This window comes from Alosa sapidissima, chromosome 5 (assembly GCF_018492685.1).
Source record: "Alosa sapidissima isolate fAloSap1 chromosome 5, fAloSap1.pri, whole genome shotgun sequence".
NCBI classification, from domain to species: domain Eukaryota; kingdom Metazoa; phylum Chordata; class Actinopteri; order Clupeiformes; family Clupeidae; genus Alosa; species Alosa sapidissima.
Genome location: NC_055961.1, coordinates 15,877,066 through 15,994,225, shown reverse-complemented (window position 1 = coordinate 15,994,225; position 117,160 = coordinate 15,877,066). Strand labels below are relative to the sequence as shown.

At 41.0% G+C, this 117,160-nt stretch overlaps 8 protein-coding genes across 11 annotated transcripts; 2 read left to right on the top strand and 6 right to left on the bottom strand.

Annotated features, from left to right (window-relative positions):
• Positions 1 to 6,567: 6,567 nt before the first annotated feature.
• On the bottom strand, positions 6,568 to 21,932 carry LOC121709862 (adhesion G-protein coupled receptor G4). Its single transcript, XM_042093558.1, has 31 exons — positions 21,880 to 21,932; positions 21,140 to 21,222; positions 20,308 to 20,949; positions 19,970 to 20,067; positions 19,807 to 19,868; positions 19,683 to 19,716; positions 19,509 to 19,564; positions 18,678 to 18,826; positions 18,450 to 18,551; positions 18,186 to 18,269; positions 17,514 to 17,582; positions 17,252 to 17,328; positions 17,106 to 17,173; positions 16,821 to 16,860; positions 16,634 to 16,656; positions 16,313 to 16,461; positions 15,983 to 16,112; positions 14,825 to 14,931; positions 14,368 to 14,572; positions 13,923 to 14,091; positions 13,459 to 13,599; positions 13,044 to 13,169; positions 12,904 to 12,958; positions 11,781 to 11,884; positions 11,536 to 11,657; positions 10,642 to 10,910; positions 10,298 to 10,397; positions 8,407 to 8,687; positions 7,907 to 8,008; positions 7,622 to 7,786; positions 6,568 to 7,070 (listed from the first exon to the last, which is right to left on the bottom strand). Exons 2-31 carry the CDS (start codon positions 21,216 to 21,218, stop codon positions 6,916 to 6,918), a joined length of 3,963 nt encoding a protein of 1,320 aa, XP_041949492.1. The 5' UTR covers positions 21,219 to 21,222; positions 21,880 to 21,932; the 3' UTR covers positions 6,568 to 6,915.
• Positions 21,933 to 23,456: 1,524 nt separating this feature from the next.
• On the bottom strand, positions 23,457 to 34,194 carry fhl1b (four and a half LIM domains 1b). 2 transcript variants are annotated; one of them, XM_042093617.1, is made up of 6 exons: positions 33,829 to 34,194; positions 26,130 to 26,328; positions 25,568 to 25,742; positions 24,899 to 25,068; positions 24,408 to 24,594; positions 23,457 to 24,168 (listed from the first exon to the last, which is right to left on the bottom strand). In XM_042093617.1, exons 2-6 carry the CDS (start codon positions 26,283 to 26,285, stop codon positions 24,014 to 24,016), a joined length of 843 nt encoding a protein of 280 aa, XP_041949551.1. In that variant the 5' UTR covers positions 26,286 to 26,328; positions 33,829 to 34,194; the 3' UTR covers positions 23,457 to 24,013. The 2 variants fall into 2 exon arrangements, with proteins under 2 accessions (XP_041949551.1, XP_041949552.1); XM_042093618.1 differs by lacking the exon at positions 33,829 to 34,194 and adding an exon at positions 29,476 to 29,627.
• Positions 34,195 to 34,607: 413 nt separating this feature from the next.
• slc9a6b (solute carrier family 9 member 6b) lies at positions 34,608 to 44,619 on the bottom strand. Its single transcript, XM_042093575.1, has 16 exons — positions 44,089 to 44,619; positions 43,453 to 43,652; positions 43,234 to 43,311; positions 42,829 to 42,905; positions 42,632 to 42,744; positions 41,780 to 41,885; positions 41,248 to 41,389; positions 40,716 to 40,821; positions 38,488 to 38,576; positions 38,167 to 38,280; positions 37,945 to 38,056; positions 37,243 to 37,396; positions 37,027 to 37,057; positions 36,762 to 36,847; positions 35,869 to 35,974; positions 34,608 to 35,551 (listed from the first exon to the last, which is right to left on the bottom strand). The coding sequence occupies exons 1-16, from the start codon at positions 44,369 to 44,371 to the stop codon at positions 35,405 to 35,407; spliced, it is 1,944 nt and encodes a 647-aa protein (XP_041949509.1). The 5' UTR covers positions 44,372 to 44,619; the 3' UTR covers positions 34,608 to 35,404.
• Positions 44,620 to 45,245: 626 nt separating this feature from the next.
• txndc15 (thioredoxin domain containing 15) lies at positions 45,246 to 48,515 on the bottom strand. Its single transcript, XM_042093615.1, has 5 exons — positions 48,289 to 48,515; positions 47,665 to 48,104; positions 47,377 to 47,540; positions 45,786 to 45,916; positions 45,246 to 45,677 (listed from the first exon to the last, which is right to left on the bottom strand). Exons 1-5 carry the CDS (start codon positions 48,368 to 48,370, stop codon positions 45,481 to 45,483), a joined length of 1,014 nt encoding a protein of 337 aa, XP_041949549.1. The 5' UTR covers positions 48,371 to 48,515; the 3' UTR covers positions 45,246 to 45,480.
• Positions 48,516 to 51,851: 3,336 nt separating this feature from the next.
• On the bottom strand, positions 51,852 to 57,371 carry LOC121709902 (UPF0461 protein C5orf24-like). Its single transcript, XM_042093627.1, has 2 exons — positions 57,151 to 57,371; positions 51,852 to 55,639 (listed from the first exon to the last, which is right to left on the bottom strand). The coding sequence occupies exon 2, from the start codon at positions 55,631 to 55,633 to the stop codon at positions 55,022 to 55,024; it is 612 nt and encodes a 203-aa protein (XP_041949561.1). The 5' UTR covers positions 55,634 to 55,639; positions 57,151 to 57,371; the 3' UTR covers positions 51,852 to 55,021.
• A 495-nt stretch (positions 57,372 to 57,866) lies between these two features.
• Positions 57,867 to 75,913, bottom strand: ddx46 (DEAD (Asp-Glu-Ala-Asp) box polypeptide 46). The gene is made up of 23 exons (XM_042093564.1): positions 75,777 to 75,913; positions 74,210 to 74,392; positions 73,952 to 74,080; positions 73,673 to 73,754; positions 73,381 to 73,549; positions 72,743 to 72,951; positions 72,478 to 72,585; positions 72,155 to 72,320; positions 69,013 to 69,133; positions 68,654 to 68,829; positions 68,427 to 68,548; positions 68,199 to 68,277; positions 67,233 to 67,315; positions 66,936 to 67,100; positions 65,633 to 65,795; positions 65,079 to 65,272; positions 64,811 to 64,948; positions 63,631 to 63,780; positions 62,716 to 62,946; positions 62,369 to 62,587; positions 58,817 to 58,961; positions 58,650 to 58,723; positions 57,867 to 58,371 (listed from the first exon to the last, which is right to left on the bottom strand). Exons 1-23 carry the CDS (start codon positions 75,791 to 75,793, stop codon positions 58,324 to 58,326), a joined length of 3,171 nt encoding a protein of 1,056 aa, XP_041949498.1. The 5' UTR covers positions 75,794 to 75,913; the 3' UTR covers positions 57,867 to 58,323.
• Positions 75,914 to 77,160: 1,247 nt separating this feature from the next.
• Positions 77,161 to 95,656, top strand: msna (moesin a). Of its 2 annotated transcripts, none has more exons than XM_042093579.1 (14): positions 77,161 to 77,460; positions 85,337 to 85,420; positions 86,982 to 87,077; positions 87,632 to 87,754; positions 88,178 to 88,329; positions 88,605 to 88,688; positions 89,640 to 89,786; positions 90,214 to 90,310; positions 90,485 to 90,648; positions 91,104 to 91,234; positions 91,531 to 91,691; positions 92,645 to 92,737; positions 93,571 to 93,801; positions 94,159 to 95,656. In XM_042093579.1, exons 1-14 carry the CDS (start codon positions 77,449 to 77,451, stop codon positions 94,321 to 94,323), a joined length of 1,740 nt encoding a protein of 579 aa, XP_041949513.1. In that variant the 5' UTR covers positions 77,161 to 77,448; the 3' UTR covers positions 94,324 to 95,656. The 2 variants fall into 2 exon arrangements, with proteins under 2 accessions (XP_041949513.1, XP_041949514.1); XM_042093580.1 differs by lacking the exon at positions 77,161 to 77,460 and adding an exon at positions 80,459 to 80,483.
• Positions 95,657 to 98,362: 2,706 nt separating this feature from the next.
• Positions 98,363 to 106,111, top strand: fdx1b (ferredoxin 1b). 2 transcript variants are annotated; one of them, XM_042093632.1, is made up of 4 exons: positions 98,363 to 98,647; positions 103,626 to 103,753; positions 105,353 to 105,479; positions 105,598 to 106,111. In XM_042093632.1, exons 1-4 carry the CDS (start codon positions 98,490 to 98,492, stop codon positions 105,689 to 105,691), a joined length of 507 nt encoding a protein of 168 aa, XP_041949566.1. In that variant the 5' UTR covers positions 98,363 to 98,489; the 3' UTR covers positions 105,692 to 106,111. The 2 variants fall into 2 exon arrangements, with proteins under 2 accessions (XP_041949566.1, XP_041949565.1); XM_042093631.1 differs by having other exon boundaries at positions 98,368 to 98,647; positions 105,350 to 105,479.
• Positions 106,112 to 117,160: the final 11,049 nt, after the last annotated feature.

The following is a 117,160-nucleotide window of genomic DNA, read 5'->3' as shown; positions in this document are numbered from 1 at the left end:
CATTTAATTGTTTATTGAATTCCCTCCTTGGCCTACATGCAGTAAGGCCCCTTCTCTTTACAAATCTGCACTCTTCTCTTCGTTTCTCTCTTCAGGGTTTTTAGTGTGCCACACAGCAGACTGTGGTGTGGGCTTCTCTTCCTCAGTGGTCAATCTGTGTGGTTGTATTCTGGGTAGTAATGCCCCTCCTCTCATATAAGGCCATGCAGGATTTTCATCCTCTCCGCCTCCATCAGATCTTTCTTCTCAGGGGTGTCAGCCGTGCGCCATGCACCAGCCTGTGCTGTGGGCTTCCCGACTGTAAGCTGGTATTTGTGCCAGTCCAGTTTCAGACGAGGCACAGGTCTCACTCCGTCTCCACCACCATGCAGTGGGGATCAGCATTTTGGAATGGAATCTTCAGAGTTCTGTAAATAAACATTCCAGGTGAAGTTGTCACGGCGATAAATCTGGAGCAGCACTATGGCAGCAACAAAGGGTTTAGAATGTTTTCTTTTACAATTGGTTATGGTTCTATTTATGGTTATTAATTCTTGGCAGACCCTTTTGTCCAAAGTGGTGTAGGCTACAACAAGAAAACTTTGGGCCCTATCAAACCCATTCTTCTCATGTAGTTCACATCACACATGACTTGAGCTTTCCAACAGTGCTACAGTAGTCACTAGTTGCTGTGATAAATGGCTTGCGAGATAGTTAACTTTGGATTTACATCAAATTGAATCATATTTGCAGTCTGCTCACAGCTCTGCGTCCACCTATTATTGCCAGTGGAATAGCTTGCGGACTCTTCACTCATCACATGACAAACTGTATATCAAAATAACCTGAATCCAATGGTTTAACATGTTCATCATTCTGTACACTTGTGCATTCTCAAGTAATATGATTTTGAAATGCCAGCAAATGTTTTGCATTGTCTCCAACATTGGGCTAATTAGTAATCACACCATGATTCAAAAATTGCCATGCACAGATCAACTGTGCCTTGGGAAGAGGATATAAGGCAAATTCTTCATACAATGTAACAAGACTTCAGATGATAAAACAATTGGTAATGAATCAAATGTTTATTTCAGTACAGATATTTTTACAAATGGCTAAGCAATCGGAATTGAAATAGAATATATTCTTATATTGTCAGACTCAGAAAAAGATTGTCAGAAAAATATATCTGCTTCTTGTCTTTCTTGTGTAACACCTTGCCATCTGCCTGCTTCTTCCAAGTCACTTTTGTGTCCAAAGATAGTCCACTGTCTTGGAGTTGTTTATGGACAATATGTTATGTTCTTATGTTTAGAGAGAGAAATAGCACTGAATGCTATTGTGCTGTGATTAGGCATCAATCACTATTGAAGAAATCAATCAAAGCTCAGTGACAGAATCAATGTAAGTCCCCTTTATAAAAATATTTCACTTCCTCTGAAAGATGTATTTAACACGTTTTATGTGGTGTTTTATGTAAACGTGACAGAAACATACAGTTGTAAAATGTGCATGTTTTCTTAATATTCACATGTTTTTGTCTATTTGCATGTTTTGCAGCAAATCAGCAATTACATTTAGGTGGCTCTAATGTCAGCATGATAACTAGAACAACTAAACCTTTCCTTATCTCTATTAGCTTGCATAGCAACCGCAAAAAACCACAAAACAACATTTGCTGTTGAGCAATTTGCTTGCACTTTTGAGAGCTGGATCACATTGGTGGTTTTGCAGCGTTTTTGGAGTCTGTGTTTTTGACTTTGCATCATTTCTGTATTTGCTGTGCATTTGTGTGTACTGTGTTGAGTGTATTTGCCGTCTATCCTTAATGCTGCATGGGTTCTGAAATTGATGTACACTTCCTTAATTTTTGTGTGATTTTGTTCATTTACAGCTTTTTTGTGAATCTGTTTTTTGTGTTTTTTTGTAATTAGCTGCGCTTCGCAACATTTGAAAATGTTGAAATTAAACATTGCAGAAGGACAGTTAAGGAAAAGTTATATGGAAAATAAGATATTTTGTAATTGAAATGTGACAAGGTGACAACAATGACAAGGGTGGAGGTAAATGTTGTACTGCAGCTTGCCACCGGGGGTGCTAAACCTGGTTACCTCACTTTACATGGCTTCACTCCATTTAACATTCTGTAAATAGCCAAGGTCCACTGAACTAGCGAAATTCAAAAACTGCTCAAATCACACATGAATCGCAGAAGTCACATTTATTTATATAAAATATATTTGTACAAAATTCAGAGGGCATAGAAAACAAGCAAAAACACAGACAATAAAGAAAACAGCATAAACAGAAAAACAAACAAGCAAAAGATGTTCTTCCTTCTGATTTCAGTGCAAGTCTAAATGTCTCTTAAGAATAAGAGCATATTATGTCAGTCAGTTTTTATTCACTTTGGCAGCAAGTCTTTTGCCAAGCCTGGAGGTGGGGCTCACGCAGAAGTCTCTGCCTGGAACTGTCACACTGAGGGAAGGACAAGTTGTTGTTATAATCCATGAACAGGTTTATTTCATGCACAGATATATTAATAATTTAGCACTATGCCTACATAGTACAAAAGGGAGTCTGACTCTCAATCAATATTTCACTTAGACATAATCAGTTGGACACAATGATGTAGTTGAATTATACTTACACAATTGCTGGTTTAGGGCACTTAGGATCAGTTTTCTCAGCAGAAATAATGTCACTCTTTGGAATATTGATGCTTGCATCAAGGAACTTAAAGCAACAGCCCTTTGGAGTTGTTTCAAGGCTATAAACTGAAAGGGGGGACAAAAAGGAGAAGAAGCTGTTATCACAATGCGTGTTCTCATGTCTTACTAAGTTTTACAACAACTGAAAAAACATGAAAGAGTTTTTCTTTTTCTATCAATATGCAAACAGTGGAGGCACTGACTCTAGCCCTGACCTCAGCAAACTGGTGTATGTCCTGTAGCCTACTTACTGAAAGCCTCAGAGGTAACGGCCATCATTATGACCAGTGCGAGAGCCAGGCACATGCAGGTGGTTTTCATGGTGCTGTAGGTTGATCAGGTTGTTGTCTTGTCTTCCTCTCTCTGTTCAATGGCTGATCTCAAGTGAAGACTGAGGAGCCCCTATTCCTCCTTTTATATCCTTCTGAAGACTGGAATTTACCATCTTTGGTTTAATCACAAATTTCCCCCTACAATGTTTAACACCCATATAGCACCACGTCTGAAAGACACGCGTCATTTCCTTCTGTAATGGTGAGATAGAGGAGATAAAGCCCTATATACCAGTTCCTGTTGCATTTCTCATGTTTATATAACCATAAAGGAAAACTGATTTCTGCGTGACTTGATTATGTGTGTATATGCCCCCTTCCTGTTGACCATATTTAGTAATAATAAATAGTAAAATATACATTTTGACAATCTGGTACATGGAGGAGTGTAAATTTTGGTTTGATATATTGTGGAAAACAGCACAGCATCCATAGACCAAAGCAGAGTATTTGTTTGCATTCATAGCTTCATTACATCTTATTTACTCTAGAGCCTCTAAGGAAATCAGAAATGTAAATGGAGATGTAAATTATCTGATAGCTGAAATAGCACACATGGCACACAAAGTATTTTTCAAATGTTTCAAAAGGAAAGTTTAGATGCCAAGTTTAGTCATCTAACAGAACCATACAGTTAAGACTAAAAAGGATGTGGCTTTTCTGTTGACATATGACATGTGATATGTTAATATCACATTTTAAAATTTGACTCAACATCATAGTCTCTTTCAAGTTTACAAAACACATTTTATATCAGACAAATAATCTGATCAGACTATCGTGTTTGGTCCCACACTGATGTGTCATGTCAGATATGGTTAGCCTCAAGGGGGCTATCCATGTAAATCGCATGATACTTTTTTGGGGTTAAAAAGTCCCCCATACTTGTTTGCAAATGTCATGGCTCCCCGTATCTACCACATTCAGACAACTTGAAATATCTTCTGAGAAAATCTTGTATCTGTCCATCCTTGCACAGACACAATAGGTATGGAGGTCATAGATCTTATCACAACACTTTCATCTCAATGCATGCTCACACACTTTCACATGCAAACTGCACCGTTCTTAGTGACCTGGAAAACTACAATGAACTAACAGCCTTAATGTTGTTTAAATTGTGGTAATATGATGAATTAAAGACTGCAGATTTATGGATTAAAAAGTATATTCCCAGTGTATGGCCTTTGATCTAGAGTATTCTGTAGTTAGCAATGTAATTCTTATACCTGCTATCCTAATTCATGCTCTGTCTTTTTAATCTATTTTCTTTTGAGATTTTCTGAGAACAGGAAGATACATGTACATAGATATTTGGGAGGGTTTACTCTATACGGCTTACAGTACTGATCTTAATATATAGTGCTATTTTTTGGTGTAATATGCAGGATACTGTCATTAGACTTCACATTTAGAACATATTTTCACCTTGATATCATAATAAGACGCATTTTACCATCTTCATGAGAGTTACTAATTAAAACAACACACAAACCAAAATGAATGATACACAAAATCCTGATAAATCACACTATGTGACTTCCCCCTGACAAAGTCTATGATATTCTGGGTATGGAAACATTTAAAGATTATCAGATAAATTAGTGTTGCTGTAAGATTAACAAAATAATTACTCTGACTTACACAGATAAAGTAGACAGTAAACCAGTTTACAATGTACCATATGTGCAGTGATGTAGTACTCGAGTCCGGTCTCGAGACCGATTTCTGCTTTCTCGGACTCGACTCGGACTTGTTCCTTCAAAGACTCGGTCTTGACTCGGTCTCGGACCACAGTGGGAGGAGAAGGACTTGTAATTTCAGACCGAGTCCTCGAGACCAGCGCATTTTTTTTATGTTCATATAAAAAAAAAATGAAAATGAAATTTCACGGCGGCCACGTCTTTGCCCCTTGCGTTGGCCTTGGTGCCCCCTTCTTTCAATATTCTGCTTTGCGTCCGTTTAATAGCGATTTTTATTTAGCCTATAGCCTGTCAAAATAATCTTAGCATCACAGCGCAAACTAATTCAGTCTTACACAGTGGAGAAAATGACAGCGCATGGCAAGACAGAAAGTGTGTCCAAACTCACCCATTCTTCTCAGTTGAAATACTCCCAATCGTTAAGCCTACTCATCACACAGACACATGTATCACATCACATGAAAGAGTTTTTCTTAGCTTTTAAACGATGTTAGCCGCTAATTGCTGTGGTGAACGATTCGCGAGAAAAGTAAATAATATAATTAAATTTAATCATAACGTCTACATAAGGTGCTATACCCATCTCCCCTACCCATTCATGTCGGTGGAATACTTCACAAACCCTTAGTTCAACACATGACAAACCATATATCAGAATAAACAGCAGACCTTACCAGAAATAAAGCAGTCCCCTGTGCAGTAAGCCGTTCCAGAGTATTCCGGTTAAATTAAAAATGTAATCTGCAGCAAGGTCTATATTCACGTGTCCAACTTTTGTCTTTAGGTTTCAAAATGTGTTTAAATCGTTCTTCATGATTTCATAACAGGCCAAATACAAAATAAATGTTACAAATATTGCCTAGATATAGGTAAATATTAAAATCAGAGGATATACAGCTGAGTAAGAGTTTGTGAAAGGAGTCTTAATGATCAAAAAATGCTAAGCATGCATCTAGGCTATTTGAGTTTCTTAAAGCTGAGCTGTGCTTAAATTGTTCAATACATGATTCCATAACAGGCCAAATATAAAATAAATATAAATAAATATAGCCTAGACATCTAAATATTAGATGATCAGATGGTTTACAGTTCTATGTAATATGTCATGTTTCATGTTTTTGTAATGTTTCATACAGTGATTCAGGTCTACTGCTGTGAATAGGCTAAATACAACTTTGATTATTTGTATAGCCTACTACTGTATAGTTAACTTTGGCCTTGGTGCCCTGACATGTGGCCTTCGTGCCCCCCACCAAATATACCCAACTGAAGGCCAAGTGGCCTTGCCCCTAAAATGGTGAAATTCCAAGCCCGAGCCTAACTGTTGATTATTAACTGGGGTGATATTAAATCATGAATATGAAAACTGACATGTTTTTATGGTCTTGGTCTTGACTCGGTCTCCACTCCTAAAGGACTCGGTCTCGACTCGGACTTGCTTCCTCAAAGACTCGGTCTTGACTCGGACTCGACTGTATTTGAAAACCAACGGACTCGGTCTCGACTCGATCTCGACCCTTCAAAGACTCGGTCTTGTCTCGGACTCGGCATAGGCGGTCTCGTCCCCATCACTACATATGTGTATATTAAATTGTTTGTCATTCTGCAGTTTAATAAATTGAGCATAAATATAATGTTTAGGCGATAAAGTTATTTATTTATTTATTTATTATTTTGTAGTCCCATAGACTGTTTTAGTTGTTTCCTACATGTTTGGGGGTGTCCCATTGTAGTTTGTAGGAGGGTTGTTTAACAGAGCCATGTTTTAATCTTTCTCAAAATAGCACTTGTGGCCTAGTTCCAACTTCCATCTAGCCCCCACAATCAAAAGTACAAAGACATCGTTGTGGCTTTTTAATGTGTGATTCATCATTGTTTGCAGAAATACTGTTGAGTCACATGGGGATAACCCAACACTGGGGGACAGACATAACAAAGGACAGTAGCACATGGATCTGAAGAAACACTAAATCATATCCACTTTTGTTTCAAATGTAAAATAAGATGCCATGTATTCTGTTTCAATTAGAAATCTCACAATTAGTTAATCTTAAAACACACCTCAAATCAAAGACAACAGTTACATGTTCTGTTTATATTCCATTTCTTGATGAACACCTATGATTGACACACTCCAATTCATGCCTTTATACAACATAGATAAAGATCTCTCCATTTGTAATGAATTTAGTTGATATCACTTTCAAGGTGGGAGCCCGCCTTTGTCAGCCAGGGGGACACTGCGTATCCATGTTCCTGGGGGAGGGGTATGTCTCGGTGGACTGGGGCACAGTGGGTTGGCTGGGCCCTGGGCAGGGTTAGGCCATTCAAACAGAGGAGGCCTGGAAGACAGGGGCAGTGAGGCAGAGTCCTTATGGCCACACCGAATGTCAGTTTGCAGTTTGTTAGTTGAAGGTGCAGCCACATCACATACAAACTGCAGGGCAGTGTTTTATGCAATTAAAACTACAAAACCGTGAATTTGAATCAGAATCAGATCGTGCTTCGATCATAAAGAAGAATGAAAATGAAAAAGAAATGCATTCCCATGTATAGCCCACTCCTACTGTATGAGCTTTATAATTGAAGATATTTAGCAAAATTAATGTATAAACCTTGGTTAACAGGTGGGGAAATTACTGTATTTTTATAGCTTAAGTGGTATAGCGTTGTAGAGCAAGGTGCTAATTTCATAAAAGTTATGGGTTTGATACTAAAAGGGCCCACTTACTCATACAAAAGATATGAAACCGCCTAGAATATCTGACCTGCACTTTTGGTAGATTTCGTTACACGTCACTCTGAGAATAGAAAGTAGACATTATCATGTTTCCATGTTATTTCAGAATCAGAGATTAAACCTCTCTCCTCTGTACCTTCCCCTTTCTCTTACCGAGGTTGGGCCTTCTGATGGAGACCTCTCGCTGACTCGAGTCCGAGGAAGCAGAAGTGCTCTCAGTGGTGCTCGACTTGTTGGATCGGACAGACTTCACAGAGGGGAACTTCACTGCCTGACCGAGTTTGGTCTTTGCAGGCACTGTCGCAGTTTGGCTCCATTCTGATAAAGTACCAGAAGATATATTTATTCTTTAATAAATTATTTGAATAAGTGTAGCATTCCCCTCTCCCTCTTCTCTTTTTCTAACCTGGCTCTGTATGTAATCATTAGTGTTCATACCTGAGTAATCTTGAAGCCGGAACCGGCCGAAGCAGAGATGGACTCTCCACTGCTTACGCACATTCTCCTTCATTAGACAGTAGAACAAAAACAAAAAGAAACCTGGAATACAGTGTTTAGACATTGTTATTGAACTCAATAAAGTACATACTCATAAAACAAACTAAAACAAAACACAGTACAATTCCCCTGGAAATTGTTTATTGGGTCACACTTTACTTTACTCCTGAGATGCTCATATATTATAAATAAATAAACTATTGACACTCCGTTGACAACAATTTATGGTTAAAGGTTAGTGTCAGGGGTGAGGTTTGGTTAAGGAGATGTTCAGTAATTGTTCAACAACAAAGACTGAACTTGAATTTCAACAAACCATGTCTTAAGTAAACTATAGGAGGATTATCCAAGTAATCCAACATTGGACTGACCATTTATGGGCCGTTCACTTGCTCTTTGTGATCAGTGTTTATTGTGTGTTGTGTTCGGTGTGTTTCCACCTTGCAAGGAGTTGAGGATGGAGAACATGTAGAGCAGAGGCACTCTGACAGGCCCCCATGTGAAGAGCGCCACCGCCCAGGTGAGTCCCAGGAGGAAGGTGAGGCTAGCCACGCCGCGCAGGTCCTTGAAGAGGCCGCTGCGCATACCCGCCGGGCGGTTGAAGCGCATGTTGCGCAACTGCACTAGGACCACCAGGAACACGGCCATGTTGAACAGCAGCACAAGGAGGATGTAGCCCACCACGGACACGTAGAACGTCACGTCGTCCTGCACCCAACAACTGCAGGAGAAGACTCAAATGTCACAGCTGTACTGTCATGATGGCACAGTATGAGAACAGTATATATCAAAAGAGCAAGACAGGGTATCTGCACATTTCCCAAGTGCAAATTTAAAGATTTTTAAGACCTTTTCAAGACATCTAAATGGAAAAATTAATACTATACCACGGCAAAAAAGATACAACTTAAAACTTGTTTTTTCTAATATAGTAGAATATTTTCTACTTTTTTATTTTATTTTAACACCCACCCCATTTGGGATGTCTACAGAAGTTACCAAATATATTTTGGTGAAAGAAAATAATTGTGTGTGAATTACCTTCACAGCTATTCAATGCCCAATTTTAGGGTCTGGACTGCTTGCTTTTGAAGCTGGCGCTACATATCTGGTTGTGCTACTGGCTGAGGCTGACTGTTCTTCACCTGTGTCTGTAGTAGCCTAGGCTACTTGCCAAACATGTGTACTGGTCTGGATTCCCTTATTTTTTCAAAGGTAGACTAAGCTATTTAAATATTCTAATAGGCCTACTAACTTAGGCATCTATTGTATGCAGCACAGCAAATCAAAGGTAATACATTTGCAGTTGTATTTAAACCAACCAAAGCTTGACTGAAACATTGTAAACCATTGACTTGTTTTAAAAAAATGTATGGGAAAAGTTAAACCCCCTCCTCGCATGTTCCTGCTGAAAAACTGCTGTTTTCATCTCAATCACGCACGTAATATGAACACACTTACAGATGCGTTTTTTTATGTAGCCAGTCGCCGACATTCAAAAAACATATGCGGTTATATTTCACAACTTTTGCGAAGTAGGCCTACTGGGAAAGGCTGGCAAGCAAGCTGCAGACCGATATTACAGGTAGGCTATTATAACTTAGACAGATATTTACTTAGGCGAAGCCAGCAAAACACGCTGGAGAGATGCAAACAGATACACTTAATGTGTATTTCCTCCTGATTGAGAAAACGTTTGTTTTCTTTTTCTGTCGGTCCGTGGTTCCTTCATAAATTGCGCAGCAAATTATCAGATGAGAGACAGAAGCACCACGCATAATTTGACCAGCAATCTTCGCGTCCATAGTTTGTGAAACGATGCGGCGTCCGACCAAAGATTCTAGAAGCCCAGCGCAACTCCAAAAAGGAGGACAAATGAGCGTCCGGCTTGAGGCTGCGCTGGATTTTTTTTAATATTCTTACCATTTTCACACCTTTAACGATCCGTGAAAACGTCTTCACTCTGCAACCACTACACTTCCTTCAGTAGCCAGTCACTTATACATTTCCGTTTAAAAAAATACACGAAACCAGATGGAGACATTTCACTCGCTCTCTCACACTCGCTGGTGGTCCCATACACAAATGTAATACCTCCTTTAAGAAATTTCAAGACATTCCAGACAATTTAAGACTTTTCTAGGCCTTAAAAACCGAAAGTTGTATTTAAGACATTTTAAGACTTTTTAAGGACCCGCGGGAACCCTGCAAGATACAGAAAACTCTGCATAATTGTTTAATCTATCAACCATATTTGCCAAATATTACCAATCACATATCTGTACAATTAATTTGTTTAATGACTTTTTTTTTTCCATAAAATATACTTACAACACATCATCAGATGGCTCAAGGGAGGCACCATACGGAGCACTGCCATAACCATCCCGTCTCAAAATAAGAACCAGGCCACAAATAATGAGAGGAATTCCTGCAGAAGACCAGGAGTCCAAGTAAAGACCACCATAAAGTCATTCATAGACTGATCATCTTCCAATTACTATAACTTCATTATTCTTCATCAAACATGACCTGAGGTAGTAGTATTATCATCATGACCACCACCAGTACACATCCAACTCATCAAGTCAAGTAAGAAATTCAGCTATATGTACACAACATGTAGAGGTTTGAAACGGCGTTTCTCTCAGGCCCATGGTAGGGTCAGGGCTCACCCCATCCCAGAGCGCAGAACTTGAGGATGTATGAGGGCACGTAGACGTTGAAGACCTTGACCAGAGCGAAGTACATGTTCACGGCCTCCAGGCCCATCCAGGTGAAGGAGGCCAGGAGGAAGTAGTGCATGGTGATGGCCACGGCCACGCACAGGACGGAGCTGCCCAGCGAGGACAGCCAGGAGTTGAGCAGGTAGATGAGGTTGAGTCCCTCCAGAGCCAGCGCCAGGTTCAGCAGGATCTTGGAAGGGTAGTCCCTGCGGAGCTTCCTGTGGGAATCACAGGTTCATGCTTGTGAGTTCCCCTTGCCTCTACTTAAAGGAAAATTTAGGCAATAGATCTCTGTTTCTCGAAGTCCGAGTACTGTCGGTACGAAGGGAAAAAAAAGAAAACAAACGGTGCTACCTAGCTCGAGTTGCTGCAGCCAACAGCTAGAGGAGTCAGGCAGCTACAGTGCTTTTTAACTAATTCCCCACCCTAATATGCCAAGACATATTCTACAGTATTTGAACTCTGATTATAACAGCAACAGAAACCTGTCGGTCCAAGATGGAATAATGTTTTAGAATAATAAATAAAGGGTAACACTTTACTTGACAGTATCAACATAAGAGTGACATGACACTGTCATGACACATCAACCCTAACCCTAATCCTAACCTCTAACCCTAACCCTAAACCTAATCCTAATCCTAACCCTAATTTATGACAAAAACCAAATGTCACTTGATAACAGAAGCGTTTTGTCATAAACATTTATGACTTGTTTATGTTCATGACAGTGTCATGTCACTCTTATGACGATACTGTCAAGTAAAGTGTAACCAAATAAAGATAACTTGATAACATGGATTTTCGTAATCCTCTCTACAATGTGTGAGCACTTGTCCTTACTCAAAAGCAGTGTAGGTTAACACAGTCACCCCCAGGAAGATCGATGAAACTCCACAACCAATATATGAGATGATGGTCAGGATCTTTCCATTGGTCTCATCCACAGGAGTCCTGGACAAGTCCTACAGGACAGGAAACAATTATGGCAGACTTATAAAGAAAATAAACAATGCAGAAAGTGATGAGATGGTTGTTTATTTTGTTAATGGTGAGCTTTGTAAAATACAGTCGCTATCTTTGAGTACCAGTAGGACACCAAAATGAGTGAGATGATCACAAAGGCATGTAGTGTGATCATAGCTGGTGTTGTGTAGATAGCATCCTGTGGGATCCCAGCCTCCGAGTCCCCCTGAAGTATAAACCATACATCAGATGCAGAAAGGCAACTTATGAATGGAAACAAATTCATATCTTACAAGCCCATTGCATATTTATACTTGGCACCAGGTTCTTTTCAGTATGGTCATTCTTCTCTGTATGCCAAAGCCACCTTAAATGTTTGTTGGTAAAGAGCTGATTTTTCTTTTCATCTGACCATAGAACACGATTCCAGGCAAAGTGCCAGGACCATTTAGCAACTCAAGCCATTCATATTTGTAGTTTAATGATAAGAAAGGTTTTTTTTCCTGGCATGCCTTTTAAATAATCTGTTAGCATGGATGTCACCCAAGATGCCACTTTCATCTGCATCTCTTAAACAGTGATCCTTAAGGATTTCTCTGCCTCTCATATCATTCTTCTCATGGTATTGGCAAGATAGACATGGGTCATTTTCCAGGGTAGTTTGTAACATTTCTATTTGATTGAAACCTATCAATATTGTTGTAAATATGAGCCTATAAATTTACCTATATCAGGCAAGTAACTGTTTTTATTTAAAACCATTTCCTGACTTACAGACACTTTCCCCTTATTTGAATTGTGTATTCCCTTGTCTTTTCCATATTAAAGAATGACTAGGGCTTGATTTTCTATACCTTCATGAAACAGGAAATCATTGATTACTGATTGAAGGTTCATAAGCACTCTGATTACTTTAAATAAGTTGAATATAATGACAAACAAGTTTCAGTTACTTGTTTATAAGATTTTGTCATGGTGCCATATGTGCTTTTGCTAAAATGAATAAATAAATCTATTTGTTAAAAAATACAGTATATTTTTCTCAGAATAAATTTGCTTCCCTTCAAGATGGGATTTTCCCTCATTGTCATTGTGAAACTAGATAAAACTCAAAAGAACTGCTGAGACCTTTTTTACTCATCTTTACCAGGGGTGCCAATAAATGCGGAGTGCATTATGCTTGCACACAGATACATCTGCACACACACAAGTTCATAAGCAATTGCTTGATTGAGGTAAACTTACCATTGCTGTTTTTCTTGCTGAAATTCCAAAATACACACAACACATCTAACTCCGACTACAAAAGAAAGAAGGAATGTGGTAACATGTGCAGCCTAATAGATCAATGCCTTTTATATGCCTAGAGTTAGGGTGCAACTCACTGGTTTGTCCTGTAGGTGGTGCAGTGTTACTGCCACAGGCTCCTTAAGACCCTGGATTGGTCCTGTAGCATTGGTGACACTGGCAGAGACTACAAAAGTGTTCAGCGCTTTGTATTTGCGTCCATCCTGAAATGTGTCAGTGATGAATATAGCATTTCAGCCATATAATAGCTTAGGTACATCTGATGGAGAAAGTATGATGTTGCATGCTATTGTTGCAGTCTATAATCCCCAGACCATAAGCTTCAAATATACAAATAGAACCATAACAAATGTTAATAAGTTTAACAATGCCATAACATAGTTCTAAACCTTGCCATCGTCCATATACTTCCCCACCACCATGTTGAAAAAAGTATTGATTAGTACTAATACTCATTACTGCCAAAGATCCAAACCGTCTCTGTTACTGCACCTTAAACAGCGCCGGGGTTCCGAAGAACTGGAACAGGATGCGGGGCTGGACGCCCGGGCCAGAGGGGAAGCTGGCCCGCAGGGACGGGGGCAGCGAGATGAAGGCCACAGTGGAGTCAAAGGGATGCTGATTGATGTAAACCTGCAATGAAAGAAGAGCCATGTATATGTGAAAGAGAAAAACTATCAAGAGGACTTTTTTTTTTTTTTTTTTAATTAGTTAAAGGGGTCAGGATATAGAAGATTTTGTAAAAGAGTCCCCTTTCTCAGGAAGAGTTTGGGGGGGGGAAAAAAAACTCAAATGGCTTTTTGTGAGTAGGACTGACCCATAGGAAATAAAAGATTCTTTTTTGTCATTAGAGGGAATTTGATCGTCAAAGATTACCCTATTTTTTTTTATTTTTAACTTTTTAACACAATATAACACAGGGCGTGGGGGTGAAAACTACCCCTCTTTAGTCTCACCTCTGGGCTCTTGCCCTGCATAGGTGAGGACACCCCAAAGGTGAGGTTATGGAACTGGTCTGGACACACATTCACCACAGATATGGCCAGTCCAGGGGCCACCAGACTGAAGTTCTCTCCAGAGAAGCCTGACAGTCTGTCTCCAATGCTCTCAGTGATGTCCAGGATGCTGTACGGGATGAACAACATAAGAGCAGAGGTTAGGCTGCAGGAGAGCTTAACATGAGTATACTCAACAGAATAGAGGAGTAGTGCAGAACAGGCTACAAGCAGGCGCGGAAGAGAGCTGGCGTGTGATGGAAAGAATTATGATATGCATTGTAAATCTGAACAAATAAAAATACAAGTACATTTAGTGGCGTACTAAGTGGTGGTGGTGGTTGTGTGTGTGTGTGTGTGTGTGTGTGTGTGTGTGTGTGAGTGTGTGCGTGTGTGTGGCACTCACTTGTTTGTGACAGGATGGAAGTTGCTGTTAGACTCTAGGATATCTGAGAGGATCTCCACAATGACTTTGCCCAGGGCTGGAGTCACTTTGGTGATGTTCACCACTGCACTCAGCTTGTTCAGGATGGTGGAAAGCTCGTGGTCATTCAGATCTGTGTGGTTACTCAGCAAGCATTGTATCATGTCCAACACGTCATTTGCATTTTCTAGAGAAGGAGAATGTACACATGGCCATCCATGATCATAAAAATGATTTTAGTGATTTAGTGATGAAAATGATTGAGATAATGAAATGAAGATGTCTTATACCTCACCATTAGAAAACAAGGCCATGTTCATAACACTGATCACATAGGTTGTGGTTAGTGATACTTGATACTTTGTGATACTTTGTATGTGTTTGGAATGTGTGTGTCTTCATTGATGGAACATGCAAGAAAGGTTAAGGTGGTCTTTACCTGCTGTAACCGTTATACCCTCAAGGTCTGGGATGGTTGCCACTACATATGGGCACTGCTGTAGATCGGGTTGAGCCCATCTGGCTTTGTTATTTGAGGCCAACAAGCTGATGACAGTGGGAGAAGATGCATAATTGCAAGGATAAAAATGAAGAAACGATAATTATAACAACCAGTAATTTAAAAATGAGAACATGGTTTCGATCTAATCGAATATGTTGTATCTGTGGTAGGGATCCTTGTTTTGCATGACAGAGAGAGCGAGAGATGTACCATTCTTGAAAAAGACACCACTGTGTGTCTACTTGATTTTTGGACAAACATTAGCATCTCTGAATCAACACAATCCATGTGGTCATATCAGTTGTCTATAATACAAGACATGTTTACTCTCACTCATATTTCCCCTCAATAATGTGTTTGCCTGTGCTAAAGTAGGTGATAAAAAGTCATTTATTATTGATGCATTAATGACTCTGACTGATGAGGAACGAAAGGCTGGCGGCACTTCGACAAATGACAGGATAAGAGGATAGGGGCCATAAAATGCTATCTTGGTCGAGCGATTAAGGCACCATCTTGTTAGAGACGCCAGACATACTCCACTGGAAATGTCACGCTGATGCTATAATGCTGTGGCTGAGGCTTTTGTGACATGCAATTTTCTGATTAGTGGTAAGGTAAAGTTAGCCATGGCTGACCAACTCACTAAAAACTTCAGGGAAAAAACTCCAAGCAGCATCCCTATGGTATGAACCACACAGATTGCTAAATGTATACTGAGGGGTGATTCGCAATAATTCACAGATATGTCACACAATGGTAAATAGACTGCATCTACAGTATATAGTGCTTTTCTATTCCTTCAAGCACTCACGGAGCTTTACAATTTTATGCTTCACATTCACTCATTCACTCATATGCCGATGGCGGAGGCTGCCATATCCACAAGGCGTCAACCTCCACATCGTCAGAAGCAGTTTGGCGTTCAGTGTCTTACTCAAGGACACTGACAGGCACAAGGACAGGGTCAGGAGGGGCCAGGCTCAAACAGGCAACCCTACTGGTCATCTAACAACTACTCTTGAGTCACCACCGCCCCACGTATCACAATGATCACTAGTCTGGTATTTTGTTCTCATACAAATGTGACCTCACCACTTCCTCTCTGCAGTGCTGTTGGTGTTTCCCTCGCAGGGGTACGACGCCACGTGCTGGGCGCTGGTCTTGGGCCAGTTAAACAGGCCCTGTCTGGTCTGGTGTTGCTGCTGCGGGCACGGACCTGGGGCTGGATAAGCCAAAGGAAGAAATTTACTGCATATCTCAAAGTTTGACTTTATTGTCAACTCTGTTATATGTACAAGGTTAGAGGTTTACAGGCCCACTATACTATAAACAACAATAACAACAACAATATAGACAGAATAATAACACAAACATTATAGTCAGTGGCTATGTAACTCTCAAACTTTGCGACATAAGACTCACTTATATGACAGACTATGATCTGGTCAGGCTCTGCATCAAGGATCACAGAACCAGTGTCGTAGGGAACCTCCAGAGAGTTGCGGATCTGGTCTATGGTCTCGTTTATGGTGGAGGATGTTGTGGCTTGTACATGGAACCGGCAGTTGTGACTGTAAATAATATCCAAATTGAGTCCAAACTCATAGAAAATGTGAAGAAGCAATTTGAATCAAACCAGTGTAATACATGAGGATGGAGTACTATGCACATAGCATGAGGCTTGTTTAGTTTAGTAAGGAGCGAATCACTGTCTGTGACTCCATCATGTGACTTCCATCGTACCTTGTACGAGAGGTGAGGGGTGACTGCAAAGCACATGAATGAAGATGAAATATCAGAGGTGGGTTTCAGGCAAAAAATCATGATAATAATCCATCATTCCTATGTTTTAGGAATAGTTTCATATTTCATAGTCAACCATTGAGGATTGCATGCTTAAAAAGTGAAATAATGAACATATCATACTGACTTGTTCTGAATTATTTAGTCCGTTCCCAATAGGAGTCAAACTGTAACACATGACATCAGACGTAATTTTATTTTCAATTGCTTTGTAAAGTCACATTAATTTACTGCCCATAAAGAGATAAGGCAATCAATTTGCAAATGAGATGCATTTCACATATAGCCATATGAATATAACATGACCTTTTACACAGAGCTGTTTCATCATAGAAGTATGGCCAAATAGATCAATATAACTCTAGTACAAGTAGATAATAGTCAACACCGTCAGACTCAAAACATAACTGACCTACTAGCCTTCCATAAGAACTCGAAGTTCAATAAAGACATCTTCTCCTTTGTTAAAGTCTCATTGATCTGCAAGGACAATTCATTGGATGAGAGATTATTATATTATAAAGCATAGCATGAAACTCTGAAAGTTGCTTATAATACCCAAGCTTGTATCTTCTGCTCTGCATTCATGGATGATCCAGCGAGTGTGACAGTCAGATCAACCTTGAAAAAACTCTCTGTAGGACACAACTTCATTAGAGCAACAAATAAATAGCATTTTAGATATAATCCAATAATATAATAATTTACAAATATCAAGAAATATCATGTATGTTTTTAAATCTAAAATTATTATTAGGTTGCATTGCCTCTGAACCTCGACTGTAACCTGAGACTGAGACGGAGATGGCTGACCACCTACCTGAGACAGTGCCTTCAGTGGAGACGCTGATAGATGGGATGGTGAAAGCTGAAGAGTTCATGGTTTGATCTGGACCATTGTTCAAAAGAGCATAGTTATTATTATATCACTGCAATAGATGCATTTTTAGCAGATGATACAGTAAAATAATTTTACATAAGTCATTTTGTGTCTAACTTTGTGTTATTTTCAAATTTAGTTTTTTTTAACCCTTAAAGGTGTAGGTTTTTGAACGTTCTAAGTTCCGCAACAATTGAAGGTTCTAAAATTCTATGTTGAATTCAATGAACCCAGATATTCTTTAGAACGTTCATTTCTCAACATTCCTGTCACACCAGTGTGACGGTACTCCTTTAAGGGTTAATGAGTCATTTTGCTTCATGTTATTGTTGGACTAGGATGCAGACTAAAACATGGACAAGTGTGTGGTCGTGAATATGGCCTGGAAATGACTTTCAATAAAAGGCCACCTTTTTAACCCTTAAAGGTGTAGGTTTTTGAACGTTCTAAGTTCCGCAACAATTGAAGGTTCTAACATTCTATGTTGAATTCAATGAACCCAGATATTCTTTAGAATGTTAATTTCCCAACATTCCCGTCACACCGGTTTGACGGTACTCCTTTAAGGGTTGAAATAACCTAAAGGAGAACTATTAGTGATAGTAGACAGACCTGAGGCGAAAGTTGAGATTGGTTTGGAAGATGTCACTGAGCCTGGTTTAGAGCCTGTGACTATAGACGAGGGAAGAAACGTTCCTGAAAGTGACAGATTAATTTGTTGTAAGAAGCAGGGCTGCACTTATCTGTAGAAATCTGCAAGGCAGTCAGTCGTCAAGAGCCAAAGACACTGACAAGAACACATATTTGCAGTCACACATTAAAGTATTGATGTAAATCTTTTTTTTCCCTTCTTAGCCCTTTATCCAGCTACATTACCAGTTGTAGAGGCTGTGGTCAACACCACTAAAGCTGGACTGGTCGAGGGAGAAGACATTGTGGTTACATGTGGAGGTTCTAAGGTGACCACTGGGAGTGACTCTAGAGGACACAATCACAAGACCCAGTATTAGTTTGTGTAGCTCCATAAATACCTTCCTGTCAAAGTTTTGTCTTTATTCTGTAATGGCTGTCTATGATTGCTCAGCAGGTGGCAGCTCTACTTACCCACAGGGCTGATGTAGATGGTGCTGTGGACTGGAAACAGCACGATGTTATCGGCAGAATGCTCATTCTGCAACTGCAACTTCACCTCATGCTGGACCAAGCTGACATCAGCACCAGGAATCACATTCAGGTACACCAAGCATGCAAACCTTTTGACATCAAGTAAAAGACAAATTTCTTGACACATAAAATGGGTAATTTAATAACGTGTGTGTGTGCGTGCGTGCGTGCGTGCGTGCGTGTGTGTGTGTGTGTGTGTGTGTGTGGCACTGTCAGTGCCTAATTTCCTCCATGTGTACAGTAGATGCATTAAAGTTGACTAATTAGACAGAAATTAACAGTGACATCATTGTGTGTTATAATGGTATTTGGAAAGACCTTAAAGCAACACCAACGTTTTTTGTACCTTAAAATAATGTTTCCATAAAAATGAAATTTTCCATAAAAAATTGTTTCCGTGGTTCATCAACTCGTAACAGGGTGAACGGCACTTCTGCATTCGCTTCGCGGCCCTCTATCGGCTATAACCGCACTATGTAAGTTTGCCAGATCGGGTAGCGGATCTGTAGTTCGATGGAATGAGACATAAGAAACTACAAATTTGACTTGCATGATGTCGCAATACATCATAGCCTACTTTCATAAAATCATGCAACAAATTCTACCTTGTCTATGGACATTGTTATTTACAAAGTCGTTGGATAAACAAATAGCGTGCGACAGAGGAAAAGTTCTTTGGTGTTGCTTTAAATTCATACATTTGTGTTGGTGTGTGTGTATGTGTATGTGTGTGTGTGTGTGTGTGTGAACAACAAATGGGCTTATGCTTACTGGTTTTCTATTGGTATAACCATGACTGATTCACTGTCCTGTTGAAGAGAATCATCCTACAAAATCATAAATCATACCTTGAGAATCATTAATACATTGTTCTTATAGTAATAATGAGAATAACAAATACATTGTTTGTGTACTGTGATGTGGTACACACAAAAAGAAAATTACCATCAGCACAGTACTCTCTCCTGTTGTATTATCTCTGTTAAAAGAAAAAGAAATAGGTTTAACTAATTGATTAAATGTATGTAAATTTACGTCAACATATCTCTTAGGGGAAAAAATCCAATACCTTTCTAATTTGGAGACCAACACTGTATGAATATACATATTGGGTGGTAGAACATTTTCTACCTGTAAAATATATTGAAAGAAGAAGTATTCATTACAGCTACTAAATGGATTATTTCATTAATAACAGTAATGAAATGAGTGGAGCTTTCTTGTGCTTTTACCCAGTTGTGGACCAGATCTCTTGCTTTGTACTCATTCGTCTCTTGGGTGTCCCATCGATAAATCATAACATTCATTTGGACTTCATACAGCGACCACACTTCAGAGAAATAAGAGAAAAGAATGCAGCTAAATGTTTATGTTAAGCAAATTAGAACGTACTTGTATTGATACAAGCTGCCATATTGGAGTAAACTACTTGATAAAAGTCAGCATTTTCAGCAAAAATGCGCACTGTTTTTAAAATGGTCATACATGCATATCAAACATAGTGGCCACATACTGTAGTTCTGCTGACCTGGGATGTCATTCACCATACTGACTGAAATTTTTGACTCACCACACTGGTGTTCGGTGTCATCAACAGGGGCACAGCCGTGAGTGTGCCAGTCCTTAGCCATCCATCTCACCACATTCCCGTCCACACATTGCTCCAGCTGGCTGACCGGAAGCTCTTGGTTCCACATGCGGAATCGGGTCACGTTCCCCTGGAAGTCTGTTCCTGTCTCCAGATGCATCTTGCCGTTATTGAGAAAATGCGACGCGCCCAGGGTCAAGTGGCCATCTGCAACGATGTAGTTGCCGGTATGAGTCCCTGACTGTTCTCCACTGTAGGAGATATCGACAGAATTTCCGTTGATGTAGAGACGCGGTGACAGTGCAACCTCAGACCAGGTGATGCAGACAGAATACCAGGTGTTGAGGCGTATTTTAAACGTTGTGCTCCACACTCTGCCAAAAAGCCAGAGGAGAAGGTAATTTTCCCCTGTAAGGCTGTTATCTCTCCCTTTAAGGCCGATATCCACATGGCCTAATCCAGGATGGCTGTACATGAACACAGTCCAATGTGGAGTTAAAATGGATCTCTGGATTTCCACACAGACACTGAGTCCCTTTAGACTCGGGATGGAGTGGGCCAGTTCCCAGTGGGTGCAGCCATATCTCATGAAATCCACCTTCCTCCCCCATAAGCTGGCGGGATCTGGTACAAAGAATCCATAATGGTCAGGGAGGTGGCATGACCATAGTTTCTAAAATACTCAATTTTATGAGCTCATTGATATCTTGATATGGTATTATATGCAGTGTCTTACTCCTGATAATTAAACATTCATCTGTAACTATAATATGTACTGTATGTAATGTAACTGTAAAGAACACTGGGACTGTACCTGCATAGATAAGAGAGGTGCCATGTAGTACTAAAATACTCAGTAAAGTTGAGTAAATTTGTGTTTCTTTGTCCATCATCAACCTGGGAAAGAAGGTTTTGTTATCATTATTTTTCTATATCACCTGGGAAAATTGACTGTTTTACAGTTTAACAATTCCTATTACAAGATCAATTTACTGAAAATGGAAAATCACAATGAATTTACAGTATCATTGCGGATGGGTTTGTATATCTGTACTTGTTTGCTCCCGGGTTAATTGAGATGTACAACAGGAATGTTGTAAAGATTTTAAACAAACAGACCTCACCTGTCCACTAAAATGTTAAAGGTTTAATGGGGTCAACACTTTTACAAGTCCTTTTGATTAAACATTTCTGTCACACACACACACACACACATACTCTCTCAAGAAATTAGAAGGTGCCTACTAAGGCTTTTGTAACATAATAAACATACACATTGCACAGCAAAACCCAAGACACAAACATTCATTTGACATAATTAAAATATTCCATTCTATTCAAATTATTCTCTTCATTTGCTCTATTGAAATTTCTAAATCTATCCAAGACATCAGATAAAACAGTTAGAACATGGACTGCTGTTATAGCCTATGGAATACTGTTGATAGCTTATGAAATACTTTCACATGAAATGTCTGTTATTAGACACTAACATTTTTGTGTAAAAAGTTGTAAATTGTATAAACATTGTACATTTCAGTTACTTTCACTCACCCAAGTTGGTCCCGTCTCTGATGATTCTTATGGAGATTAAATCCAGTGATAATGCTAACAGCACCTTTGCATTACAGCTTTGTCATTTGGCTGCAAGGATGTGTCATGTGAGCTCTGTGTGCTATGGACAGAGTTCCACCTGCCAGGGTTCCTAGCGTGTCCAGTTCCCACGCCTCCTGGTCCTTCCCAGTGAGAATTGAATTGCACCTCACACAACATCTATGGCTAGTGCCACCTCTAATAAAGAAGAAATGCTTTTTTTTTTACAATTTATTCATCCCAAAGGAAATTTGATTGTCACAATAGCATCGTCCTGTGCATGTAAACAAACACAAACATAAAAGTAAAATAAGTTTAAGAAAAAAATAAAATACAAATAATAATAATAAGATTATTAAATGGGTGATTTTTAACAGTGGTGTAGTCTAGTTAGCTGTAGTGGATATACTGTGATGTAGTAGTTAGCTGTAGCTGGTATACTGTTATCAACCCCAAATGTTAATACGTATCCTTGCCTATTTTAAGTGGGTATACTGAGATGGTGATGCTTTTTAAGTGGGTATACTGCGTAGTCCTGCGTACCACGTAGACTACACCACTGTTTTTTAAAAAGGAGGTTTATTAATATTGAACCTTTGGGGGTTTGTGTGTTCATTTGTTGGTGCTCCAGTTAGGCTATGTGTGTATTCCCTTTTATCTCTTTCCTCTTTTGAACATACACCCCCGTTGTGTACATTCACACGTGTGTCTCTATCCACCCATAAATCTGTATTTGCAATGATATGCGTTTATGTGCATTAGTCTGTGTACCTAGATTTGAGGCAAGGCTGGACAAATATTTGACGAAGACAAGATTGTCACATCTATATGTGAAAACAAGATTTTCATGGTAAAACCCATAGCATAGCAAACAGTTTAATTTTCTTTCATTATGGCTGACAATATCTAATGAGAAATCTAGACAAAATAGATTTTTTTGTTAAAGCTTGAAAACATGGTAGTAAGAAAACAATAATAATTGAGTATGTTCATATTGACCTTGAGGAACTTGTCATAGACACGGTGTGTTATGATCTGGTGAAAGACCCCGTATATTTAAAAATAAACGATACATTGTGAGCTTACTGGCATGTGTGAACATGCCCAACAGAAAAAAATACAGTATGTTCATTACGATAATGCAAAATTGTTCTGTGTCTAAAATGGTGAATTGCAAGATTGTAATGTGCTTTTCTAAAGCATGCACTAGGTGGCATGCACACAGCTGCTCTGGGAGTCTGCTTTGGTTACTTTGGCAATTTTACTCAGCTCATGTTGTGTGGAATAAAGGGAGACAGCAGCTGATAAGAATGTGAGTTAGGGAAGTGCAGTTTGCCACGTTTTCACCTTGGTTTGCTGTGTGGTTCATACTAATGTTGTACAAGTCAGATATTTTTGCTTTTGTGACAATGAACGGATTCAAAAAGATTACAGGTAAACTTGCCAGCCTTTCTAACGTCGCTCTCATCACTCACTTGTCATCCACCTCTTCTTTCATGGATTTCATAGAATATGCCAGAGAAGAGCATAATACAATATAAAAAGAGTATAGTTTATTGAACTTTATTGTAAGGTTCATAAAAAAAAAAACATGGCCTAATCAGAGGTTTACTTTTTTTTATCAGAACAGAGGTTTTATCTCATAATACATAAGGCACATACTGAGAAACACCCATTAGTTTCATTAAACTATCGGTGAAAGGTCATTTTTCCTGACTAGGTTGAGATGGACAATTACAAAAGTTGATTTTTGGGTTCAGTGCAGTACGATTATAAACTGACACAAAACCTGGGTACAGATTAAGGCTATTCAATGATTCTGCTGAGAAACAACAGTGATCCATTCAACACTGTTTGATAAAGGGGCAAGATAACATACATTTGGCACTCTATTGCATTAAGACAGAGACACATATCTCAGATGCAGAAGGCATGATCAGTACCTAAATCACAGAGTAAGCTTTATATGATACATGAAAACCCCATCTGGACGACTAAGGACTGACATCTGTTAAGCGTGACACTGATATTCTATACATGATTGCACCACATCCTGTAAGGCACGTCAGGGCCTCTGGTCCAGTTCAGCCTGAGCTCACAGCTTCTTAGCGCAGTCGGAGCAGTAGATGGAGCCGGCTTCAGCGATGAAGCGCTTGTCAGCCAGATTGATGGAGCACTTCTTGCAGTTGAAGCAGTACTCATGCCACGAGCCGCCCTCGTAGTTCACTACGTTTGTGGCTTTACCAAACCCTAGGCGACAAGAATAACGATTGTATGTAATAATGATTCATGAAAATGATCAATACTGTGAAAATAGTCATCAGAAAGAGAGGGGTTGTGTGTGTGTGTGTGTGTGTGACAGAGAGATATAGAGAAAGAGAGAGAGAGAGAGAGAAAGAGAGAGTGAGAGAAAGAGCAAAGGAGAGAGACACTATAAATGTAGTGTGTGTGGATGCATGCGCATGTGTGAGTAGTTCTACCCTCCTGACCTGTGATAGGATTGTTGCATCCTGTGCATTTCTTTGCTACGGTGCTCTTGTAGCAGTCCACACAGAAGGGCTTCTCCTCATGCGAGGTGAAGCGGGTCCCAGCCAAGGGCTTCCTGCACTTGGTGCAGACAAAACAGTCTGAATGCCAGGGCTGGTCCTGGTAGTTCACGCCTCCAGTGGTGATGGGCTAGGAAGACAATAAATACAGCCTTTAGAGCTCAGAGTATCCTCAATACTTACATTTATTACAAATCCAGCATTGTCCCAATCAGTTATAGCTGATAGCTAAGGACCACACATTTTCACAAATTAACTCAAGCAAAACAAGAAAGCAACATGATAAACAGTTGAATAAAAAGCACATGTATATGCTGGTATAACTTCATGACAAGGTCTTCCCCAGTTGCAAACTGACTTGCAGCTATGTAGAGCTGAATACTGCAATGAGGTGATGAGAGTTTCCCCCTTTTAGACAGTTTGAAATAGTTTACCTGCTTACAGCTAGCGCAATGCTTAGCAAACTTCCTCTCATGGCAGTGGGTGCAGTACACGTTGTCGTTCTTGGTCATGAAACTCTGGGAGCGGATGGGCTTTTTACACTGGTAGCAGGTGAAGCACTCCTCATGCCACACATTGCCCTTGTACTCTACATTCTCAGAGCCTGCAGGTGCACAGTGGGGTCATTCTTTGAAGTGATAAATATTGCATTATACTTATCAGACATGATAATAATATAGATATTTAGTCACTGGAGTAGTTAATAACGTCCTGATGTCACCTAAGCATTTGCTGCATCACACAATCAGTTACCAGCTGAACCGCTCAAACAAATATTTACCAAAGTCACAGTGCTTGGAGCTCACATTGCAGTGCCTTTTGGAAATGTGTCAAATAAATGCTGACAACACTTAAACCTGACTTCTGCAGGTTTAGAACAACACATCTAATCTAACAACACAAATAGATGGTCAGATAGAAGATCCCCCAACCAATCAACACCTGATTCTACATGGATGTGATTCTAAACATTTACCAATCAATCAACTTGTGATTTTAGATGCATCACCTAAACAACATTTCATAGCAAACAGAGACACACTAACAAGTATAAAAAGTTATTGGGGGGGGGGGGGGGGGCATGGAGGGGTTGGGGATCTCACCTGCCAGTATGGGCTTGTAGCAGCCATGGCAACGTGGAGCATCCTCGCGGGAGCTGCATTTCCCACACAGGATGCGGTCATCCTTGGTGCTAAAGGACTCCTTGGCCAGGGGCTTGTAGCACTTGGCGCAGCGGAAGCAAGCCTCGTGCCAGTAACGGTTCTTATGGTGCAGCTCCTGGTGTGGAAGGGGAAGGGTGAAGAAAGGATGAGTGAACTCAGCACTGTGTGGTAACAGCATTATAGTATCTAATCATAGGATGGATATGAGATACTACAGATGTGCTACTTGTCTGTCAGCCTCAGCATTTCTATCATGTAGTCATGCAGTGAAGACCAACTTGTAACAAAGCTTTGATAAAATAGGAGATTAATTCATTCACTTATTTTATGTAACCATGTTGGTCCATACAAAGATCCATACACGAGCACTGTCCATACAGACCAACATTGAGAGACATGAGAGCAAAGTTGATCCAATATAGCACTGTTATTGGATCACAGACCAACGGTCAAACTCCCCAGTGGCTATGATGGCCACTCAGGAAGACTGCAGCTTCCTTACCTTCGAGTCAGCCCCGATGGGGCGACGGCATTCGACGCAGTTGTTGGCGCAGAACTTCTCGAAGCAGCGCATGCACACAGGCTTCTCCTCCTTCTTGATGTACTTCTTGCCGTTCAGGTCGTCGCGGCAGTAGAAACAGTCGAAGCGGTCCGTCATGACTGCAGACTGGGAGGGCTGGCGTCTGGACCTGTGTGTGTGTCTGTGTGAGAGAGAGAGACACCACGGGTACAGGAGAGAGGGTGCGGCATCAGTGAGTAAGCTCTGTGTGTATATGAGTGACCCATGGCCAAAGCACTGAACGGAAGAAAGGGGTTGCTAGGCAATACGCGGCCAATGCACGATCGACTCAGACAACTATTGTATGAACAGTAGGATTGACACATAGTAACATGATCTTATTTGGAAATGGATGAACGTCAGTCAGATGTCAGAGACAGAGCACAGGGATGGGGGGGGGGGGGGGGGGGGTTGACAGAGGGAGAGGAACAGAGAGAGGAAGGCAAGGGAAGCAATTGTTTGGAGACAAGAAGCCATTTACACTGTAATTCTGAGGTTTACCAGTAAAGTTTTACATCCGCCAGACATAACATAACGTCTGGCTTTTACATAGACTGGCGAAGTAAGACTATCCTTGTTATGACATACCAAAGACAGAAAGAAAGAGAGAAAAAAGACACTTAAGAAGCTAGTGGGCTCTGTGCTCCTGACAATGCATCGTGCCACTGGGACCGCCCTAGAAAGCCATGGTGCGATGTGTTTGCTCGGACATATTACTGATAAGACTGTGTTTGTTCCTCTTTTCCTTTCACAAAACAGGAACATTAGCGCAAGACACAGCAGCTTGGACGGGCATTGCGTAATCGCAACTGGTAACAAAGCTATCTTCCTGTGCGATACGTTCCACATGTCTGATCCATGCCTAGAAATGGCAAGGGCTTGGTTACGAAGCAACAACATGGGCAAACCAATAGGAAGGAAGATATGGACTTCTGCTGCAGCAATACTCAGTAATTTCATTTCAAGCTCAATACAACATCTGATACCAGGGGAGGATCTGTCCTTTTGTTTTTCAAATTGGATTTATTATCTCAATTAGGTCTCAGTGTCATTTCTCATGTCCAGCAACCACACACAAATGAATCTGTCTAGGACAGACTGAATTGAATTTGGGTGAGTGATAGGTCAGGTATAGAATATATACTCTTTTGATTCCGTGAGGGAAATTTGAACAACTGTGAACAACTTAGTAGGCAGTGCTAAATCCATTTCAACCTCACATGGTAATTCCAAGGGTTCCCTCATCAGTCAAAACAACTTCTTCTCATATTTGAAATGAAGTCATTCGTGGCAGTAAAGGACACAGAACGTGGGTCAACATAACATCAACAAGCCGTGAAAAAAAGTAAAAGAATGCGGAATGCTTCTATCTAGTGTATGTTGCTTTTGCACACGTTCAGCTGACACAGTTTCCATATTTATCTGAATGACTGGCGGGGAGTATCAAATCAAGGTCTGTGTGTCACACCGGGTGTGAATCTGGGCCTAGACATGCCTGCACATATGTCAGCATTGCTATGTGGTGAACGATGGAATGCTCTCGCAATGTCTTGGTTTTGGATGAGACCATCCACACAAGAATGCCTGTCAGCTCTGCTACAAACACAGCAACAACCAGTATCGGCACAATCAGCATAATCAGATTACTAACAAACAAACACAAAAGGTTGACAAAATATTTCACAGTCTAAACAGTTAGGGTTGAATGGTCTTTTAAACGTTTCTTAGAATGGGTTGTGGCGAATGTGTCATGAGAGGACTATTTGGAGTTCCAAATGGACTTTCTTATAAGAAGTTCTGTTGTGGTTGTGGATGAATGCTGCGTGTTTAATCAGTGTAGAATGCTAGAGCAGCTGTTTGTACAATTTCTGAATTACAACTGTAATGAGTGACTGTAGACACGCCAGAAATGAGTGTGTGTGTGTGTGTGTGTGTATGTGTGAGTATCGTCTGGAAAGTGGGCCACTGCTTTAGGCCTGACCACAGTACTAAAAAGCCTGCCATTTCAACCACAGCGCATAAGCACACATATTTCTTTTTAACAATGCAACATGTCTACACTGAATACACAAGTTATTTATGGAAAAAAAGACTTTATTCTTCATATTCTGAAATGTTGATTTAATCAACATGCCAATAAACATCAACATGCCATGTCTCACTGAAAAGTCTGGCAGATTAAAGTCTTATGTCATGCAGAAAGTTCCAGAACTACAGAGATTCATATTTGTAGCGGCAGATCTCTCTCCTGCAGTGTCTGTTTTGCAACACCGTTCCCTGAACTTTCTTTGTGGCCTGGATATGGTTCACAGGGAGGAGGCCCCCAGATCCGTTCTCAAATCTCAGGGCTCCTCCTGAGTTGACAGCCGACAGTGACCTCCCCTCCCTGCACTTTTTTCTCCCCTTTCTTCCTTTCTTCCTTTTTACAGGCTATGCTGCTGCTTCTGCTACGTCTCCACTTCACTGTCCCTGTGCAACAGTGATGAAAGCACCACCGCAAAGCTCTTACCATTCTTCTTTTCTTTTCTCGTGCTGAAATAATGTACTGTACAGTTTTAGTAGTGTTTTCTTTCTTTCTTTCTTTCTTTCTTTCTCTCTCTCTCTCTTCTTACACAATGTCCTGAGACAGACAGACAGACACACACACACACACACACATTCCCAAACTAAGTTTCCTCTTGTTATTTCAAGACCCATTCACGTCTGTCGATCAGCTGGAGGGACTCACTAGGAAACACTGTCAAAGGAGGGCAAAGGAGACACTGTCTCTATCAAAATCATTAACAGGCCACCCGTCTCTCTCCCTTCCCCTGAACAAATTCAAACACTCACCCCTGTTACCTGGAGAAACCTGCAAATATGCAACAAAGCCCAGGCATGCATCAACAGGAAGAGAGGACCATGCCAACACTGACATCAGACATGGTCACGGAAGCCACCTTAAAATCTCTTGCCCTCTTCCCTCGCAGTGCTGAAATCTGATTTGGATCTATCTAGCGATCGAATCGATCTAATCTAATCGCTGAATCAGAGAGCGGGTAACTCTTGCATGCAGCATGCGGGGGAAACAGTTGGCAAGGTGCCCACTGCTCTGTGTTTGCCCATGGGCACGTTTCTTTGTGCCTGTGTGCATAAGTCATTCACATCAAGACCTTCAACTGAAGGTTAGATACTGGGACATGGGAACAGTCAAGAGTCAAGAACGTCAACAACATCTAACTCTTCCCTCTAAAACCATAAAAAAAAACATATCCTCATACATCCATACACACACATCTTTCAAACTCACTCTTTCTCTCTCTCTCCTTTGCTCTCCGTTTCTTCCCTCCGTCTGTCTGGGGAGGTTGTTTTTTAAACATAGGCGATAGAAGGGTGTGGTGCTGTTCTTTACCACTGGACGTGACCAAATTAGAAATGGGGAATGACATCATGCAACTATACAACTGGTGGCACGCCTGTCTTTCACTGAAACCTGAAACACACACACACACACACACACATGTACAATGGGGGAGAAAGGGATGCGCAAGCACACACACACACACACACACACACACACACACACACACACACACACACACACACACGCACAAATGCTTTCCCCCATCTACAGTAACCAAAGGAAAGGAATGAGGAGCTGAATAAAGTCTCCCATGCCTCTCAAATTAAAGACATCAATTCCCATAGGCACCCGTGCACAAACACACTTCGGGGCAGAGTGATAAGTTTTAAAGAGAAATGGCAAGGAGTGCAAATCTGTCTGGCTGCACAGCTGGGAAAACACTGGGGGTCTCGGCTGGGTGTTATACTGGCATGATCTCCTCCCTCAAGAATGTGGGGAAAATCGAGGAGGCAGGAAGGCTGGAGAACAGTGGCAGAACCTGAGCCAGATGACTGACTACCGGCAAAGAAACACACACACACTCTCTCTCTCTCTTTTTTTCTCTTTCACTCTAACACACACACACACACACACACACACAGATGTACAGAGAGAAAAAGAGAGAGAGACAGACAGAGAACTGCATCATGGGGCACACAAAAACGGTGAAACACAAGGCTCACTCACATTAGTATCCCTCCCTTTCCTGTCAATATTTCCCTGTGGAAGATAAGAGCTGGGTAGCAACTGCATAGAAATGTTTCATGACGGCACAAGGCATGTTCATGCAAGGCACAGTGAAGCAAACATGCTGAAATTGTTTGGACAATAATAATGAGGAATATCAGGAATTTGCTCAACACCAGTCTCACAGTCAGGCCTACAATAATCCAGACATTCATATGCAGATGGGCACACAGACAGACACGCACACACGCACAAGCACACACACACACACACAGAGAGAGAAAGTGACTGTATTTATCTATGTATGACAGCAATCTTATCTATCAGCAGACAATAATATAATATACACAATTTCTACACAAGGTCTAAGAAGTGATAATATGCACAGTCATATAGACATGCATGTGTGCACACAAACAGCCTTAGAGGAGACCACCTCATGCTTATAGTGCCATCATACTTTATGTGAGCAATCCCTGAACTTGTGCATGGCAAAGCTAACACAAACTCTTTTGATTGACAGTGGGATGGACCAAAACCACATCGCTTTCAACTTTGCCTATGATCACATTTCTATCATCCTGTAGCTATGCAACCAAACCAAACTACACACAAACAAGCACAAAAACCATTAGTAATTTCCTATATGACTAAGCATTCCTGCTAATTTTACACCTAATTGGGTATGCAATTTTACAAGGCAGCCTGTAATGAACTGACTCATTGAAGGCACATCGAATTTCAACAGATTTCAATGTCAACATATTCTCTTCTGACTGAAATCCGTGAATAGCAGTGCCAAAGGCCCTCTGGAAGGATCTCTGAAATGAGAAATCCACCCGTGAAACATGCTCGTACTCCAGTGGGAGGCTTAAGAAGAGCCTCCTACAGTACATGGATCACTTGTACAAATCTTTTTCTCAGACATCTTTAAATAGCAAGGAAAACACTCTGGCAGAATTCATCTAAAGAATGGGGGATGTTGGGGGTGACTGCCTATGGAAGCACGAACGCTATGAAAGCTAACATTTCTCTGATGTTCTCCACACACACACACGCACACAGATACACACACACACACCTAAGGGGGGAAAAGCACTTTACAGTTATCATCAGCTGCTCCAGCGCCAGCGGGTCCAACGCTGTGAGTCACCTCTCAGACTGGAACCAATCGATCTGGGAAGAGCTTGAGACAGGGGAAACAATGCATAAACTAAAAGCAGTGCTCTCTGGCCTTGGGTGTGCAACTGCTCAGCAGCCTTAGGAGAGGGAAATACCTCATCTGCGCTCACTATATAAATAGGCTACATATAATAGGTTTCTTTACCAAGCTGTCAGCTGCTGGATGTGGACTGTGTGATGAGGCCTATTCAAATGACCTCCCAAGCCCTTGCAGGAGTAATTAAATAACACTTGAATGGCTAAATAATAAATAAATAATAGTTAGTGTAAACATGTGTATTTGTTTTCAGATTTATTCTCCACTTTCATTCCTCACAAGCTCAGCTCAGCTTGTCTGAATGTCAGTGCTCGAGATGACTGTCAGTGCTCGAGATGACTGAATTATGTCTGTCCTGATCCCTGATTCTTGTTGCCATGTTGTGATGATGTACCAATTTAGCGACTCAAAACTAATCTAAAAGTCTATATTGCATGCTGCATTCCTCTCCACTATTCTTAGCCACTCAAGGGCCCATGGAAGGAAATGTTTTCGGATTACTCTGAACAATGAGTTGAGACCCAGGCCTGACGATGTGGTCAGTGTAGTGGTCTGTGGTGTGCGGGGATATTCTGAGTGTCAGCACGTTGGTCAAAGCCATTCAGGGACCCATGAATTTCATTTGTACTCTCTCTCTCTCTCACACACACACACACAAGCAGACACACACAGACATGCATGCGCGCGCGCACACACACACACACACACACACACACACAGACACACACAGACATGCATGCACACATGCACACACGCACACACGCACGCACACACACACACACGACGAGCAGATGCACACAGACACACACATTTGTTTACTAGTGTTACTAGGAATCTATAACAATTTTATTTTATTTTTTAAAATTAATACTCAAGATATGAACCTTACTTTGGCCCCTTAGTATTTTAGACTATGAGTGCTGTTTGAAAACTCTCTCTCTTTCTCTCATTCACTCTGTGTGAGAAAGAGAGAGACAAAGAAAGAAAGAAAGAAAGAAAACGAGAGGAAAAGAATGAGTGAATTTGTTTGAGTGAGTTGTGTGTTTGAGGATGATGACAGATTTTCAGACATTTCTGTCCTGCTGTGCTGACTCCAGTGTACACCCACACACACACACACGGCGATCAGATGTACACAGACGCACATACATACATTTATTTAGTACTAATATTACTAGGAATCTATAACAATTTAATTTTATTTAAAAAATTAATACTCAAGATATGAACCTTACTTTGGCCACTTAGTATTTACCATAAGTGCTGTATGAAAACACTTTCTCTCTCTCTCTCTCTCTCTCTCTGTGAGAGAGAGAGTATGTATGTGTATGTGTGTGAGTGAGAGAGAGAGACAAGGAAAGAAAGAAAGAAAGAAAGAAAGAAAGAGAAAACGAGAGGAAAAGTGTGAAAATTAGTGAATTTGAGTGAGTTGTGTGTTTGAGGATGATGACAGATTTTCAGACATTTCTGTCTCACTGTGCTTAACATGCTGCATTGTACACACACACACACACACACACACACACACACACACACACTAACACGTAGCCTATGAAGAGTAAAATAACAGTAGAAGAATGTTAATTGTTAAGAGGGGTGCCTTTTAGGCTCCTGCACATGCCCTGGCCACAGAGCACACCCTCCCCAGAGTGAAAAAATCTTAACAAGAAACAGCCGTCATATTTATAACCAGCATGCAGAGAATGTATAGGCCTACAGCCAACGCCCCTCCGATAGACTCTATTTCATTATATAAAAGTTAATGTTTTTTCCCCCTAATGCAGTCTTTGAATACTGACCAAATCAACACCTTCATGTAACAACTGGAGGAAATAAGGTGGATAGTGCGGAAGGAACGGTTATGTCTCACAGACTAGATGCTCATCACATGGGTCTTTTTAAACATGATCAGAGAGGGTAAAAGTCTCACTCAGGTGAAATAAAACAGTCTGGTGAGAACTGCTGACAGTGTGATTTCAGTAGAAAAATGGGGGAAACGTATAGACTCTTGGAAAATAAGAAACGTTTAGCTTTTTCCATTCCATTTTCCAGTTTATCGGCAAAAGCTTAGGTGCAAAAAAGCATTCCTCAATTACATAATTAGCCTATGCGATAAACCCTCACACCACAATGTAGCCCACTCTACTGACATTAATTCTGTCCACAATTTACAATCTACAATAACGGTCTGGTGCCAGTGCGTTTTACGGCGCATTGCGCAATATGACTGTAATGTCTGAAACTTAATCTAGCTTATTTGCAGTAACATGGTTATAAGTTAGTTCAGGGTAACGAAACTATAGACTACAATACAAATAGATAGAAAGTTAGAAAACGATACAACTTTTACTCACCAACAGGAAATCAGCGTATAATATTGTGCACGCTCTCCTGTCCAAGTTTCCTTTGCACTTTGAACAACCCGCATAAACCCTGCACGTAGTCTAAAGGAAAAGACTTGAAAAGAAGACAGGATATGATCAAAATTCTACAGTCACCGTCTCAACGAACCAGGAGTTCTCAGTCCATGCTACCATTGGTTTAAGACCGTGGGGCATGTACTTCCCTTACAGCTCGCCTAACCATGAGTTGGAAACAGACGACTGTCTCCTCCGGGATAGAGCGCCAGTCTTGTTGTTCATGTAAGTTGCTATGGTAGCCTGTTTATATGGACTATGAAAGCCATGCAGCCTAATTATGCAAGCCCACATGAAAGAAACGGCCATTCCTTTCCCACTCCAATACCATTGCGAAGTCTTTAAGCGTTAACATTTTCAAATATGTCGTTTACCCCTTGAAAATGATTCTGGTGTGGAAAAAAATGCTGCTACACTTCAGGGCGAATGATGTCTCATATAGTGTAGCCTACTACATGATTAGAGTTTGTGATCCCTATGTGCTATTAAGATGAATAGAGTATGTCGGATGTTTTCCCGTGACCATTTTTTAAAAGTCTGTTCTGATGACATGCAGTCCATTTAGCCTCCAAGTGAACCAAAGTACACAGTAAACATGTTAAAAGAAATGTGATATGCAAATTACCCAGGCGGTAAAATGTTACCGCACAATCCTATCGCAGAAATAACAACTTTATCTAAAGGCATGCAGAACTTCAACTTCAGAGATCACAACACAAAGTGCATAAAACGTTTAATCAGTGACTTTACAGGACAAGTCTCATTAGTGTACAAAGTAATCTCTTATAAGTCATTTGGACATGACCCTATTTGTGAAGTGAGGTTAGACAATACAGCATTAGGCACTTAGTGCAGGTGCACAGTTTGGCTTTATCATTGCACAGACAAAAAATAAAGTACTTGGCTGTAACACAGGGTTAATCTCACTACCCCTGTTGCCTCTTGGCAAAATCACTAGAAACACTCTTTATCTTTCCAAACATTAAATACCAAGGAAAGAAACAGTAACTCTAACAGTAACACGGGATAGAAGTGACAAAGAAACACAAATTCACCAGTGGATGAGACAAATAAATATGTAAAATAAATACTTACGCACACACACCACACACAAACACAACAGTGCACAAATATACAGAAATCTTAATCCAGAATAGAAATTAATTCTCACAAATAATTTAGTGTCTATATTAAAATGTGGAGGTATAATAACTGTTGTTGGCTTTAACATGAATTGGCTAGATGAATGACTCACTTTCAAGGAGTCTTACCATTAATACTTCCTAAGTGTAGTGTTTTAAGGTACGATTAAAAACAAGCTAAAAAAAACCTAAATAACATAAAATCCTGAAACAACAGGAATATCACACACTTATTGCTTACCCTATACACATCTAGGGGTTGGCCTCAAAATCTGGCAGCAAGGGTGTTAAAAAGGCTGGGAGGGATCACGTACAGTATTTGTCAGTAGGTCGTAGCAGGATGTAACTCATAATAGGAACTCATCTTTTGCTTAACCAGAAGGCACTTTGGGTCCATATAAGTGGTTGGAGGAGCTGCTTCGCGTAACAGCGCTGATAGCTGTCTCAGTGTACATGGGGCTGCCCATGCCCTCGTTGCCAATCAGCTCAGAGTCCTCATCATGTAGGCCACCTCCGCTCTACAGCAGGCCACAAACACACCAGACAACAAACAAACAATAAACAACAAACAAACGATGACATGCTTGTAACACACACCGCATCTGCAGGGTGTCAGGTACTACTGATATGCATGTAGTATAAATAATGCATAAGAATATTTGTCTGCATGATTACTATCAGTTCAACTTCAGGTATGTGTGTCTGTGTTTGTAAGACAGTGAGTTAGATTGAGAGGTAAAACAAGTATACAAGTTTGTGTATTTATGTTTATGTGTATGTGACAGAAAGAAGATAAATATATGTGTGTGTGTGTGTGTGTGTGTGCTAGACTCACCTGGTAGGCCTGTGAAGTGGTGAGACAACGTGCCAGAGGTCCACAGCACGTGGGCAGTGTGGTGGTGAGTGGTGGTCCACTGTGTGTCAGAAATGGCTTCAGGTACCTGGAGCATAAAGTCAAGGCCTTCACCACTCACTGTCCCACTCTTAACATCACCAAAGTCCTTTTAGGCAAGTCCCTCCACTCGGCCGCCATATTGCAACGCATTTTGGGCAGGGGCGGAATATGTGTAGACAACTGCCATGTTTGCGTTACAAACTAACCCCATACATTTCTATGGGAGATTCTTTGAGTGCTGTGTCTCCTCATTAGAAAGTTTCTGGCATCACCCACACAAGGACAACTCTCTTGCTAGTTATTCAACGATATCGCCCCCTAGTGGACATAATTTTAGCCCTTCTTACATCAGCAGGTTTAAATGTGCGCTAATACTGTTACACATCTATTTTATCCATTTTGTTATTACAACTCTTCTGATGCCATCTCATTTCATGGGTCAATGTGCCGATAGTAGTGTAGTGGTTATGGAGCTGGGCTAGCGTGCAGTAGCCTGAAAGATGTGGGTTCAATTCCCGGCTTCCACCGTTGTGTCCTTGAGCAAGGCTCTTAACCCCAAGTTGCTCTGGGGACAATGTAACCCCTTGTAATATAGTTGACATAGGTAAGTCACTTTGGGCATCAGTGTCTGCTAAATGAATAAATGCAATGAGAATGACATGAACAAGGAAGATTTGAGAAATCCATCCTCCACAAGACACTGGCCCTTTCACTGTAGTTTTGTGCACTGTGGGAGTGCAAAAGCAGGCATTTTGTTATTTTTTAACCATGTTAAGTGTAAGTGTATAAGGTTGAATGAATCCTTAGAATCCTTGGTATCTGAATTAGGATACTTGTGGTCAAAGGAGTGCCACATCCTGAAGGGCCAGGCTCCCTCATGTCTGACACCCCTCCTCTCGATCCCGTCCACACCAGTGATCTGCAGGTAAACAGACAGACAGATCAAAACACAAGCACACAAACATTTACATTACTTGAGTGCAAACTAATAATATATCTATTAGACAACTACATATGAATTGTTCTATGGCTAATTATATTAGGGACTACAGTATCGTTGTTTCTATGGAAGTGACACACAATATGACCACAACTTACAGGATTGTCTTGGTCTGAATCCACCCCCACACTGTGAAAGAGAGTAATAAAAGCTAATGTATAGCTTGTTCATACATCATTTTAATCAAGAGTGCTATTGCCTTTTTACACAGTGCATTCGGACTGGCTAAAACATCGATCAGAACATATCTTCCGTCCTGCATTATTGGGAATGAAGAGGTCACAGCACAAGTGACTAGGGTCCAGTCCACTCACCGAATGTTCATGAAGGACAGCAGCTGAGTGGTGCCACCCCCACACACCCACACGGTGAAGAAGACGATGAGGAGGGTGCTGGAGAACGTCATCCGCCGGGCGTACGTTGTGGTGTCCCGGATGGCCAGGGCGAACGCCATGGCCCCACGCAGACCTGGGAGGGCCCAGGAATGGAGATTGGGGGGTTAACGGGACTAAGATAAGACAGGGCTAAAGTACATGTACCACAGCATTAGGTGGTGCCCCACACTAGCTATCTACCTTAGACACAAATATAGAATACAGATGAATATAGAGTCTGTTGGTTGGGTGTTTTACTGTGACATTTTAACAAGACTTTCTGTAAAAGAAAAAAAAGAAAAATAAGTCATATGACACTTTGTCCACTTTGGCTGGAAAGTTGGAAAAAGCTGTTTAGGAGAAACCTGGACGCAAGCTTTTTGTGGACAAAAGTTTGAAGAAAGCTGCTAAGTGCAAAAGTACTATCTGTGACGGCACAAAGAACAAGCAGTCTATTATCTGGAAGATGACCTTAGTTACCTATTAACCATTCAACTGACAGTGAGGTGTTTAACAATCATGATGTCAGATAAAAAACGTTCCCATGCTCAGACATGTCTCTCCTGTTCTCCGAATCAGCTACATCATAGGGCTATAAAACAGAGAGGGGAACAGAGTGGGAAAGCATATGACTGAGCTTACCTGAAAACATCATGACATGCTGGAAATTGGAGCTGATCTTGTTTTTGCGGCCAAGGTTGAGCAGGAAGGAGAGAGGATAGATATTTGCTGCCCGGCCAAGAAACACAGCGAGCTATCGGGGCAGTAGTCAAGGGCTGATATGGAAAAAGAACTGTTTAACACTAATGACCAAAAATTAACAGACTGGATAAGACCTGTTTCCTGTTTGCACTGTTAGGATACAAATGCTCCCAGAATGAAGAGGGGGTTGAATACATGATACTGGAAGGAGAATAAAGTCAAGCCCATGTAAGAGAAGATGAAGTTTTCAGCCAGGAAATTCAGCAACTCAAAAAGCTGTGAGAGAGGAAAAAAGTCCAGGTTAACACGACAAATTACACAGAGGTTTTGTTTTTACCACTCTTGGCACATGTGTTTGTTTCTGAACAATAAACTAATTGTGTAATTTAATCATAAATCACTGATATTTACTTTTATTAAAATTATATCACAAAAACATCAAATGAGTAACAAATGGTTGACATAAACTGGGATGGGCATCACCTGTTTGGTCCTGTCCTTGGACTCGTCTGAGAGGTTGTTGTACGTGTAGTGGGCCTGAGTCATTCCGCAGAAAAGCACAGCTACAACACCTGTGGAAAGACACCAGGAGTACAAAAATATATCAGTAGGAAATATGGTGGTTTGTATATGAGAACGGGGATGGTGGCAGAACGTAGTAAGAGAATCTGCGGCACCAGATCACCGCATTGTCATCATGGGGTGGTTTAAGCACCTCTACGACCCTGCAGGCAAAGTTGGCCCAGATGTCATCATGCTGAAATGGCAGAGCGAGAGGGGGAAAACCAAGAGTGACCCAAACAATTGTGGGGTGTATCAGGAACGGGCAGGAGGAGGAGTACAGGAGCCTGGTGGAGGACTTTGTGCAATGGTGCAAACTCAATCATCTTAAACTCAACACTTCAAAGACCAAGGAGATGGTGGTGGATTTCCACAGGTCTAAGCCCACTCTGCTACCAGTCCCCATTGATGGGGTCAATGTGGAGGTGGTAAGCACCTACAAGTATCTGGGTCTCCACCTGGACAATAAACTGGACTGGTCAGCCAACACTGATGCACTCTACAAGAAAGGGCAGAGCAGGCTGTACTTCCTGAGGAGGCTGCGGTCCTTCAATGTGTGCAGCAAGCTCCTCAGGATGTTCTACCAGTCTGTTGTTGCCAGCGTCCTCTTCTATGCAGTAGTATGCTGGGGAGGAAGCACAAAGAAGGATGCGGGGCGAATTGACAGGCTGGTAAGGAAAGCTGGCTCTGTAGTGGGAGCTGAACTGGAGTGCATCACTTCAATATCTGACAAAAATACCCTGAACAAACTGATCAACATCTTGGACAATGAGTGTCACCCACTCCACAGCACTATTGTTAAGGAAGAGCCTGATCAGCTGGAGACTTCGCTCACTGCCTTGCACAACAGACAGACTGAGGAAGTCATTTGTCCCCAGGGCCATTGAACTGTTCAATGCTTCACTTAAGGGAAGAGGAGAGATAGACTTCTCTGCATAGTCTGTCTGCCTCTTCACCCCCCCCCCCCCCCCCCCCCCCCATGTTTGAATACTGTCTGTCCACTAGCCACTTTTTACCACTGTATTTCTGCCTCACTGTTTGCGTGCTATATTAGCACATTAGCACATATGCATAACCCCTCCCTCCATGCCATACCAAACTGTGGCCACACTTATACCTTTTCTTAAAAACGTTATATATATATATATATATATATATATATATATAGACTTTATTCTTGCACTGTTGCACTGTTGGACTTACTCATTTGCACTATCACCATGACCACTATCACCATTGCACTATCACCGTGACACTCATTCACACAGAGCACCTTACCTTACTATGCACAGAGAACCACAGGCTCAGTCCCTGCCTCAGTCATTGCAAGCGCCTCTTGATTGATTAATCACCTCTATGTGGATACTGTTTTTAGAATTGATTTAGATTAAGTGTTAGTTAGTATAATTTGTATTTTAGTATGTTCTTTATCTTCTACTGTCCTTATTGCTTAGTTGTGTTTTTATATTATATACTTTTAATTTTTTACTTTTTCTGCTGTGAATGTGTGTGTGTTGTGTGTATGCTACATGCTACTGAGACCTTGAATTTCCCCTGGGGATCAATAAAGTATGTATGTATCTATCTATTTATTTATTATCTATCTATCTATCTATCTATCTATCTCCACTGTCCCAACTAGGACATCAGTCCTACATCTGGAAAAATCACCATGGAAAAGAATAAGCAGACGCAGGACTGAAAATAGCCCTCTTAGGCCTACAGAGATTTGAAAGGAAGGTGAACTGTGTGAGGAGTGTATAGACATGGAAATAATCAGACAAGTAAAGACAAGGAGATAACCACAGAGCAGTCAGGCAGCTGCCATGGCAGACCTTCGCCCCTCTCCCCATCTTAAAAAAAAGTGTACAAATATTCCAGCACCTGGATCCTGATGCAGATGAGTGTGTAGGAGGACTGAGGTATGGTTACCCCCAACCTTATAGGGAAATTTGAATCATGTAAGCGGACGGACACACACACACACACACATTATATTACACATTATATCTATTATAATATTCAAATAATATATTATGATACACAGTCACAGACAGTCACATATTTCTTCTCTAGTACCCTGACCACTTGTGTATCTTTGTGGGTTTGACTGTCCTGTTGTTTGCCTGACTGTGCCTTGTTGCTGGTACCTGTGAATCCACAGGCCTCGGCCAGCAGGAAGGTGCTCCAGGACATGAGGAAGAACAGGCCCGTCTCCAGCAGGGGAAACTCGTGCAGCTTGGTGAACTTGGTGACGTGCGGACAGACACAGAGTCAAGGAGAGGAGCAGAGCACATGACTGCAGATAACACTGAGTCAACAGCACAAGCCTTCCCACAGGCGGACATTTACAGAGGGTTAATCACAAAGGGTAAATAGTACAGAGCAATAGAAGTCCCCACAGATACTTTGCCTACATGCAGGACGATTCAAGATTTTTTTTTTGCCAACGGCCATTTGCCTTTTAAATACTGTAACTTATAGTGATTTTCATTTATTTTAACCCTGCAGATTTCATATTTGTAAAGTTAATGTGTTTATGCTATGGTGTTCATGTATTTATTGTCCTTTATATGTCAGTTGTGATTTGTTTGGCTGAGGTATCTATGGATACTGCTGTCTTTCCTACAAATTGAAGGTAATAAAGATGTCCATTTTAAACAGGTTATCTGTAAAGGATATGAGAGAGGTCATAACACCAGTAATCACTCCAAGGGCAAAGGATCCACTGAAGACAACCAGGAACACACCAATAGACTTCAGCATGGCACTACCATCAAATGTGTGGTTGTTATCTCCTGCTGGCTGGTAAGCTATAATAGATCTGTGGGGCAATGGCAAACATAAAAGAATACAATTTCCACTGTATGACAAAGCTGAAAAAGAAGCAGATGTTGACTAATGCAGTGGTTCTTAACTGGTCTGGCTTTGGGACCCACAATTTCCCATGTTCATTTAGTCGTGACCCATATATGTTTTTAGCGTTCAAGCCAACGGATACGGTGAGCTACATGGTAAGATACGCAAAGTGTGTGAGTGTAGGCCTACTTATTTGGAACATGCTGATGTTTGACATTACATTTGTGTCTTCAGGATATTAAGATATTAGATCTTAAATGGGTGATTATTTATTTATTTTTTTACCCACAAGTTCCGCGACCCACTTTTTGGTCCCGACCCACCAGTTAAAACACTGGACTAATGGTAAACTTACGAGGACAAAACGATGGCCACAGCATCATTAAGAACGCTCTCCCCAAACAGCAACGCGTAAAGGTCCACGTCCACCTTCAGCTCATTAAATATGGCAAGAACTGTCACTACAGAAAACAAAAGACACTATTAAAGGGTGTACAACTTCAGAGAGTGAGATCAATGCCAAGGTACAATACACACTTAGGCTTCAGTTTACTAAACATGTTTACTTAATATTAATGAGGACATATTTGCTGGACAGCTAATCACATCCTGTGACTATGATGTCTTAAACTTATTTTCAATGTTCTGTGGAGAGGGGAGCCCTCTAGTGGAAACCAAGAAACCAAGAGAATCTTTCTGTCCCAGAATGTCTAAATGTTCTTAGAGAAACCAAAAGAATATCTCCTGCTGTTTATCTCCCTCCTGGAATAAAATCAATATTAACCAAAACCAAAGCTGATTTAACTGGTGTACCATTATACACTGTACATACAAAATATAGTTTTCATAAAAGTTTTATGGAAATTGTTTGCACTCTGGGCATGATAAGCTGCTATGATTCCCAAAGTACTTTATTTCCAAGTCAAAACAAGTATTCACAAAGGTCTCAATAAATTGTTGTTTTGCACGATGTGTCTAAATTGAGATTTCACAGATCAACTGTGCCTATACTGGGAAACACAGTAACGGTGTTTACACTAAACACAATGGCAAAACATCCACTTTCAAGTGTTTTGTTTTGTGTGTGTTCATCTTTGTGTTTACATAATATATATATATTATAGGACATTTGGAAATTGTGTAATAAAAGTGATATCATTGTTTATGTCACTAAATGCCTTAATGAGAATAGTTGCATGCTATGTACCTGGATCTGTGGCAGAGATTATGGCACCAAAGAAAAGGCAATCGGTGAAGAAAAAGTCCCCTTGAATTTGGCCTACAGCTTTCATAAAAGCGACACAGCCATACAGTAACAACCTACAATAAAGGAACAGTTTAGTCAGGCAAGGCTCATGATATTACACCGGTAAGGAAGGAAAACACAGTGCTCATTGCACTCACCCAATGACAATGCATGAGATGGCTGTGCCCACAAAAGCATAAGACAGAATAGAGCCCAGATTTCTGAAGAAATGCCTCTGAAAATATAGAAACCAAGGACAAGCCAGGGCAGTCAGTTTTTACCGCAGAGAAAAAAAAATGTGTCTTGACTTCTACTGGCATGATGATGTAACTCACAGTCATGATATGTTGGTGTTCCCCAACATTAGACCACTTAGTTTCTCTATTTCTAACACCTCAACATGCACAGCATTAGCCTTCAAAACATACTACAAACATTTTGATGTTTACCATTATGGTGGGCCTACTTCGATATGGCTGCACCTATTGTGCAAGTGAGCTGTGTAAAAAGGATCTCTGATTTCACTGACACATGAGCATTTGTTTAAGGTTGCGTAACCTTACCCTTTTCAGGCTGTAGCCTGCATGAAAGATTATAGGAGGCAGCAGGATATTGAAGAAAATCTCTGGGTCAAAGGTGACCTGGTGAAGAGAAGAAAGCTTACTGTTGAAAACTAAGACAGTCTCCAGTGCAACAGCTCAAAGTCATTACTCTCAATAAGACTTTGAATAACGATGCCGAAGCACAAGGACAACATTGTTTGTTGGTAATTTGGTAGGTACCTTCTTCAGCATTTCAGCATCTGGGACATCTTGCCCATCAGTATCTCGTACTTCACCCTTCAGTGTGTACTCGTAAAACTGACCACTGACATTGACCAGTATGGTGGCTGGACTGGAAGTCATGGCACAGCTCAAAGTGACATTGTTAAGATCCCTTTGTCCATGCACCCCAAAACGTAGTATCACACCAACCAACAAGCCTGTTAAAAAATAAATAAAATAAAAAACATTACAGAGCAGTAGGAGTTATTATTTGAATTACTACCACACTGGAAAACATCGTGGCCTAAATCAAAGTGTTTACTTGTGCTGGGAAGGACACATAGTCAATTTAGGCGCTGCCCATTATGAATTTCTGTTCCATCGGATACCTGTGACCAAGGGGGCAAAAACTTGATAACTAGTAGTGATTGTTAAACTAGGCTCTAGCGTCAAGGGTCTGAACACGAGTTTCTAATCTGTAAAAATTAGACAGCACAAGCCCAAGAAAGTTAACACAGTATATCAGATAACCCTATCAGTCCTGAATAAATGACTGTCAGGCTTATGATATTAACATATTTCCAAGTGGACATGTGGTACCAAGCACAAGTTTAGGCTAGTTGCAGGCTACCACATCATCCCTCATATTCTTACCATAGATCATTGCCAGTCCTGTTTCATGTAAAAACCTGAAACGGCGATGCTTGAAGAGCCATATTGTTAAAATGGTTAGCGTTAGAAGCATAATAAAAATGAGAAGATCGGCACTATCCTGTCTGTGGTCTTCTTCTGCTTTTCTTTCTGATATTACATTTGCCATACCGGTGTTCTGGGTTTGACAACTTATATTAGGTAACGTTAACAGACATATTATGCAAACTAAAACGACCAATTCAGTTTTTTTCAGAGAGTTGTAACTTCTGTTTTTAGATCCCATTGTGTAACCATTTAACGTCAAATCTCCGCAATATCAATTAACTATGCAGTCGTTGTCATCGTTCTGCGAACTTAAGTAGCACGGACTACAGAAGTCTATGCAGTTTTGACTGTAAGCGATAGCAGAGCCCGTTTACGGAAAGCCGGATCACTCTCTATTAACTCCATTATACCTGCAATCTGCTGCAGTTCCGCTAGGGGCGATCACGAATAAGTGCAAAAACAATGGGGGACTATGGAGCTAGACGGCTAAATGTGTCTCTTTAACCTGGTTGTCCTTGAAAAATCGAAGATTGGATTGTGGTTTCTGCAAGATCAATATGGATTATAGGTCAAAAGTTGAATGAACGAGTACTTACGTCCTTTCGATTTCTTACAGGTTGGGTCGTTGTTGCCCACAACTCACTAGCTTTCTGCTAATGAATGACGTCATTGACACATTTGAAAGGCTTTTTAGAACAAAGAAGTGACTCCAAAAATATATTACTCAGCGGTGTGTATTTTATCTGCCCTCTCTTTCGCATGCAACATTCAAATTTCTGGCCAAAAAATTATATCCCGAGAAAAGTGGATTTGAGGGGTACAGCTCCATAGCCCTCAATTCATTCTGCACTTATTCGTGAGCGCCCTCATGTGGAACCAGAATTGGAACTGCAACCAGTTCAGAAACCGGAAGCTTCCCGAGAGTGGCGGTTCTCCCCTTATTAGACATTCTCTGGCGATAGCAACTGCTACTTTCTTGACAGCGGAAGTCCAAACGTGTAAATAACTGAATCCATTTCAAAATAAAAGCCAAACTCATGCAATGACCACATTCAACCAAATAGCAAAATAACACCAATATGAATAGCATCAAAGCACCCATAGACCGTTGGTTGGTTGATTATTTTTTTTATTCAGAGAAATCGAATGATTGCAAAAGTTAAAAGCATGACAAATGTGAAGAAATTAGAAAACCTCTGAAATGAAATCTGCTCAGTGCAACCCCAAATCTCCAAACACAATAAATACACCAATCCCAATCACAATGTCACTTGTGAGGGGACGTGAAGAAAATAATTACAACAAACAAACAAACAAAACAAAAAACAGCAGTGTAACTGCCAGTGCTTAGTCCTGATGTTCATGATCTTGTCCTGGTATGAGCCAGCGGACACTGTCTGTTCGCAAGATGGCATACACTGTAAAGCCAATTATAAACAGGATAGAGAAGACAAGGAGCCAATCTATGCTCTTCACAGGCACACTTGGAAGAGGACCGATAGTATCCTCCTCTGTCACAATCTGATCTGAAATGGCTTCAAAACCTGCAAGAAAAGAGATGACATCAACATAAGTTACTGACAGACTAACATTTGTTTAGACAAACTGCTGTTAGACAATGGTTTTGAAATGTAATGTTTTTATACACTAACCTGTTTGATTGACTATGAATGATGTCAGTGTTTCAAGGGTTCTGTCTGTGTGATTAAACCTGGCCATTGGTTTCACTCCTTGAAACAACAGTATGTTGGGGACTGCAACTGTACCAAATCGCGTGGAAAGACTGAAAAAGATCAAGAGCACAAGTAAGCTAAATGTCTACATTTACACTAAATACAATTTGTTGGTATAATATTTAATCACTGTTTAATAAATTTGACATTTAAGGTAGAGCCTACAATTCTGGCAAGAGGTTGATGATACTGCATCTCAGTGCTCAGTGTAATGTTTACAGTGTACATAGAATGCTTTATGACAGTGACATAAAGCATGACCAACTGCAGAAAGGCTAGGCAATCAAGGACATGGGTAGATAGATGGAGGAGAAATCAAAAATAATAAATAAAAAGTTCAGAGTTCGGATGGCCTGGGGATAAAAACTTTTACTGAGTCTCTCAGTTCTGGCTTTGTGACTACATAGGCGTCTTCTTGATTTCAGCGGTAGGAATAATCCATTGTTAGGATGAGAAGAGTCCTTCAGAATCTTTTGGGCTCTTAGGAGTAGGCCTACTCTTCTGGAATAGATATCTTGTAGAGCAGGGAGTGGAGTTCTTATAGTACGTTCAGCTGAGCGCACTACTCTGCAGAGTACTACAATCTCTAACTGTGGAGTTCCCATACTAGGTGATGATGCTACCAGTTAGAACACTTTCAACCGCTGAAGTGTAGAAGGCCTTCATGATGGATGTAGAAACTTTGAATTTCCTTAGCTGACGAAGGAAGTAGAGTCATTGTCTGGACTTCTTCAGAACATATTGAGTGTTAACAGTCCATGTTAAGTCTTCAGTAATGTGGACACCAAGGTATTTAAAACTTGTGACTATCTACAGGTTGCCCGCTGATCATTAGTGGGGTGTAACTGTAGTTCTGCTGCTGCCTTCTGTAATCCACTACCATTTCCTTGGTTTTATTGACATTCAGTGTCAAGCTGTTAGATTGACACCACTGTGCCACCTCATCAACCTGATCCAAGTAGAGCTGTTCAATCCAAGTAGTTACTTTACATTGTTGAGCACCAGTGCTGATGGTTAATGTGTCAGATGTCAGACCCCCGACTCTAACCACTTGTGAACTGTTGGTGAGAAAGTCAAAATCCAGTGACACAGGGTGGTGTTCAGTTCTAAGGCCTTCATCTTTGTGACCAAGGTGAGAGGTACTATCGTGTTGAATGCTGAGCTAAAGTCAATGAACAGCATCCTCACATAATTCCCATTCCCCTCCTCCAGGTGAGTTAAGGTGGTGTGCATGAGTAATTTAATGCATTCTAAGTTAACTTTGTTATTTGGTTAACAATTAGTATTCTTCTCACTGATGAGAACATCACACCGAGTTCAAAAATGTAGTTAAATTCCAATCTCCCTTCTGTGCTCCTGAAATCTTTTTTTGATTGGGTGGAATGTTAATGTGTGCTGTGAATTTAAAAAAAAAAAGCCTTTATTATCTACTTCAACAGTGTCTTGTTCACCTGCAAAAATGCAGATATCTGCTTAATTATAAAGACAGCCATATACTGTTTGGACTGACCTGCCATGCTGAGAGGCATCCAGAGCCAAGAAGTGCATTGTGGGAAACACACGGGGTACTGCATTGAAGTGTGGGGCAAGGCTGGCAGAGAACTGGCACCAAGTAGTGAAAAACAGAACCAGGGAGCATTCTGTGCCATTGACGTTAAGAAAATCCATCAAGTCCTGCGGAAACACAAACAACAGCATGCATTTCAACAGACTTTCTAGGCAAGTCAGTCATTCTTTGTATTCATGTAAACATGGAATAATGAAATGTAGGCTACGGTAGCATTTATAATAGGCCCACCTGTGATGCATTGAGAACCTGAACTGTGAAATTGTCCATTCCGGTGATATTTCTTTTATCGCAGTTCACTTTATACGTTTTTGCTGTTTCTGTGGCGTTTTCTTCGCTAGCCAAACTATCGGTGTGGATCATTTCTAAAGTTAGGCGTTCCTCGTTCTCTTTGACGTCCAACTCGTCTGCCTCCTCTGGAGTCTCACTGACACATGTCTCCTCATCACAAGGAGCCGTGAACCCGGTGATGGGATCTGCAGAGTTTGGGATGAGTGACTTGATTCCAGCTGAACTGGGTGGTACCTCAATTCCCATCACTGCATCTGCTATTTCAGCGGTTTTGTACTGCTGTTTAGTAACAACCTGTGTTTCCTCCATCGTATATTCGAGAGTCTGCTCTGCGTCCATGTAATCATCTGACACCTTGAACTCAGGGACCTCATCTTTATCTGAGAAAAGAAGGCATAATGTTTAACCTTCGTGACTGCAGAGGAAGTACAACTATTCAGGCAAATTCTGGCACATACAAACATATTTATATTCATTGCGACATGCTGTTAACATCTGTTTAGTTAGCAGCTACCCTAACATAAGGTTAGCTAGCTATTCTACCTATCATCTCACTTAACCTACCTGGGCTTGCTGTAAATGAAATAACAAAAAGGGAAAACGATAAAATGCATAAAAATTCCAACGTAATCACTGCACATCCCATGGTAGTTATTTTAAAACGTGACAAGATGGTAAAAGCATGTTTAATAGCAATATTTTACATGCATCGAGGAAAAGTTAGCATAACGTCTCTAGAGAAACAGACGCAGTGAACGCAGACCCTGTGAAGAATCTTTTCCGGTTCAAAGTTCATCAGCGATATCCAATAAGAATAGCAGAACATTTCATCCCTGCCTTGCTTTTTGTGCACACAGCCGTAAGCCTCCAATTTACAAGATCTGAACGTTTAAAGCAACATTTAAGTCATATTTAGTTTTATAGTAGTTATATAGCTAGTCCAAATGCAAACATAATGACAATGCCACAAAAAAATTTCTGACCCCGTTTTGCCCCTCCTCTGGGGGGCGCTTTCTCACCTTGGCCAGGATAATGACTGCACACATATATCTACTAATAATGATCAAATTTGTTATTGAGGATGCTGAGTCCATTTATGACAGTTTCATTGTGATCAGAAGTTGTTATGTCTCATTTTTTGGTAGTGGTTTAGGCTTTTCTATGGTATTTTATCATATTTTTTGGTCAAATTGATTATATATACACTCTAAGTTATGTGCACTCAAGAAATTAATACACAGTATAAACGTAAAGAGTAATTTATATTATAATAATAATAATAATAATAACTTTGTTAGATATAGCGGCTTTAGAAAGAGTTAGAGACTAAAGGCCTCAGTGAGCAGATATGTGTTTAGATGTGTTTTTTTTGTGTGTTTTTTAACAATCTGGTGAACAATCTGATATTTTCCTTTAAAAATAGCTAATAAAGCAATCAATCATTTAACATCTTTGAAATAAAATTAATACAAAATGTACTGTAGCTCTACTGCAATGGCAGTGTACATTAACTAAGTACTGAACTAATTGATGAACTAATTGATAAATGAACTAATTATTAATGTAAAGTTGCATAAACATGAACAGGAAATAAACACCTTAGAAATACACTTCTACATAAATCGATCATTCATCAGCATCATCCTCATTTGTAGTATGCTTGGTCGCATTTTCACAGTCACCAGCAAAGCATTTGCAAAAAGGAGTACAGGGAATTCCATGTCTGTGACAAGTGCACCTGAGTGTTTTGCACTGGGTTTTGTACACACATTTTGTCAACTCTAACACAGCTCTAGGGGCAGGGAGTGTAAGACATGTCACAGGAACATAAACTCCTTCTTGGAAAGTCCAACCATTTTCTTCAATCTGAGGAAGAACTGGACAGTTTGAAATGTAGGATTTATCACGCATGGCAATGTAATTGGCACGAAGGATATGAGGCAACAAGGCAGCTCGTGACGGAGGTAGCATTTCTCCCTCCAAGTTCCTGGTCCGAAATAGCTCCCACCTCAGTTTTGGTAGAGTTGTGTGACCAGTTGACCTATAGACACTGCAGACAAACTGCTCTAGACCTCTGACTTGTTGGGGAAGTTCACCATTGATGAGATTAGATGGCAAACCAAGCTTCTTAAAGCAACTGATGACAGGATCATCATCATCATCAAGTTTCATGTAGGCATCAACCCATTTACCACCCCAGTCAGCACTAGAGAAATTGTAAGGCCGATAAGGCCTTGACATTTTTGATGTCCTATAATCTGCACTCTTTCTACCACATCAATTTCTCTATATTTTGTGCCCTTACCAGTAAGAAACTTGAGATGAGTGTGAGGTCCAAGGTGCTTACCAGCAACAACATCAAGCAGAAGGATTAGGACATCAGTATCTGGTGACCAAACTCTAACTTCACTCCAGCCAGTCTCAGCTGAACACACCATTGCTTGATGAGCAATAAGTGTATCTGCCTCTTCAAAAGTTCCTTCAAAAGAGACATTGTGAGTTTCATCTCCAGATGAATTTCAAACTCCCTTGATGTTGCTGCTCTCTTCTTGCGTGTTTTGTCCTTTAAAGACTGGTCCAAGTAATAATAATTTTGTCTTCTTGTATCTTCTGTCTGTATCTTAGCAATGTGATTCTCAGCTTTGTGTCATTAGACAGAATTAATATAAATCACATATATCTTGTGTTGAAATAGTTATCTTTGACAAAAATTGGCAAGCAGCAATGAGGGGGCCAAATAAAGTTGTGACTGCTGATGATTTAGTTTCTCTTTAAGGAAAATCCAAAATGGCCAATTGTTTATAATGAGTGGGGAAAATTTGCAATGATCATCATGAAGAGTATGACTAGCCATTGGAATTTTTTTGCTAACCCTACGTCATCATGATATATTGTAACCCCTAAACGCAGGTTCGCTAATTATAGTGCCCCCAGTGGCCAAATTACACCAAATTTGTTGTGTACCCTTGGGAGGGGGTCAGTTGTTAAGTTTCGTTAACATACATCAAAGTGTTCCCAAAATATGAGCTCACTTACTGTTTGGCGACTTTGCCCCATTGGATTTGCCATAACAACTTCTGATCACAATGAAACTGTCTTAAATGGACTCAGCATCCTCAATAACCCCTAAATTGACACCAAGATTGTGAAAATGTGATCATTATTAGTAGATGTCGTGGGTGGTCAGTATCCTGGCCAAGGTGACAAAACGCCCCCAGAGGGGGGGGGGGGGGGGGGGACAAAACGGGGTCAGAAAATTTGCACCCCGTCATTTTTCAACAGTAGGACCCCAAATAAAGCAAATAAAACAAAAATATCAATTTTAGCAAAAAAATCCTACGGAAATACAATTCGTACCCCACTATGAGGACTGAGCCTTTTTTTTGTGATCAACTGTTTATTGAGTTATATAAATGGGGGCGGGGGACGGGGGACAATACGATTACATGAAATAATAAAATGATACATGATACATAAAATCATACACCTAATTGTGTTAAAAAGAAGAGATTAAAAATGTAAAATGACAAAAACTGATATTTACAGAGAAAGAGAAAAGAAAGAGCACTCAACAGCAACATGTATTTTATACAATGACGCAACTCATCACACAAGAGGTATGAGATCTTTGACCCTGCAAATTAATGCCTCACATTTTTGTAGGGTGGATACCTTGGCCTTGTTTACGCGAGCAGTATGATATTCTAAATTGACAATATCATCTACATAACTTAGCCAGAAACGTTTGAATGGTATATGAGGGTTGATCCATAATTGTAAAACTAGGACTGAGCCTTTAACCAATATTCATTGAGTCTAGTTTTGAACGAATGGTCAGTTGTCCTGAATAAACAATAGACCTGCTGTTCCACATAGACAGCAAATATAGGCTAGGGCAGACCATGTAAATATAATTGCCTTCCAGTTAATCATATTTTTTATTGATACAAAACAAACAGAACAGACATATACTTTATGTATGGGACCTATTTTATTTAACATCGGCTCAATGCTTATCAAAGAGATCCACAAATAATTCGTAAATTCCAATTGTTTCAGTTTTACTGATCCAAGTGATGCCATTTTACGTGAATTGTAATGAAAATATATGAAAAGGACCCATCAGCCAGATTTATTTAAGATTTATTACACAACTTCTCAAACACTTGTCTAACATGCACATATGCTAAGGTCAAACAAGAAAATGTTGCTCCCACATTACATTATTGTGATGAGCTGTTTCAGTGCAACACAGCTCTTTTTGAAAAAAATAAACTAAACTTCATTTTATAATGCAAATGTAAGTAATTTCCTTTGTGAAGGGCCACTTTATAGGCCTATATCACTCAATAACATTTGCTTTGTTCATTGATTAATTGATTCAATGAAACACAATCAATCACCATGGACAAATGGCTAAATAACAATTTTGGTTGATTTATGCCAGTGACAGATATAAGGTTTATAATATGACCCTAAAAGTGAAAACAAAGATAAGGTAAAAAATAATCACTTTTCAATTCAAGCGAAATGTGTATAATGTAAATAATAATCAAAACCGGAATAATACACATCATCAAACAAACACACTGTAAGATGTGAGTGAAAGACAAATCAAAACACGCAATATCATAGAACCAACATCACACCAACATCTTTGTAAGCCAGAACACTCTGAGTGTATATACATACTGTTAAACAGTGACACATAAAGGCATTAAAAGAGTGACAGTATAAATCATAGAAAATATAAGTCATACATTTACATACTTGTTGTATGCTTGATTGATGTTTTTGCCCAAATGACACTAAATCAATGGAATGAAAGTAATTTTGTTGAGATTTATCTGTATGGTCATCATTGACAATATTGTTGACAAACATAATGTTAAACAAAACACATCTTTTAGCGTGTATCTGTTCATCTTGTTGAGGTAAGTAAGCTCTTGTCCACAAAGAGCTGACACATAATGCATTAAAATTATTTTTTTGTTTTGTAGCAAGCTCATCTCTGGAGGCAGATACATTGAGTTCTTTGGTAAAGGGTGGATACATTAGCATACTCAAAACAGTCGTGATGTCTACATTGGTAGGATTTGTGAGAAACTAAGGTATTACACTCTAAATTGGGAACCAATGGCTAGACAGCAATACAGTAAGCCCTAAGAATGAAAACAATATATGACCAGATTAAATAAACTGTTAATAGGCCCTCAACCTTCACACTTTCAAAGACAATGAAGACACAACGTGAAAAAAGAGGGTAAAATCTCATCATGCAGAAATCAAGGTGCCATATACAACTGCATTTGGTAAGCTACTACGGAACATTACTACAGTCCTGTTTCTCCTACAGAGTCATTGTGTCATACATGACATATCAGACTTTTCTCAAAATAACATTATGTTCCATAATAGCAGTTTCCAAATACTCATAGTATCACAACATAATAAAATAATGGAGCAAAATGATGGACAAGTCAAAACGACTAGTTTACTAAGATATCTTGTTATTTAGAGATCTCGTGAATTTCAATATACAAGCGGAATGAGAAATAATCCTATAGCTGTATCAAGCTGTCCATTACATACATTCTCAGAATAATTGAGACAGAGGCCAAATGACCAAAATAAGGACTGTGAAATAGACCATCAACAACTGTTCAAACAAAAACGTTCTGGTGAGATAATAAAATAATAAAAGAAATTGCCTGCTTTACAATATATTGTTTTGATGTGAATAGGCCTCTGATGCTTTATGCATTTGGTTTTTTAAGATGGAAAATCTTCAACGACACATCAAACTCATGTGCAACAAAATAAGCAACAAATGTATTGAATTTTCAATGAATGTTCCAAAGTCAAAGCAAAGTACTTAAAGATAATGTTTAAATTTACACCACAATCATTATCAATGTATCATCATTAAACACATGTCCAAGCAGTCAAGTAAATTTTGGTGCCAGATATATAACATCTATTTCTTAATACAGACCTATAACACACAGTTAATCACTCTCAAAACCTGTGTTTATGTTAAGAAACATGAATGTGAAGAAAGCTTGGACGAAATGACATACTTGAAGTGGAAAAAGGTCGGTCTGTTTAGGCTGCCAAAGAAATCGAAAAAGCAATCCAATGTTTATCATCCAAACACTAGGCCATACCTTACCAAATACACTCTCTGTGGAGTCCCAACAGACCACAGATCATACAGAATGTCTCTTGACATGGTGATAGACCATAATTATAATCAAATCCACTTGTTTGTCAAATGTCAAAATCTTTTGTCAGATGTTCAGTCCTGGCTCAGACAAAAACAATTTCAGCTAAGGAGTATGGAAGGGAGGGGTGGGATTTGATTGGCTGTTGAACTTGAACTTCGAAAGCCTTTTACTACTGTAGAATCATGGACTGCACCGGTAAAGAGTAAGATCAATCCACACACATTCTCACATTCTGGTACCTCAGGGGGTGACCATTACCACATTCTGAAATTGTACATTCACGTTTTTACTACTTCATGATAAGACTAGGTTTGAATGTCATCTAATAGGCCCTTATTGGCCAACAGCATGGACAAAAGAATGTGTCAGCTGGGCTGCCAAACTAGGAGTTGGAATATTTTTTTGAAGAGTTGTCAGGGAAAATCTCAGTCAAACAAACTTTTAAAAAGCTTTTTAAGCTTTTGTTTGTGCCGTATGAGTAGACCTACAACACTAATATTTTGCAGATTTTGAGGTGGTGCCATGCAGTCTACCTGACCAATATGCCATCTCAAAACATAATTCTTTCAAGGATGCTGCCACCAAATTCATCTCATGCTGCTCATTGGAGTATTTTGTTGAGATTTCTTTCAAAACACACATCTAAGAATAAACTACTTAGAACTTGAAACTTGTTTTAGGTGTTTAAACAAATTAGGCGTTTTTCAAATATGAGCTCTTTTACAGAGGTCAGTAAAATTGGCTCCAACATAAATCTGGCTACATTACACTCCAGAGCAGAAGTGTCCATTTATCTCAACAGCAGAGTGCACCTCATGGTGAGGCAAAAAGAGGGCAAATTCATGCCAACGCAACCAAACAAGTAGCATTTCAAAAATTAAACACTTCAATATCCAGAAAAATAGTATGATACCAACAATGATTTTGTTTCACACACAATGTAGGGTTCCATAGTTATTTACATGACACAGAGTCCTGACAAAAGTATAAACACACATCCATACTTGACAACAAAACATGCTTTTTTTCACAAGCACCAGATAAAAATATGTATACATGTGTATTTTTGTTTACTCGTTAGTTTCTTTCTCTTTGGCCACTGATTCACACACACCTCTCTTGTGCATGGCACTGTATGGGAATGCGGCGCTGCTGCAGGTTCCATAGCCCAGTTTGGTGAGGCGAGAGAGGTTCTTGATGCTTCCCGGCGGGCGGCCTGGGCTCACTTTGTAACCAGCAGCTCTGGTCGTGCCTATGGGCCTCCCGGGACTCGTTTTGAAGCCTGCCGCTTTTGTGGTGCCCAGTGGCCTTCCGGTGCTGGTTCTGTACCCGGCGGCCTTGGTAGTTCCGGCCGGGCGGCCCCTTTTGCCCGACCTGCCTGGAGTCTTTTTTTTCTTTGAGTCCTCCGGCTTTTGGTCATTGTTCTTGATCCCCATTGCTGGAGGGTGGGCATCACCATGGTGGTCCTGTCGCTGACAGGTCATTGGCTTGAGTGTGTTCTGACAGGAGGACAGTGGGGACAGAGACATCTGTCCAGGCAGAGGGATGGAGGGGTAGAATTTGCTGGCCTGCGTGGAGCACAGGTCGAAGTGAGAGGCGAGGTGGCGGCTGTCTTCAGCTAAGCATGACGGCCTACTACTCATGCAGTAGTCACTGCTGGTGTTGGGGACTCGGCGCATCATCTTTAACTGAAACAAAAATAATAATAATAATAATAATAATAACACGGGCTATGGTATGCTGTGGGTGGTTTCACAATCAGAATAAGAGCTTTGTTTTAAGACCTAGAAATTACACTTTATTTAAATATCATTATGTTTTTGTTTTTATGTCAGTCATTGTGATTTTCAAAATGTCTACATTTTTTTAGGGGGCTCCCAGCTAAAGAAGTTCAACCAGGTCAGCTTTATTTCTAAACTTATGTTTGACGTAAATTTGGCCCATATTTTAAATATCCACCATTTTGGTATTATACAACATTATAGAATGTCCCACTGTGGTTAACTTTTATGCCTTGCCCACTTTTGTTCTGTGATGTGTTGAAGTCGTGTAGCTTCAAAATGAAATGTCAATTTGAGGATAAAAATGCCTGACAAATGTCTTGTGTCAACAAATGATATTTTGCACTTTCCCCAATTCATTAATAACTAATTATCCAACATAATGAAATATTTTGACTAGGCTCAGAATATGGATTTGTGGAAAATGTCAAGCGCTTACCCTGACCAAGAGACTTATTTAAAGATTGCTTTGTCTTACACCTCATTTAATCCATTTTAACATCTTAAATATGCCTATATTTGATCTAGAAATTTCCATTTAAATGTCGAATAGGCTAATATATATAATTTTCTTTTTTTTAAATGTTGTCTAAACAGTGACTTCAGGTGATGGCAATATGACTGGGGTCACATAGGCCATTGTCTTCATTGGAACACCTTGTAGAGCTAGGCTTTGAACCGCTATTAGTGCGAAATATAGACGATAAAGATACAGATTTGCAGGCTAACTTCAACTAAATGATGCCAATTTAGAGTTTGTTGGCAGTTTTCTTCAATCACACCGTGAACATATAACTATAGCCAACATAATTGCAGTTTAAATACTGTAGGCCTAAGTCTGTTCCAATTCCCTGTATTTGAAAGGAAGAATCAACATGGGGGCAATGCAACCGCTGGGTCGGGCACTCAGCTAACCCACCAGGTCTGCAGAAAAACTGGTAATGGAAGTAGAGAACATGCAACAAAGTAGCCTAAGCCTCCGTTACATTTACGCCGTCTTCAGAACTTGTCGGATGCTACGACTGTGCAATGCCATTTATTACAGAGGACGTAATCATACTGCCAAATAGGCTATGAAGCATACTAGCTGTGTACATAGTGTCCTGTGGAGGCTTAGCGAAATAATGCAGCGACACAGAGATAACCATGAACATGGTCTTCACTGTTACATTGCCAAAGTGTGATACACTTGGAAGTAGATTTAAATGAATATATGACCGTGGTTTAACTGTTGTTGATTTTAAAACAAGAAGCCCATTATGTGTTAGAGTGAAAAGGTTTCCAAAGGCTATGCTTAAAAACTCAATATCAAAACAACAAAGTTGACACAATCCTACAACCCTATACTTAAGCATTAAGACAATAGTTGAAAATGGATAGACAACATTTCCGGAGAAAATGTAACAAATTTACTGTACCTCGATTGTCTCAGTATCATGGGATGTAAAGGGTTAAAGGCGAGCGCGATAGATCTTCCATCCTCCAAATACTACAAATTCATTTCCCCGGCAATAGTGCAACAACGAACCTACAGGTTTTGTTGCAGAATACGCTGCTAAAATACTGGAAATTAATCTAGTTTGACGCTTTGTTTCCTCGTTCGACACAGGTTTGGGAGAGAATGGAAGCTACCTCCATTAAAAATTAATAATCCAGGGAATGGCCGAGCATGCGCATTCTTCCGTATGGGAATAACTGCAACGAGTCGAGCAACAGATCATATAGTCGTTTTACTTCAGATCTATGCTTTCACAAGAATTCATATATTGAAAGATAGTTCGGTTCTGTAAGCAAAGAAATGCATACGTAAACGAGGAATAATTCGATATCTGTCTTTATGAGACCGAGAGAAATGAAGACATTGTTGTCAGTTGAGTCTCTGTGCATGGCATAAAATATATATGATTCATTAGGGCTGCGGTGTTCGATGCCATAAATATTTAAATAATGCGGAACACATTCAGGGAAAAACTCACAATATACCCATTTACGATTCCTCTTTACGTGCCCTGTTTACATAGAGATGGGCCAAGAGACAGTATGGCTGAAAAAGTAGACATGGCCTTTATGTCACTTGCATGCATCCTTCAGGAGGTTTAAAAAGACCTTGTACAAAAGTCACGCAGTTGTAAAGCACAGTTTAATCTTTTATTTCTACTTATGGCCAGTGGTAAAGAATGTAATGTAAAACTGACTTACATTTGTCACAAATACATTTTTCTGTTGATAATCCAGGAAAAAAAGAAAATATGAAATAAAAACACCAAATATTTGGGGAACAATAATTTGTGACTAAATAAGACTGTGACCACCCCTGGACAGCCCTGTGTTTTCCTTGTTCTGTGAGGTCATATAGGGTTTTAAAGTTAAGCTTTCTTAAAAAAATGCATTTGCATTTTAAATCACATCCCTGATTCAGATTCAAAACAGGAAAAAAAACACTGAAATCAAATCCGTTTTTAATATTCAATAAAATATAGAGATGACCAGAGACATACAGGAAATGTCTGAAACTGAAACTTAATAGTAAAAATGTACACAGCTGAAGAGAGACAGAATTGTTCCCATCGTCTCCCAGTAGCTCTCTGCCACTAGAGGACCTTGTATCTTCCTTTGCTGGTTGGCTGGTAGGAGTTTTGCTGAAAGGGGGGGGGGGGGTGAAACAGTGAGCAAAGTTCAACAAACAAATAATAACAGAAACATCTTGCTCATGCACAAATGTGCTATCAGACAGAGTACCATCACTAAAATCCCTCCATGTCATCTTAAATTCCTTTTTATGTTTTCAAGTGACACACTAAGCAACACATCCTGATCATGTAGCAATAGTAAGTGTTAGACTGGTATAATTTTCCATCATAACATTGTTTGATATCATCTTTGACTTAAGCAGCATAGCAGAGGATACAATTCTTACCAGTCGAATAAGCTCTTCTTTAATCAGCCTTGTGATCTCTGCTTTAGCCTTCTGCACAGCCAGTTCACTGGCACCTGTCAGGCAAAAAAACACAGAAGCCATTAATAGTCATCAAATATGCAGAGCCCTCAAGACTTTTGGTCACAGAATCATAGTGATGAACTCACTCTCGATGGCCAGGTAGATCTTGCGCTCTCCTTCTTTGGGCTCCTTTCCTGGAGGGAAGTACGTCCCTCTAATGGTTATGGCTGCCTCGGAGTACTCGCCGATCCTCTGCAGAGCCTCTTTGGACGTGACCTTCCACCTTGCCGTCTAGATGCAGAAGAGATCATCAACACACAAGGGGAAAAAAATTACAATGTAAGCAATAATGGATATTGATTATACAAAGACAAGGATATCCAAATTAATATACAAAAATACTGGAAGAGGCACAACGTGGAGTGAAGTTTGCTGTGCCAAGTTAAAAATTGTTGTTTAACACGGTGACATCAAAGGATGTCATCCTGCTAATACCTTGATTGACTCATATGCAGTGTTTGGAATAACGCCATTTAAAAGAACGGCGTTAGGTAACAACGTTATTTTTTCAGTAACGGGGTAATCTAATTAATTACTTTTCCCGTCGTTACAACGGCGTTAATGTTACTGGACGTTAAATGCGGTGCGTTACTATGCATTGATTGAACTAGATGTACCACATAGCGGTACAAAATATGACCACCGCTCAGTCCTGTACATCCATTCTGTGAAAATAAATCACATTAACTTGCAAAGGTGAATAGATTTGTAACAATTGCCAAAAAATGTGTAGCATTGTTATAAAACCTTTAAAATCTCTAAACAAATCACAAGTAGGGCAGTTCATCACAGTCCATCCATTGCAACTGGACTGATGAAAGGTAAACCTGTACGCTACATTGTATTTGGGGAAAAGCAGAAGGTAGCAGCATTATTTATTTATTTATTTATTTATTTATTTATTAAACAAAACAATCCCTGTCAGATCCATGCAGTTTTCAACAGCTATCAAGAAGAGAGGTCATGTCATGGATTTTTGTGAATGTTTCTTCTTCTACAAATGCAAGAGTTTAGTCATCTAGTTCATATGATATTCAACTTAATTGTCAATGCACAAATAAAATGCAGTTTTACCCAGTGGTGCAAATAACTGACCAAAAGGGCCGCCAAGTAATGCGTCTCTAGATACACATTTTACCGGGCCAAGTTGAAGAGCTGCTGTCCGTTATTGTTTGTGCAAATATAGGCTGATTCATGTTCCCTTGTATTTTGCAACTGTGAGGTCCATGGTTAGTCTGGCCAATCTTTTAAGAAATCGAAAAAGAAATCGCCGGCAGATCAGGCCAGCCTGGAGATTTCTTTTTCGATTTCGAGCCTGGTCCATGGTAGGCGCCCGATAGAAATATTGTTTAATTTTGCGATTGAGATATCCACGCACTGGTGCCCCCTCTGCGACGTTCGCCCCCCGGTTTCATTCTAAATGCAAAAATGCATAGAGGGAGTTATGACAAAACCGTGACTGTTAAACTATAAGCTATATAAGGTAGGCCCTATGCTAGGCCTATTACACAACATATATTGTCACTAGGCTATGCTGGCGATCCAAATAAAATCTCCTTTGGGAACCAACAGTATCAAGCAGACTTAAGCTGCCACCTCTTGGCGAAAAGTTAATAGTTTTGCATATCAGTAGTAATACATTTCACACAGCTGCGTGAATCACAGAAAGCGCAAATGAAGTGGACACTTCTAAATGGGACCCACTGTACAGTAGCTGAAGGTCTGTGGCTAAAGCAGCCATAATGAAGAAAGTGTTACCATTGTTTGGATACTTCACACACACATGCTTTTTAATCGCATAGACTACAGCTACCAAGCTGGAATCAAAGCACATCGACTCCCCTCTCACACCCTAAACACGCACTTCCAACAAACAAAAAGCGTCTCAGTCTCACGGTAGGCTATAGCCATAGGCAAAACTCTATCGGACCGGTGTAACGTTGGTACTAAATCATCCATCGCAAAGAATGATTTTTGTAGCACGTGCAACAAATATGTGTAGACCTACCTGTACAGCCCTGCCCTGGATACATCTCTCACCACCATCTACAGGCCAATGAGTGTACGGTCACTAAATGTACACATAACTTAATTATTTTAGACCCCCCCCATGAATGAAATTCTAAAAAACTTGGCATTCCCCCAGAGAATGTCAGGTTAATCATACACAAAAAAATTGGTGCAGTTCTGAACATCTTAACTGAAGAGAGGGGCGATTAAAGCAGAATGATATTGCATTTTCATTTTTTACCGGGGGGGTGCAAATCACAAATGAGTGATTATGGGCTAGGTTGATGTGGGCCCTTGAGACAAACATACCATAAAAATTTCTTCATCCTCGGTGCCACGGTTCAGGTAGTTATTTAGGAAAAACTACATTTTTTGGGTTTCCGGGGGCCTAGCGCGGGGGGGGAGTGGCCCCCGGTGACCAAACAAATTTTTTCCGTAAAAGTCTAGTGGGGCTACATACCCACCAAATTTCATGTGCCCCGGTGTTTCGGTGTCCCGGGTATCGTTGACCAAAATTTCAGGAAGTAGATGATGGGGGAAAAAAATAATTAAAAAAAACTTTGACAATCCCTATATGACCGCTTCGCTATCTTCGCTAGCGGCGGTCATAATAAACTGTGTAATCTGAACACACCCCTGGCTCACAGCTAGTGAGGAGGTGGGTTAATAACAATGTAAGCGATTATGATTGGCTAGGGCAGAGTCATGTTTCATGATAGCCAATCAGAGCCAGTGTTTTTACACACTTGCCAGCACACGTGCCACACACACACGCAACAGATAAAATAGAGATTCGAAGAAACAGCAGAGGTCAGGAGCAATCCGATGAAAAGTTTCCATTTTCAAGCCGATATAAGCACTACTTCAAATTCATTGTGGTCAAAGGCAAGAACGTGCATGTAATGTGTACATTATGTCCAGGAGCGAAGACTTTGTCGACATCCGTTGTAAGCAACTCTAATTTAATGAAGCATCTGACATACGCATCTAAAGCCAGTGGCCAAAAACACCGATATCTCCACCACAGATGATAGCTCGCCATCCACTAGCAAAGAAGGACTCGGAGCAAAGTCCTCCAAGCAGCAAAAGCTAGATCTTTCTGCCTCACAACAAAAACCTATGACGCAGCCTGAAGTCAACCGTAGGTCTGTTGATGTGCAATATCTTGAATTTCCCCTTGGGGATCAATAAAGTATCTATCTATCTAATAAATATCGAAAGTAATGTAGCCTACAAACACCTGTCTGTTCTACTCATTTCAACTGGCTGCTCAAAAAAATCCAAATTCTTTGACATATAGCAACTTTTTTTTTTTAACAGTAACGCAAATAGTTACTTTCCCTGGTAACGAGTTACTCTTATCATAGAGCAACTCAGTTACTTTTTGGAACAAATAGTGAGTAACTATAACTAATTACTTTTTTAAAGTAACGTTCCCAACACTGCTCATATGTATTTAGAAACGCATTGCCCACAAAAGAAACATTTGCTTCAATTTAAAAACAAGCCAACCTCTCATAATCAAATATAAGAGTTGCCGTTTTCAAAGTTAAAGCAATTCCCTAGGTAACCATACTTTCAGGAGAAGGTGACAACTTGTCTAAGGCCCATGGTTGGGTTGTTCCTACCTGAGGGAAGTCGTTGATCTCCAGCTCCTCTTCGTATCTTGTGATGCTCTCGGCCTGCTCGGCCGCCTGCCGCTCCTCCTCCAGTTTCTCCACGGGGGTGTAGTTGAGTTTGGCGTTGATTTTCTCGGCCAGCTGTTCTGCGATTGTCTTCGCCGAGACCGACGGGGCAATGATGGTGCCCCCTCTCAAGATGGCATTGGTGGCCTGTTGCATCACATCCTGGACACCAGGAAGCACAACACACTTTGTGAGAGAATGCATGGCCACGAGCAAACTAAACAAACTAAACAGACAAACAAACAAACAAACCTGTTGTGAATGTACCCACTATACTCCGCTCCACATACCTGAGCCTCTGCACCAAGGTTTTTCTGGGCATTGATCTTCAGAGCCAGCTTCTTGGCGATCTCCAGTTTCTGGATGTTTCCAGCCGAGGGCATGGCCAGGCCGGTCAAGCTGCTCACGCTGGCAGCCGCCGCTGCGTTGCTGGCCACGGCGGCACTTCCACTTCCTCCAGGGGCAGAGAGGTCCTTCACCCGCTTCTTCGAGTTGAACATGCTCTCGATTTGCTCGTCAATCTGCAAGGATCACCCACAACACGCTCACATTTTAATGGCATTCATGCATTCATTCATTCATAAGTGCAACACATATTAATCAACTAATTAATAACTGTGCGTGTGGGTGTGTTTATGTGTGTGCGTGTGTTTATGTGTGTGCGTGTGTGTGTGTGTATGCGTCCATGTGTGTGTGCATGCATAACTGATATGGCCCCCCATGAATGGAATTCCACGAAACTTGGCATGTCATAATGATCCTACACTTCAAATTTTGTGCAGTTTTGAACCTGTCAGCCAAAGATACCTGCAATTACAATGCCTCATTTATGCCCTTTCATTTCTAACTAGGTGGCCCTATACCTCAATTGAGTAGATATGGGATGTGTTGACATGGACCCTGGAGACCAACATACAAAAATAATTTGGTCATCCTAGGCCCTATGTGACCGGCCTACTCTCCTTTCGGGGGGCCCGGTGCGGTAGGTGGGCGACGGATCAAAACAAAAAACAATGGTTGCGTGTCATCCTTGTCTGGCTACATGCCCACCAAGTTTCATGCAGTTGGGTCTTTCATTGTCCCGGGAAAATCCGGAAAACAAAATACTTTGACTAAACCTACTGTATATGGCCACGGTCATAATAATCTGTCTCACTACATTATCAGATCATTCTGGGTGCTATGGAGCGGTTTTGGATACTCACGTCCAGTGCTGCGTCCTCATCATCGGAGTCCTGCAGACCCAGAGCTGCTTTCTGCAGCTTCTTGCGCTCGTTGGCCAGAGCCTGCTCAGTCTCGTCAAACTTGAAGCCCTTTCCAGAGAAGCCACTGCTGGACTTGGCGACCTTCCCTTCCTGCACAATGTAAAATTGCATTAATTTGTGAAGAGTAAAACAACCCCACAAATGACAAGTGGCTGTAACAAGTACGTGCCATCACTGAGGGAGGAAGAAGGGGAATACTTGGATGGTCTCTTGGACAATCTACAGTTGCTCAGATTATAAACAAATCCGTTGAGATTCTGTTAATTTGTGTTTAAAGTTAGGGTGAGGCCAGGATCACACTGTCCAGAGGCAAGTGGCAGATTTGGCACCGCCACTGTTATGATAGCAACAAAGGAGCTGAGAATTAAATTTGGTTCAACTTCCAGAAATGAACAGCAGCCTCATCAATGTTAGTTTGATGTATCTTAGAGATACTTGACATTCTGACAGCAACATTCTTTATGGGGCAGGATGTTTCTTTCTATCGTACAGAAATCAGGGTTCCTACACATTTTCCATTTCAAAATTCCATACTTTTTCCATACTCAAATTTCCAAACTTCTCTGTAGATTTTTCTGACCATATTCTCGACATTGCGGCCACTTCTGGTTTGGGATAACTCGGTGAAAACAAAGGTATGTACAACTGAAGTGAATTAAAAAATTACACTTAATATTAGTCCATTTAGCTGGGCCATTTTTAGTTGTATCTTAGTTGTAGCATAGATGTATCTTGACGATGGGGGCTGACAGTTAAGCTACACAACAGTAGGAATGGTTCATTATGACCTGAGTGAAGTAATTAGTACTGCAAATGCAATAGTCTGGAAACACAAACATTTCTCCATACCCTTGTTTCTTTTTTCCATACTTATCCAGACCTGGAAATTACTAAAATCAAATTCCATACTTTTCCAGGTTTTCCATACTGCGTAGGAACCCTGAGAAATAGACTATTTGACATCAGAGCTCTTTTCTGCTAATGTATTTTTGATATGGTCCCCAACTAAGAGGTTGGGTTTGTTTAAGGTCATAGAAATTGTTGTTGAACAATTACTGATTACAAAGACTAAACTTGAATTTCATTAAATCATCCGTTTTACTAAAAATAAGACACTTACAGCTTTCAATTGATCTTTGAAAGTGGCCCACAACTTCTCTAGCTCAGGTGGCACAGCAGATCCGGAAAGTTCCAGAGCCTTGAGGATATCTCCCGAGTAACGGGCTTGGTCCTCTGTGATGAATGTGTATGCGTAACCCTGTGACACAACACACAAGACAATCAGTCAGAGGATGACTAAACTGACAGGTTCCAAAAAACTACAAGAATCCTGTAAAAAAAAAACAACTTTCTGTTTTCCGTTATGTATACGACTGTGTGCCACTTACTTTGTTCCCTGCACGCCCAGTGCGTCCAACTCTGTGGACGTAGTCTTCGTAGTGGTTTGGGCAGTTGTAGTTGACGACTAAGATCAGCTGCTTGACGTCTAGTCCTCGGGCTGCCACAGATGTGGCCACCATAAGTCTACATGCGCCATTCTTGAAGTCATTAATGATACTGTCTCTGTCGTACTGATCAATGCCTGTGTGAAAGAGAGAAAGTCGTCTAAATTAATGTTGGCTGGGAAATGTTAAACGTCTTTCACTTTTAAACTTTTAGGTTGTATGCTATGTGTCTGAGTAAAATAATTAATATGAATCCTCTAGAGATCTTCACATTTATCCTATACATATTGTTTTGTACTGGCTTGTAGCATACAATTTATTAATGTATTTATTTATATAAATATATTATACATGCTGAAAATGTAAGTCTTGTCACCACTTTGTAGCAGTTACTCTGTAGCTTCACAAATATGACTGCTTTTATAAGTTGATGCCTTCAGAAAAGAGACATTTTCTCACTTCTTAATTGGTGCCTGACGTGTGTGTGTGTTCTGTACCTCCATGCAGAGACATGCAGGGATAAGAGGCCTTCATCAAGTCTCTGAGGAGACCGTCTGCGTGCTCCTGCTTGTCTACAAAGATGATGACAGAACCCTTTTCCTGGTAGTGGCCCAGGATCTCTAACAACTTCAGAAATTTTTTGTCCTCCTCAATCACAATCTGTTAACACAAATGCACACAGAATTATACTATTATTCAACACATGAAACAAGGACATTTGTGACCCTGCAAGGCGAAACTAGTCGCTTTGGTAAAATGTACAAAATTAAGTTATTGTGCTCACATGAACGACCATAAACTAAGCCTTCCAACATATCGAGGGTATTGCAAAAAGTATGGCTAAGATAACCGCATCCAAAGTTGGCATGGTTCTCCTGTCACGATACGCCAGAAGAGGAGAAAATCAACTTTTAAAGTAAATTGTCACGTGCGATAGTGTGAGGGCACAGCTCGTGGTAATCGCGGTTGAGAACGCTGAAGCAGCAGCAGTGGAAAACACATTTTATAGAGGTACAAACAAGTTATAACATAAACAGTTCATGTTTTGACACAGTATGACCATGTCACTGTTGAATTGAGGACGCCAATAAAGTTATATTTAAATGTTGCGATCGTCATTTCCGTGAAGTGCACAGAGTTAGTGTTTGATATGAGACAATACTATTCTGTTAAAATTTGCGCACTCCGCCAGTAAGCACACAGTGCACACAGGGTACTACACGAAAGTGTACTCACAAAAGTATACCAATTGAGACAGACTCATTGAGTAGCCTAATGAGTAAATTTTAGCTCTAGCCTACCGTAAAACCTTATAGCGGCGTGGACAAAGGGAATGACTGCTAATGTGTTGAATCTTCACCTAAATAAAGTCAGGGTTTAACAGTCAAAACGTATGTTTATCCATGAAATTTGTTCGCAATATGAAGGTGTAGACTGTTTACTGTCGAATTATGCGAAAACGTGAAATTCGACATTTTAACCCGTACGTTTGTTTATCGTGGATTTTCTCAAAATAGCACCGTGCGCAAAGTGACAGGTTTTGCCTTGCAGGGTCACATTTTTGTTTAGTGACCTTCCATAGCACTAAATTACATTACTTGCTTTGAAAATCATAAAAACTGGGACTATGGCTTAAATTATGGGTACAGTTGCATTGTAGATGGCCATGTCCTAATTGCTCTTCTTGGTTAGACTTCAACCATAATATTGTCTCTGAATACTAGTTTTGTTGGCCATCCTAAATAGACCTATTCTGTTTTCACACTTCTCCTGCCACTTCCATTCTATTTGATTACTTACCACATGCTGCTCTACGTCTGAGCACACAACGCTCCTGCCTCCCACCTGCACCTCGATGGGCTTGGTTAGGATCCGCCTGGCCAAAGCTTCCATGGCACGGGGGAACGTGGCCGAGAACATGACCGTCTGCCGATCGGGTCGAACATTATCCACAATACGCATGACCTACAAAACACACACAAACACAAAAACAAGCACTTTCACAGGTTTGTCTTAAGGAGAGTGCATATGATACGGAACTGTGACAAACAGCATTGGTATTTGAGTACAAATGACAAACGGTAAGGCGGCTCTTACCTGCGGTTCAAAACCCATGTCGAACATTCTGTCAGCTTCATCAACAACCACATATGTGGCCCTGCGCAAGTTAGTAACTCGGCCTAGATGTAAACACACATACACACAAACCAGTTTACTACACATCAAAAGGCCATTCTTAACATAATCATCACAGCACAACAAAGTCAAACTAATTGCACTCATTGACATAGATAGCATTGGCAAATCAGCTCTCATAAACTGAAACTTTTTTTTTTATTTTTTATTAAAAACAAAAACAGCCATATAGTTTTTTCCCCCTTTTGCTTTGTTTATTCTTTGCGTACCATCTCAGGGGCACGTAGGACCTGTAAAAGTGAGAAAACAGCCACATCACACATTAAAGAGATGGGCCCACATCAACCATTATCTGACCGCCTTTTCACCTACAAAGGAAACATATCACAGATTACCTCGCATGTGTGGAAGATTGAATAATGTGCTCTACCATGCGGCATCAGTGTCCCCTCCTCTAAGCACAGAAAACATTTCATTTCCTTTCCCTGGGTTTCAATGGAGTGGACTAGCAGGCTTAAAGCTGACCCTTCAGAAGTGACTCCACCTACCTCTGGTTGGCATATTCTTCAGGCACTTCGTAAGGCTACAGGTCACGTTTCCAAAGTAGTCAGATAATGCGGAAAGTTTAGTAAATAGTATGGGTTTCAACGCGTCAAAGAGAAACAAGTCAGTGCAGGAAGAGTCTGAGACACAAACTAGCATGTTCGACGCTAACAGGATCTTCAAAAGTGTTTTTATTTCTTACAGACTTTTTAAGCAAATGCTTAACAATTCAACCCAACCAATTCAGGTTAATCAGTGTACAATGATTAGAATACACTGATTAACTGATTGCCATCATTAACTTTTCATGATGCGCAACAAACTATAGACACACATACGCACACACAAACTCTACAGAGTAAAAAATGAAGCAGAATTACTTACCGCTGTTGGCACCAAGCATGTCAATCATCCTCCCTGGAGTACAGACGATGATCTCTGCTCCTCTCTTAAGCTCAGCAATCTGTTTCAAGCAACAACAACAAAAAAAACAACCAAACTGAGAACTTCAAACATCCTTGCTTTGTTCACATTTCCATCAAGATCTGACTCCTATTTCTGTGTCATTCTTAATCATTACGCCAAAATAAGTGCCATACTTCAAGGTCCTACCTGCTCACTGATGCCTGTGCCTCCATAGACACACACCACATTCAGACCCAGGGGCTTGGAGAACTTCTTGCACTCTTTGGTGATCTGCAGAGCCAGCTCTCGCGTAGGCGTCATGATCACAGCTGAGGAGGAAGATGACAACAATTTATATGAAACTTGATGTTGAATCCATGACTTTGGACAATGGACTTTTGGACTTTAGATAAAATACTGGTAGCCAGGCTTACCAATGGGCCCCTCTCCCTCATCTAAGGGCCTTTGATCCATGATGTGGCGAAACATGGGGAGGAGGAAAGCAATGGTTTTCCCACTGCCAGTCTTTGCGATGCCGATCATGTCTCGACCCGACATGATGGCCGGAATGGCCTGACACTGAATGGGCGTGGGCTTCTCATAGCTTTGCCTGTGTAAACAGACAAGATCTTATTAGGCATAGAACGTGTAAAGTGAAAAAAAAATAAAATAAAAAAAGCTATGACGTATACAAATGCACCGACATTCACCTGAACAAATACTCAAGCAGCCATTAATTCTAAACTTATGGGATGGATTCCTGTCAGTGGTAAGTGCAAGTGAGGAGCCTTACCTCTTTAAAGCGTTTAAGACCTTCATTGAGGTTCCGCACTGCACCCAGGTCTTGATGGGCTTCGGGCAGCCCTTTCCCTTCACGGCGATTCCCTCCAGTTCCAGACGGTAAACATTCACCTCTGTTGGATACAAACAACATCAACTCAAAACAAAATAACTCATCACAAAATAAGGAACAGTCATTTTATTCAAGTATGACTAATGTTTAGAAGTTAAAGTTGTAGTCAGCCATTGCCAGTCAGCCAACTTACAATATCTACAGCATTGTTGAGACATAGATACCAAGTAATAGCAGTGACCTATATTATGAAGGGAGTTTACCAACTCAGATTTAATGTGGGGTTATCTATACTAGGGAAGTTAGGGCTGACAAAAACATAAATTTGTGCTAAACAGTACTATGTGGTGATTTGTTACCTAAACTGGAGTTTGTGCGCCTTTGCATCAAGAAGCTAGTTGGTTAACGCATGCTGAGTTTATGACCAATCACACAGTTGATACACAATGACCAATCATTGGTTCAGCATTGTTCAGGAGTAGGCTAGGTGATAATGATTGCACCTGGGAGAGGTAGGCTACATTCCCTTTATTATTATAATCACTATTGATAACGCATTATATAAGGAACAGGCGAGAATGCATCTCGATCAGCAAGTGTTACATGGGTTTCGCCTGAGCGTTGTAGATATACCTTTAATTGGCTCTGGGTTTTGCGATTTGATTTCAGCATACGCTCATTTTTAAAAGATGCATTTAATCCGAAGTCATGTCAGCTCTCTATGCAGGGAGTAGGGCTGTCACTTTTATTCGAACATGACGTGAAATATCCGTAGTCGAACTATAAATAAACTATTCGGTTTTTAGTGCTGTGTAGCGCATTTCCCGGTGTTGACAGGCGAGTTTCGAGATTTGAGTTCAGCATTGTTCAGGAGTAGGCTAGGTGATAATGATTGCACCTGGGAGAGGTAGGCTACATTCCCTTTATTATTATAATCACTATTGATAACGCATTATATAAGGAACAGGCGAGAATGCATCTCGATCAGCAAGTGTTACATGGGTTTCGCCTGAGCGTTGTAGATATACCTTTAAGGCCATCCTTAAAAATATTTTCGTTTGCCGTAACCCGACCGACCCTGTCAATTTAGAACCGACCCAAATATTTATTTTTTCCCCCTTTTAGTCCGACCGACTTGCCGGTTGTAAACTTGGGTTAATACCGACCGATTGTTTTTTTTACTCTAAACAACCAATACAAATGCAATAAAATAATAATAATTTATTTTAGTAGGCCCAAGTATTGTGAATATAAATTGCCTACATGCAAACGTGGCTCACTTAAAAAAAAACCTGTGGCGTCATCTCTGCACCATTGGTTTTACGCATGTCACACTATGGCCTACGCTTCGTTCACTTTCATTCACACAAACTGATAACGCTTTTACTTGGCACGAAGTTCTGGAAGAACTGTGGGCAGATCTTTTCTCATCCCTTCTCCCCCTAGTCTAGCGGTGACCGTGTCGGAGTATTGAAATTGGTTGTGGTCTATTCAGCATTTCTCAAAATATGGGTCCGCAACATGGAGACTGCTGGTCCGCGGAGTCGTGGAGTGAAATTAGGCCCGGTGCTTCATCTGATAATTTGCTGCGCAGTTGATCAAGAAACCGCGGATCGACGAAAAAAGAAAACAAACGTTTCTGCTATCGATGTCATTAAACATGGAGCCCTACAATTAAGTGGTGGTATGAGCATTCATTCAATGAGGGTCTGCGCGAGAGAAACTGAAACTAATCGATAACGTTGGTGTCAAAGCTCCGCTTCAACCTGTTGGAAGGCTATTTATTTATTTATTTATTTATTTATTTAACGAAACTTAATAGAACGACGTTGTTTTTTGGAACTTCCTTAGAAACAGAGCAGAGACTGTATATACTGTATAGCATTGAGTATTGTATAGTCAAATTTCAATATAACGTGGCCAAGAGCTATTGTAGCCTTCTTTCTGGGTACATGTAGATGAGCCCTATGACCCAAAAGTCTGCCATGACCGGGCCTCAGGTCAAAGAAGTTTGAGAAAGGCTGGTCTATATAACCTGCATCAGAATGAGGTTTGCAATGGTGCGCCTGAAGGCACGGGTTGAAGACCCAGTCAGTTACGTCACGATATGCACATTTGTGTAAATTCATTCCTACGTAATCACCATGACCAAAATTGAACTTACTTTGAATCTTGAAAAAAAAATATATTGACCTACCTACCGACCCATTTTTTTTTTTTTTTTGGCTGTTACTGCAAACAAAAATATTTTTAAGGATGGCCTAATTGGCTCTGGGTTTTGCGATTTGATTTCAGCATACGCTCATTTTTAAAAGATGCATTTAATCCGAAGTCATGTCAGCTCTCCATGCATGGAGTAAGGCTGTCACTGTCTATGATTAGTTTTATTTTATTGTTTACCATCTCATTCAGTGCTATATGATCCAGGGCTCATGACCAAATCAAGCCAATATAATAGCCAGTAGCCACAATGAGCCCATGCAGCCACCCTGTTTCGACAATCAAAGGTAACGCACAGAACGGCCAGCAGACAGATAATTACGTCCCCAACTCATCTAAAATGTGGTGTCTTGAAATACTTTGGGTTCTACACCATAGATGGTAAAGTGACCGTTAAATATAATGTTAAAGAATGTATCTGTGGATTGTGGCTTTACATCGGTCGAAGTTGACTCCATGTCGTGGTGTCTCACGTAACTCAAAGCCAGGCAAGCTGAGGACAGGCGCTCTGTTCCATCGTCGTTATGGTAACCAAACAAGTCTTCTTCTGTCTAGGTTTGTTTCTACGTTTAAGTGTTGTTCTTCTATGTGGTCCACCTACTGGAGGGGAGTGTTTACAGCAGTTCCGTTTCACACATGCGCAGTCTATGCGTCACTTTGACGCGTGGTCTTAAATTTCGGTCGACTCAAAGACGCGACGCATGCTGTAAAAATGACGCAATTCTCGTCACGCGCTCACCAGTGCCGCGTGCGCGGGACGCAGACGCGGGACCATACTTTAGGCTACTCTTGAAGTTACTTGGGTTAAGTAACCTTGCTTCATAGTACAGGCCACAGGCCAATACAAGACCACACAACATACCTTCGGGTGTCATTTTGGCCAATTCTGGAACCTCCACATAGAAATTCTTGCGGTATGGCTCATACTGGATCTTCTGGTGATCCACAGGTTCCAGCACTTTCCTCTGTTTCGTCTGGAAACCAGTCAGAGCAGTCTGCAGATCCACTTCCTCTTCCTCTGAGGAGTACTGTGATGATGAACACGAGAACATACACACAGTTACTTTTGTTGGGTAATTCTTGACTTAACCCTTTAACTTGTATGCTTTATGGTAGCACTTTAAGTGTAAAATGTTCCAGTGTTAAGAACTTGTGTAAGAACTGTAATGAAGTTGAAATGCATACCTCCATCGCATCCTGGTCGTTCTCCATCAGCTCCCCTTTCTTCTTGGTTGTGTGAGGCATCTTCTTTGTCTTTACAACAGTTACCACTTTGGTCACCATCCCACCCTTCTAGAAGTGGACAAGAATACAAGAGCATCTGTTATCCCAATACAACCAACAACAAAAACAATGCTATTAGAGGTAAAGGAAACTTGTGCCAAAATATGACCAGGAAATAATCTTCTGCCCACAACCAGGTTAGTCAAGCTCCTCTGTACCCACTCACCTTGTCGTTCTTGCCCCTCATGGTGCCCATGTTGAACTTCTTCACTTCTTCCTTCACCTCCTCCATGTAGGCGTCAAGAGAGTCGATTTCCTCGCCAGGCTCCTCTTCCATGTCGGTGATCTTCTCCTCTTCCTCCTCTTTCTCTTCTGGCTTCTCTTCCTCCTCCTCCTCTTCCTGCTCTGGAGGTGCTAGGGCCTCCTCATCATCATCTGCCCAACACACAAGATCCAGTCACGCACTCAGTCAATGGCAATAACTGAACCACTACAATTCAAACTGCTCTCATTGCAAACTGAGACTGTTCAGTAATGCTTGAACAAAGTTATGGTTAAAGGGCTGTTCACAGCAGGAACGATAACTATAACCATAACGACAAAAGCGTTCACACTGACCAACGATAAGCAAAGTCTCTCCTTGTGTTAATGAATGTGATGGCTAAAAAGCAATTCTGAAAGTGATCCCCAACGACATCGTTTTTCATTTCTTTATAATTATAGTTTATGTATGAACGTCGGCACTCAGATTGCAGAGAACGATTTTTTTATAGTAATCGTTCTTAGTGTGAACGGCCCTTTAAAAGTAAACGGTATTATTCGGTGCAGAGAAACTGTTAATTCTCCCCTTTTGTCCTGTCTTACCTTCATCATCCTCCAGACTCCACTTTTTCCCCTGCTTCATCTCCTCGAGTTCCTTCTTGATCTCCCCGATATTCTCCATGGCTTTCTTCCTCTGCTCCTCACGCCATTTCTCAACACGTTCTTTTCTTTTCCTCATTTCTTCTTCCAGTGTGTTGTGATCAAAGTCTTGCTGCAAGATGAAATGACGTAAATCTACATTGGTTCTATTGCACATCATACCATGAACCTTAGTAATCCCTTAGTTATATGTTACACAGAGTTAAACGGTATGATAATCAGAAATGTAACTTACATCTTCAATTTTTTCTTCTTCTTTTTCTTCCTTTACTTTTTTCTTTTCGCTTGTTGAATCTCCATTGCTTGATTTCTCCTTGCTAAAAGAACAAATTAACAGACATTGCTTCTGATTTTCAACATTACAAAATCTCTACAAATATTACAAAATCTCAGAAACATTACAACTAAAGCAGCTGCAAGTCAATGTACATCCAATTGTGCCGCGTAGATTCATTTTTGCATTTCTCAAGGCATAGCATTAGTATAGTACATCCATAGCATTACATCACCATACCTGTCTTCAGTTTTTCTGCCTTTGCTAGGACTTGGTGATCGTGACCGCCGCCCTCGACTCCTGCTCCTACTCCTGGACCTCCTCCGATCCCTGCTCCTTGATCTACGTCTCTCCCGACTCCTAGATCGCCTGAAATGCCACCACAAAATCGGTGAATAATTAACATTTCTGAGTAAACTTCTTAATATTTGAATAGGTATAACTGAATGGGAAGCAACAGCAAACACACAGAAGAATCTGGACGTGGAAGTGTCTTACCGAGGGCGTTTCCTATCTCTTGACCGTGACCTGCGGCGGTCTCTGCTGCGAGACCTCTCTCTCCTGTTGCGGTCTCGGTTTCTGGAACCAGCTCTCTCATCTTTCTTTGTGCGTTTGTCGGGCGAGCGGCTGTTCGATCGGCTTCCCGACCTACCTCTTGATGCCGAACGCTTCCTGTAATGCCTGAAATCGTGAGTAACAATAGGCAATGTGATGGGTCTGAGACTTATTATAAATACCTAAGTTGTCTTTATATACACATTTCAGCTTTTACTAGAAACTATAGTGAATACACGTCATCACAAGCCCTATAGTCAGTGTCAATATTATGCAATGACACATTTGCAGTTAGCTTTCTTTTGTTGACCTGACCTGACATCTTATAATTTAAACTTGTTTACCAAAAAACAATACAAAATCTTGCAACAAACCGGACAGGCTTCTTTACAAATAGCCCATTTGTAAATGTATCCATATTTATTCTGTTTTTCTTCTCTTCTCTTATAAGGTTACTGCTAATACACTCACTGCACATATTTATATTTAATTTATATTACTGTAAGCCACCTTCTGTAAACCAACTGTATACTACTGTCTACACTGCACTGTATATCTTGTCCTGTCTATGCACCACGCACCTTTGTATATCACATTGCACTTTTGCTTTTTTTACACTTCTGGTTAGACGCAAACTGCCTTTCGTTGTCTTTGTACTTGTACTCTGCACAATGACAACAAAGTTTAATCTAATCGAATCTAACATTATACCTAGACTGCCTGGTATATGTAGTATGAAGGAATAACGTCAGTCTAGGGCAGTGTTTCTCAAACTTTTTCAGACCAAGGACCACTTAACTGATAAAAAGAAACTCACGGACCACTTAAAGCTAAAGAGACTCACGGACCACTTAGACCTACTTCAACAGTACACAATAGGCCTACTCACTGAACCACCACCTTGCTTATTGTCTTTGCACCTTGCTTATTGTGTCAGAGGATTCATATGATTTAAACTGGCATATCTTACATAGGCAGTGTTGCAGAACTGTTTAGATGTACATACAAGTTGGTTCAATATGGCAAACAACTCATCTATATTATATTTTACCACGTCTGCCCGCGGACCACTTGGGATAGCTTGCGGACCACCAGTGGTCCCCGGACAACACTTTGAGAAACACTGGTCTAGACTCTAGGGTGCTGTAATCAACAGTGCGTCCTCGTGGCTAACGTTAATATCAGAGTCCCAAATTAACTAAACAGATAGCTAATACTATATCAGAAAGAAGCACACACGGACCTTGCTTACACACAAGATCGTACATCTGGATCCCTTTGTTAACTTTCAAGAAAATAACATCATGCAGCAAAGTTTGATGAAGTTATGTTGTTATCTTGGAATTGGGTCTGCTAACTACCAAAATAAAGCGAAGTGCTAACGTTAGCTAGAAGCTATACGTTGCATAGCTAACTAAGGCATTAGCTAACTAAGGCATTAGCGACTATTACCAATTTAATGCGTCCTTTAAACTAGGCATTCCATTAAAACCACTATTATTATGCTTACCTTGACTCTCTACCCATGTTCCTCCAAATGTAGATATTGTTACAAAAGTCTCTTGTAATTCTCGCTGCGTTTGCGCCTCTCTGTCGCTCCTTCGCTCTCACAAAACTACGTCATACAAAAGCGACTGGATCGTTCGCTCAGTACAAGCTACTTGTCTATCGCTGCCTCTACTGGCGTGGAAGACATGTACAAATTTGTGAATTGTATGCCTGTTAATATTAGACATTCTCTGTTAATAGGCTATGCATTAAGCCTATGGTGGCTGTTGAGGACAAATATGCTCGCAAGTCATATCTTAATAGTCTGTGGTTAGCCTATGCAACTGATTTTGGGATATACAAATCTTGAGCAGGCTGTTGTTCTTGAATCCCACTTTGCTGGTCACATTTCCTCGCGTTCCCCCCTCACCTCTTTCATAGTGGCCAGGTTGGTGGTTTTGAATTAGTTTGAAATCAAAGCATGATTACTCGGCATTTTCAGAATCAAAGTTTCACTCTAGCAGTACATAATATACAAAATATATCATATTCAGCGGCAACAGAGGCATAGGCAATATAGCCTAATATACAATTAGGCTACAGCAAATACAGTCGAGCAACACATTCAATTGATCGTAACATGTAGGCCACAATTTTATAGACGTTAAACTTTACAGTTTATAGACAGTTCCCCCCAGGCGCACATTCGTTCATTCATTCATGCATTCATTCACCCATCCATCCATCCATTCAACCGTTATTCTCTATTATATTATAAGTTCACTGTGACTGAGGTTATACCTCATTCTCATGCTGAGAAGGCACATAGGCCTACAGGCCTATAAAATCACATTATTTTTATGATTTGTTTAATATAATAGGCCTAAAACATTCTCAACTGGATGTATTTGTATCATTCGCTATAAATTGATGATCAGGTCTGTTCTGTTGTATAGGCTAATGACAAGTCAAACCTTATGAACTAAATAAAGAACTATATAATACTATAAGATTGATATCCTTGCCCTGTATGTTCCTATAGGCTACAGTTATAGGTCTAGTAGGGCCCTAAGGATGTGTATGTCCCAGAATACTATGATTCCTATAATATCTATAGCCTAATATTCCTTTATGATTACTATCATATTTGTCCCAACATATTTGTATACTAGGCTATATTAGGCCTACGGGAAAGTTCAGCCTTACTTTAGATATTTTTGAATTGAATATGTCCAAGTCATCTGCATTTCTCAGAATAGGCTATTACGTCAGGCCTAGAATTGTGTGGGATATCCCCTCTGCACGTCCATCCAGACAAATTCGGGACGGGCCGCTCACGTTCTATCTGAGTTTGACAAAGGCATAACGGACCATTGACAATACAGGCGGAGTCTGCGGGATACCCGCTCTACTATGTCTCCATCGGCCTGGGTGTGGTTTTCAAACTCAGTTCCGTTAGCAGGAAATCAAGCTCTGGGCTAGCGTTACCACTTCGGCGTGAAACAAAGCATAGCAAAACTCGTAATTTTGGACTAGATCGTTCTGGGGAGGGTTTAAGTTCCCACTTTTGGGTGGTGATAGCCAACGTTTTACGTTTCTAGTCATCCGATGGGAAAAAGTTTCTATTTTTGTTGACTCCATTGTATCATTTTAGTTGCTGACACCAGTGAGCAGAATCAGAAAAGACTGACAAAATGCCGAAGACGGTAAGTTTAAAGATATATTCTGGAAAACTGTTTGATGGCTCTATTTGTTTAACCAGCATTTTATTGTTTGTCTCTAAAATTGTCGTATTTATGTGATTAAGCCGGGGGCACATGAAGCTTAGATATTTGATGCGCGAGGCAGACCGTCCTCCAAACTTTGATAAAAGTTCTGAAATAGGCCTAACAAGCCACAACATCATACTGAAAAACACTCTGATTTTGTAGGCCTATCATTTTACTGTAGCTAGCGTATTTTCTTATTGTTATCACGATAGCCTTCAAATTGTGTATTTATAAAGCTGTATAATTTATAGTAGTTGTTCTTTAATCCGTATTTAATGAGTTTTTGCTGTTGCCTTTTTCTTTGTGTTGCCTGTAACAATGTAGACTTTTCTTATTTCCGTTTTAGTCTGGGATAGTAGCCTATATAGCCTAATTCTTGTTTGGTGAGTCTAAAACCGTTACTCAGTGACAAGCTAAGCGGCTGTGAGAATCCCCCTATCTCAAATGTGATTGGCTTATTATTGTGAAGTTGAACGAGATGAGTCAAGGAGGCTACAGACCGTTCTTGCTTTGCGAATGGCGGACAATCTGGCTTTCATCAGAGCTACTCTGTCTTTCATCGTTTACTAATCTGGCATAACGAGGTTTAAATGTGCTTAATGAATTAGGCTTAACTTCTAGCTTTGCACTTGCTTAATGCAAGTGATACACCGGAAGGATTTAATTGTACCAGACACTTTTCCATTAGGCTAGGCTACAATTAGGCTACGTGATGGCTGAATTTGCAGTAGACTAGTGAAGATGGGTACGCGTGTGCGCGCGTACACGAACGCAGCCTACACATACCCATGCGCGTGCCCTGACATTTTGTCCTGTCCACTCCCGAATTAAAATGTTCCATTAGGAAATTCTCATTGCCCGCGGCAGATCAGTAGCACATGAGCTGTAGAGATCTGTGTAGTTTCGGTTTAGATAGCCTAGAATAAGTCAGCCACCCTCAATTTTCACTTACTTGGCAGAACAGGCCTAAACCATTTGAAATCTCTGCTTCATCTTTTATGTAACTTCCTCTGATGTTGATAAGATTTATGTCTGATCTAGTCAGCTGGTGAGTGTGCTGTTTGCTCAAGCAGGATTTGTCAAAGTTTTTTAGACACAGGAAGCAACAGGCCTGGCCTAGCCTAACCAGCCTTGTCTTCAGCCAATGTCATTATAGGACCAATTGTCAGAAGCTGAAGTTTTCATTTCACTCTGAAAAGCTATTTATGATTTTCCCCCTGGGGAAATGGCCTAAGCTATGTAACAGCGCAATAACTGTTTCATAAGCAACTGATGGACACAAAGCTGAAAGCAAGATAGTCATGAAATTTGATAGAGCATTGAGCAAATGAAGCCAGCTGACAATAAATGCAGTAAGCTATGCTATTACTAATGATCCAGTTGATCTGAGCCCTGGCTAAAGCTCCAGATTGTAACCATCTCAGTAGTTGTTGTAGTAAAGAGTTCCTTATTCACTCTTTGTCTGTGCATATGTTGTAGATTTAGCAGAAAGTGTTCTCTTTTAGAAACACACTCTTTTTATTCCTTCTTTCTTTCTCTCACTCACACACTCTCTATCAATCTCTCTCTTTCTCTCTCTCACACACACACACACACACACACCAGCACGGAAATGAGTATATATGTTGCAAACCATATATAATTTAGAAGTTCAGTATAGCCTGGAATGCGACAAAAAATGTCTGTTACCGGTTTGACCTGTGCACACAAATAACTTTCTATTGAACAGCTTTGTGTTTACAATACTGTCTGTGTAAGAGAGACAGACAGACTTAGTGTGCAGTGCCCATAGATCCTCTAACATACTGTCTGTGTAAAAGAGAGACAGACAGACTTAGTTTGCAGTGCCCATAGACCTTCTAACAAAGTAGCCAGTCATAAGAACCACTCCTATTAAAGGTTCTAATTTTACAAGCAGATGTTCTAAGAACCTTTATTTGTTCACATTTAGAAAAACTCATGCCCTGGCATGAAGACACATTAAAAGACACCAGGCAGTAAGTGGTATTGTAACTGTCATGTATGGGGTCACGCATAGGGCTCAAGCAAAGAAAATGACTTGGCTCAGCTCCTGTTTGGTTGCCGCCATTTCTCAAGAATCTGTAATTTAGTGACTCAAGGTTTCTGAGCTGACGTCAGTTCCTCTCAGGCGCCATTTCCTGGCTCTGTGCTTGCCTGACGCTGCCTCTTAAAGCCTTATTTGGAGTTGCAGAGTCTCAGAGAGACTGCCGGCGCCCCTTCCTTTTACCAACGTTCTCTACCCACACTCCCCTACTGCTGCTTATCCCTGTCAGCCTTCTCTCTCTCTCCCACGCTGGGAGCCAAATCAAAAGGACCCCCACCACCACCCTCCCACCTCACTTTCTGTCGTTTACCACAGTCATCAAATAACTCCCTTTAACAAGGCCTTAAGCATCCATGCAGTTAAGCGGCTGATAAATTAGCTGCTTGATAGCCTGTGGTAAAATGAATCGTGTAGCCCCAGCCTTGATCCTCGGTTAGTCCCTGCAGTCATATTGCATTCGATGTGTTAAGCTGCGACAAATATATCATTAAGTCCTTTGCTGTAGAGTTTGAGGGGCAAATTTGCTGGTCTGGAATTTCTCCTTGTCATCATGGTGGTGTAGATGTACAGTAACAGTTAGCACACAACTTTCTTTTAGCATGAGTCTTGCAAGTCAACAGGTTATGATTACATTACAAACATGATTAAGAGCAAGGGTAAATCATTTTTTGTAAGTTAGCTAGTGGGGTGGGGGGGGGGGGGGGATTAGGTGAGGTAAAGCCGCCAGAGGCTCAGACACAGCAGACTTTAGCTGTTTGTAATCAACTTCAGCCAGAGGTGGTACCAGGCGAGAAGGAGAAAGCATTCCACTGTTAGCAACAGGTTTTGTTGTTAAATGGAGGACGACTACCTCATCAACCTAAAATGCATCTTCCCACCTGTAGACTGAGAAGCTGTGAGTCATCCCTTCTCCTTTTATCTTTGTATTTCTCGCTGTCCCTCTGTCTCAGAGTTTGAAAATAATGCATGCATAGATGTATGCCGTTGAATGTTAGCATACCTTGAACTTGTGTTCATGTTCTTTGGTTTCACATTTAGTGTCTGCTTTCACTGCCATGTATCTGGTGTGTTAGCTACCACTGTGATTTTAATTGCTGATGTTAACATTCTGGTCACCACATCAAGAAATAAGTGGAACTGAATGTTGCTGTGCATCTGAATGCATCTAAAATGTTTGATTTACACAATAATGTTTCTTCACTGTGGTCACAATAGGTAATATAGAGAAGGATATCTGGATATGCTTTTTTGCCAAACTTTACACCATAATCATCATATACCTCGAAAAATCTTAAGCACAGTAGCATAGAATATACATGCCTTATACATGGACTGTGAAAAGAGTTAGTGGACAACATTTATGAACAATATATTGTGTGTGTACTTGTTTTTTCTTTTAGTGCCTTAGGGTCAAGTGATTTTCACTAATCCTTATTGCTGAAAAAACAAAGAATTTGTATGATGGCCGCCGTGTTCAGCACTATTGAAAAACAGGTTTTCCAGACAATTTATACTGTGAAAATACGAAAGTAATTAAACAGAAAAAGAAACAAGACACATTTAGCCAAAAGAGGTCAATCCAACCTTGCTACTGTACTGTATTTATATCCTCCAAACCCATGGCATTCACCAGATGGTTTCATTAGTCTATCAGGTGCTCTGAGTTGCTTCTTCTTGAGGTGTTTGGCCACACACACTTTATTATTTAGAACATGTGCTCAGTGGAAAAACAGGGAATATTTTAAGCGGCTGATTGGACCAAGCACTTAAGATGTGGAGAGGTCTATTTTGAGTGCGGTGAAGAGGTTGTGTCTGGGAGAGGAAGAGCAGGCCCAGGTGCAGATCGGAGCGATGAGAACTCATTTCTCTGTAATAGCAAGTGAATTCACTGCCACTAAGAGTAGATTAACATAATATCTGAAAAGAGAAGGGAAATTAAATTGTAATTATGATTTTAATTATTTTGATTGTGCTCATAAGATTAGATGTTTCTCTACTCCAGTTTACTTGAGCAAAATGATGCATTTGCCTTACAATGAAAGCACATCTGTGCCTGTTTTTGAGAGTCAGACACAGAGAGACCAGCAGGCACATAAGAGCATTGTAACTGAAATGTATGACAGGAACTGTAATCTGGGTCAGTGTATACTTGACGTGCTCTCAGGAGCGGTGTGGTTTGAATGGCAGATATCAAATGTTTGGTGGTTTCCAGCAGTCAGCTTGAAACTGTCACCACTCTCAAGAATGTGATAGATCACATAGAGAACATTGTTAAGCTCTGGCAGTTGGGCAAGCACATATGCAGTTAGCTAGTATGGAACCGTCTTGTGACATAATTTGTATTTAAAACATGCTGGATCTATATGAGAAATATGAGCAAAGTGATTCATTAAGAAAAAATGTTAATGCTCACATGAGCCAAACAGCTGCCAAACACATGTATTAGAATGTCTGGGCTTACTGTGTTAAGCACAGTGTAAAAGCCAAGTATGTGCTTCTGCTTCCCTCAGAGGCAGTGTCCCAAACAGGGTGGTCCCTCTGGTGCTTACGTACACACTAAAGTACACATATGACATGTTCAAATTTCGTGTCCAAAATATCGCGTTTATCAAGATGGTAGTCATCCCCAGGGCACACCCACGGGGACCTTTAGGGAGTTTTACCGTAACGGTGCGCATAAAAGCGATATTTAAAAACAATTCCTGGTGGGTTTAAGAGCTGTTCATGGCCAGGTTTAAGGAAGGAAGGTGAGGTTTGGTGATGAAGAAGTCTTCATGGAAAAAGCCCCTGTCATCTCCGGGCGGCCCTGGAGAAGCAGCAGTCGAGGGCTGAGCAATTGTTCCTAAAATAGAAACGGCAAAATACACAGCGTTCTGCGCTTGAGGGACACACCCTTACACGGCAGAACTGTGCATTCTTGGTTCCTTTTTCATGTCGCCATGAACTATTTTTACCCCAAGAAGTCATTTCATGCACAAGCTCTCTTGACGGGTTGCCAAAGGGCCAAGCGAAGTAGATGAATGCTACGGGCGTGAATGGGGATCTGTTGGAAAAGGCCACAGAGAAGGGGAGTGGGAGAAGGGATGTGATAATATGGAAAAAGTATCAGGGCTTAACAGAGAGCTAGAGCAGCTTCACTGGCTGGCTCGACGCAGACGAGAAGTGATTGTTTCTAGGGAATGCCGTAATGGTGTGGCCCGTCCAAAAATCTGATGCAAGCCTGTCGAAATAGCACTGGGCAGGACGGCCAGGGCCCATTATGAATCACTTACTGGCCTGGAGTGGATCTCAGGAAGTCTGTAACATATTAGGAAGTTTTAGTGTAGATCCTTGCTGATGTGTCGTGTAAACGGTGTCAATTTGTTTCAAATGCAGGAAACGTATATATATATATATATGATAGATAGATATAGAAAAATATAGATATATCGATCGATATATAGATAGATTACTCTTTTTTTTTCTAGTCAGTCTCCTGTCTTCAGTCTCTTCTCTCTTGACAATAATAAAGAGGCTTACAGCACACCCATGATATACATACAGCTGTCTATCTCCATGGTAACGACAGGTGAATGGTGACCTTGGTCAGGCCCAGTGAGAATCCAAATGAGAGGGATGAGATAAAAAGAAAAGTTAAATCTGACTGGGGCATAGGAACGGTGAGCACCAGGCTGGAGAAGGCTAAGAGGTGAGAAATGAGGGAGTTATCAGAAAGAGGGGAGGGTGGAGGAGGATAAAGAGAAAAGGGGAAACGGAGAGAGAGAGAGAGTGGGAGAGAGAGAGGCCCTGCTTACACAAAGGGGAAAGAACGCGGGCGCTAATCAGCATCACAGCTGGTGAATAAAGCAGTGCATTGTGGTTCCAACAGGAGGGGGGGCCTCTGCCCGGCTCAGCTATTTACTGCCCCCTCCTCACACACAGCCAGCCAGCCAGCCACAGGCACACAACACACACTCATACAAAATGGAGAATGAAGAATGCTCAGATATAACAACAGGCAAATATACAATGTGGATACACAATGTTTACATAGATTGTAGACTTAAATTGTATATGTACACCAAAATTACATACTCAAGTTCTTTGATGTTAAAGAGGAATTAGCGATTAAATGTTGGTGCCCCACCATGCGTTGCAGGAGTGAGTTTGTATTGTGTCAAAACTATAGGCTGCTGCTCTAAAATGGCTTCTTTTGAGCTCTGATAGGACAGTGATGCATGGCTTACAGGATGTTAACTCAACAAGGGCAGCCTGACTAAGTTGAGAGGATGTGGCAACTTCCTGTAGTAAGAGAGAGAGAGAGAGAGAGAGAGAGAGAGAGAGAGAGAGTGAGCAAAAGACAGCACAGGAACTCTGAAGAATAGGGAAGCATACAATAGTCACAAACAGATTTAGCCTCACAGTCTGTCAGGGTTGACAGCAGTGAAATTCTTTGTAGTGGCATTTAATCCTTAACAAATTTTGTTTTTTTATTTGTTTGTCCTCCCAACCACCCCACAATGTGTCTATCTTTCTCTGTCCTCTCTCTAACACAAACATACTAGCACAGTGCTAGTGTGGTCGCTCTGTCCACTCTCTCATTGTGTTTCCTTCAATTGTTATCTCTTAACCAAAGTTCCACAGCATAATCAATCATACTCCCGTTGTGGATGAGTGTGCCAGGCTCTCTAAACCTCCCTCTCCTTCTACACTTCCTTTGAAATCCATTTAACCCTGTGAGTTTGTTACCACCATAAGATTTATCTTTGAACCGCAAAATCACTAAATCATGATTAATGCATTATCATACCGGATACGTAATCATCCCACCTCTTATAACTTTCACCTCAGGTGCTTTAAACACCATGTCCTATTCTCCACACCTGACTATCATATGCATTTGTCATGTGTACAGACCTTACTGTCCTGTATTGACCCTAGGCAGATGGGTCAGGCCCTTGAGTCGTGGATCTGCTCGAGGTTTCTTCCTATATGTATCTCCAATTCTAGGGAGTTTTTCCCCCCTGTTACCCATGGGCCTCTCTCTTGCATTCTACTGCCCCTGTCGCCCCTGTTACCCATGGGCCTCTCTCTTTCTTTTCTTTTCTTTTCTTCCTCTTTTCCTTCTCTGATTGCCTACATTCTGTAAAGCGCCATGATGCATGCGTAATGTTTTGGCGCTCTATAAGCACAATAAATTGAAATTGAAAATGCACAAACATTGCACACGGATATATGATAGACTGTGGGGGGATATGGTAAGCTGAATTTGTAGCCAAGGTGACCAAAAGTCATTTAGGTAAAATTTCTAAGGGTCAACGGACACAGGACCTGTGGGGTCCGACACTCCTGGACTGGAAACAACAGCCTCAGCAGCGTGCTTAATCTCTATGGCAACTCAATCCTAGCAACAAGCCTAAAACATCAAACTAGTCAGAGGCACACTGTAGCAATTCTCAGACCTAAGCAAAGTTCAGAATAGAGAGTTTTTTCTCCTTTTTTATGTTTTTGGGATATCTCCGCAACATATTTAGACAGCTGTAAATAAGGTTTGTGAGCTACCAGTAGGCCTACAGCTAAACAAGGAATCAGCTTGATCACTGTTGTCATGTCAACAAGCATGAATTTATCCCATGCTTTCCGTCTTCCAATCTCAGTGGGAATCAGAGAAGAAAAAAACAAACCAACAAAAAGGAATAGTGTCGCAAAGCTCCTAATGTTTGTTTGCGGTTTCAGTGGCTTACGTGTCCCCTTGCTCTTTTCCAACAGATCAGCGTGCGTGTGACCACAATGGATGCGGAACTGGAGTTCGCCATCCAGCCAAACACCACAGGCAAACAGCTCTTTGATCAGGTGCGTTTCAACTCCATCTTTAAACACATTCACAACAGGCCTTCAATCGTATGGTCCACTATTATTACACTATCGTTATCATTGAGGTGTGTGTGTGTGTGTGTGTGTGTGTGTGTGTGTGTGTGTGTGTGTGTGTGTACTTGTTCTACACACAACTGATAGCATGCTGTTACTGTGTTATTACTGTAGTTGTCTCTGTGTGCGTCTGTGCATGCATGACTCATGTACACCCACTTGTGATCACATGCAGTCACAGATTGCAGTGGTACATCTAGCATTTACTCCTAGATGTAATGCTATGCTCACCGTTTCATACACTGGAACAGGCAATTTCCCCTTAAAACTACCATCACAGAACAGCGGAAGTCACGCTGTTACATTTAACTTTTAGGAGTCTGTCTGTTATGGTTGCTAGCAGATCAGTGAGTAAGGAAGACCATTAGGGAACATTCAATTAGTGTCAGTGATAGGTGATGGAGGTATCATGGCTGGTGTCATGCAAGTTTTCTTGAAAAACTGAATTCTAGCATTCACTTGAAACTGAAATCTTACAACTGACTCTGGGGAGATTTTCTTGGCAAGTCCCAAACAGAGGTAGTCAATCCACTCAGAGAGGAATAAGCTATGGGGGCATTCTGATTAATTGCTATGCTAATCAAAATCACATAGGGATTTTTAAGACTTAGAGCGTGTAGTGAATAAATTTCTCTTGAGCTTTGGAAACCATAGCCACTGCTGAGAGGAAATGCATGATGATTAGGTTAGCACTGAGGAACTTGGACCATCCCTCACACATACTGTTAAATTGAATTTCGAATGTACGTGATGAAAGGGAGACCCAAGGGCGTGCTCCTCTAGTCTGGCTGATGGAGAGGCCAGAGGAGAAGTGTGTGTGTGTGTGTGTGTGTGTGTGTGTGTGTGTGTGTGTGTGTGTGTGTGTGTGTCAGAGTGTGTTTGAGTGTGACTGTGTTTATGTGTTGGTATTATGTGAATAATTTTCAGTTATTATCAGTTATAATCAGACAGTTTATAAATGTGTGATTTCCTGCTGTATGTATGTTATTCTAACTTCTTCTAACTTGTGTAACTTCACATTTCCAACATGTCTGCTCGTGTCTGTTCAAATCTGTTTCAAGTGTGTCAAGCTGCCATGACAAAATGAAAAGAGACAAGTGTTACCACAATCCTAATTGTCTGTTTTGGAATACACTTTTCAACACATCACTTAGCTTCTTTGGGAGATCTAATTGTTGTCAACAATATAACAATAATTTCACAATGTCATTGCAATTGAATGTTTTAATGATAGCCTATTCACTCTTGTTTATCTCGCACATCCCAGTCTCCCCAATCAAAATGCTACTCATTGTTCTTGACATAACTGAATTGTACTGGCTTGACTGTCAGTTTTGAAGCTGGGCTAGTGCTGAAGTGCAGTTAGTTCTATTCCTTTCATGCTGTACTAGCATGTAGATGTAAGATGTTTGTATGCTATTGTATGGTTGTACGTGCTTTCATGGTTGTTTATACCTGTTTTTTATGTGGTTTATACCTCTTTTAGGTGGTGAAGACAATTGGTCTGCGAGAGGTGTGGTTTTTCGGGCTGCAGTATCAGGACACCAAGGGCTTTTCAACCTGGCTGAAGCTCAACAAGAAGGTGAGTAAGCGCTCCCCTGAAACAGTTAAACGTGCACATGAGTCAGAGTTGTCATAGTTCATTTGGAGTGCAATACATCATTGGGAAATGTCTCTGATTAAAACTTAATATATTTTTGTCATGTCTTAACACAAGATGTTTTATTGCCATACTGCGGACATTCCAGTCTTGCGTCGAGGCGCATGTGTGAACCGTGTCTCATTATGAGTTTCTGTCTTCCTTTGTTCTTCATTTTGCCATTTCATTAAATCTGGGTGTATACTCAACAGTTGTCAGATTCATCAAAACAGGCAATTATCTCAGAGACGACTAATACAGGCCGCAAATTACAATATCACTCTAGAACAAGAGGAAAGTAATGTAACAGGCATCAAGACAGAGGGCAAATGTCAACACTCAGTGAATGTTGGGAAATTAACGTTCTAAAGAATATCTGGGTTCATTGAATTCAACATAGAATTTTAGAACCTTCAATTGTTGCGGAACTTAGGACGTTCAAAAACTTACATCTTTAAGGGTTAACATTGTTTTATCATCTGACCCTAAACCTCTAGGTCACGGCCCAGGACGTGAGGAAGGAGAGCCCGCTGCTGTTCAAATTTCGGGCAAAGTTCTACCCCGAGGATGTCTCTGAAGAGCTTATCCAAGAGGCCACCCAAAGACTCTTCTTTTTGCAGGTGGGTCTCAGTCTCCAATTATGTGTTAGGTTTTTCAGTGTTGTTTCAAAGCTGTGGTGTGTCAATTTAACTGTAGTCTGTTTACTGTAGAAAGATCCTTATTTTTTTAACCAAGTTTTAGTATTTTTTTGGAAATTGGAAGAAAGGTTAATGTAAATATTTACTTTTTATAGACCATGGCATTTTGAGTCTTCATGTTTGGGGTGTGATTGGTTGTCGTACGTGTATATTTTGGAGGTGTGGCTGGCCATTTTTGTGCTGAGGGTGTCTCTATTTCCTGGGTGGAACGCTGTTGGGATGGGGTTGGTGGAGGTCGTGCAAAGGCTGCAGCTACAGCTGAGGCTGCTGTTGTGAAACAGTTGGGGTTGAGTTTGTGTCGAACTGATAAGGCTGCAAACCACAACTCCCCCCCCCCCCCCCCAGGTCAAAGAGGCCATCCTGAACGATGACATCTACTGCCCACCAGAAACAGCTGTTCTGCTGGCCTCGTACGCTGTGCAGGCCAAATACGCCGACTACAACAAAGACTCCCACAACCCAGGATATCTGTCTGGCGACAAACTGCTCCCACAGAGGTATACCTGTGCACAGACACATTTATTTGGGGATTAATAATTGACAGTCAGCGTGTAGGAATATATAAATTTACCTTTGGTGTTATATGAAACACCCATGCATATAGATCATGTATCTTACTTGCTATCACCACACATCATTCTCAGACAGTTATCAGATTCAGGCTATTTTTTGTCAGGCATGTCAGGCATATCAGTTCATGTGTAGCTGCAGTAAGGGAATGGTACGGTGGCCCTGAAGTGCCAAACACACTAATGGTACATTATCTTTGCAGGGTGCTGGAGCAGCACAAGCTGAACAAGGAACAGTGGGAGGAGAGGATTCAGGTCTGGCATGAAGAACACAAGGGCATGCTCAGGTAACACTCACACTCTCACACACACACACTGTCTCTCACACACGCACACACACACACACACACTGTCTCTCACACACACACGCACACGCACACGCACACACACACACACTGTCTCTCACACACGCACACACACACACACACACACTAGAGCAGCATGCCCTTGAATCTTCCTTTCATCACTTCCACTCGATCACTCACACACTGGTGTACGCTTATAGACATGCAAACACACCCATACACACACTGATGTACATTTGCAGCCAGCATGCACACCCCCCCTCACACACCAGTGCTCTATTACAGACATGCAATCTCTTTCACTGTCCCTCCCCCTCTCTCTCTCTCTTTTGAGATTAGATTAGATTAGATTAGAGGTCTTTATTGTCCACTACTGTGGAAATTCATCTTTGGCCCCACAAACATGTAACACACACAAGCAAGACTACACAACAGGTACAACATAAAGCAGACACAAACAAAGACTACACAGCAGGTACAACAACACACACACACACACACACACACACACACTCTGATATTGTGTTAGGGTCAGAGTTTTTACATCTGATCACCCTCTCAAGCTCTCTCACTCAATTCTCCATGGCTCTCGCCGCAACCACAGCATTTGCCGACTCCCCCGTACTATCTGGCCGGGTGTCGTGCCTCTATTGTCAGCGCAACACTCCCCAGTGGCTGAGCCAGTCCAGAGCTAGCCCCACTGAACGTTTGATAAAACGTTGTTGTTTTTCTTGAGTGTTTTGACTCTGGCAACCACTACCCCTCCCCCCAATTGCCCCCTACTGAGAGTGGTTTAACTGCCCGGGGGCCAAGCAGTGACTTCAGCACTCTGGCAGTGGGCTGCAGTGGTGGTGGTGGAGTAATGACAGTGTTGCGAGTGCTTTGAGTTTGATGTTAAGTGGTGAGGATCGCTCCGTGTTTTGTGTCACCCAGAGAGGACGCCATGATGGAGTATCTGAAGATCGCCCAGGATCTGGAGATGTACGGCGTTAACTACTTCAACATCAAGAACAAGAAGGGCTCGGAGCTGTGGCTGGGAGTGGACGCCCTCGGTCTGAACATCTACGAGCAGAACGACAAGTGAGCCCATTCAACACTCCACCACACCCCTTTTTAAATCCCCCTTCGAGTTTTAACTGTTTGGTTTGACATTCCAAAAACATTTTCTGTGTTCCTAGAAAACACTGTTATCTGTTCTTTCGTTTACCTTCTTCTTAACCAGAAACTTTTACCTTTTACCATTACATTATATAGGATTTTCCTATAGATGAGCAAAACACTACAATTTTATATTCATAGGGGGCACTTTTAATAACATCTGGATTACTCCATTTTAGGTTATCACAATAAAAGTAAAACTCTCCACTCTGATGTCAAGTTGAATCAGTAGTTCTTTCCCACTATCCCCTTCCGGTCTCCCCCACTGGTCCCTCATGACTGACCAGTGCAGTCACGTACGGCAAGGGAAGTGCTTGACCCCTATGTGTTTGTGTTTCCCTCTCTGCAGGATGACGCCTAAAATCGGATTCCCATGGAGTGAGATCAGGAACATTTCCTTCAACGACAAGAAGTTTGTCATCAAACCCATTGACAAGAAAGCGCCGGTATGTGCAGCTGTTCCCAAGACAACCAGTCTGTTTACATTCTATCACATGCTGCTGATAACTTATCTGTGTGTGTATATTGGTATATACTATGATTTTGTCCTTCCTGTCTGTGTGTATATTGGTATATACTATATACATGATTTTGTCCTTCCTGTCTGTGTGTGTGTGCAGGACTTTGTTTTTTATGCGCCACGTCTGCGTATCAACAAGCGCATCCTGGCTCTGTGTATGGGCAACCATGAGCTGTACATGCGCAGACGCAAACCCGACACCATCGAGGTGCAGCAGATGAAGGCCCAGGCAAGAGAGGAGAAGAATCACAAGAAGATGGAAAGGTGTGTGTGTGTGTGTGTGTGTGTGTGTGAGTGTGTGTGAGTGTGTGTGTGTGCGTGAGTGTGTGTGTGTGTGTGTGTCTGTTTGTCTCTTTGTTTCTGTGTTTTTACATAAGTGCATATATAGGCAGCCATATAGACATATAGGTAGCCATGGTGTGCAATACTGTGCATATGCTTGTGTATGGGGCAGATCATTTTAGTATGCGTATGTGTACCTGGCTATGCAAATGTGTCTGGCGTGTGTGTGTACCAGTTGGGTGTTCTAAGTTGGATGTGTGTATCACTTTAGTATTCATAGCCTAGCCAGGAGAATAGCCAAAGGCTTGTCTGATGTTTGTGGTGAACCATTGTCCTGTGTTAGAGGACTTTACAATGCCTGGAAGCACTCATCCCTGCTCCTTTTAACCTGGCACCATCTCCCCACCCTACCTCCACCTCCTCCTCCACCTCCACAGGGCATTACTGGAGAATGAGAAGAAGAAGAGAGAGCAGGCGGAGAAGGAAAAGGAGAAGATTGAAAAGGAGAAGGAGGAGCTGATGGAGAAACTGAAACAGATTGAAGAGCAGACGAAGAAAGCTCAGCAAGGTGCAAAAGGACAGCCACTCATTCACCGTTTGATTAGTTCCACACAGGATGCACTTGGAGAAGTCTATGAATAACTGAGTTTTTGTGTGCGTGTGTGTGTGTGTGCGTGCGTGTGTGTGTGTGTGTGTGCGTCTGTGTGTGTGTGTGTGTGTGTGTGTGTGTGTGTGCGTCTGTGTGTGTGTGCGCGTGTGTATGTATGCGTCTGTGTGTGAGTGTGTGTGTGCGTCTGTGTGTGTGTGTGTGTGTGTGTGCGTGTGTGCGTCTGTGTGTGTTTGTGTGTGTGTGTGTACGTGCAGAGCTGGAGGAGCAGACCAGGCGGGCGCTGGAGCTTGAGCAGGAGCGTAAGCGGGCCCAGGAGGAGGCCGAGCGTCTGGAGAAGGACAAGCGGGCGGCCGAGGAGGCCAGGACAACGCTGCTGCAGCAGGCCGAGAACCAGATGAAGAACCAGGAGCACCTGGTGAGTCACACACACACACTGTAAGACAGTGTAACACTCACACACTCATGCCAAAACCATGCCTACACATAGAGAACCTTTTTTCTGACCGACTTGGTCTGTAGATACACACAGAGGCACACACAGAGGCACAAAAAACACATAGACACTACACTACACACACACACACACACACACACACACACACAAAGACATTTGTCACCAAAGAAATAAACCAACAAGGTCTAGTTACTGTAACAGACCCTCATTTAATCTTCTTTACTGCAAAGCCTGACTTCTGCAATTATACACAAACCATATCTCCACTTTCTCAAAGGATGAAATAGTCATAATTAAAACATTCATTTTATATGTTTCAGGAATTCTTGCTTTAAGTAATAGAACCATTTGTAATTTACACAGCAGCCCACAGTTAGAAAGAATTGAAGATTCAGGTTGTTAGGTTTTCTTGGGTACATGGCATCTTTACAGAAAGCCCTTTAAAGTTGGGTTCTTAAATTCTGTCTGACACTAAAATTGGTTGTCATCGTAGGTCCCTAAAAGGTAAAGAATGTAAGATGCTGGACGGGTTACCAGACCCGAAAAAAGTCACTTTCTGTGTTCACAGGGCTTGAAGTCCAGCAGAAAAGGACACATGTATTCTTATCTCATGAAGTCTGGGGAACGCTTTGGGTAGCTGAAACATTGTTGAAACCAAACGCACCATATACTGTAACTAGTCATGAGACAGCTACGGATTAATGTTGTGGCCGTTTTGCCATTTTATCAAGGAGAATATGCAAATACACAGGACTACTCCCTAAGCAGCACAAAAGGCGCAACTATTATTAGCGGGTATTGAATTAATTTGGACTGTTTTTGAGAACCCAGTGCTTTACGGCGGAAATAGGAACATTGTTGTCAGAGATATCTAATTTTATTGTTAATGTGTGTGTGTGCGTGTGTGTCTTTAGGCCACTGAGCTGGCAGAGCTCACCTCTAAGATCTCTTTGCTGGAGGACGCTAAGAAGAAGAAGGAGGATGAGGCTTCAGAATGGCAACAGAAGGTGGGCGCCCACACACTCACCCCCACCCCTACATATCCAATCACCTCACTGTTGCATTGGGCACCCACACACCCACCCCCACATACCCAATCACCTCACTGTTGCATTGGGCACCCACACACCCACCCACAGCGTTATATTACATTTTAGGTATTTAGGTATTTTCCATTGGGCTTTATCATATACTGGACGTTTTGTAAGGCCAAAAAGCAGTATGAGTCATCCCTTTGTTTTGCTTTCTCTTGGGTTGGCATCACAACGTTTGATAAGGCTGGTCTATGCGGAGGCTGCTGGGTATATCAGCGAGACTCTCGCTGACAGACTGTGCGTGTCTGTGTACAGAGTGGAGCACATTTTGTCTACATTGGCAATGCCTCCCCAACCGCCATTAGTCTACCACTCTTGAGATGGAGCGCTACCAGCACAGAGTGGAGTGGGGTGTAGAGCCAGGCACCAGGCAGCACCAGAAACCCTCCCCCTGCCCTCCCAACCACCCTCACACAGTCAAACATACAGTAGCCCCCCCCCCCCCCCCCCCCCGCCTCCATGGAAGGTGTGAACATTTCTTCAATAGAAAAGACCTTCTGTTCTTTTTATTTTCCACTTCTGTAATCACACCTCGCTGGCTGTACTCAGTGATGTGGGAGGTTTGTGATAATTAGAACATCTAGTGTGAGGGAGCGTCCTGTCTCCATCACTTACGCCATATCAAAGATAGAAAGGTTACGAGGTTAAGATGCTTTCATGTCTGGCGGCACTACTACTACTACTACTACACACTTTCCTGGCCATCGTCAAGCTTCTGTTCCTCTGCTTGATGGCGCCCCCTGCAGGCCACCACGGTACAGGAGGACCTGGAGAAGACCAAAGAGGAGCTGAGGAACAAGGTGATGACGGCCCACATGCCAGAGGCCGTGCAGGCTGAGAATGAGCACGACGAGAACGACGAGGAGAACGCCGAGGCCAGTGCCGAGCTGACCAACGCCGCCAGCTACCATGACCGCAGCGAGGAGGATCGCATGACCGAGGCTGAGAAGAACGAGAGAGTGCAGAAGCACCTCCTGGTGAGAGGATGCCCCGCATCACACACACACACACACACACACACACACACACACACTGTACAGCACATGGTCTAAATCACATTAAATTACCTATGCATATCATAATCATACTTAACACACACTTATACGCACACAGACACACACTCACACTAACCCAACCCAAAGTGAAAAGACAGACAACACCAACTCACACATGCACAATATGTTCATGTACAATTCACATTCAATATATTATTTGATTATTGATTATTATATATGACTTATATATAGTATATAAGTGCAATTGTTTAGTCATTGAAATGTATGGTCCATAAGTGTTGAAGTGCAACACATGAACTGGTCTTTCTTCTCCCTCAGGCACTGAGCTCAGAGTTGGCCAATGCCCGTGATGAAACCAAGAAGACACAGAACGACATCCTCCACGCAGAGAACGTCAGAGCAGGACGTGACAAGTACAAGACCCTGAGGCAGATCCGCTCCGGCAACACCAAGCAGCGCATCGACGAGTTTGAGTGCATGTGATCGCCTCCCGGGGACTCCAGGGGGCGCACTTGCCTATTTACTCACCCTGACCCACACACCTGCGGACTGCAACTTTACCCTCAACTCAGCTCCCTTTACGTTTAGGACTGCATTTTAAATCACAACACATACAAACATCCTGCAAAGAAAGAAAAAGAGAGATGATCCGTGAATTCAGAAGAAGTGAATGTGATTTTGATTTTTTTTTAAAAAAAAAGAATATTCAACACTGCTTTTAAGATAAGGGAGACAACCTAGCTTGCTATTTTTTTGCCATTATGTTACATTCTAGCAAACGGTTCGGAAGTGAGGTGTGGGGAAGGGAAAAGGATTGCTTGTGAGCTTGGATTCCGCTGCAAGAGGGATGAAATCCAAATCTGATTTTTTTTATTCCTGCTCTCTTCAGTTGATTTGCATGAGGCGTACATTCCATTAACAGGGCTCGGAATATGCTACCAGATGGGACACTTGAAAAAAAAAAAACAGTGTCATGAATATAAGTGCCAACTTTCATTCAAATGCCAAAAAAAAAACCTCTAGACGTGTGATTGATCGCTGAATATGCACAGGTGTGTCACTTGAGCAGAGAACCTTTTTTCTGACCGACTTGGTCTGTAGATTTGCACACAGACCTTGAAATAAAAGGGCAATAAAGCACGCTACTGAACATCTTACACCACTCCGGTTATTGCTGTGTCATCCTCTGCAAGCAGGTCAGTGTGTTTCTGAAAAGAACTCCTATTAAGGAAAACAAAGCAATCATCAAACTGTATTTTGATTCATTTTTTTTTCTAGTTGTAATGTATTTTGAAGCTTTCAAAGATGAAGAACCATTTTGTGTGGTAATATACTATTTTTGAAAGCCCCTGCAGTATTATTATGTGAGATCCAACTGAATTTTTTTTTCAACAACGGATCTGCAACATTCTCTACCGATAGTTTGTGGTCGATATTTTCTCATAACACATATTTGCTGAGGCACATAGCCGGGCTTAGTAGGGATTAAAGTATCATAGTAGGAGTTTTTTATGTTGCAAGATATCCTTGGTGTGTGGCCTTTAGCCACATCTGATTATGAATTAGATTTCTTTTCAAGGCCTGTTCAAACTTATTTCAATCTTATTGGACTACGAAATGAACTGTCATTGCAATGTTTCAGGTGGATATCTCTTGACTGTAAGATCATATTTGCTCCTTTTGAAAACCAAGATGTATGGATGCAGACTTTCTGAGTTCATCACCAGACAGTGCCTTGTCCTCAGAAAAGCATAAGTGGTGGTTGCTTGATAAGTCTTTATTTCAACTGTCAATAAAAAATTCAATTTAAAATTTGTGATGTTGAAATGTGTCATTTGTTTTTGTTTTGTTTTTCCCATGCAAGAAGTAAGTAGAGACTTGCTGTTTATCATGGCTATTATATACTGTATTAACCGAGATGCAATCTGGAACAAACTTACACTGAATGGCTTGTCAGAAAATTCTGAATGACGTTGCATGTGGACTCTTTCACATTTCACACTGGACAATTTCACACTGGAGACAGAGTGAGATACATGCATCCTCTTATCAAGATGGCCCTCAGCGCAGAGAGGAGTGACTGACTTGATGGATGACAAGGCTTGTCCCAAGGCTGCAGTGGAGCCTTGTAAGATTTTATCTGATAGAAAAGTGTTGCAATCTGTTTCATAGCAATGGTAATGGTCATTCATTGATTCTCTGCCATTTCTGTTCCCCAATGTGTTAACTTATATTTTCATTGAATATTCATATTCTTTAAAGGCAGATATACATTTGGTGATTTACAGTAATTCCATGATATGTTCTGATTTGGTAGAGGTAAATAGTTCCAGAGGTATGGCATTTCTCTGCCTAAAGCCTTATGCAAATGGCTAGACAGCATGGCAGATGGTCAGGAAAACCAAATGTGAAGTTCTTGTGCTCTATAAAGTTCTGTGCTGTCTGAGACAGAGTCAATAAAACACAATATGATTCAGTTCAAATGTTGACGGTGGCTTTCTCCTCTGAGATCTCCTTTTTGACATGTATTTCTGGGGACTGTTTGAGTGATGGTCACAGGGACAGAACCTGTAATGGAGTTCATCATAATGCGCATGACTCGTGTGGTGTGAGAACAGAGGCCAATGTCTTCATAAATATATTGGAGCAATGTCCACTTTGTAGCGTTACTGGGGTATGATTAACCTCAGACGAAGCACTAAAACATTCAGCACTCAAAATGTAAGGAATAAATATAGTACATCACATCTGATTTAATAATAATAATTACATAGCTGTCTGTCTATGTACAGTAGAAATACACTGAGGACTGTTTATAGGACTGCTTTTCCAGATCAATCTCAAGTGAACAGAACATAAAAATCGACAGATTGAAGCACTAGCATGTCTTGACACAGGTAAACTGATTATTCCATGGTAGATAAAATACTGTATACGTGCAGTATGTAGGCTATGAAAGCACAAATTATGTAGATTGTAGAGGCTGTGTGTGACTGGTTTTAGTAGACATGTAGGTTGATTAACATGTAGAGGTGGTAATTGGTATGTTACATGCCATTTATGTTGGAGATATGCAGTATTTGTCAACATTGTGCTGTAAAATCTGTTCTTATATTTTGCTGGGTTTCAAGCCAAAACCAAAAATGACTATCATGTACATGTAACTATGTGTCGCCTGATGAAAATGTAACCAAACACTCACACTCAGAATACCGGTAATAATTTATAGTGCTTACATGTCATATGTATTTTTCCATGTGAATCATGGATTTTCTATCCAGTTATAATCTTTAGCTCCAAATGTGGAGCCATCAGCTACAGTAGAGCCAAAAGAGCCACTTCATAAGCTTTTAAGCTGGACAAGGCTATTTTCCCAACTGGACTCGATATGTGTGCCTCCAACCCTTATTCTTTAGGCATAATGCAACATCATTTTGCAGCTTGAGTTTGAAGGGCTAGCCAAATAGATGCTATTAGCATCAAATCACCCACAAATTATGGGTTGTCCTTTAGGCATAAGCACATAGTGCACTATCATTAGCATTCATTGTTCAGCCATGAAAAGACTGTCAAAGATTGTTAAGGCGGAGCTTTTTTAAAGGGCTGTGTGGATGGCGGGCAGCTCTTTAAATGTGACATGAGACTAAGCAACTGATACCGTTTTTTGGCCTTTCACAGTGCAATGCAGAGTTGTTTTTGAATATTGTTAAGTGAAGAAAGATCAGGGGCTTCAGTTTCAATCATTCAAACCACATGCTAGCCTACACACATAGGTATATGCATACCTGCCAATTTGTTGCATATTGACCCTTCAAGCCCACAATAAAGTTAGTTTAACTTTTAAGAATTTAACGTTCAAAATAAAACAACTGTGCAGCATGGAGACAAATGTCCCTCATGTGTTGACCTACAAAGCTTTACCTTTTATCTACCTTTTGCTGTTTTTTATAGCAGGATTTTTGTTAAAATAAATCCAATATCCAAAATGACCAGTTGACCTCATGACATAAATTGAACTGTGCAATATATAGACTAGGTCTACTACGTTGTATCACGATTATCACAGGTTATAATTAGCAAAACACTCATGTCATCTCTTGGTCAGAATGCAAATAATTAACAATATCAGCAGCCTTAGGAACAGATACAGGTAGCTTATCTTCAATTGAGTAGCCTATTTGCCAATGTAGAAATACTGGTGTTAAAGTGAGTTAATAATTGAATGCCATAGCAGCATAAATAGCTGACATGAAAATCTATATGTATATGTACATCTGACTAAATAAAATATTGTCAGCTTACTGAACCACTAAAGCTGATTTAATAGGCCTACAGTTTGCCGATTTGCAGGCCTACAGTTTGCCGGTTTGCAGATTTCCCCCAAAAGTCCTTAAATAGGCCTATGTGAAATGTAAGATCATTTACATGATTAGGCTACTAGTTTGTATGCCCTCCACCCCACTGTGCCCACCCACAATTTTGGCTTGCACAATTCCCCTGTGTGTGTGTGTGTGTGTTGTGTAGCCTACCTTGTCCATGTAACTGTGTGTCAAGGCTTTGAATCTGTATCTGTCAATGCCAAAGAGTCCTTTGAGTCCCACAGCTAAAACACACACTCAAGACACATAGAAACACAAGAACCTGTTAGCATGGCCACGCATGTGTGTCTCCAGTCAGTCCTCTCTCTTCGGCGCACTCGCCTGTGGAGTGCATTGTCCAGTTTTAAGACTCAACCTCAGATCCAAGTGCTGCAGCGCAGACAGATCAGTAGACAGTCTCAACTCTTCACAGGCTCTCAAAACAACAGGTGAGTTTGGTGGAAATTCTATGATCTCAGTATTAGAATGAACTTTGAAAGGAAACTGTTTAAGGGATTGTCCGCCGGTAGCCTATCAGAAAATAAGTCCCGACGGGGAGAACAGAACCCCGACGCGCAACGCATGATTCGACCTGAGGGAACTTACTGATCATTACTGGCGGCCTACATTATCCCGCTTATTACACGGCTACTTGCCAAAACGAGAAAAGAAACCTAACACAATGGGTATTTAAAAATGATTTTGCTACCGTTCCGTGTCTTCCGCTGACAAAATAAATAGTTCGCCACACAGTAGAACTTGACAGTTTCAGGTGTTGCGTGGCAACGTCTTGCTTACTTACAGCAGAGATGTAGGCCTATGTCTTCGATGTCTTGGAACAGGTCTAGGCTACTAATTCACTACATATAATAGCAGGGCTGTAGTACTCGAGTCCGGTCTTGGACTCGAGTCCGGACTCGAGACCGTTTTTCTACGGTCTCGGACTCGCTAGTATTTGGACTTGGTCTTGTCTCGGTCTCGGCCACTGGTCTTGCCAAATATGGCTTTTGGTCTCGACCGAGTCCAGGTGTCTTTAGGGCCATCAAAATTAACGTGTTAATCGCCGCGATTCATTTTGAAATACATAATGCGTTACAAAACACTCAATAGTGTTTACCTTTGTGGGGGGCTGATGTCACGTAACGGAAGCCGCAAAACCTAAAACCGCAAGCCTGAGAGTTTATTTTACTGTCTGTGGAGTTAGCTGAAGATAAAGAGGAACCAACATTTAGCCAAATAGTAGCTTTACTGCAAACTGCTTTTCACTCTTGTTAGATAACGTTTACAATGTCAAAATGCACCAACAGCAACAGTTACATAAAGACGATACTTTTCGGGTCCTCTCCATTAAGATCCAACTTGAACGTACTCCATTTAATTGAGAGCGAGTCTGAGCGCACACGAGAAGGAGAGAAAACGATTGGCAGGCTCCAGCTGGCTTGGCGTTGTTGATGATAATTGATATCTCCTTTTTAATATAAGAAACTTATAAAAGGAAGGCAACAAAGACGAGGTTAGAGGAGATTGCGGATTTATCCGATTTCCACTACTGACCAGTTATAAACATGTATGACATGTAGGCTGCACTCACTGTGACAAAAATATGAAGAGTTGTCTTTGCCTTTGTGTAATGGAACTGGTGAGTCTTGAAGTTTTCAATAATTTGTTTACATGAAGCACATATTATGCAGATTGAAACACATTCCATTCAGATAGCTAGGTGACTGGCTCAGGCTCATCATTCACTTTTAATAGCAAACAGAAAATGTCTAGCTAGCATCATGTCATTACATGCTTCTATTTCCAAAGGAATGAAAACTGTTTATACCAACTTAATATCATGCTTATCATTGTTAATATTGTACAATTCATGTGGTACAAACAATATTAGAGCTTGTGGACTAGCTATAGGCTATATTTCAATGGAGCTGGTAAAAAAAAGATCATTATGAGAACGTGGCCACAATGGGCTTAAAGTGACAGTGCACCATTTACAAATGAGTTAAACAGCATCAAATGTGTAGTATTTCTTAAGAAATTAATACTTTAAAACACAATTACTGTGTCAGTATTATCATTTAAATAATATAAAAGTGTTTTACTTTTACCTTTGTGGTTACTCATTAATTTTGTGATTTATGTTGTATTTAATATGCCATTTAAGAAGCTTTAGTCTTTAGGAACTTTTTAATTGCGGTTAATCGAGATTAATTCATTTCAAAATATATATTTTGAATAGTTTGACAGCCCTATAATAATATTGGAGAAGGGGAATGGCTACACTTACAAATCCTGGGTGTGTTCACACTGTTTTTGCTTTTAGATAATAATAATAATAACCCAAAATGATTGTCTTGATACTGTCATGCATAAGACTTTTTTTCCTATCCTGGACTCGGTCTTGACTCGGACTCGAACCTTTTTGGACTCGGTCTTGTCTTGGACTCGAACCTCTTTGGACTCGGTCTTGACTTGGTCTCGACTAGTCCTGGTCTTGGACTTGTCTTGGACTCGACAAAGGTGGTCTTGACTACAGCCCTGTATAATAGTACATATATCAACTGTGTTGGTACACACTTATTGCTCTTTGATACAGTGGCATAAACCCATTAAAATTAAGTGTACCAGTTAAGTACTTACAATTACATATTACATGTATGTTGTGTCATTGGTGTCTTGGAACATGTATGCTATTACCCTATCATACTGTAGTAGGCTACATGTATCAACTGTGTTGGTACACATTTATTACTCTTTTGATACAGTGGAATAAACCCATTAAAATAAAGTGTACCAGTTAAGTATATTATATACATCCTGTCAATGATGTCATGCATCCTGTAATTGATGTGTTGAAACGTGTCTGCTGTTACACTAAACATTAGGCTACATGTGAATTAGTAGACCTGTTCCAAGACATCGAAGACACAACATACATGTCATATATGTAAGTAATTAACTGGTACACTTAATAGGTTTATTCCACTGTATCAAAGAGTAGTGATGTAGTACTCGAGTCCGGTCTCGGACTCGAGTCCGGTCTCGAGACCAATTTCTGCTTTCTCGGTCTCGTCTCGGACTCGTTCCTTCAAAGACTCGGTCTTGACTCGGTCTCGGACCACAGTGGGAGGAGAAGGACTCGTAATTTCAGACCGAGTCCTCGAGACCAACGCATTTTTTATGTTCATATAAAAAAACAGACAACACATAACAACAATAATAATAAAATGCAATGTTGACCGGCATTATTTAAAAATGACATCCCATGGTGCAATGCAAAGATACTGCCGTCAGAGCCGTTTATTTATTTCTATGGCTCTGCTGCCGGTGAGTGTCTGTAGGTCAGCATAGTCCATATTAGGACGTTAAAACTGCTCCTCTAAACAATTCCCAATCTAGCTTAGTCTGTAGGCCTAACTGTTGATTATTAACTGGAGTGATATTAAATTATGAATATTAAAACTGAACATTTTTTATAGTCTTGGTCTCGACTCGGTCTCGACTCCTAAAGGACTCGGTCTCGACTCGGACTTGCTTCCTCAAAGACTCGGTCTTGACTCGGACTCGACTGTATTTGAAAACCAACAGACTCGGTCTCGACTCGGTCTCGACCCTTCAAAGACTCGGTCTTGACTCGGACTCGGCATAGGCGGTCTCGTCCCCATCACTATCAAAGAGTAACAAGGTTGTAGCAGCACAGCTGTTACATGTACACTGAAGACAATGAGGCCTTGACTGGAGCTAAGAATGGTTTGTATATCAAATCTATCATGACCAGATTTACCCCATCCAGCAGGTCTCAGGTCAGCTCTTTGCCTCTGATGAAAATTTAGGCAAATTGGCAACGTTTTGTAAAAGCACTCAGTATTACAATGTAACAACTATATGTAGGCCTAGGTACCCACAAATACATAATGCAAGTACAATGATAGTACCTGATAGTACATGTTGTTACACAGGTTGTACCACTGTACCTTAGGTAGGTACACTGTAACAGCGACACATTAAAATAAAGTGTTACCGAATAAAGAAAAAGATATTTAAAGAATCTTTGTATATTCCCACAAGGTGTTTGGGTGCTCTGAAAATGAGAACCTTGTGAGGTCTGCTGTTCAGAAATGAGACTTGTGAGGTCTGCTGTTCAGACCCTGAAGGGTTTCTTTTTTGTTCATTGCTTTTTGTGAGAGTGTTTCTACTTATCTGAATAAGGAAAATAAGTTAAGAGCCCATGTTGAGTAAATTAAGAGCCTAAGTTGAGTAAACATAGTTTGTAAATAAAGTTGGGTAACATAGGTACACTTGGTAATTTTTTCAGAGTTTTTTGAGACCTAAGTGCATGGGCCCTGGTTGAATTGACGTGGAATGACCCTTAGAGTATATGACAGTCAGTACAAATAAATTGTTAATTCGATATTGATCAATATTCTTTGCTTTAATACAGCACAGTAGAAACAACAACGTAATGATACTCAGAATACACTAATGAACACTTAACAACCAATGCAAGCTGGAAGTCAAAAATTCAAAGTTGTTGAAACCAATTTTAAAGCTACCCAGTGTTATCCAATTGTGTGCAGTGAGATTTTCAAATGCATGCTTGGAGCCGCCCCTCGAGTTGGGCCATTACATAGTCATAGTCAGACCCATAATCTTTCTAGATGTCCACGGTCTAGATTTCCAGACTAATGGAAAAGTTTGGAACAACCAACAGTCTTCCTAGATCTGGCCGCTCAACCTAATTGAGTAAGCCGGGAAGAAGGGCCTTGGTCAGACATGTAACAAGGACCCAATGGTCACTATGGATGAGAAGGACATCAGTACAGCTCAGTGCCTGGTTTCTTCCATTGGGAATTGTGGCCAAATAGTTCAGTCTTTGTTTTGTCCTTCTTTACGCTTCTCTCATCTTCTCAAAGGAACTCTAGATCTCATTCATAGTGACCATTGGGTCCTTGGTTATCTGTCTGACCAAGGCCCTTCGCCCCAGATTACTCAGTTAGGCTGAGCGTCCTATGGCCCCTACGGATTCTATCTCCTGGGGGAAAGCTATGTGTCAACAAACACAAAATAAGTTAATTAGGTGAGCTGGTAACCTTATAACAGTCCCTTGTTAGTTGTGTTCTCATTTGAATTGGCACAATTTAATTAATCCAGGTGCTACAGTACAGTGTGTTGTCTTGAAAACAAATTAGGTGCTTAGCGGTAAAAAGCCGTCAGCGATGCACTGGAGAATCCAGTGGCGTCACTGTGGCATTCATCGAGAACGCTGCGTGTGTCCACAATCTCTCCCTCATGTTGCGTCACACGCCGCTGTCTAATTAGGCGGCCTTAATGGGGGATGAGTCAGACAGAAGAAATGTCTGTGACTCCATGACTTTGATCCTGTTGCCTGGCATGTTTTCCACAAATATTTTCTTTTTTCTCGTATAGGTCACCCAACTCCAAGGTCTTAGTGCATTTTGTCAATCAGGACGGAGTCAAGAACAGTGTGACAGTTTCTGAAGGGGAGACCTTGCTGGACGTGGTCATCAACAAAAACTTAGACATTAGTGGATTCGGTGTGTATAGTTACACTTTATTTACACATTAAAGATGTGTAAGGAAAATATGATATATATACAGTATATATATACTGCTCAAAAAGATTAAGGGAACACTTCTGCCCTACAAAGGCTAAGAGTGTCTGCACTTTCTTTAAAAAACAAAACATTTTTGCACAAATAAGAAGTACATTATCTGCTCTTCAATCTGTTAAAATTTCATATGGCTACCTAATACATTTCTTAGCTAAATTTACATTTTTAGTTTGCAGTTTGTATAGAAAAGTAGAGTGAAACCAAGGCAGAGTGCAGTATTTGCCCTTATTGCCTTGATTTCAATTGCCATTACTGGATTCTGCCTTTGTTTCACTAGCCCTTACTCTAATAGGGTGTGTGTGTGTGTGTGTGTGTGTGTGTGTGTGTGTGTGTGTGTGTGTGTGTGTGTGTGTGTGTGTGTGTGTGTGTGTGTGCGTGTGTGTGTGTGAGTGTGTGCACAGGGACAGACTGGGACTAAAAAAGAGGCCCTGGACTTTCTTTTAAAAAGGCACACTACCATTCACACACACACACACATTAGGTGTCTATCATGATACAGTCTCACAATATTAAATGCCAGTGAAAGTATCATATTCAAAATAGTCAGTCTTTTTTTACAAAAAGTAATTAACATTTACTTTAATAAATATAAGCAGCAGTGTGCAAAGGTGTCAAAGGTTAGGTTTTGGTGTGCAGCAATGCAATATTGCTTGACATGAAAGTCTACAAGAATACCCGATTGATTTTGTTCCATTTTAACATAAATGTTTATAAATGACAGAGTTGCCATTGTTAAGGCATCAAGCAGCATATCTTCACTAAAAATGTAGTAAGTACCTCCTCAATTAATATAAAAACTGAGTGATTATGATCAGTTGTTACACTCACTGCAAAATGTTATGTTGTATGGCCACGTAAGTATAAGCAGTAATGCAAAGGCAAAGCGCAGTATAGCCTATAAAACTGCCAAATTTTGCCTAAATGTCAAAAAACAAAATGTTTAATATTCACCTCACTTTGATCTGTCTAATTATACCCCTTGTTGTTGAATATAATTTGATGCTTATACTTGGTGTAAGAAAAACACAAAAAGCCGTTTTTCTCAGTTTGGCATTTTTGCAGATACTGCTCTTTGGCTTTGTAGGGCAGACTTATCATACACTGGATCGGTACTCTGACACTGTTTGGTTCTGAGCACAAGTAAAACTTTTGAGGCGAGGTGGAGGGTTTCAAAAAATGTGTTTTAACAATTGTGGGAAAACTGTAAGTGTTCCCTTAATTTTTTTGAGCAGTGTATATACTGTATAATATTTTCCTTATACATCTTTAATGTATATATGTTATGGTATGATACTAAGACAACGCTATTTAAAAGTTATTTTCAACTTGCTGCTGTTCATTAAGACAACAAAGATTTACTGAGATCCTCTCCTAAAATATCATGTGCCAGTGCATTGTACTCATGGAATAGAGATGCAGGCATATGAACACCTTCCACCCCTCTTCCATATTCTTCTATAGTCCCTAGCTACTCAGGCCAACAGCTTGATAAGTTGTGTGTTTCACTATGTGTATCAGGAGCATGTGAAGGTACCCTTGCCTGCTCGACGTGCCACTTGGTCTTTGAGGAAAACATTTACGATCGTCTGGACTCAATGGTGGATGAAGAGGTCGATATGCTGGATCTTGCTTATGGTGTCAGCAAAACGTATGCCTCTGAATCACTTTGGATTTTAGGCCTCACACACTGTTTACAGTTGTGTGTTTCAGTGCTGTATGTAGTGATGACTTTTTTGTTTTCATTAACTCTAAGTTCTGATTGGCAGATCACGACTGGGTTGCCAGGTTACAGTGGAAAGCTGGATGGATGGCATGACGGTACGCGTACCACAGGAGGTGAAAGACCAAAGGGGACAATGAAAGACCAACGAATGAAAATGACAAACTCATGTACATACTGTGATAACACACACACACACACACACACACACACACTCACACTCACATTGATTTTGAACTAATTGTTGATTAATGTATGGGATGTGTGCATGGGATAGAATGCTGATTGCAATCAAAGTAATTGTGCACTGGTTCTACCTTGAGTCTTTTATGTCAGCATTACATTAATGATATCTGTACCCCAGAGTGTCAAACACCCTTGTTTCTAAGAAATAGCTTCTTGTTATGAAGCTGTGTCTAAAAATAAATATGCACACTCACACCCTTTCAGAAGTAGGGGAGAGTGGGGTAAGATGAGGCATTTTTACTGAAGTGAACCTACAGCTAAGGGAATATCAGAAACTGAGTCAGAAACTGAAATAAAACATGTGTACTACATTAGTTCTGAATGTGTGTCACTGAAACTTTAGCAGTGTGTGCTGGACTCAACAATTACGGGATCCCCAGTGTTGTCCTACGAGTGGTAAGGTGAGAAAACAGTAATGATTTAAATTTAAATATCTTTTCCAAGGGAGCTTTGCAACAACAAGTGTAACATGATAAAGCTAGAGACACAACAGCGAGACAGTAGAGTTATAATATCAAAAGCACTACATTGGACAAAAGACAGATATGGAGCAAGAAATAAAGAAAAAAATGATTGCATTTGTGTTGTGTTGTTCTGAAGCCTGAAAATCTTAAGATTGCTTGCCACTTGGATTAAGAAATCGCCATCATGGCTCATGAATATACCCTCAGGGTGAAGCACTGTAATTGCATGGCAACTCTAGCTGATGGCTGCAGCAACTCGAGTTAGGTAGATTGTTTTCGGGTTTTTATTCATACCGAGAAGAAACCCCTGAGAAACAGACATTTATGTAAAAAATCGCCCTGGGCAAAGCTCTGGCTCAATTTAAATGCCACTGCATTATGAACAGATGACTGTAAGAGAATTTGAGCACACTGATGTGTGGGAGGTCTCTTGTGACTCATACGATTGGAAGGCAAAAGTCCCATCACCACCAGTCAGTGACATCCGGGGAAATCAGGAGTAGGTGTGTGCAGTCAGAGGAAGGTGACAATAATAATATATTAAAGTAAAACAGTACCTATTGCATTTTGGATTGAAAAAGAGTTTCTTACCAAGCTATCCGTCATATGAACATGGAACATACACCCACATTTTGGGAAATTACCTTATTTATCGTCTCCCTGGGAGTTAGATAAGATGATACATACCCTTCTCGTCTCTGTGCCTGTAGTAATTCAGTCTGATGCACCCACCGTTAGCCTAGCTAAAATAAGGCCCTTGCTTGTTTAAACACGTATGAAACTGTGCAGCAGAGGTGCTCATGAGAGTAGGCATTTCCTATTCCTAGCCTGGCCCCATTCAGCTCAGCTCTGTCTATATGTTTTAATAATACATACTTTTAAGTGTGATGACACTTCAGGAAGGTGTTTGTTTAGAAATGTGGTGGCAACACAGACTATAAATAGGTGGCACAACAGTGGAGCCTGTGGCAGAGCTAGATAAAGTTTGTGTCGAAATAATACAGTAGGAAGCGGGAGTCCCATATTGGTCAATACCAGTTGGTTAACCTAAATGCCCCAGCAGCAGCACGGAAGAGGAGAGCTTATCTGACAGAAGAGCTGCATCGTCTAGTGAGGTGTAGTGAAGCAAAGTAATCTCGGTCTAATGTTAGACTACATTGCAAAAATGTCACCATGCATTCATAACCTCGTGAGTCAGTGAGAGTGAGCCTAAAACATCGGAAAGTACAGTATGTCTTTGTGACATTTCTTTATTTACATTTTGTCAAAAAGAAAAATGCCAGCCATGGAAACAATTGTGTCAATTTCCTCCCACGCCTGTTTAACCGAAGCAAATTTGGGTGGGTTTCTCCCATCCCCATACAATGCCACTTCTCTGTCTATTACGGCCCTGACGAGAACGTCGGTCTCATCGGCTGTGAACCGCTCCTGGTGTGCACCTGGCAAATCAGCCATTATAATAGCAATCTGCCATGGAACAAACGTGCCTGCTTTTAAAGGGAATATGAGATGACGCTCTGATTGGCTTATTGCACGTGTAATGTAGCTACTTCAGACCAACCCATTTTAGATTTGCGTCGGGCACAAGAGTAATTTATTCCGCCGGTATAATAGCAACAGCGCTTGAGATCCGCTCACAAAGCTACCGGTACTTGCGTTTTGCGTTTGATACTTGTATTTCAGATCGTTAAGATTGGGTCTTCTTTTGAGTGGACAATCATTTGATATGTTTTCTGTGGATGTATACTACCATGGAAGCTGCTACCTGTCTTTTGCCTTCCCTTACAGCCACTTAGAGACTACACTGGACAGAGAAGAAAAGGAAAAATTGAAATATTGGGCTATATTTTGGCGATCAAAAATGCATGGTCACTGGCGACCATTCAAACAAAATAGCCTACTCGCATCTGCACTCATCTATTATTTGAACTCATTGGCAAAGTGAAACTAACTTCACCGTGGTGTCATAGTCAAAGACAAAACAGTAATACACAGTTAATTACTTTCACTAATGACTGACAATGGGTTACCATCGAAAACATAGCCTGAAAAAATTTACCCCAATAATGTTCGAATGACTGAATAAAAAACTTAAGGACATTTATCCTGTAGAGAAGTTGCTGCTTACATCGTGACAGTGCGTCTTCAGCTGTGCTCCATATGCACCTTGCTAAAGACCAGTTTTTTCTTGGTCAGTGGTGCAATGCTTTTTAGATAGTGTACAATAGCGATTTTTAGATCTTGCGCCAGGCCACACCTTAGGTCGTTAATTGCCACACCCCTGAGCGCATTGTTCAATAAAAGAGACACGCATGGCGAAAAACTGAGTGTACAATCGGAATAAGCTTTGCGTCGTGATAACAACACACTTTGCGCTGTGCTTTTGATCATCATATTAGAGCCCATAATGTTACTGAGGACTTTCTGAAATTGATCGAAAGGAAAGTGAAGGATAAGGAAGCTTATCTGATGAAAGATCTGCTGGAGGACATTGAACATTTGAGCACTGAAAAAATGGGTTGCAAGAGCATAGAGAGATAAAAAAAATGGATATCTACTATTACTGTATACTGTAGCGTCGGCGCAGAAAGACAGTGTTAGCGTTCTCCCGCGAAAAGCATGCTGGGATACGAGAGCGAACAGTTGGGGGGTTTATGTCATTATTCTTGTAAGTTATAAGTGTAAGGTTAGTGTCTTTAGTGTAACATGTTTCCCTTTTAGTTTCCCCTCATGTGTGTTCCTTCTTGTGTGGGGGGCTGGACCTCCCCTGTTGGTGTAGTGTGTGTGTCTGTTTGACCTGCCCCGTGTGTATTATGATCTGTGTCTGTGTCCCTGCCCTCGTTCTCAGCCAATAAAGCTTGCTCTGAACAACTCTTAACGTCCTGAAACCTTCAAATGTTACAGTGGTGTCAGAAGTAAAGCGATGGATGCCTCCATTGCGGGAACGTGTGGCGGAGCTGCCCCTGCCCCGGGAGTTATCCTGAGGGCAGGCGACCTGACCCCGGGGTGGGGGCCGTTCGAGCTCCCGCCAGCCCTTATAAGGGCTCCCAAGGCTCGCACCAAGGCTTGCCGCCGGAGGAGAGGAGCCGTCGCCTGGACCTGCCTGCTGCCATGGGAGGAGATCTTGCCGGAAGAGGGGTCTGAAGAGGCGTTTGCGGAGAAGACGACGCTGGCCTGGGCGCCGACTCCACGGCGAGCAGCGGCGCGTGAGCAGAGCCGAGGAAGTGCGGCGAGGAAGAGGTTCCTAGACGATGGACGGTTGGCGGGGCCGCTGAGGGCAGCGAACTCACGACGGTGGGGCAGCTTCGACGGAAAGGCCCTCTAGTGTGTGACTGTTTTTGTGTGGGTTGAAACTTTTGGGTGTGTGTGAGAGGCACCGTGCTGTGTAGGCACCAGTTCTAGTTGGACTGTTGGCCGGCGCCTTTAAAAAAAAAAAAAAAAAAAAAAGTTCGTTGTGTGGAGTTCGTTAGCATGACCATCTCGGGGGTCGTGCCTTCGCCGAGGCCGCGAAGGAGTGGAACGGGCCGGGAGCAGAGCAGTACGGCTCTGCGAGATGGCAACACAAGGAGGGACGGCGAAGACGGTAGCTGCAGCGGGAGAGCTCAGCGCGGTCCGGTTGCTGCGGAGTCGGTGCCTGTCTGTCCTGGTCGGCGACTCGACGGAGCGGAGTGGCGTTGGTGCAGCTTCATCTGACCCCCCTCGAACCCCGGTGCTTGGTACAGTGTCGACGGTTGAAAAGGCCACCTAGGGCCCTGCCACGCCCGAACTGGATTGCTAGCAGCGTGGCGCCCCGTTGAGTGAGCTCCTGCGGCGTGTGCACCCCACGTGATTTGGCGGTACTGTCGCACTGGACTGAGTGGCGGGCGACGCGCGCCGACGCTAGCATGTGGCTACCTCGTGGTCGTTGCCGAGGACGGCAACGGCTTGTTGGGGGAGCTATGCAGCGTCGGCGCAGAAAGACAGTGTTAGCGTTCTCCCGCGAAAAGCATGCTGGGATACGAGAGCGAACAGTTGGGGGGTTTATGTCGTTATTCTTGTGTAGTTATAAGTTATAAGTGTAAAGTTAGTGTCTTTAGTGTAACATGTTTCCCTTTTAGTTTCCCCTCATGTGTGTTCCTTCTTGTGTGGGGGGCTGGACCTCCCCTGTTGGTGTAGTGTGTGTGTCTGTTTGACCTGCCCCTTGTATATTGTGATCTGTGTCTGTGTCCCTGCCCTCGTTCTCAGCCAATAAAGCTTGCTCTGAACAACTCTTGGCGTCCTGAAACCTTCAAACGTTACAATACTATTTCTACAAGCTATTTACTATTACTATTAAATCAAGTGGACAACTGGAGGGGAAGATCAGTTACAACACAGCATGAAAACAAGACGAATATTTCTTCACCGCATGCAAATTAGTCAACAAAATGATTCCCATATGCAAATTTGCTCTTACAAAATAATGCACAGAGTGTATATTTGCACTAATTAAGTAAAAACATTCATAATTGCCTTGCCATGATGTTCTTGTAAAGGTGAAGTGGCACATGAACAAAAAAGGTTAAAAAAAATCTAATTTGCATAATGTAACTGTAATATCCCATCTAAAAACATACTTTTGTATGATCATTTGTTGTATTTGATACAATTTGAATATGATTTGGCCACAAAGCCATTCATTTATCTGCTTACATCCATATTATTAATACATTTCTTTATTATGCATTTATATTCACTAATGTATTCAAATATGCAAATTATCTCATTAACTACGCGTGATATAAAAATGTCCCAAGCAGAAATGGATTCTACGCAAAAAAGTACTATAGAATCAATTGAGAAAAGTTTGGTAGTGACCTTAATCAGATCGTTCTGGGTTTTTCCCTGTCTAACAGGTTAGGTATTTCAGCCTGCATCAGCCCTAATGGCAACCAGTGTCAAAAACAGCTATAATGGCCTATAACAAAAAATGACATTTACGGTAACAGGGCTGAAGACACAGTCATGTCTTTTTTCCCTTAACCACTCATGGAAAATGACAAAAAATAAAAATACATTTCTGGGAAGTGTACTCCACGCTGTTTACAGCAACAATGGATATCTCAACATCATGATGCATAGCTTATAGACATTGATTTGTTGACAGAACCATGATTACATAGTCTAGCTCATGAATTACGGTATTCTCAGGCCAATGCCACAGAGGGGGAAAAAAAACAAATAAACCAGGCTGTCTGAGCAACCAAAATGCAAAAAATTACAAAAAAAACCCTTCTTGGAATGCTCAGTATAGTCAACACTTTGTGTGATTGTATTGCTGCCTTTAGTGTGAAAAAAAGAATGGGCTTTATCATGGAGTCTGCATTGGCACTTCCCCTCCTCTCTCCGGAAAAAGAGTTTTTGAGAAAACCTTTTGCGTACTCCTACTGAGTGTGGAGTATTTACACAGCAAGGCATTTAGACACAGACAGGAAGACACAAGGTTGGTCTTTGTGCAGTGCAGTCCCACATAATGCAAATAAGTATGTGATAGTGGAGTTCTTGTTGATGCTAAATCTTGTCCTCAATTCAAAACATAACCATTTTACCACTGAATACATTTGAATACATTGTTATTTAATGTGAGTCTGGAACAAACTGTGGCAAAACAAAAGTACATAACATTTTAAAATGTTCAGAACATTTTTACTGAAGATGTATGGTACATTTACCTGTGGTCACCCATTTGTATGAAAAGCACTTCACAATGTTCATAACCAAATAAAAAGTCATGACAGTGAATAGCAAAGAAAGGTACATTGGCAACAGCTTTTGAGCAGACAACATCGCAATGAGACAAGTCCTCTGTTTACAGAAAGTCTCTGCCATTTGCAGCACATTCAACTGAGCTTTATTTTATGCGAATACACAAAACCCTGGATATTCAAACAGAAATTGTGACAGTACTAGAAAAAACTGTGAAAACAATCCACATGTAATATTTTCAGAAAACCTTCACTGGAGTGCACAGTGCATTTGACTTGTGAGTACTCATTTTCATGAAAAGCACTTCACAATTGATAAATAAAGCAATTCTTTTCATTGAGGAGAGAGAGAGAGTACTAATCTACATACAATAGGGCAGCTTTATTAGCAGACTGAAAGCCCTGGAGACAAGTGACCTGTTTACAGGTATGTGTCTTTGCCATGTACAACTCATTTAATTGTGCTATGTTTAATTTCAGACAACTCATTATTCATTAGACTCATTACAAATCATTATTTGCACAATCACTCTGCTTAGCTGACCCTTATTTACGGCCTGTTGTTTTTTTTTTTTTTGAGATCAGGTGGGGTGACTGCTCTCCCCCTTCACTACATGTGTGTCAGTATCTGTCAACTAGACAGCAGCCTTTGGTAAATAGTTATTATATTAAACTTGACATGTCATCCACATCAACAAAATTAATTTCAATCATCATAGAATAGGAGTAATTTGAGCAATTTAACCCTTTAATTCAGTGGGTACTGACTGAGTGACCAATAACACTCTTGAATCTCCCATGGGGATCAATAAAGTATCTATCTATCTATCTATCTATCTAACACTGCATATGAAGTGATCTGAAGATATATAGGCCATATGCAACCCCTGTAGGAGCCATTGTCGGTGAGTGGGTGACTTTGCTGGTCTTTACCCGACCTTTCTCACTGATTTAAGTCTGACAAACGGGAAAAGGCAGTGTGTCTTTGGGCACTGTGTTTCCTGGCATGGTCTCCAGTGGCAATTCTATGGTCAAGCAGGGCGGATGACAAATGAATGGATCAATGTAATCCTCATACATAACTCTCCAGCCATCCTGGATTTTATGGCAATGTAACAAAAAACCAACTACTGAGCCAAGACTAAAGCCGAAACTGAACCGCTGCTATCTTTTTGTGCAAAAATTTCAAGGAATTGGATTGAGCAACTGACAAAAAGTGACATTAATTGAAATGCACTGAGCTACACAGTGGTGATGAATTAGCAGCAGGAATCTTTACTGCCTTTGCCATGATGTCAGGGCATGCTGGGGGCTGAAGTGTTTGCTTGAGTTCATGTCTATTGCCATGTAGCTAATGTATGATAGGGAAACAGGACATCTGATCAGGACAGAGCGTGAAATGGTCAAGGCAGCAATATGGCAGGTGAGTGAGGGGTTGGTAAAGGATGTACCCACGGCTCTGCCACAGCTGTGCTTGATCACTAGTGCCATAATTGCTTTAAACAACAGTTTAAAGACATCAAATTGCATTTTTTTCTATCGTTCATTTAGATTTTTGAGATTCTTCACCCAAGTCTTGACATCCACTGTTATTGAATATGTCTCTCTGCAGCCAAGTTGAGTGAGAGAGGCTGTATAGTGCACAATCATGTGTATATTTACCTGTCTTCCTATTACATGGTAATCTCAATTGTCCTATTCAATAAGAATAGAATATAATATGAATGGAATGCTCATGTGTGAAAAGACAAAGTGGGAATGTCTAATCAGAAATTAAAGCTGCAGTTGGCAAGTCTGGCAGATTGAGGGGATTTAGCCAAAATGTTTAATGTTTACAACTCTCACGTCCCTCCCTAAATACCACTGAGCACCCTCCTATCAAGTTTGTGCGATATTGTGGGGATCTGTTAGCCTAATGAGCCAGACCCACATTAAAATGTAAGGTCTGGGCACTCACCGTTGGCAGTGCTCAGTGCGAGGGGCGGGATAATCATTTGTCTTTCAAATTCCCTCTGCACGCAATAGGACAGCGCTTTGAGTCCCTTGCGTTTTCCCACCAGTGGAGCTATTTGGCTATTTCAAACTTGTGCCGACTTAAAAAAAGCTTAATTCGTGTCACGCTGTTCGCCAACAGCAACATCCATCTTTTTTGTTTTCAAGTAGCAGGGAATTCAAGCCAAACCGTGGCAACTCTGCCATCAATCATTATGTTAAGCCCGCCTAACGTCTCTATACGATTTAAATGGCCTGATAGAAGTTTAATTTTTATAGCTCACAAGCCAATGGAGAGTTGCTAGACTAGCCCTGGCAGCAAATGTAATTGGGGTGCGTCTAGATTTCTAGGCTAGGGATCTGTGATTGACAGTCAGATCTCACACAACCCTGCGCTGATTGGACCTGAAGAACCGGGAGCTGTGGATTTTTGCAAAACAAATAACAGGCTCTAGGTGGAGGTAGGAGGAGGTTTTTTTGGACCATAGTGTCAGTTTCAGTGAATATGATCAAAAAAATCTTGCCAACTTCAGCTTTAATAAATAGTTTGACCGGACCGAACTGTTGCATAAAATGTGATATTCTCATGGTTACTGCTGCACAATGTAAATCTTCAGATGCTAGTAATGTTCTCCTGTTTCCACTTGGCTGTGCAGATGACTCCTCTGGGTTTTGATGCACTACTAAAAGCAGAGAGTAGGCTACATAGAGAGCCTGCTGTGTGCATAATGTCTCACACACCCCAAACATAATTTTCACTCATCAGTTCAAGGTGTATAGGAATTCTACAGCACATACCTCATATAAAAGTCCACTATAGTTTCTTCAACTTTTAGAGGATGTTCATTAGTAGACAAACTGTAAAAAAAAATGTACAACCCCAAAACAGAAAAAGTTCGGACGTTGTGTAAAATGTGAATAAAAACAAAATGTAATAATCTGTAAACTCATATTTAGTTGCAAAAAGGACACAGACAACATATCAAATGTTGAAAATTAAAAATTTGACTATTTCATGGAAAATATGTATATGTTAATTTTGAATTTGATACCAACATCATGTTTCAAAAAAAGTGGGGACGGGGATAACAAAATGCTGGAAAAGTTGTGTAATAATAAAGAAAACAAAAGGGGGAACTATTTAGGGTAACTGGCAACATGACTGGGTATGAAAAAGAGCATCCCAGAGAGGCAGGGTCTCTTAGAAGTAAAGGTGTAGGGATATTCATCACTCTGTGTAAACCTGTGTGCACAAATGATGAAACAATGTTATTATAATGCTTTTTAACATGGAATTGTGAAGTATTTGGGGAATTAATCATCTACAGGACATACATACTATTATTAAAACATTCAGAGAATCCAGAGAAATCTTTGCAAACACATTGGATGGCAATGGTCTTTTGGAGGTGCATTAGTGCCTACATCATGGGCATCTTGCACATTTGGCAAAGCACAATCAATTCTGAACGATGTATACAGGTTTTGAGCATACTGCCATCTAGGCAATGTACTGTATATTCCAGAGAAGACCTTGAATATTTCAGGAAAACAATGCCAAAATTAATTCTGCACATATTTAATTGGTATTTTTCCATAGAGGAAGAGTCCAGGCATGGGCATAGATTTAGGGTGGGACGCTAAGTACTAGTCCTAATCAATATTTTAAGATGACAAAATTGTCCCCACCAATATTTTAGCGAGCTTTGTGCTGCTGATCATTCCGACAGCCAGCACGACAGTACAAGAAACGTCGTCATATGATTTGCTGAAAATCAGCTGACACGCAGGCTACACGCACGGAGAGTGTCAAAGCACAGGCTACTTTGCACTGGCAGTCAAGCGAGCAGTGCCAACGACAACGGTAAGTTAGGGCTGTCTGTATAGGCCTACATAGCCTACCCCATAAAAGGCCAGAGTAAAACATTGTGATATTCCCTTTGCCCTTCAGCATGTACATGTTTGCCCCTTTTTGTGGTTTGTAGATCAGCTATAAAATACGAAGCTTTTTCATTATGCAGTCTAGGCAAAATAACGCCATACAAACTGGTGACCAGGCTTTCAAATTCGGATTTTACTGTGTAAAATAGCATTAGCTGTTAGGATATTAGCCAGGATATTGTCACAGCTTAACCTAGCTTCTGTAATCTTTCAACCAAAGTTAGGAGTCATGTTGAATAAGGGTGTGCCGCATGGACAGTCGCATAGGCTATAGCACAGATAGGCCTACAGTAGAAGTCACCATCACTGACTGTTAGGCTAATTGGGCTACCAATCTTGCAGTCGCAATAAACAATGGATCCGAGACATTTTCCTGTTCCTATATTCTGTTTATGTAGGCTAATGTATTTGTGAATGTGGCCTGCACAATGCAAATAAATAAAAGATAATCTGGTGCATTTCCATACTCATAGAAATGAACATTGCGAGACACTTATCTCTTCTATGATTTCATCCCAAAAAGATTTTCTTTGACTTGTTAGTTTTTTTTTAATCTAATGACATAGCAAACATGATAAATTGAATCCACATATCCTTGCACTTGAGAAACTATGTTTCACTCCAATTGCGTTCACGTTCCTCTTAAGAGGCACTAAATTAGATTTACACACCACAAATGTGATGATATTAAAGACAAGTGTAGCCAAGTAATTTAAATATCAATATGATGTATTCAAATTACTAAATATGTTTAGCTATTAGTAATTATGCAGATCACAAAATACTATAAATAATTAACAATATAAGTTTATAGTTTATATGAATTCCAAAATATGAAAAAGAAACCTATGACAACCATCACTTTCTATGTGTGTGTGTGTGTGTGTGTGGAGGGTCAATCAAATTGTCACATCAGATTGCCACTGATGTGAATGATCACAAATTACAAATCACACAAACCAAATCAAATTTTAAAAAATTGCAAAAGTATCGAAATCGAGATTCTTCACTTGTTATTGGTATTGAAACAATAATGTTGGTATCGTGACAACAGTCAGATAACAGATGTGTCCCCACCAAAGCTGAGACCAAACCTACGCCCTTGAGTCCAGGTGCTAAAATGGCCTGTCTGCAGTCCAGATTTGTCAAATTAGGTGCATAATGGAATGAATACCCCATACTGTTGAGGAACTGAAATCCTGTATCGGGGAGTAATGGGACAACATTTTATTCTCAAAACTCT

What these genes read in the sequence shown, in the direction of transcription:
- LOC121709862 (XM_042093558.1), bottom strand. Translation starts at nt 21,218, where the DNA reads ATGATGGACAAAGAAACACAAATTTACTCAACTTTACTGAGTATTTTA. An exon ending in TTGGTCTCCAAATTAGAAAG is followed by an intron (nt 19,717 to 19,806) that starts GTATTGGATTTT and finishes TTCTTTTAACAG; the next exon opens with AGATAATACAACAGGAGAGA. An exon ending in TTCCATCCTGTCACAAACAA is followed by an intron (nt 14,092 to 14,367) that starts GTGAGTGCCACA and finishes CATCCCGTACAG; the next exon opens with CATCCTGGACATCACTGAGA.
- fhl1b (XM_042093617.1), bottom strand. Translation starts at nt 26,285, where the DNA reads ATGACGGACCGCTTCGACTGTTTCTACTGCCGCGACGACCTGAACGGC. An exon ending in CTACAAGCCCATACTGGCAG is followed by an intron (nt 25,069 to 25,567) that starts GTGAGATCCCCA and finishes GTGCACCTGCAG; the next exon opens with GCTCTGAGAATGTAGAGTAC. An exon ending in ATTGCGCTAGCTGTAAGCAG is followed by an intron (nt 24,595 to 24,898) that starts GTAAACTATTTC and finishes TTGTCTTCCTAG; the next exon opens with CCCATCACCACTGGAGGCGT.
- slc9a6b (XM_042093575.1), bottom strand. Translation starts at nt 44,371, where the DNA reads ATGGGATCTAAAAACAGAAGTTACAACTCTCTGAAAAAAACTGAATTG. An exon ending in ATGCTGAAATGCTGAAGAAG is followed by an intron (nt 43,312 to 43,452) that starts GTACCTACCAAA and finishes TCTCTTCACCAG; the next exon opens with GTCACCTTTGACCCAGAGAT. An exon ending in ATCTCATGCATTGTCATTGG is followed by an intron (nt 42,745 to 42,828) that starts GTGAGTGCAATG and finishes CCTTTATTGTAG; the next exon opens with GTTGTTACTGTATGGCTGTG.
- txndc15 (XM_042093615.1), bottom strand. Translation starts at nt 48,370, where the DNA reads ATGGGATGTGCAGTGATTACGTTGGAATTTTTATGCATTTTATCGTTT. An exon ending in TTCATTTACAGCAAGCCCAG is followed by an intron (nt 48,105 to 48,288) that starts GTAGGTTAAGTG and finishes TTCTTTTCTCAG; the next exon opens with ATAAAGATGAGGTCCCTGAG. An exon ending in ATTCATAGTCAATCAAACAG is followed by an intron (nt 45,678 to 45,785) that starts GTTAGTGTATAA and finishes CTTTTCTTGCAG; the next exon opens with GTTTTGAAGCCATTTCAGAT.
- LOC121709902 (XM_042093627.1), bottom strand. Translation starts at nt 55,633, where the DNA reads ATGATGCGCCGAGTCCCCAACACCAGCAGTGACTACTGCATGAGTAGT.
- ddx46 (XM_042093564.1), bottom strand. An exon ending in CATGCTTGGTGCCAACAGCG is followed by an intron (nt 67,316 to 68,198) that starts GTAAGTAATTCT and finishes GTTTACATCTAG; the next exon opens with GCCGAGTTACTAACTTGCGC. An exon ending in CAGACGTAGAGCAGCATGTG is followed by an intron (nt 65,796 to 66,935) that starts GTAAGTAATCAA and finishes TTGTGTTAACAG; the next exon opens with ATTGTGATTGAGGAGGACAA.
- msna (XM_042093579.1), top strand. An exon ending in AATCACAAGAAGATGGAAAG is followed by an intron (nt 90,649 to 91,103) that starts GTGTGTGTGTGT and finishes CCACCTCCACAG; the next exon opens with GGCATTACTGGAGAATGAGA. An exon ending in TGAAGAACCAGGAGCACCTG is followed by an intron (nt 91,692 to 92,644) that starts GTGAGTCACACA and finishes GTGTGTCTTTAG; the next exon opens with GCCACTGAGCTGGCAGAGCT.
- fdx1b (XM_042093631.1), top strand. Translation starts at nt 98,490, where the DNA reads ATGGCCACGCATGTGTGTCTCCAGTCAGTCCTCTCTCTTCGGCGCACT. An exon ending in ACAGGCTCTCAAAACAACAG is followed by an intron (nt 98,648 to 103,625) that starts GTGAGTTTGGTG and finishes TTTCTCGTATAG; the next exon opens with GTCACCCAACTCCAAGGTCT. An exon ending in CTTAGACATTAGTGGATTCG is followed by an intron (nt 103,754 to 105,349) that starts GTGTGTATAGTT and finishes TATGTGTATCAG; the next exon opens with GAGCATGTGAAGGTACCCTT.